Here is a 144,179-nt window from a genome sequence, read left to right as displayed (position 1 = left end):
AATTTTTCTTCAAAAACAAATAATTTTTTGTGATCAGCTCTGGATTTTTAGAAAAAAGACCTAGATTTTTGAAATATTTTCTAAAAAATTTATTTTTTGTGAATAGCTGTTAATTTTTGAAATTTTTCTCTAAAAAGTTTAATTTTTATAAAACACCTATGAATTTTTGAATTTTTTTTCACAAAATTTAAGTTTTGTGAACAGCTGTAGATTCGATCATTTTTTTTTTGAAATTTTTTCTAAAAAATGTAATTTTAAAAATATTTTTTCAGAAAAATTTAATTGTTCTATTTTTTTTCCAAATAATTATAATTTTTGGATTTTTTTCCAAAAAAAATCCATTTACATTGCCCCTCCCAAAATATAGTCTAGTGAACACCCATGAATACAGTTTAAATATTGTATGTTCGTATTTGAGTATACAAATCGACAGCAAAAAAAAAAAGATTAAATAGATAAAAGTGGTTGATGTTTTGGAGATATGCTTGTGGTTCCATCTCTATTCGTTCACGTTTACGTAGACCACATGATTAATCTTAATTCTTGGAATTAGGTATGTGAATTTTTGAGTATAGGAAATAATGTTGAATAAATAAATAGGGTGAAGCTTTGAAATTTTTGACTTTTGATATTAAATATATAAGCTAAAATATTTAGGTTTAATTTTTTCCACTAGAACGTCATTGCCTGATAATTATGTCAAAATTATTGATGGATGTATAAAAATAGATTATATTATACGGGAGAGAATCTAGGGGATGGGCTGGAGGAGCTGTTAATCTGTTAATTAAAAATTTAAGCTTAGATTTTTTTTTCATAAATTTTAATATTTATAGGTTAATTTAATTTTTCTATTTTTTCCCCAAAAAATTATATTTTTTATAATCATCTGTGGATTTTTGAAATTTTTTAAAAGAAGCTATGGATTTTTGAAATTTTTTCCCAAAATAAAATTTTTTTTTATCAACAATTGGATTTTTGAAATTTTTTTACAATTATTTAATTTTTTTATTTTGTTATGTGAATAGCTGTGTTTTTTTTTGAATTTTTTATTGAAATAATTTAATATTTATATTTTTTTTTTCAAAATTTAAAGTTTGAAATTTTTTCTAAAAAATTCAAAATCCAGCCGACCCCCAAAAAAAAAAAAAAAAACAATAACAGATAAATATAATCTTGCAGACACCTCTGTCATAGGAATGTGATTTCATTTTTTTTGTGTATGTTTATGTTTGAACCTAAAAATATATGCATATATTTAGGTTATTTAATCAAAATATCGGAAAATTTTATAACTAACGTGTATACATAATATGATAATAAAGAATAACAAAATTCTGGTATTGGAACGCCCACCGGCTAGAGTATAATTTCAATTCAGAGTCACATTTCCAAGTAAAATAATTATATAGGTAAAAATTAAATGTGAATTCCTATAAACACTCTTATGTAATATTTAATAAATAAGCAATATAAAGGTTGCGTGAAAAGTTCCGAAATTAAATATAAATAAGTATATGAGATGAATGAACTTGTAATAAATACTAATCAAAATACTTTAGATATGAAACATATTTAAATTGGTGTAAATACCCTTGCCTCCAAAATATTAATTACTTATTACAATTTGTTGATTTAATGGAATTGATTATATTTAATTTCGGAACATTTTTTCCACGCAACCTAGCATTCCTTATTTATTAAATAGTCTATAAGAAAATTAAACTTTAAAACCAAAGAATAAATCATTTTTTTTACTGTAAATCTATTTAAGGTGTATTCTATAGTTTTAGCTTTAATATAAAGCAATTGAAAAAAATATTAGCTTCTAAATATTATCTTTAATTTTACTTGATCTTTGTATGATTAGACACATTTTTTTATTTTTTTATTTTGATAACAATAAAAATTCTGCAAAAGTGGGGAGGCCAATAGCTCCTTTCTCCTATGGTACCTGGACCACTAATCCAGGATAAGATAACTTCCTGGAGGATCCATACGTAGAAATTGGAGGGGTTCACTTTTGGTCCTATCCACCATTTCAGGAATTATCTCATCCAAATCATCCCCTCCGAAAGATTCCAACTTTTTTTGTCATCTCATTACCTCTGTTATAACTTTTTCCGTCTCTTTGAGTTAATCACTGATGTTTTAAGGCTCACTGCCCTAATTTGCTGTTGCAAAATGGAGGTGGAGTAAATAAATTATTCTTAATGTTAATGACGGTGTTACTTTTTAATGTGTAGAGGTCGAATAAACCAAAATGCACCTTATTCGAAAGCATAAAAGCTTCATTTATCAAATAACATCATTTTTGATAACGTGTGGTGGTTTGAAAATATCGAAAACCCATTCTGAATATTTCAAAGCGTCACCCTGTAGGAGAATGTCATTACTTTTCATTAGAAATTGAACGTTTATTCAAAATCTCTTCATGCCCCCTTCACTCTTCTTTGACTGAAAACATGCTCGTACATACAAACAATAAAGGGACATATACAAAAATTAGACCTTGCCACAACAACAGTATACAACAGCATAAAACTGCTTTGTTTAAATATTTATCCCCCTTTTCTTCTTCTCGTTCTGTTGTTCCATGTATTTATATATATGTATATTGTATACTATATATATATATATATTTAATAACATGCTTTGTGAATCATAAATTTATCACTCCAAGAGCCTGAACAAGTACATACATACATATACAATTTTTGACAGAACATAAAATAGTTAACTTATCTTTTTGAATTGTCATTACCTCTTTCATTCTGTCTTCTACACAACCTTCTTTTTGTTTGATGTGGCATACATGCATATATGTATTATCTAGATGTTTGTCCTTGCTTGAGAAGAACAGGGAGCAGCTCCAAACAGATAGAGTGTGTACACAATATTCATATGTACATACAAAATGATTTGCACACTACATAATACTCTGAAATGTGATTATCCTCTTCAAAGAAAGAAAAGTACATGAACAGGAATTCCTTCATCATTCAATTTAAATTGTTCCTCCAAGAATGAGTAAGTTTTGATTGCTCTATGAATGTTTTTTTTCAACGGAAATCGAAAAGAAAAAGAAGACATATAATAATAATAATATATTGTATCATCTACAATCTACATACATAATACAGGAAACCTCTGGTTAACGCTTCATTTCTGACAATAGAGTCATTAATGCCTGCCTTCTCCTCAAAATGTCTACCCTTTACATTAAATTTTAAAACCTTTCCTAAACGGCTACCTGAAGAAGTAAAAACATTTGAACTCAGTAAAGCCAATAAAAAACAGTTGACTCTTGTCGTTCCTTGCTTTAATGAAGCACGTCCAAAGAGTAGATAAAATAAAATTCGGATACAAGAAATACCAATATAATAAAAATACGCTTATAGTCAACCTTCTCTCAGATTTCCATTTTGGATTACATAAAATACTTGGAATAGAAGAAATATCTACAAAATCCACATAAAGTCGACTTTTTCTTTTAAACACTGATACTATAACACAAAAAATGGAATTAAATATTCATTTGAATAGTAAGGATATGGTTGTATAAGATTGTTTACATAAATATTCAAAAATGTTTGTTTTTTATATAATTCGGATACATCAAAAAATCGGGATATATTCAAATTTTCATCTAAAAAAAAAAAAATTACTTTATCCGGAATTAATTGGCAGACTTCTTGTTGTGCAGTGCGTTAAACAGGTGAAATTCAGATCAACAACTGATTATAAAGTATTAATAAATATTATTAAATATCTACAAGAACGTCTACTTTTATATTAAGAATTTTGTCATCTTTTCTGTTGCTTCCTCCTTTCATTAAGATAACGTGTTGCTTTTCTAGCTCTTTATCTATTTTCTTTGAGCACGTCAAACTTTTTTATCAACTTGCAACCTAGACTGTCATAAGGGAAGGATTTTTTTTTAAATAACATATGGTAGCTAGTAAAACACTCAAGGTGGTAAAGAGTGGACAATCAGTAGAAAAAGAACATGTTTGTTCCTTCTGGTTGCTGATTGGCTTAAAATTGTCAGCTCCCATAATATCTATTTGAAATGTCTTGAAAGAATTTTATTTATAATTTTGTGGCCTTAATTTAATTATTTGCTACAATATATTTTTCATAACGGTAATTTCAAATGTGTAATACAGTGTATTATAAAATATATCAGCTATTTATAAAAAGTATCCAGGCTTCTCGTCCATGAAAATATTAACTTTTCCAAAAGACATCAATAAAAGGAAGTTGTGGATCAATGTCATCTAACGTCCTCATTGGAATCCAACCAAAGCACAAGAGTTTGTCAAGTAATATAATCAATTTATAAAAAAATTAATTAATGGATTGATTTAAAAGGATATCAACGGGGTTTAATATTGTAATTTTTTTACTTAAATTATTTGATTTTGGATCATTTTGAGAATATTGTTTATAAAGATGTCTCCAAAGGAACGGTCGCATTTGGTACATATTTGGTGCAATTCTTCCTTTATTTGAACATTCTAAGACTAAAAAACCAAAGTTTTTGTTTAACTGAAACTTAATAATTGGAAATCTATCTCATGCATTCAAACTTTCATATCCCAAGAGCAATTAACTTTTCGTCTCCTTGCCTAAGTCTTCCTGTTTCTTCAAAAAGAGTTCTCAGATTTTAATGTCAAAGAATTTCAGCTCTCGTAATCTTTTCTTTTGTAACTATGGACTAACTCAGGAAGATAATGAAGAGCTCACATCGCTTTGAATCATGATTTTTTAAGAGAATATTAATATAGTTCATTCATGAATTACTCCTTAACACGTAGTAACGTATGATTAACTGAAATATAATTCTTTGGATGACAGTAATTTTAAGGAGCAATGAGGACTTACATTTCTTCTTGTGAAAGTCAAGATTAAAGTCAAATGATTAACTATTGGACTTTTGTCATTACGTATGTATATGTAGTATGTTTGTAAAAGTTGTGATGTCTGTACAAGTTGCAACTTGTATAAGAAAATTGTTCAAGTGAAATTTATTCGTCCTGAAAAGCATTATTTAGGTACAGTATCGGTTATTCTAATTAACAACCATTAATCGATACTATCATTTTATTATGATCTATTAAAATGACATGATCATTAAGTATTTATGAGTAATATAACTGTGGGCATTTGAACTTTATAAATTGAAATGATAATTTTGTCAATATAAGAATCAATTTCTGAGCATTACATGACACAAATTGTAAACGAAGATCCTCAATTTAAATTAATATAATATAAAAATCAATGTTATATAAGTTCATAATACGGAAGCGTCAGCTGCTTTAAATCATACAATAAGAAGAGTCGATGAATTATTAAAGATTTTTCTTTTGTATAATAAGTATAATATAGGTACTAACCGAGTAAAGAACCCAAATGATAAAAAGCTTTTGGAGATATTGTTCTTCAAAGTTTTTGTAGGGCGGAATTAAATATATATTAAAAAAAAACAAAAATCAAATAATCCAATAATAATATGTAGTGAATGATTGTCACAAAATCCCACGGCAAATTTTTTTCTTATTTGTGGGAAAGGTGGTTCATTTTCAGATATGGAATAATAAGACGTTATCCATTTTTTTTAAAGGGGCTTGTTGTTTGGATTTTTTGGAAAAAAAATTGAATTTTTTTTTCATTAAATTTCAAAAATCAACAGCGATTTACAAAAAATTAATTTTTTGGGGAAAAAGTATCAAACATTGAATTTTACGAAAATAAATTTAAAAATTAAATTTTTTGGGGAAAAAATTTAAATTAATTAATTTTTAAATATTAAATTTAAGTATAACAATAATTAAAATTCACAAATAATTGAAATTTTTTTCTAAAAATTTCAAAAATCCATAGCTATTCTTAAATCCATCGTTATCCATAGTAAACATCAAAATTTCATTTTTTTCGACATTTTACTTTCTTTCTATTCAAAACGCGTCCATGAAGGAGTATTTTTTTGGACGTTTGATGGTTTTTTCCTTGTTTAGGGGAATAAGATACGAAATAAAAAATATCCGGCAAACCAAATTCCCAACTTTTGTCATTACGGTACACTCTAGTGATCATACTTTGATTTACATACAAGAAAGAGATCACTCGACCCATTCAGAGTCGGTTGTAGTTGGTTAATATCTTAAAATTTAGAAATAAAATGTTATAACAATTTTTTAATTTATATATTTATATTCTTATTTTAACTGTACCAACTTTTATTGTAAGTTAATTTTAAATATACACTACTTATGTATCAACAAAGGGGACATTCACACACCAGGTGGCCATATAAGAGGAAGGGAAAAGTCCTAAAAGCACGTAGAGCTGAATAATATACCAAGACGTCAAAGGGGACAATGTTATTAGAACAAGGTTAGCCAACAAGAAAATCTTGGGGCAAATACAACATATTGTTAAATAAAATGATGTAAATTGTGTGTATTTTTTGGAATTGGTAATCTGAAGAATGATTTTTTTTCCTTAGCAGTTCTCGTTACTATTTAATTCCTGAACAGTTTTAAAACATTTCCTAAATAAAAAAAATAGATTTTTTTTTACCAATGTTGATCTTCGATCTCTATTTTTTATTACTTTTTTTATGTATTACATTTACCAGAAAAACTGACCCAAATGACGTCACTACAGAGAAAGAGACCCTTCTTTTTAAAAAGTGATATTTTCTTAAAAAACGTCATTAGATGACATTCACTTTAAAGATAAAATCAATTTATAAAAATAATAATAATGTTATTTTTTTGTCCTCATAAAAAGAGGTCAATAAAGGGGCCTCCTTTATATTACGTGAAAGAACTACGTAAGTCCGTGGAGATTGAGGGGGGTGGGGGAGGTGATCATGTGGTTTATGAATGACCCAAATCTCAATAAATACATTGAAGGTATTCGGACGGGGGTAAGAAATGAATATGAATGAAATTGGATATAATTAGTTATCAATGCACATTTATTTTTTATTTTTGCATGGGAGGAGTAGCTGTGTTGTGTACCTAGTAGGCCCATAAGCAACATAGGAATATAATAAAGCAAGTTAGAGAACCATGCATGAAGAAGGGAGTTTATTAAACATTCATGACTGAATAGTATATATTATAGTACATACCTACATAATATAATGCCATGTATTAATACTCGTATGATGAGAGTATTTATAATTTTCAGTTTTTATTCTTTTATTTTTGTTTCCCTCTATTTTATTTTGATAAATCATGCATTTAACCTTGAAAAATGAAAATCAGTGAAGAGAGAAACTGTTATTGTGTTTTAAGAGTTGATATTGATCATGTAGAATATATTATTTCACATTGATATCGGTAATCGTAGATAGGTATGTATCTCTTATAATTAATTAATTATAATACTTAAAAGAGTAGTTGCTTCTGTTATTCTTTTTATTAGAAAAATTCCCTCAAAATTGTACAAATAAACAATAAATGTGTCAAAATATTTTATAGAATATACTTATACAGGGCTTTCGCAGGTTTTAGTTTTTCCCAAATGGCCTTTTTTCATATTTAAAATTTTTTTCCCACATTATAATAATGTTTCAGAGATTGCGGATCGACTTCTCTAAAGCGTTAAATTCTTTTAAACACATACAAATATTAAGAGCTGTTAAAAAACTCCCACCCAGGAAGTTTTTTAATGCAGTACGAGAATTATTGGAACATCAAGTATATCAATTAATGGAGTGGAAAGTGAACCAATTGCCATTAAAAGAAGTTGCAGGCAGGGCTATCCTTCAGCCACACTGCTTTTCGTTGCTGCAGTTGAGGACCTGGTCGGACGTGTGTTGAGAAAATTTGGTGGATTTGGTACAAAGCTAGCAGGATCAAATCACGTGATAGATCTCTAGGCTGACAATTTAACCTTAACAATAGAGGGTAATTCTGAGCTACAACTTGTGAAAAGAATCGATGTTTTACTAAATTTTATTAAAATATTTGATAAGGTTAACGGGCCTTTTTATGAACAGAAAAAAAACCTGCCATCTTGCCCATTGGACTGTGGAACCCTTCTCAAGGTCGAAGAGTTGCCTCCTGTGAAATGAAAAGGAAGATTGAGATCTTGGGTATTGTTCGCAATAGAGACAGTGAGAATAAAAAAAAATGGAATGACATTTGCTCAGTTGTTCCTCCAAGATTATGTAAATGGAGATCCTTTAATCTTCAGAAACGAATAGATCTGTGCAACACATTCGTGGTATCTAGGGTTATATACAAAGTCCCATCTTGATTATTGAAGAAGAAAAATGGTTTAGCACATTATTTCATAAAAGTTACATTCTTGCGATTAAAAGACCAAAAAGTCAACTTGAAGGTGGCATTAAAAGACTTTCCTTTGTCATTCCTAAAATTTATATTCAAATTTTAACAGATCTAACAAGAAATCCTGACACTGAATGGTACCAAACTGTGACTCATAGTGAGATCTATTGGTGGCTTATATTTGGGTCGGACTTGACGAACGATACCACTTCCAGGATATCCCAAGTTTGGCGAGCATGGCAAAGAATCCTTTGGAAATGCATTCCAGTTTATGAGAGCGATACCACGATTGATTTTGATTAAAAAAAATCTTGGGAAAATCTACCATACCAAAAAGATATATAAGCTAGTGCCATCAGGGAAAAAGTTTTACCTTACACGATTTTGAACAATCTGTACCTTTTCTTGATGGTAAATTAAGATACCCTCTATTGAAACCTCTGAAGGAACAAAATTGTCAAAGCCGTGGCATCTAAAAATGTCCATGTCCTACAACAGTTTCGAAGTTGATAGGATAAGCAAAAAATACTTAGCATTACTTAGTCTCCATCAAAATTGGAGAAAAAAAGATCATTGGGTCCTTAGCAAAAAGCAATGAAGGAAGTAAGTTAACTGCCCAATTCCAAATCTCTGCGGACACAAGACCGTGTAAAGACTGTCACAAAATCTTCAATTCGATAGTGCATGCGCTTGTGGAATTCCAAACGGTTAGCATTTTATAATGTATAATCTGAAAGACCTCTCAAGATGCGCGTCGAAGTGGCTGGGAGAAAGATAAAATACTTCCCAACTCTCTCTTATAAGATTATAAGGGAAATTTTAAAAAAAATTAACAAACCCATTTAGTCCATTTTATGCAGATGCATAAAAAAATCCATAGCTATTCTCAAAAAATTATTTTTTTTTAGAAAATAAACTCATATTTACGAAAAAAAAATCATCATTTTGCGTGTTGATATGGGTTGAGCCACAATGGACATTGGATAGTATTTTATTCATTCTGCCCGTAAATTAGATCCGGAATAAGTTCAATTTTTTAAGAGATAAGATCCCTGTTAGGGAGCCGCTATCAATAAGATATTTAATAGTCTTAACCACGAACTTTATGTTACATTATGGATATTTTCACTACGAGTACGTCCAAGTTTAGTTTGAAGTCAGAGTTTAATGGGATTATAACGAGTGCAAACCGATACTTCCCCGCTTGGTCTCCCTAATTTAATTTACAATATAGATTCTCTGTCATAATAATAAAAAAGTATATTTAAAAATAAAGAATTTAAAATAATTTAATATTCAAGAATCAAAACTTAACCTTAAATTTTACTCATTTCAAAATATTTACCCTACCCCCTCTCCCTAACACAGACACTAATTGGATCATAGGTCCTTTTTTTTTATATCAAAATATGCACAACCTAGCTATACATAAAATAATGGTAAATTCTCAAAAAGTGTGGTAGCCATGGCCCCCTGCTGCGCTGGCCCTGATATATGTAATTACACATATTATTATGAATTACTTTCAACTGTTGTACGTCACCTCCTAAGTAAACAAACCATTTGCTTCATGCTTTAAGTCATATATATATTTGTTTATTATTTATTGTGTATATTGTATCTTTGCAGCCAAAATATTCAAAAAATGAAGGGGAGAATTTGGCTCCTGTACTTAATGAAAATAAGTATGGTTATACTTAAATAAAATAAAATTTAATACTAAGCAACTTGTTGGTTTGTTGTTGTTCAACCCCCCTCCCATCTCTGCCTTCTTCTTGTATCATTATTAGCTAGATAGATATTCTCAACATCTGTTGGGCTAATCATTGTTATTTTATTACTAGAAGTACATTACATATTTTGTACCACCAAATATCATCACACCTGTTCAAAGGTTAATCCCTGGATTCTATTCATCTCTCCCAAGTCAAAATGATGTTGAGACATAATGAATTCATCATCACTATAAGGACATGATTATCAACTACTGTTCAGCTGTGGTTTGCTGTCATGACTATGAGTGTCCAGTGTTTTCAAATTGTAATAATTATTGATTCACTTCATGTAGGTATAATAAAAACTACTCTACTGGAACCATTTATACACAAACTCACATAAAAAAAAATGAATGAGCCTAAGCAAACTATGTACATACTATGTATTGTAATATATAATTTCTACCTTTGTTTGCTCTAAATGAAAAAAACAAAAGTTTCGTGGTAGTAATTAATCAGCTTCTTGTTTTCAATAAAAATTAATATAATAATATATACAGGGAAAAAGCACACACTTAAATATCTTCTAACAAATGAGTATATATGTATATTTATATAAAAAGAAGAAGTACCAATTACTATAATTAAACACTATTCGACTAATGATAATAATTATCATTTGGAAACAACGCTCTCAAACTTAATTAAAAGTGAATGGGCAATGCGAAAATTACTAATACATAGGTTGAGTGGTATAATGCTAAATAATTGTTGCGCAAAGTTTTAAATAATAATTATATTGACATAGACCCATATTCTATATATACTATAGTTTATAAGCAGGCATCCTTAGCCTATTAAAAGGCCCTGGGATGAAAAATTTGTTGTCCATACAAAAGTATTTACTTATAGCAAAAATACCCCTTTTTAGCTCATTAGTTGGTCTTACATTTTATAGTACTCTGGATTTCAGCACAAATAAGCCGTTTCATATAAGCGGTAAGTTATATAAGTATATAACTTGCTAAAAAAATTTCCCTTTTTTGAAATTAATTAGATATCACAGATGTTTATTAGTCATCATTCGTTTTGGGATCCTTTGATACTGTCCTTATCTACATGAATGTATCTTTCTATACACACTTGATATTTATTGATATTTATATATATTACTATAAAAAAAAGTACCTATAATATCGTACTAGAGTAATAATTTACATATCTTATTGCTATGGAAAACAGTTGAGTATTTCAAGTACATAAAGAATAGGTAATATGATATTTTTTCGACTGACATTAATAAGTATATTGACTGTATACATTGAGAAATACTACAATAATGCATATTCTTATTGGCAAATACATTTTAAATTAGTCATATTTCATCTTATGATTGACTTTTTCAATTTTTAAGTTAAATAAGAACCAAGCATGCTACAGTCAATAACTAAATTAACTGTAATAACTAATATGTACTTATTATTATGTAGATATAATATATATATAAAGAATTCCTTTCATTCAAAGGAAAAGAGGTTGAGAGAGTGATACAAAAAATAAATGTATAAAAAAAAGAGGGAAAAATCAGCTTCTGATAAGTTTGAAGTTACCCACTTAATTTTTGTCGGTTGAGAATGACATCCAGTAGGAAAGAGTTGGAGTTTCCTCGTCTTCGAGCCACCGTACGTATTGAGAAAAACAGCAACAGCGAAACCCTTAAAGATGCTTCGATATCCTTACAAAGAAACGAATTTCGGGACTTGATCCTTCGCTTTGAAACGAACAAAGTCTCACGGAAATTTCCGATATCTCCTAAAAATATCACTGTTCACCGAAAGTTCGCTTCGGAAGGAAAGGCTACCATCAAATTATTAGATCTTAAAACAGTAGCGTTGGTCTCCAATGCTCCTCCTCGGCAGTTGATCCTATTTCTCAAGTCCTTCTCATCCAAACTTGTGGCGTCCCAAGGCGTAGCTAAAAGTCGTGAGCGTGCACTGGCATCCCTTCTCCCAAACTCACTTACGGACATTAGCCCTATTACTCTCACAGATGCTCAAAATCTAAAAAAATCGGGAAGTTCCCTCCCCGGAGCCACACCAGATACTCCCAAGTCAACAAGGAGACGAATCTCACCTCTTCTGACCCCAGAACAACGGGAAGTTATTTCAGTGGTCTCCTCCGGACTAAATTTGTTTTTCACAGGGGGTGCAGGAACGGGTAAAAGCTTCATCATTAGGAAGATCATTGGTTCACTCCCTCCGGAGACAACCTATGTCACAGCTAGCACAGGGGTTGCAGCCCATCAAATCGGAGGAACTACTCTTCATTCCTTTTCAGGAATCCCTAATTACTCAGTTGATGTGCACAAGGTTGCTGCTCAAGCTGAAAAAAAGAGGGGAGCTGCGTGGCGAAAGTGTAAAATTCTTATTATAGATGAGATATCCATGGTAGATGGAAGATACTTTGAGACACTCGAGGCCGTTGCTCGAATTATTCGCAATAGTGATAAACCCTTTGGTGGAATACAGCTTGTCCTGACGGGGGATTTCTTGCAGCTACCTCCTGTAAATGAATCCAAGGGGAAATCTGTATTTTGTTTTGAAAGTCCTGTCTGGGACAAATGTGTGAAAAAAGTGGTTGAACTGACGACAGTAAAAAGACAGTCAGATCCTGGATTTATATCTCTACTCAATAATCTACGATTTGGAAAATGCACGAGCATGATCACTAAAACTCTAATAGAAACTGGAAAGAAAGCATTCGATACAAGTGATGGTATATGTGCCACTCGTCTTTGCACTCATTCTGCTGATGTAGACACCATAAATCGACTTGAGCTCAAGAAACTAAAGAATCCAAGTAGGATATTCAAAGCTATAGACACCGGATCCAGTGCCGCATTGAGCCTTGTCGAAAAAGAAATTGAGCTGAAGATTGGAGCTCAAGTCATGCTCACAAAAAATATTAGTGTATCTGAAGGACTTGTTAACGGCGCACGGGGTGTCGTTACTCAATTCGAGGACACAACTGGAAATCCTATGATCAAGTTTAAGTCTTGTGGAGAAAGAAGGGTGACTTTTGAAAAATGGAATTATAAATGCCCCAGTAGTGGTTCCCTTCAAACTCGTCAACAATTACCACTCCGTTTGGCTTGGGCCTTCTCCATCCACAAATCGCAGGGAATGACCCTTGATTTTGTGCAAGTGTCTTTGTCTAAGGTTTTTGAAGCTGGTCAAGCGTATGTTGCATTGTCAAGAGCTAAAGATTTTAGCTCTTTAAGAGTTCTAAATTTTCATTCTAGTTGTGTTCGAGCAGACCCCAGAGTAGTCCGGTTTTATAGGAATCTAAAACTTATGACACCGGTTCCTATTTAATAGTTATTTATTATCCGTATTGTAATACTAATTTTAATTGTATTGAAATTAGATTTGCTCGCAGTTCTACCTCATAAATCATAATAGTAAACAATAAGTCAAATACATCATATTACAAAATAACATCTACAAGAACAAGTAATAACTGAATGAATATGTATATTGAGCAAAAATGAAATAATTAAAATATTTTTGCAGAAGAAAAAAGGAGCTATAAACTTTTATCAGTTAATTGTTTATTTATCCAGAAAGTCTTTGGCTTCGTTGATTTTAGCAGCAAGATATGGAGATCCTCCTTTATCCGGATGGTTAAGGAGCATGATCTTCTTATGAGAATCCTTTATTTTTTTAGGTGGGGCAGTAGGACTTACACCCAGGATTAATGCAGCTTCACGTTTCGTCATCTTGGAATCGAATCCTCCTTTATAGTACTTGGAATTGGCCCAATTCGTGGTTTCGATGGATTTCACTGTGGCTTCAAACTTCTTTGAAACGGAAGGAAGTGCCCTAGAAGCAAATCGACCAAGTACTCCAACTCCAGCAAGTCCTAAGCCAATTAATACTAAATTGGACATTTTCACAAATTTACTTTATTCCACAAGCTGCTGGAAGAAAAACAATATGAGAATAAACAAACGTAGAAGCTACCAGCAGCGACATCTACATTCTCTTCTAAAAATAATTTTATTTTGTCACTAAGTCTATATTTATTATATAATTAAACATATTGTTTATTACATTCGAGATACTTCAATGATAACATAATTAGGAAGGGTTAATCAAGCCAAAAATAAATTTTGCATATAACTATATGTATAAAAATTTATATTATTCAAATAAAAGGACTCATCCGCTCATATTTTCATAACAAAGTAGGACATGTTAATGGACATATATTTAACGTTTATTCACCTAATATACTTGTAAATATTATCATCATTGTATGTAAAAGAATAAGTAAAGTTGTTTTATATTATAACTAATATAATTAGCACAAAAGTCATGTGACGTTTCCAAAATGGATAATTTAAAATATCAATATTCATTCTTGTTCAAAATACGAGGTTATACTTTTGTTTTGAGTAAACTCGAATTTTTGCTTTTGTTGGATTTAGGTGAGAAAAAGCTAATATTCTGCATTTAAGTTGAAGTCTATGTAATCAATTTGCTAAATCAATGTGAAAAGTATTCATTAAGTACTCAATTAAAGGGATATGAATTTATTAGCATTATTATTTTCAATCATTTGAATGATGCAGTTTTATTATAAAGTAAACTTGAGTGGATACAAACTAACGTAGATAGAAAAAGTCCATTAATTTTTGACAATATTATTTTAAAATGTGGATTAGTCAATATTTTTATCAAGCTTTGAACTTAACTTCTAACATTTTGTACACAACTATTTGAGAATATTTTACAAATATTTAAATCAAAAGTCCTGGAGCTTTAAAAAATTTAAATTTAGTAGCATGTAATTAATTCAATCTTGTATATTAATGTATAAATGTATGCTTTTTAAACTTTGCATTTGAAAAGATGTTTTTTTAGTAGTTAGCTAAATTGAGTATGTCCACTAATAAATAACAAAATATTTTGTGTTCTAGGTTAAATTTGCATAAGTTACTATTTAATTTCGAATTATTTTATTAATGCTTTAAATAACTCCGGAGTTTAGTAAAACTTGACGATAGACCACATAATAATTATAAAATATGTTCCTCCTTCAACCATAATGAAGATATATACTAAGACAAACTCGCTAATCTTCTTCCTAATTCCCTTTTTTTAATTTGTATTCAATAAACCAAGGTTAATAGAAATACATTTCTTTTAACCTTGCAATAAACGTTCTCCCCTTTCCTGCTCATACAATATATATATATATATTTTTTTTTTGGTATATTTTGAATCGAAAACCCATATCTAAAAAAATCACGGGAAATCGATCTTGCTTCATGAAAAAAATTAACTTATTAGAAAGAAAACAACTTGTCCTCCAGAACCCAAGAATCTGGACTCTTAAACATGTTCTTACGTACGTAACTCCGAATTATGAACGACTTTCATTTTATAAATGATTTATCATTTTCGATTGAATTATATTTTTTTATGACCTTTTTGTATCTGTTTTCCTAGACCAGGGGATCGTGACCTTTTTTCTCCAATTTCCCCACTTTCTAGTAATCCAACTCTCTATTTCCAAACCACAGCATCGGTTTGTGATAAATTCGATTTTAACCCATGCAGTTTTTAGTACGTAAATTTACGGATATAATTTTTGTTTGCATATATTATATTTTTTACTAACAGTTGAACATTGAAATAAAATACATTTGAAAAAATTCGTTTTTTTCTCAATTTATTTGGACCATAAAAAAATACATTCTCGACACATACGAGTTAATAATACTTTTGTATTTGTTTTGCATTGATGAGTGGCTCAATATTCATTTTCACTTTTGAATTGGCGTAGCGCAAAACAGATTTAAGGTATATTAGGCGGTTTTGTGACTTGGTTTTGATCTCAATCATATTATAAAACTTGAAGTGAAGGCTCAAGTACGCCTGCTATAAATGGGGTAGAGGAACCGATAAATTACTACAATTACATAACATAAGTTCATAAGGCAATTTAACAACCATTTATCATATTTTAAAAAAACAACATCAATTTATTAAATTTAAAGAGATGAATATATTATATATCTAAAAAAGAGGCATGATATGGGCTTCATATTGGAATTAAATAATTTCATTAAAACTATGATTTATGAGTTCCTCATTCTTTTATATAGGAATATATTTGACTATTTATATCTAATACATAATTTTTTTTTCTCCATAAAAATATAGTAAATGGTCCACAAATACCGTTTTCAACTTTTTTATGTCATTATTGTAAGTTCTCAGTTATTCTACCCCATTTGTAGCGGGCGTGCTTGAGCCTTCGCTTAGAGGTTTCTAGTATTATTGTCTCAAAAAAGTTTGGAAACGCCGAGTCGTGTCAGGCTTCCAACTATGCATTCACACTGGGCTCACTTTTATAGTGGAATGGAGGAATACTATGTGCACAACGACTGAAAACAGTTGCGTGATGTTGCATGTTCCCACGTGTCAGGCGACAACCAGATTGTACGCCACCCGCCACTTGATTTTCCCCACGCATTAACGAAATCTTAACACACAATATAATCACAACAAACACATACTAAATAGAATAACCAGAAGAATATATACATCTATGAGTTAATACTTAATAATGGGAACTCTGTTATCCACCGTTACAGCAAGGAGAATCGCGACAGGAGTTTGAGGGAGCCGCTGTTGACATTTCTAACCCAAAAATATATTAATATATATATATATTTTTTTTTTCAAAAGGGTTATCTTTTTTATATCATTTTAAGTCCCTTAAGAATAATTAAAAATTCCGAATTACATCTTATTTCCATGTTGGAGTGTCAAAGGCCACCTTGCTCACAACAGCTCTGTAATTAACAGCTTCTGAGTTTAAAAAAATCTGTTTAAGTTACAACTACAAAATGTCTCGCGCTTATAATACCAATAATTGATGTTATTAGTTTTATGTTTACCATTTGTCTTTTTCATGGGAATTTTGTGTGATCTAAGAAAATATAAAATGCTACATATAAAAATAGAAGTACACCTTTTTATTACCCCTTACTTCCAAACGACAAGGAAACTTTGTAGTAATCATGCTAGAGAGTATAGGATGTCAAATATATTAAAATTATAGCAATAATTGTTTTTCTATAAAACTTTTATCAGTTGAAAAGGGTTTTTGTAATAAAAATCTACTTTTAGAATAAAAACGGCTTGTGCTAGTATACTAGCACAAGCACTTCTAGTAGTGACAGTTTTATGAGATCGCAGTTACAGTATATATATCGGTTAAAATTGGGTATTGCAATGAAAGTTAGCTACTATAGCTGACTCCAAGTTGTACTTATTCAGTAGCAACCTTCATGGCTTACAAATGTTTTGAGGGACCGCACTGAAGTTTCATAAATGCTTAGCAATTGTATTTTTTCCCAGGAAGCTTTAACAATCTTCTATTTGTCTTTGAACAGCCTCAGTTTTGACTTCCTGAGAATTGAATTGATAGAAATAATTAATAGTGAATAATTTATATATATATGCATTATTATCTTGATGTAAAAAGTTTCCATTTCGAGCCTTGTTATTTCTTGTACATAAGGAGAACTGGAAGATATAATACTAAATAATACGAGTACTGTTATAAAAAATAGATTCGAAATTACGATCTTCATTTAGTTTGGAACTGTATTGAAGTTCACGCGGGTATAGAAGTGGGTCATGAAGGGGAATTGCTTACTCTTCATAGGAATTCTGATTGTACCAATTATCTCTGGGAAATATATTCCTTGCCATGGAGATGAAGAATCCCATTTATGTCTCTACGATGCCCGCTGTATACCATCAAGCAAGAGATGTGATGGAGTTATCGACTGTGATGACAAAACGGATGAAGAATTTTGTGAGTTTATCACATGCACTGGAGATGAATGGTTTAAATGTAAGTATTCCATTTGTGATTACACCACAGTCTTAAATGATGATTCATAATAATTTAACTATTTATGTTACTTAGGCCATGATGGTGAATGCATAACTTCTAGTTTTGTTTGCGATGGACAATTTGATTGCACTGATAGATCTGATGAATCACAGTCATGTCAGTCGTCAGTGTCTTTAAACAATAAACATAGTCACTGTGAAGAAGGGGATTTTCATTGTCATGATGGTAAATCCATTTACGTCGCATAAATGTTATTAAGATTAATTCTTTTTCTCTTTTTAAGGACTCTGTATACCATCAGAATGGACTTGTGATAAGGCTCAAGACTGCTTAGATGGTTCGGATGAATTTGTTGAAAATTGTGCAGGCTCTAATCGTCCTATTATTGGTAAAAATGCATCTAAAATTGAAAATACTGATGTTCAGAATCGGAATGTTTCATCTGATACTAATTGTGAGGGATATCTATGTAAGAATGGCGAATGTATACTGAACCGCTGGGTCTGTGATGGTGCTTATGACTGTGCTGACGCGTCTGACGAAGGGGGTATGTATAAGTTTGTTCTTTTATTGTCTTTGGTAAAATATTCGTACCTAATATTATTTTAGATGTATGTAATGAGAAGGCTATAGCAGAAATTGAATGCGATCCTTTCAAAGGGCATTTTTATTGCAAGGATTCCAATGAGTGCATTATAGCCTCTAATGTTTGTGATGGTCATGTAGACTGTTCTAATGCCTACGATGAAGGAAACTTTTGCTCAGAACAAAATGCCAACTGCACTGACTTAAACTGTAGTCATGACTGTTTGAAACATCCCGAGAATGGTCCCACTTGTTATTGCGAAGATGGTTTTGAATTACACGGAACATCCGACTGTCATGATATAAATGAATGTAAAGAATATGGAAAATGCTCTCAAATATGCTATAATACTCCTGGATCTTATAAGTGTTCATGTAAGGAAGGATATCATCTAGTATCAGGATCTTGTGTTCCTATCGAAAATAGCCCAGTTCTTATTTTTTCAACTAAAGACGAGGTATAATACTAAAAAAACAAACATATTAAAATGTGCAATTTTATTCTTATTTGATAAATTCATAACGGTTTATTTGTAGGTTAGAGTGAAAAATTTGAATAATAATAAATATTCTTTGGCGGCGAGTCATCTGAGTCATTCAACTGTTGGGGAGACAACCCACGCTGTCGGTGTATCCTTCGATCCTCTTGAAAGCAGAGTTTACTGGTCGGATTTTGAACTTGAAAAGGAAAGAATTGTTAGCGCAGATATAAATGGAGAGGACAAGCGCAATGTGATTACTTCGGGACTAAGTGTTCCTGAAGATTTAGCCGTAGATTATATCGGACGAAATTTGTATTTCACAGATGGTGGACGAAAAGATATTGTTGTATGCCACATATCTGGTGCATTTTGTAGTGTATTATTGAAGGATGGAATTGATAAACCAAGAGCAATAGCCTTACATCACAACAAGGGTCTGTTGTTCTATTCAGACTGGGGAAGTACGCCAAAGATCGTTAGGGCTGGAATGGATGGATCTCAACCTATAGCAATAGTTACTGAAAGCATACAGTGGGCGAATGGAGTAGCTGTTGATGTTGCCTTGGATCGAGTATTCTGGTCAGATGCAAAGTACAGTTGGATCGAATCTACTAAATTGGATGGAAGTGATCGACAAAGGGTTGTTGAGGATCATATTATACATCCTTTCAGTGTTGGAGTTTTTGGTGATTTTATCTACTGGTCAGACTGGCATAACAAAGTGATTCAATCTTGTAATAAATACAATGGAAAATCTCATAGATACATAGTAAAGGAAAGCAACCTTGTTCCGCTTGGAATTCATATTTCACATCCTTTGGTTGAAAAAGTCGAGCATAATCCTTGTTTACCTAAAAAATGTTCGCACATTTGCTTATTAACTCCAAGTTCTGGGTTTGCTTGTGCTTGCCCAGAGAATATGAATTTGGGTGATGACAAAAGAACGTGTATTAAGAAAGACAACCATGATGAATTTGCTTTGGTTTTATCAGATGGTAATACACTCTCAATTATGCGCCCTCACAATCTAGGGCGCATGGTTGATCAGAAACTTAATTTTGGAGGCATTTCTAAAATTAGTTCAATCACTTATAACCCCGTTGATCATTTTCTTTACATTGGGAGCAAAGCAAGCCGGATGATATATCAAGTTAACTTCCGTAAGAAAATTGCTCAAGAAATCGCAACAGGGTATCCAAATGATCTAGCCTATGATATTTATTCCAATAATCTTTATTGGACAGACGGAGATACAAACTCGATTCAAGTTAAAGATATCAGTTCTGGTGTATCTACTATTCTTATTTCCAATTTAAACCATCCTGTGGCTTTGGATATTCTACAAAATAAGAAACTTTTGGTTTTCAGTGAAACAAAGGGGAATCCAACAGTAAAAGTTTCATCTCTTAGTGGGACTAATATCAACGAATTACCTAATTTAGAACGACTTATGAAGCATCCCATGGCAATCACAGTACATGATAAAGTTACATCAAAATCCTCTGTTACTTATATTTTCATTATGGATTCATATAAGAATCATATAATACAATATGATTTTGATCAAAGAAAACCATCTATATTACAAGGGAAACTTGCTTCGCCCACATCAATACTATCTGTTGGAGGAAAGATTTTATGGACGGAAATTCATGGTTTGACTCTATATTGGAAAGGGAAGAATGAAGTAAAGCATAAATCACTTGACTCTTTAGTAAATAATCCTCATCCTTTCTTACGCTTGGCTTCTGTTACACCCTCCAAATTGCTTCCCAAATTCGATAAACTGTCTGCACCCTGTCGCATTAATAATGGTGGTTGTTCTGATCTGTGTTTTTCAGGGCAGTTTTCGGAAAGAGTATGTCTTTGTCCAGAAGGAAAGGTTCCATTACCGGGTAATTCTAGTTTATGTTACTCCGAATGCTCTGATAGTTTGTTTCATTGTGGAAATGGAGAATGTATTCCACATCGGTGGAAGTGTGATGGAATTGCCGAGTGTTCAAATAAAATGGATGAGTCTGATTGTCCAAGTGTGGTTACATGTGAAGGTACAAACTTTCAATGTATCAAAAGTAAGGATTGCGTTCCAAAACTATGGGTTTGTGATGGATTTAAAGACTGTGAAGATGGGTCAGACGAGCATCAATGTCAGAAAATTGATTGTGGGCAACATAAAACGTTATGTGATGATAAATCTACATGTGTTTTAGATTTATGGAAGTGTGATGGGTATCCCGATTGTCTTGATGGATCAGATGAACTCCGTTGTATGTCAGTTGAAGATACTGCTTTTCCACCTACCTCATCGAATGAGACATTGGACAATAGAATACAAAAGGATTTGAAAGGATGGAAAGAATTAGATAAACATTTTTCTGGATCCAAATATTCTGCAACTACCTTGATTGATGAAGAAACGTCTGATTCGAGCGACTGGGTCATAGTATTAATTGTAGTTTTCACCATTCTTTCTTTTGTGATGATCATTGGATTTATTCTCTTGCGCTGGAAAAATTGCCAATTTGATAGAAGTCAGGACAATGACATCACTTTAAGATTCCGTAATCCTACTTTTGGATTAGATCGCAGTTCTTCGTTTAAGAAAGAAAAGAGCAAGCCCCTTAAAGAAATGAGTGTTATGAACCAGGGCGATAATCGAACTTTCAATGCCTATGGAAATCCAAGATATGATAAAGCTGATTCCTCAAATAATATATATTCCGAATTAGATTCTGGAGATATGGTTTCAGGAGGAGCAGCTATAACTATGGAGGAGAATCATCCTGATTTTTATTCACGTGATGATATGATATACAATGGTGCAATTCCTCACGCATATGAAGGCAAGAATATCGATGAGGACAAAGTTACTCTCTTGTGAAGTAAATCATTTTGAAACTTTTTTTTTTACTTAAGAGTAAATTGTTATCTCCATTTCTGTATACGGTGTTTTCATTGATATTCATTGTCTCTTTCATTTCACCTTCGTTAGTTGATGAAGATTTTGATGAGGAATCTGATCTGACATCCTCCTTATCCTATGCTTCGACTAAAGATAACATTAATTTATTAGGAAAAAATTAATTCATGCTAGTAGTTTATCTTAATCATATCTTAGCTTACGAAATGAACCGATCAAAGTTATTGATTTTATATGCTAGGTTAATCAAAATTATTTTATTATTTTAAGAATTTGTTGATTATAAGTAAGTATTAGAGATTTTTTATGTAGCATTATTCTTTTAAATGTATGTATTATTTCGTGCTATTTTAGTTAATGTACCAAGAGTTTAACTCAATAAAATATATATTTTACATGATTTGAAATCTTTTTTTAGGATGATGATTTGGGATTTTTCTATAATAGAATTGATTATTCGGGCTTAAATTTTATAAATCTAGAAACGTTCTACATTTTACCATATTGATACTCCTTTAATTTTAGAAAATCCTATTTTCTGTACTAGTGGTCAAGTACGACAAATTAGGGTAGAAGTATTGAATTTTAGAAGGAAGTCTATATTTTAATTGTCATTCGGGTTCATTTTGTTTGTAATTTTTAATGTTACATTGATATTATATTTTATATTATACAATCAAATTGACTCTTATGTGGTGTATTAATATGGCAGGATTTATATATTATTTTTTTTTTTTGGGAGGGAGGACTGTGCTAGATTAGAAATGGTATTGTTAGATCTAATCAAAAACATACAATTAGTAAATATGAAAGGTTCTTACTAAATGTTACGTCTTTAAATTCAGTTTTTGACATTTAATTATGCAAAACACTATTATTTAATACAAAAATCTTATATGAAATATGTATAATAGGGTTTGTGTGTGTGTGTCTTTTATGGGGGCCCACACCAATGGAGCTAGAGGAATGAAATTTTGCATGAGTCCCTCTTTTGAACCTGGCCAAGCTAAGACGGGGATTTCGATTTTCGAGGAGGGGGAGCTTATTCTATACTAAAAATTGTTTTACAAAAATATTAGATGTACTTTTAATCTAGGCAAATTATTTCACACATATATGTAATTTTAAGTTTATATCACTTTTTTTGAAATTTATACTAATACATATATACAAGTGCTATATTATTTATGAAGAGTTATAAAATACATTTAACCCTCACCCGCACCGAAGGTGTATAAACATTAAAAGAATAAATAACATTGTCCATTGACCATTACAAATGTGATTTCTTACTCCTTCCCATTTTGAATAAAATAAAAAATAGTTCAGAACATACATTTTCAAATAAATATAACCCTCACTCATCAGTATAGCGAAGAAATTAATAATATATTATAAGTTAGTGGATATTATGCACTAAATATGAAATTTTCATTTGAAAAACATGAGCTATCAAATAAAATCTAAATTTTGTCATTTATCTTCAATATAATAAATATAGAGTTCAATGTAATTATCTTGCTAAAATAACCGAGTATGATGCATTCAATAAGACAATTTTTGCCTTGTGATTTCTGAGTCAATAACTTTGGAAATTGCGACGACATTCAAATATTCCAATAAAATCTACAGAAGTTAAGAAGTCACTTATATTTTTTAACACATAATCACTTAATAGTTCGCAATAACTTTTTATAATATGTACTAGCAGAATAGAATAAACTATCGAGAAAAGAGAGGAACATTATCTTTAAAGTGTAGAATAATCTTCCACTAGTTTCCTTATCAAAAAAGGGATTCGCAAGTAATAAAGAAATCACTTATCAGGGGTGAGGCTTAAAGTTTCCATGTTAAATAACTATCCGTATAGACCATATATTTCTGCATTATATTCATCAAGGACACTTATGAATGAAATAGTTTTCTTAGACTATGAGACGAAGCAGAGTTGATCTTTCAGTCGATTATCCTGTAGTTTTATGGAACTCCATAGTTCTTATATGTAGAAGTATACAATGATTTCGTAAAAGATCTCGAGGAATTTATTTACTCTTGAGGATAGAAGCAATGATTCACTATTCTGTGACTTTGATGTGAAGCGCATTTGCACAATGTAGGATTCTTCCATTAAAGGAGATGGGATCCACCGAGTGAGACACAAGACTAAGAGTTGAGATCCCTTTAATATGAAGTTAAAGAGAGGATCAGAAGAAGTATTGGATATCCTGTATCCGAATGGAAAAAAACATGAATTCCTAGAAACGGAGAGGATGAGTGGATGCATATTAATATATCCAAATCATTCGTACGAAAGATCCATCCCAATCACTTTGAATTAAATGTATTTCCACGCAGTTCACAACTTTTGTATTGAACTTGGCTCCGTTATGACGTCATCCAAAAACTTGTGAGACAACGTCAACCAGACTGCGTTGTAAGTTTCTTATCGACGCACCTTATTTATACTTCATTTATTTATTCTTACTTCATCTAAGATGGAAACTGAAAAAGAAAAAAAATACATTTGCGGCCACACTTACTCGTAAATCTAAATTCACTATTATTTTCTAAAATAATATTACTAATATTTATTAAATATTTTGAATGAAAGTTGCACAAAATTTATTGAAAAAGGCCAAGTTTGATTGTTAAAAATATAATTAAATTAAAATGAAGGTTTTTTCTTAAAAAACTAATACAATTAGCTAAGATATTTACTTATATTAAATTATAAATCAATTAATTTCACACGAGCGGTAGGTAAAAACAATTTATGTAAAAAAAATAAAAAAAGGACTACCGATTTATTTGTACCCAGGCCCCACTCACAGTGAAACCTACCCTTTTTATCTTGTGTAATGTGGAAAATCAAATAAAATATCTGCAATTCTGAAAAATATAGATCCCATGTAATATGTATATGATGTATTTTTGTAAAGAAAAATCAAAATTATTATTTAAACATTATCTTAAAAAAAACAACGAAGATTAAAATTATCACCATGACAATTTATAGTAATATTATGCAGGAGAGCAGTTTAGTTGTCATGACTTGTCATTAAATTAGCTGCGAGAAGGAAACAAACAAACCCCACTCCGTATCCAGGAATGATGTAGGCAGGAATTACTCCGTTTTCGGTCCTCAATTTCACTCCGAGTCCAACACGGACTACCGACTCCGGAATGTATTTGCTTGGGAGGAGGGTGTCAAATGATATATAGTGACGTCATCAGTGGTGTCTGGAGATTTGTTTTTCTGTTGGTGTGGGCAGTGCCGTTGTACTTTTATTTTAAATTTTGTCTGAATGTTTTTGTTTTTTAATAAATGCCAAATTTGATTTTTTGAAGAGTCAATAAACTTTTTAAGTTTTAGAGTTAATATTTGAACGAATAACCAAGCATTTTTTGAATAAATTTTGGATTTAAAATTCTTATGAAGGGAGAAAATTTAAACGAACAACATTTAATAAAAATGGAAATATTTTCAATTTTAATATTTTTTATTGTTATTGCACTAACTATAAAAATTCCCCAAAAGTGGGAGGGTGCAATGGCCCCTGGCGTCACTGACACTTATAACTCCTCAGCGTAACTAATGAAAAAATAATGAGAACAGCTTTAGAAAATAAAATAAAAACATATATTCAGGTAGCGACTGCAAAAAGCTGGGCACTCTTCCATTATTGTATTATTTTCTTATATTATTCAAAGTTGAGACTATTTGACCGTTTAACCGTCATTTGCCAAAGGACACCCCAACCCTACCTCCTAAAAATGCACCTCAATAAATATAGCCACATTCGCTCATCTTTCAACTATTCCTATTTACATTGTAGGTAATAATTTAATAAATAAATAAATTATTATGTTTACATCTCTTATTCGTAGACAGAGACTGTTTTACCGTGAGGGTTCTTTTTTTCCTTTTTTTTTAAATTTGAATTTAATTTTGTTATATTTCCAAATATTTAGAAATCTGATTGTTTTCAAGATAATAATTTCATGCAGGGTTATTCTGTATTTTAAAGTGTGGGATAGATACTTCAGAACCAATTTTTCCGTAAGCTAGGCTTAAAGCAACAGCAAAACAACATCATTTTTTATTTTGAGGTGAAATTATAAAGAAAATTTTTAAAACTTTATTTAATTTTAATATTTTTAACAGAATGCTTTTAATGACGTAATATTGTTTTAAAAAAATTATTAGGTTTTTATATATGAATTTATGACACAATCATTTTATTGAAAATATTTACAATGACAGTGGGAAGCCCCTGTTTTTACAATAAATGTTAATTAATTAATATTTATTGTTTGGAAAATAAATTGAAATATAACAAAATCTGAACTGTTTTGGACATTATCGATTTTTTAGATAATAATAATTATTTGTGTATAAATATTAATTATTTATATACTTAAGTGCTTAATGCATCATTCACACTCTTATTACCGATAAATAATATTCCACCCCTTTATCTATATCTTGTCACAAAGTATCATGATGTTATTAACCTCAAAATTGCTACATAATTAATAATGATTATCAATTAATGATAAGATAATTGAGCATGCTATGTACATAGTAGGATAACAAAGAACCGATTGCTGCCAACTCGATTACATGTTGAATATTTACGAGAATCAGAGGGAGTTCCAAGGACATTTAACATAAAAGCTCAACATTAGATCATGTAATCATCCTGGGCACGCTAAAAATGTTTATTCGTTTGTTCAGGGTGTCATACATTTTAATCCCTCAACTATGTGAGTATGTAGAGAAAATATAAATCCTAATTGTTTGTCTTCTGTATTAGTCAATTGGACTCTTCAGGGAGATTCAAAATGTGATCAGTTCTGATTTATTGGAAGTTATGAAATCCATTTTTTCCATGATTACAATCAAACTTGGGAATATGTTTAGCATTTAAATAATGTAACAATAGATTGTTCATTATCAGGAACAAACCAAATCAAAGATTCGGTGTTGAATATTCCTGATTGCAAATGATATGATGATATTTACACAAGAATGATTTTTTTAAGAGTATCATGAGAGTTCTATGATTCATTTTTCTCAAGTCTTAATATTATGGAATATGCTTGTACATAAACATATATCATCTTCATGAATCATTAAATTCCTCCAGTGAATGCATCTTTAGTAAACGAATCAAATAAGCTAACAAGCATATGTTTTATGAACAATTTGAATATACGTATGAATTTGGAAAGAGAGTTACTACTGATCGAATGAATAAAATATATACAATCCAAACAAATATTTGTAAAATATACGTAATTAAGTTGATAGTACATCATGCTGATTCATGATTCATGAATAAAGTTTTAAGTCGGAAAACTAATAGAAGATAAAAATATAATCATGGGTCAGAGATAACAATACAAATCATAGTTTAGCGTTCTACAGATAAATTAAATGGGTGTACAACATAAAAGTTTAGTTCGAATATACTTAATATGGCCGTAGGAACCGAGGAGCAGTGGGGGCTGCCTCACAAATAAGATATTGTTTTTTTTTCATTCTCTTAAGAATAATCCCCCCCCCCCTCGAAATCAAAAATTCTAGAGAATTTAATAGAATCATCACTAATTGTAGCTTCAATATATTATTCGACCAAGGATTCTTCTCTTTTAAGATGAGATCTAATTATTACAAAATGCTAAGACCTTTATTATAAAGGGATACACTTTTTCCCTTCTTTTTCAAGTTCAGACATTTGTAAATACATATGTTTTACATTTAAAAAAATATGTATTTGAATTCCTCTATTAAGAATAGAGATCTTATAATATTTTATATTTTGACCTTCAAACTTCTTACGGAAGTAATGAACGTATACAGTGTACACATAATATTATGTAGTAACTTTATTCGTATTTTTTAATTATAATTATATATATGTATGTCTTTTTTACATTTCCTATGTTTTATTAATGCGATTTGATATTTATTGCCTCTCTCTTTCTTTTGTCATTTTCATCACCAAGCAAATAGAAACATTCCTACTACACTAATTCAACTCCACATGTTTAAATAAGAAGTCATTCAACAGGCTTTCAATAATTATTAGGCATTTGAGTAGCTTATAAGTAGGGATGTGAAAATTGTCAAAATCTTCGTGAGTGGAAATCAATAAGAAAAGTATATTTTGACAACTTTGATAGACGACATAATATTATCTGCTGACAGAGATCAACATAAAAACTCAAATGCTCCTTGCTCACTAATACGTTTAAATTTTTAAAATAGGAAGGAATAATGAAGAAAAGCACTAATATCTTACAAGTATGCATGCGACTAACTTATACTATTTAAAAAAATGTTTGCTCACGAGAATTTCGTACAATTTTCACATCCCCACTTACAATGAACAACAATATGATTGAGACACACATATAATTCTGACTCACACTTGGACTGAGTTCAAATATGCACATGTGCATACAATGAATTAATCATCAGTCACAAAGAAACCCCTTCATCTTGCTTGCAAATTAGAAAAAAAGGATGAAACAAGATAACCCCCTCCACCCCCACCAAGTAAACGACACCTGCACATTAATATTGAACTAGATAAGTATTAAGTACATTGAAAATATTTTACGAGAAGATATACTTGGTAGTGTTGTAATTAGTGATCAAGGAATCATTATATATAAAATATATATACATATAATATAAATTATATATTTTGATTGTCAATCTCATTATGAAATTGCTAGCTTTAAACATAATATCTACAAATAAATATCTGATTAGTGAGCACATACAAAATCAAAGTTTATGTAGGCTCAATAAGTGAGATATTAGTATGTAAAAATAATAGCATTTGTTCATATTGATTCACAAGTGCGGAATTTCTAATTACGCACCCAGTGTGTGGATCTGTAATTAAATGAATTTAATTTTTGCAAATGACGACACTTGTTAATAAGAAGATCGAACCGGTCCTGCTATTTCAAGTGAAGGAGAGCTATAGGGAGAAAGAGAGAGAGAGAGAGAGAGAGATTTGGGAGCGTACAAAGACCACTACTTACAGTAACTACTAGCTAAAGAGTGAAGAGTGTAAAAAGTAGTCATTGTAGGTTTTAATATATAACTAAGAAGACAAGCAAGGATTGTCGATTGAAGAAGTATGAAGTGTATATGTCGTTTCTAGGAAAGACGGATTATTAAATGGATTCAAGTAATATCTTTAATGGATTTTTATATTTTTGTAATGATTCTATTTAATATTTATAAATAATCAATCTCCAGGATGAACTATATCCGTGAATTTCTTTACCGTCCCAAGAGGAGTGACAGGTCCTTGATGGCCCGTTTCTTCTTTGCGGATGAAGCCTTAAACGCCGTCGCAGCTGAATTAGACTCTTTTGATGGAAGAAAGGACCCAGAAAGATGCGCTGCCCTTGTCCATAAACTCCGAGGGTGTCAGGACAATCTCCTTGGAATCTGCGGGGCAATGCTGGAACAACTCGAGCCTGGGTGTCGGGAAGCTATTCGAGAATTTAGAGCAAAGTTTCCTGATGACGTTCTTCATGAAAATCTTGCGGGACAGCTTTGGTTTGGTGCCGAGTGCCTTGCAGCAGGATCCAGCATTCTCAATAAGGCATAACTCACTTGTTTCACATTTCACTTCTCTCCATCCATTCATTTCAATACACTCTCAATATAGAATTTATAATTCATTTTTTAGCCATAATAGTCATAACTCAACACTTGAACATACATAGCTATTGTTTCTGTCTGTTGGATGTAAATTTGTGGTACTAAGGCTTAAAGCTGATCTGTGGAAAAAAATCAGAAAAATCTATTTACATTTTCACTTCTATGAAATAATCAAAACATATTTGACCTTTAATATTGAGGACAAGGCTCAATAATTTCATTTACCGAGATATAACTTGTACATAAGTAATAGTTTAATCCATCTTTGATTATAATTAATTTTCACAATGATGGAGGAATTGACATTTTTCTGAACTTTCGCTCCGAAGTCATAACTTTTTTGATAATAATATATATTTGTATTTTTTGTGCATATCACTTGGTTTAGCTATGCAAATCAATTGTAAAATTTCTATTTTTGGTTTTTTACTAAAAAAATTCATTATTATATAATATTTATCTTCTTTTATTTGTTAAAAGTTGCCTATTTTTTTAAGTTAACTCCCCAGATCGGTTTTATAAATTTGGATAATTACATAATCGCAGCTATCTCTAAGTTAATAGTGAGATTTCTTCCACAATAACTTATAGATATCATACGCTTTATTTTACAATATACTACGTAAAGTATTACTTGTTAGTTTATGGGTTTTAATAGATTTGAATTCTTATTTTGAAACTGATGATTTAAATCAACAAGTATTATTTTGAGTGAAATTTTAGAATGAATTGGATTCTCATCAAAATATGTTGCTAATTTTTTATTTAAATTTTAGGAGAGCGAGTCTGAAGCAATGCGCCCTTTAGCTAAAGCTGTCACAAAATCTTTGGAGCGAGTGAGGTCTCTCTTACGTGAACAGTGTCTCCGTCCAAACCCTGAGTATACTGAGAAGATCCGTGAGAATTTGAAGATATTCGATAGATTGTTTAGTGAATTTGAATTTAAATACGTCCAATGCATGGTTCATGTGAAGACCATAAAAGAGTATGAACTACATCAGGATATTATAATTTTATTTTCTAATACTCTCATGAGATCGTTAGAACTTGAATTAATAACTCAGGATATGGTTGATTACTGTGATCCGAGCCTTATGTTTGCTATACCTAGACTGGCAATAGTTACTGGACTACTTTTTCAGCCTGATGGTCCACTTAATGTGGACAAAAGCAATTCGTCCTTCCCCGAGCTGTTTCTTCCATTTAAAAATTTACTGCGTAAAATACGTGAACTCCTTCAAACCCTGGAAGTGAGTGAGGTTATTGTGCTGGAAATGCTTCTCTGCCAGCTTGAAGAGCCAGCAAATCTTAGTATCAAGCTAAAAGAAGTTCAATCTCGTCTCGAAGAAAATGAAAAGAAAGAACAAGCTGAAAAATTACAAGCCAAATTAGAATCTCCTGTCGAATCGGCATCCGCTTCGTCTTCTCTCAATGTTCTTGCCAGCATTGATTGTTTCTGTGATGAAAAACCTACTTCAGCCGCCAAAGCTAACGATGCAGTTGTCAAACCTATTTTAGATGCCGTTATTTCGGTTGTGATCGATGCTACAAATCCTGGAGAGGATTTAAAAGAGATTGAAGAATCTCGAAAACACTTGCGTCGAAGAAGAAAGTCATCTCCTTCTTCTTCATCCTCGTCCTCTTCATCCTCATCTCCCTTGGATTGCCCTCTGAAAAGAGTAAATGCACGGAGGGATACAAAGAGGATTCCCTACAAATTCCAAAAAGATAAAAGAGCAAGATTCAAGTCTACTGAGGATCTTTTACATAGATTGTATGTGTGCATATCCGGGGCAGCTGATCAACTTCAGTCAAATTATGCTGGAGATTTTCGTTCCATACTCAAGACTGTGTTTTTAATGAACACTGCTATGGATGACGAAGAAGAAGAAGAGTTTATTAGTGCCCCTGATAATCATTCTTCTACTTCATCAATGATACCCTTGAGGCATCAAAGTAGCAGTGGAGATGATGAGAGTGAAGAAGAAGAAGAAGGAGAAAGAGCTGCTAGACGATCTTCACCCCCACTTATGGTTATTCCTGCTTCTGAATCATCCTATCATATAGATTGGGGTACTGATGCTCTACAACAAGAAATGAATGATGCTTCCTTACGTCGACTCAATGGCGATGATGATGATGAAGATGATTATGAACCCTCCCGGGACACTTATGTAAGAAACTTGAACATAATTCAAGATGAAGAGAATGAAAGTCTCCTTCCTCATCCCTTCCAAAGAGAAGAACATGAATTCTATCGCGATGAACCAGCTTTAATGACGATTGCAAGTGGAAATAACCAACGTCGGGGAATTGAAGGGGTTGAAGTTCGTTCAGATTATGTGGAATATATGGAACCACCAGCTTGGGTACCTGATGAAGCAGCGCCCATATGTATGGGGTGCTCAGATCAGTTCACCATCTTCAAACGTCGGCATCATTGTAGAAGCTGTGGGTTAGTCTTTTGCTATCGCTGTTCGGGTCAATCTGTCCCTTTACCTCAATATGGAATCGATAAGCCTGTTCGTGTTTGTAATCGATGTTATTATTTTTATAGAAAAACTTCTCCCGGAAATCATCATCATCGTTCAAGCAATAACAGTAATAGCTCATCGGGGTCCATGTGGACTAGGCATTTTGGCATGGTCTCATGAACTTTACTTTCATACTATTCACAAAAGTATTCATGCAAACAACTGCCGATTTATTCATTTAAATCGAGTTACTTTTTCTTCTCTCAGCTACAAATAATGATAATGATAAAAATTCATCTTTGGAAAGCGTCAAAAGAAATTTATTATATTTTTCATAAAAAAAGATAAAAATATTTATGATTCCCCCCCCCCCAGATTATATCTACCCTTTGATGATGCTTTAATGTATTTTTTCGCGTATTTTTAGACATAGATTCTATAAATGCTTTCACAAACATTTATTGCCAATTTGATTTTAGGAGAAATAATCACTTATTAGATATCTTTATTTTTTTTCTCGTTATACCTCCAAATATCTATAAATCTACCTATCTATAAATATCTCTATATGATTTATTATGTTAAAAAATATTTTATCTCAGGTCCTTACAAAAGTTTTAATATTAATGTTCGATTAGATTGTAAAATAATTTATCATACTTACTTACTTTTACCGTTTTGATAAAGTTGCAATATATATTTTTAGATACATTTATTTTTGTGTTAATAAATTGTATTTATTATGGTAAAAGGGAAAATAATTGTCATCAAATATTTTCTATTCGTACATTCCTCGAAATATAACACAATGTCTCCTAGTATATTCTATAAAAAAATGTTTCAAAGAGAGGAACTTCTTATTGTTGTGAAATTGTATTAATTGACAAACTGATAATGTACTGATTATCGAAATATAAACATTTATATACACAAATAATAACACCTCGTTTTCTTCACTACGTACTTACAATTAGACCAATTCTTTCACAGTCCTTTAAACCTGTCTTTTCAAACTCAACACGGAATATGTGGATACAAGCTTTGGTTTGAAGAAAACCACTAAATTGAGGGTAAAAAATAGCAATTTTTATAGGTTTATTTAATAAGGGAATTATTGATTGATAATACAAAGTTATAAAATAGTTCTTATATTATTTATAGAATAAAATATATTTTTATTTTTTGTCAAAGTTTTTGTACATTGGATTTTTTTCTTCACATATACGTAGTATAACCTATGTTTCCATGGGAAACTCATACGGATATACCACTTAAAACTATGAATATAAATAATGAGACTTGATAACCTAAACTAATGGGTTTTTTTTTCTTATACATGAATCGGGTTTATCCATTAATGTAAATATCTAGAAACGATACTCAAAATACAATATTTTTTATCTATACAAATAATGTCTTGCTCTTTGTCTAGGTTCTCCACATTTTCCAAAATATTTCCGCCTAACACCTCCAAGGGATCGTGCACGACAATTTTCCATTTCCATAAAGCATTGATTACTATACGTTTTGTTATCTGTTCCACATATAGGATCATAGGAGTCTGGACAGACTCTTCCACATCCGTTGAATTGAAACTTGAAGTTTGAAAGGCATTGCGTAATTGGAGCGACATACATATGCTTCCTATAATTTTTCAAATAAATAATCATTGTAAAATAGTTACAATAGCTTTCCTATTGTACTCTTATAAATAATTACCCGCAGTTTATTTTCTTCATTTCACATTCGTTCCTGTAAAATTGAGAATCTGATCCACAAACCATTTTCATATTTCTTGGCTTTCTGCCTACATCACAATCTGCATTGCAGTACTTTGATCCCTCACAACTATTCAAATTAGCTGTCTTTACGACTTTCATTCCACAAGTTGCTTTCTTCATTTCACACTCAGATCTAAGAGAGTGTCATTTATATTATAATCATAAATTATTTTCATTTAAGATAGTTCATACTTGTAAATATTTCCGTCGGATCCACAGGTGAGCTCCTTTTTTCGGTCCTCATTTGCCACTTTAGGACATGATTTGGGGCAATTCTCAGATCTATTCTCACTCATAGACATACACGCTCCATTGTGAGACTTTTCTATACCAGAGTAGCAAGTGGCTTTACGAAGATGACAAACATTCTTGTAGGTCACACCATCATTTCCACAAACTTCGTCACGTTCATTACTACAAGTAATTTTTGAGCACATTGCTTCCTTTGATGCACACTTTTCTCTATCAACAGGTACAATATTCTCATAGCGAGTAAGAGGGAATCTATCGTGACAAAAAGAACCGATTAATTCTATAAAAATGCATATAACCCACTATTAGGTAGATATAAGACTTAGATGATTCCAGAAATATAGGAAATCGGGATTCACAATTCCATTTCTACCTTAGTAAATTGGAATTGAATCCAATTTCCAAACCAACTACGATTCTAGGCTATACTAATGTATCCCTGAATTCTAGTTAAGTTTTCATTTTAGAGATAGGCAAAAGCTATATTGTATATAGACGATTAACTTACTTTAATGATGTATTTTACTTAATAAAAGTATAGTATACTATGTAATATACATTGTTTATTGGATTAAAATAGATTTAAAATATAAATGAAATCTATTCTTAAGTTTTGTATTGAAAATTTACTCAAAATTGGGAATCGTCTAAGACCTTAGCTCTATATCAATAGAACAACGACTCACCCGCATGTCATTTTCTTGAGTTGGCATTCATTATCATAGAGGTGTCCATCACTTCCACAAATGGGATTTCGGGCTTCTTGGCTACAGTCTAATGGGCAATTCGTTCTGTACATTTTGTTTAAGCAATAAGGAACTGGTGCTTCATATACGTGTCGCCTAGTAAATGAATGAATTAATTATTGCAATCCATACATTGCTTTATTGAGCTCGAGGGGTGAAAACTGATTTAACTGACATTTTTTTTTCTCTCTCAGACTTCTCAGCCTTTCTTTTGTTTTATCGTTAAATGGATTTAAAGGCTCTCAAAGTATGTATGTAGGTTAGTAGGAGTATTTAGGGCATAAGGGTGGAATTATGCTAGTTGAGCAGTAAGGGTACAAAGCCATTAATAGAAGTAACAATAACTAATATAAATTTTATTATTAATAGGTATTTTATAAATATTTTCTTTTTATTGAAAATTAAATGCCTTCATTTCTATTCATGTAAAACCCACTTACCCACAATTTTTCCTCTTCATTTGACATCCGTTATTGTATAACTTTCCATCAGATCCACAAGTGAGCCGTGAAATTCGCCAACATCCAGAATCACAATGCCTTGTAGATTCACAATGACTACGACTAATTTCAACAACTCCTTCCCTGAATCATAGACATGATTAATTAATTAATACAAATCACATTTCCACAAACAATTTACCCGCATGTTTGACGCTTCATTTCACAAATAGAAGGATATACATTGCCATTAGATGCACAAATAGGTCCTGAGTGATCTGATTTTGAGCAAGAGGATGGACAGTCCTCGGCCACAGCGGTGGAGTTCAAACAATGTCCCAAATGAGCCAACTCAATTCCCTTCCTAATATATATGGATTCAATTATATAAATATAATATGTAATGCATACATGTAAATATGATATACATTTATAGCAAGAAAATATGACAAATATTAAAAACTACTCATTTAATATATTCTTTTTATGATACATTAGGCTAATTAGTAAACAAATATTATTATGTAAATGTAATTATGTAAACAAAAAAAAAATTATACCATGGAAGTTGAAACAGCAAATCTATTTTGGGGGAATAGGATATTATCTTTTTGAGACGAGCTAAGGATGTTCAAATTAATATTGGGCAGCGGTAGGGATTTGGAATTAATACTTGCTACTCGAATTGATCTCATAACCAAAAACTCGGTAGCTGGAATACTCACGACTCGACTTGGATTTGAAAACTATTTTATACTGAACTCAAGAACAGCCTTAAAACCCTATTCATAAAGATGAAATGAGTTCAAAATAAATCTAAGGCTCGAAAATGGACTTGCAATGTAAGTACATATTCCCACCTCTGGTATTGAGGTTCAGTATGGAAATCATAGATCGGTCTCACACCGTTATACATTTTGATCCAAGTTTGCTCTGGACAAGTCTCGTTGTGAAACGTGATTTTTTAGAAAATACAAAAAAAAAAAAAAGAAAGAATTTCATATATTTTTTTTATAAAACCACGGGCTATATTTAGTTTTATCATTTTAATACTAGTCAACGGTTATAGACCTCAGTCTGACCACATCAGTCTCGAAAAAACCTGAAAAACAGGAAAAATAATTAAGTTATATATTTTATAGAAGTTTGATCCTTCAATAGTTGAAGTTAGATATATTAATAACTTTTTCAATTGAGAATTATCTTAGCGAATCCATTAATTATTAAAAAAGTTTAAAACAATCGAAATTAAATGTCAAATTACCGAATGACTTGTTAAAAAGTATTCAAACTAAAAATTGATTGCATAGTATTTAGTTAGATAAATTTATATTCAAAAACTATTTAAATAATCTTTTATAGAAATACTTTCGGTTCATTTAAATATTGCCTTAATGTCTTACATAACTGGAGTGGAACTTCCTGTAGTAACGTTCTTACCATACAACGGTAATTATTAATTGAATATATTATATCGCTTCACCCCCAATATCGATATTGCCTTTTCAATATCAATAGTGATATCTTATAAAAATAAAATATATATGATTAAGAGAAACTGTGCATATATTTTTGATATCCTCATTACGAATATGAGATTAGTTTATCACTCATCAACTTTAGTTTGGGGAGCCATGAAGAAACTTTATTTGCAAGGAGAAGCGCACCCACAGATTTTCAAAATTATATTTAAAAAAAATTAAAAGTTTCATTATTTTAGAATGCTCAAATTCTACTTGGAGGAGGAAGGGGAGGGGGTAATTAATTAAAAAAATTTAAAGAATTGCTATAATATACTATGTTTGGGGTAAATTGGATAAAAGTTTTCTTATATTCCTTTAGTTCCTATGAAAAGTTTCATATATCTTCGATTATTAATACCTAAAAATTTGTGAATCATAAAAAAATAAGGGAATCTATTTTTTATACCAATAATTATTGACATACATTTTTGGTTTCTGTTTTCGTAGACGAAAACTTTGAGTACCATAGAGAAAAATAATGAGGGGGGAGGTTGAGGCAGGCAAGAAAACAATATTGTTCCAGGAAACATGATAAAAATGATTTCTTCATCAAACTTTCTGGGCAAGATTTTTTAAAAACTAATTTTAAATTTGTAAATTCATTCTGATTTTTGCTTTTGAAGTAAAAATAAAAGACAAGACAATCAAAATACAATATTTTGATTGATATAGAACCCTGATACTCACTCGCATGTCTCCACTTGAAGAAAACATGTGTTTGGGTACGTTCGTCCATCAGTTCCACAAACCATGTCCTTTGTAGAATCACACTTGTGTTCACAAGTAGCTCCGTTAGGCTTTGTGCATTCCTTCAAATCCAATGTGTTTATATCTAGAAATTGACAAGTAGCATAAACAATTAATCTTAGGATTTAATACAGTTGTATGTTAATATCTATGAATTAAAAGGATGAAGCTTGGATCAAAATATAAATCAAAGTATTTTTGATATATACATGGTTTGTATAGGGCCTTAATAACGAGGTGGGGGGGAGGTGTAGGGGGATGGGACCCTGATATAGACTCAATTAATGTTGAGTCATCCATAGTTACTCTAACAGCCCCCAATAACTAAACTGAGATTATGGTAATGTGTAAACAGAGTCCACGATCAAAAACGGCGTGTTGTAAGAAGTTTGTTATTACTTTCATTTAAAGCGATGCGAGGTTGAATTATAAAAATAAAATGAAGTCTTGTTCATAAAGGTTCTTTTTGACTTTGTTTGACAAAAATTGATTCAAAAATGGTGCTGCAATAGACAAACGAATAAAGGTTGATGCTCTTCTGGACACCCAAATTCCTCAATGAAAAGAAATTGCGGAGCTCGTTTGAATTGAAATTTGAACTGTAAATCGTATTTGCTCCAAAAAAAAATGCATATATGAAGTAAAGAAGAAAAAAATATTATGTATTATACAGCCTATAAAGTAAATATTGACTTTTTTTGAAACTCTCATCCATTTTTTTTGTAACAGTCTCTCTTAACTACAGATTTGAATCAGTGTAACTATTTTTGGTAAAAAAGGTGGATGATACTCCATGCCAAAACCTTGACTCGCTTAAGGCAGCCATCACTTGGAAGTGGACGGCTGTCTGCAGGATTATTTTCATTTTTATTTTTAATATTAAAAAAAAAAAAAAATTAACCTGTTTTGTCATTAAATTTTTTTCTTCTGGGGCGATAATTTTTCTTAGTCCAACAGCCCTTCCAACTCACCCCTTGCAGACAATCCTGAAGTGGAACTCAAATGTGGCAGAAAAAAATTGTCAAGACTTGTCATAGTTTCCGAAGATGTGATTGAGATATGGTTTTTTTTATAGAAAATTCAAAGTTCATTGGTATATTTGAAATTTAATTTTATAATTTTTTTTCCAAAAGATTTAATTGTTTGGAAACAGCTCTGTATTTTGACAAAATTTTTCGAAAAAATTTAATTTTTTGAGAAAGCTATCAATTTCTAAAAAAAAATTCAAAAAATTTAACATTTGAAGTATTTATTCCAAAAAATTTAATATTTGAACTTTTTTTCCCAAAAAATTTGATTTTGTAATTTTTTTTTCAGAAAAGTTTAATTTTTGAAATTTTTCAAGAATATTTAATTTTGGATTTTTTTTTCAAAAGAATTCCAAATCCCCCCCCCCCTTCACCCTCACTTTAATTGATAATTTTATTTTTTAGTAAAAGCCCCTGATTAATCTTCCGTACGTTTATTTACAATAGTGGTATCACTAGTATGTCTTTATTTATTCAAAATATTTTATTATGAAGATTGAATGAGTAATAAACTACTTACCACCTCCACACTTTTCGACTCTCATCGAGCAATCACTTTTATAAATGACCTTATCACTTCCACAAACAGGTTCCACATCATCTGAACAGTATTTTGGACATGTCAAAGCCCTCCATCTCCCTGCTCCCAAGGATGGTGTAGCTCCTAAGGAAATTTAAAAAATATAAATCATATGGTGAATCCGTAAAAAAAAGTACGATATAATATATAACTGATCAAGTGATGTATTGTAAAATAAAATAAAACCGGGTTTGTTATTTAGATTAATTGATTATCGGCTGAAGTTGTTGACTATTACTGATATGTTATGCTATGGCCGAATATCTAAGCTTTTGTATTATTGTTTTGATAGGGTTATTAGGAGTTGGTTTGAAAAAAATACAAGCCGATTCTCCGGGGTTTTTAACACCCAAATAATCGGTATCAGCCCAAAAAAAAAAAATATATATTGCGACATATATCTGTCAGGTTTTAGTTGTTAATTATATAAGTGAGTTATCATAAATAGATATGGCCTTAATTAGTATGTAGATATGTAACATAGATATCGTTCGGATTAAAAAAATGGCAAATTAAACAAACACAAAATAACAGTCCAACTCTTTCAAATTTAATCTTCTTTTTGTAAATATTTATGTATAACTTACTCGTAGATACTCTTTTCTATTTTAACGCAAAATCAAAAGGCGAACTAACTGACCTCCATTAAAATAGAATGACGTCATAGCTTATTAATATGAAGTCACTTCATTATTATGGGATACTATTTTATCAAATGTATCTATCCGAATGAGAGAGTTACCTAAATATAAATTAAAGTGGCATTGTGTCAGATGACGCAAGACCTTGTATTACTTATGTTAGTATGAATATTCTTTGTAATCCTTTGAGACTTAATCTTATCTAGATATGTATTTTTACATTTGTTCTCCCTTTGTTCTTTTGTACCCAAGTAAAGTGATGATGATTATAATATAAGAAAATGAAAGTTGTGTTAAAGCAGAAGATATCATAAAAATGAATAGAAAAAAAAAAAATACTTGAGAATTTTATATATGTATTCTAGGCCCTACTTCCAACATTTAAATTTTATACATATATTTTTCTATTTATCTTGCTACTTTTCCCATGTATATACCTATGTATGGTGCAAATATAAATTCCCTATATGCAAAGATTATAAAGTGTTTTTTTTCATCCTTCAGCCTCAAAGATGTTATATTCAGTGGTGGAGCCGTTCTAGGACAATGAAGAAAAGTTTGCCTCCCTGAGGATAAAAATTGAACAGTTGCAAGTTTTAATTCAACAAATGGTACTATCACACGCATTTAAGATTGGTCCAACCAGGAAGATAATTAATCGCCCAGCGGATTATAAAACTGATTACACCATTAGTTATATTATATGTTATACTCGGCGTTTTTCTCTGCAAAATAATTGTTCAATAGATACTTTTGGTTTTCGGCTCAATTAATACGAGTAGGATAGGTTTAGACACGTCAAATTATAACACAACTAGTGTCTATATATATATACTATTGTTTTAACCTATTTAAAAGTTATACTTTCAAAAAAATAAATATTGAATACAGCTCGATACTCGACTTTGTCAATTTTCACATAAACACTCAGATCAACACACTCTGTTGCATAACAGCTGCGAGTCCAAAATGGCAGGACCTATGGTGAGTAACTGACAACAGATGCTGATTAGATATGACTAGCTTTATCTCCGAGTGCCGCCATTTTCACGTTGAGGTCGCTAAACTTTTCAGACCACCTTCGTATGTAGTCATTCATAGAACAGATAAAAAAAAACACAATTTATATATATAATATGGAATATATATGTTTTCATGTAGTTATAACTAGTGTTGTGTCAGGCCTGATTTATTCGATCCAATCCAGTCCATTCTTAATACCGCTCCTTAAGACTGTCAGTCCTTCATTTCGTCAGTAACACTAGACCTGATTTAAAAAAGAAGAGATAAAATTTAGTGATGTCACCAAGGACCAAACTTTATAAGTTTTAGGACAGATATGCATGCAGGACTGAACTTGACCGGAATTTAGTTTTCAGTCCTAAAAAAGGACTCCCACAACACCATTTAAAAGGAAATGGAGAGCAGTGTTACCAAGTTTCTTATAAATTTCAAGACCCACGTTGTCATAGAAAATGTTGATATATTTTTTTATCTTATTAAAAATGGAACAGGATTCGTAGATGGTTCCCATTTTGGAAGTACGTGAATTGGATCCGACATCCCTAATATCAACAACCTATTTCAATATAACCTCAATAGCAGATGAAACTGCCTGAAAAAATTGCATATGAAAGATTATAATTGATCCTAACGATCTACCATTAAAAGAAAAATATCAATTAATTATAAAAATATATGAAATTTATATAAGTTTACAAAAGGTAAGCTACAATAGGATTCGTCCGTGATGCCATATGCGTGTGGATGAAATAAGTCCATGGTTCTTAAATGCATTTCTTATTGGTAAAAGATCGTTGGTTTTTCAAATTATCATTTACTATGATAAATACATATAATATCCCTTTAATTACCTAATTGATATGGAAACCATATGTCTATTTTGTATATTTCTGTACATTCCTAACATTTTTCATCATTAACTTACGTACATAGTTAAATGATAATGATACCCTTAATGGTTATACATTTTTGCATATTATGATTGTATTTCATTCCAATGGATTTTTTACATGTTACAATTAAAAATATGCTAATTATCTAACTATAAATAGGTTAATAATTTTAGATAAATAAATATTTTTTTAAAATATGTATCAATCACTTGTTTTTTTCAAAGTAGAAAAATGGAAATGATCCATCCTTTCCTTCCTTTTTGTGATCCACTTTGTTTGAACGAAAACCCAAGGAAGAATCATCTATTATCCGCTCTTTTATAGCACCTCCTCTTAATGAAGAATTGAATTTTTTTGGACGAAAAATATTTTTTCTAGTCTGGAAAGTATCTGAAGATTTCCTCAGGTTCAATCGATTGGGTAACTCATGCGACACATCATTAGACTCCAAGGCTCGTAAAACGAAATTTAATTTATCATGACAAAACTCTTCACAAATCAGAAATAGCATATGAACGTTCACTGATGGAACGATTTGAAGAGGGATAGTGGGATCACATCTACATATAGTCTTTGTACCAGGGGGTAAGAATTCTTGCCTCAATTGAAACTTAGCGCTAGATTCCAGGTCTTGAGAGAATGAATTTTTAATGTGATTACATTTTGTGAAAATATTAGTTAGTGTGGGCTGGACCCAGGGCCGTGCCACAGGTGGGAGCCTCCCATGTAGAAATTGCGTAGGGAAAAATAGGATGTCAGTTTGACTTTTAAGGTTTATTTACATAGTGGTTATTTTTTTATGAAAAAAAGTAATTAAAAAAGAAAAACGTCATTCAGTTAAAAATAAAGAAAATTATTTATAAAGTCCAATCATAATAATGAAATCTTAGGCTTAAAAAATGAGATGTCAGTCGGAAAATTTGAAAGAAATATTCCCTCTCCCCCCTCCCAAGGAAAGATCCTATGGACAGGCCTGAGTGTACCATTATTTATGTACAATGAACTTGCTAATACAGACAATAATACTTCACAGAATGTAATCATTAACCAAATATGGCTGTTCCTCCGACGAGGCGAATCCCATCTCCAGACATGTTCACTTGTTTAACACTACTTTGTTAATAAAACGGACTATTGAATATCTTAAATGTATATATATCTGTGTGATACAAGAGGAAAAACATAAATGAAGTTATATTTATCCAACTCAAGTATATGCATGGATAATTCTATAAAATAAAATATGTAGAAGAATAAATTGTTTGTTCTAATTATAAATGTCTTGAAACTATCTATTTGTTTGACGGCGTTTTTTTGACATTACTTTATCACTGTCGTATACAATTTGTAAGATAATTGCAGTAACAGAAAAAGAAAAGAAGAAGCTTCCATGTGATGGTTTTAAAAATGAGACTTACTCATTGGTAAGTATTCTGTGGCACACACTATCAAGTAATTTGAACTGATCAAAAAGAAATGATTGGATGATGGGGAGTGGACCCTTCGAGTAATATACATTTTAATTACTTCTAAAATCAAAATGAGACGAACTGGGGATGCATAAAATATGGAGGGAGGCATGCCCCCTAGCCCTTCATCCTAAATGCAACCTATGCATAATTTAATAGCTTGTATTTATAATGACCAGTGTTAAATATGTATAATTTAGATAAAGTGCTATGAGACGTATTAATTACAACTTGTACAAAATCCTATCTTGTTCACAATTTGCCTCAAATATGTATGTTTTTAGCTTATCTCCTGAGGTCCTGGGATACTGTTTTGCAGGATTTATCGGGGGTTTACACCTACAGCAAATCCAGTATGTTATTATTTAATAATATGAGCTCCATTTGAATTATAATGAAGTTTATACTTCATTGACTTTTATCCCATGGGTAGGGTTTTGCATTTCACAATTATTCTACCTCCAGCTCTGCCAAAAATTAGGCTTTACATCAATTACTATTTAATTATGTTTTTTTTGGGGGGGATTGGATAACGTTATGGAATTCCTAAAAAAGGGACATTGTGCTCTTAAAAAAATCAAATCCGTGTACTATTAGTGATGATGATTAGAATATGAATTCAGAATATTTGAACTTAAAATCTATTTTTTTTTTCGAAATTATGAAAAGAAAGGTTAAATTTCACTATTTACTAACGTAGAAGCGTTTACAGGGGCTATAGCCCCCTCTCCCATATTAAGGCATTTTTGCCCTTTACTAGAAAGTTTAATATTTGAAATAAAATTTGCTAGAAATTTTTCTCCAAAAAATTGTATATTTATATAATTTTTGAAATTTTTCTCCCAAAAATTTAATTTTTTGTAAATAAGTGTGAATTTTTGAAAAATTTTCCGACAAAACTTAATATTTGAAATTGTTTTCTAAAAATTTAATATTTGAAACTTTTTACCTGTGGATTTTATAATTTTTTTCACGAAAAATTTAATTTTTTGTGAATAGCTGTAGAATTTTTTTTCCCTAAAAGTTAACTTTTGAAATTTTTTGGGAATAGTTATGGTATTTTGAAATATTTCCCGAAAGTAAAAACCAAGCCTCCCAAAATGTAATCCTGCGGGCGCCCCTGAAACAGGATCTATATATTCCCCGTTATTCCACTCAACGACAATTTCTTGAGGAATGAGAAATACTACTATGTATACTATCTACATATTAATTAGAGTATAAAATGACTTAAGTTTCTAAGCTAGAGGCTAAAATAGATTTGTCGGTTTTTAATTCTAAACATCACATTACATAGGAATTGAAATAAGATTGCTTTTAAAAAACAAGAATTCCTTTTAGTATTATGCTCATTTAGAATATCTATGTGATTGATAAGCGAGAGTAGGGCAACAACATATGTACATACATTATACACACAAAGATACGAATATTCTTTGCTCTATATACCTGTCATAACTTTTTATTGAAGAAGTTTTATACTCTTAGTTAATAATACATCAAATATATTATTATCATGTCCCAATGCAAAACAAATACAAAAAAAGAGACCATTCGTACTCATATTTGGATAAAATGTTGGAGTGTAATGAACAAGTTATATGCAACTATGAAGTTTAATCCTATTCTGAATACAAAAAAGAAAAAAAAAAGTCAATAAGTCATACTTAGGCTCTATTTTTTTTTGGAGGGAGTAGGAAGGTCGTTTGAAAAGTCCGAGAGATGGCACTACTATTGTTTATCAAGGTTGTGCTTAGTTAGTAGCATTTTCTTGGAAGAACAATCACCAACTTTCAGCATGATCGGTCTATTTCTTTCTTTTTAGCATTCGTTTGAATCGAAAAATCGACCGGAAAGATTATGGGGACTATCTTTTGGATTTGTTAGGAATACTCCTCATTGACAATTTGGAAAAGGGTAGACCTATTAGAGGTGCATATTCTTTTATTGTTATTGGACCGATTAAAAACCGAGCTGCTAGAAAAACGCTCACGATTGGCCCACTACAAAGTCATTACCTATAACGACAATGCACCAGCTCACACCTCAGCAGTCGTGGACGCAAAATTAATGGAAATAGTGTTCCAACTCGAAATGTCCATAGGACTAGTAATCTCACGCACCTTCACTCTTCTGTCATCCATCATCACATCATGTATTCCAGAATGTTCAGCGTAACTTGTGTCCATATGGCCACTCTTAAAATTCTCAAACCACTTACAAATTGTTTTAATCGATGGTGTAGAGTCCGCATAATGTTTATCAAGCTTCTTTTTAGTCTCTTGAGGGGTTTTGCCTTTGATAAAGTAATGTTTGATCAACACACGAAATTCTTTTTGTCCATTTTTGAAAATCCCTCTACTTCCCCGATTCGAAGGAATGCCAAACAGAAAGAAAAAAGACCGATCTGGCTGAAAGTTGATGTGTGTTCTTCCAAGAGATGCTACTAACTGAACATAGCCTCGATACGCGCCAGTAGTGACATCTCTTGTACTTTACACGGACTTTTCAAAGGACTCTCGTATACTCTCTATAAGGGTTGTGATCAAGATGACTATAGTTGAGACCCTGAGCGATAGAGACCAAAAAATGAATTTTTAGTATAAAGTCAAACCTATATTAACCAATTTGTATACTTTAATTTTAATTTGTTACATTTTAAATTATAGTAGTATGGAAATATATGTACAAAATTTGAGACTGATTTTTTAAAATTTCATTTCTATACAAAGAGTTAGTATCAAATTATATCTCACTTGGACAACATTTATTATTATTTTTTTTTAACATGCATACTGTAACTTTATGTTCTATAGTACTATAAGAATAATCCAGGGATATGTGTAAAAATTTTGAGACTTATATTTAGATCAATTTTATATTAAAAAAATTATCATTTCAATAGATATAGGTGTGTATATGCACGGAATTACTAGTGTATAGCCCCGCTTTTAATAAAATATGACATTAATACAGTAGACTTAGTTAATGTATACATTTGTCAGTCTCGGCCATTGTAGGTTTAGGGGTCAGGGAAAGGAAACTGACAAAGTGACCTCTTCAATTACTTTTGGTATGTTGGAACAACTCAAAAGTTGAAAATAGTAGATGAAATAAAAAATAAAAAGGAACTTATGTAGAAGGTGTGCTGGAGGGGCTGTATCCCCCAATATTCAAATATCCAAAAAAAAATTAATTTTTCAAATTGGTTTTATAAAAAAAATATTTTAGAATTTTTTTCCCAAAAAAATTTAATATTAAAATATAATTTTTGAATTTTTTAGTGAACGACTGTAGATTTTTGAAATTTATTCCAAAAAAATTTCAGTTTTTGTGAATTGCTATTGATTTTTGAAATTATTTTTCCAAAAATTTGATATTTGAAATTTTTCTTGAAATTATCATCTTTGGATTAAAAAAAATCATTTTGCGACTCCCCTGCATAAGGAAACCATTTATTTCTAGGTAGAGATGGTATAACATTCATTTCCGGAGGGGAAAGACAGAAATATGGTAAAAACATTAACTTTTGTGCGTACATAATCACTTGTCAAGAGAGGATATAACAATTTTTGTTTTCTACTTGACAATCTATATAATTTAAACAAAGTGATGTTTAATACAGGTTCATTTATGGATCTATGTAGTAGCTATTCAATGATTTGTGTGACTGCTGGCCAGGGATTGCACGGATATCCTTAATACAGTTTTTTATTGTACGAAATTCCTGCATGGGAACTAATATGACCATTTCGTGCGGTGACACACTCAAATCAAGTGCCGTTAGACAAGGTTTGACTAAAGTTAATTTGGTGTTGACTTTGACAACGAGGCCTAGACAAAATTCTCAATAATTTAAGAGGTCTAAACCTTCAAAAATAGGCTTGATAACTTTTACTGATCTATGTAGATTACCACATTACTAATCAAGACCAAGTTGAAACTTCCTTTATTTTAGAAAAGAAAGAAATTTTCTATCGCTAACAATAATACTAAGACATGTTCAAAAAATTTAAGACCAGAGCTTCATCATTACTCTGTATTCTAATTATTTTACCGCTTAGAATTAAGCTTAGTCTGTGTATAGAAGATGTTGGAAAGTTTTTGTTATAAAAGTTATATCTTGAAAATTACAGAATACCTTTGAATACTGTTGTCATCATCTTCAATTATTGAAAAAGAAAAAAACCAATAAAAGAAAAAAAAAGAATATAAATTGATTAGTTGAAAGGATTTCCCTTGTTATTCAAATGACATTTTCCAAAAACAATAGAATATATTTTGATTACAATTTTATATATTATGGTTAGACAACCATATATTTTCTAATAGTTCAATTGTTTAACGATATTTCACATGACATAAATACATACATATTATTTACATTGTACGCATACCAAATACTACTCTATACTCAGTACAGAGTTTCAAAGAGAAATTGAAATGTGATTTTTGGTTCGATGAAGCATATCCATGTTTTGTTTTATTTAAATATTGAAACCGCTTAAATCAATACATACATGTGATGCCAATTTCTTTTAAAATAAAACAAAAGACAGCGAGTTAACTAACTAAATGGATACGCCTATCCAGGCCTATATATGGATACCTAGGTACTGCCTACTCTTTTTTGAATAGATAGTTGCAAAGTCATGTGAAAATAACAAAGTGGTGAATTGTTGAACACCTATTTATACAGATGTATTAGGGTGGGTCGGAAAAATCAACGTTTGTCTTGGACTTGTCTCTTTTTCTAATAACACAAAGTCCTATAAGCTTAAATAAATTTTATGCCAATACAAAAAATAGCTAATTGATATTTATTGCATTAAAAAGTAATTTATCTACAAAACAAATCCTTATTTAGTGCACTTTTCTCTTCTGGTGAGTATTAAAATTTATACTTAAAAATAAAAACATCAGAAAATGTTGATCAATTTACAATTTTAGTCAAAAGTTTCTATATTTTTGGCATAGTAATATATTTTTACTTTAAGAACCGATTCAGAGGGTAAGAGAAAAACAAAATCAAAAGACATTGATCTTTTAAGCCACCCTAATATGTAAACTTCTTATCTTTTATTACTTATATAATCGACACAATGGACATCACTTTCTGAGGGAGAGAAAGTGGACGTGAAAAATAAAAACTGAAGATTTTACAAAGATAACTTGCCTCATTGACACCAAAATTCATAAAATGAGCTGAATAGATTCATTTTCAAGAGGGGAACTTTCACTTACACAAAAAATAAAACCCTTATATGAATCATTTGCTCTAATTTTGTATGCACTTATCCATATATAAATATATGTATAATCTAGTTTAATATTGTGTAAGTAAAGTAGTCTCTTTATGAGCAATTTTATATAAGATCTTAAAGTGAAAAGTCATAAAATATACGATCAAAGAATGTAAAGCTCTAATAAAATGGAATCCATTAAATCTTGAAACATTGAAGACATAGTTTCTTTTTATCGCTTTTCTTCTCCATCTATTTAATATAAGGGTATGGAGATATACATATAATGCTGGCCTAAAAAGTTAAAGCCCCTAACTAATAAAATTTCGAAATATATAAGGTCTCATCTAATTTTCTTGTGAGCAATATTCACATGACAATATTATAAAGGGGAATCTTCCAAGAACCGTATTACGTATAAAATATACACAACCAGTTAAAACACTTTTTGAAGATACCAACTTACACAGAGCAATCACTCTTTAACTATAAAGAGATAAAAAAATCTCTGTTATATGGTAGTTTGTTAACTCTATGTTACGATGACTTTTTCAACTGTTGAACTATTTAATAGCTGTAATTGATATTCACTGCATATCAATTAATAATAGAGGGGAACAATTAGGGCGGGAAATTTATTACAAATGAATGGAAAACAATAATCGAATTTATCAATGACCGCAGAATTCAAAACTGATCTCAGTTTGTAACATTTTGGAATATTGAAATTCTCTACTCATGGAGAATGGATAGCTTTATTCTTTTGATCCTGGTATCTCATTCGCAAGGAAAGAGTCTAATTCTCCTCCCTAATGAGGTTTAGTAGTTTTCTTCGGATGAATTCGCCTCTTGTCGTCCCTTGGAGAATTCGGAATCCAAATTCGAACATATCTTGAGATAGATGATCAAGTTAGAAGTATCTTCCTACAATTCCATAGATCTTCCTTTTACAGGACATGATGTCATGAAATTGCAATTGAAATAGGAAAACATATGATGATAAATATGACTATTTGCAAGGTAAAATATGACTCTGAACGATAAAAATTCCAAATTACTATAATCCCAGATATTTCAGAATTCAGATAATTGAAAGAAAACTGAGATCTGTTTTGGATTCTGCACTCAACGATAAATTCCTTTTTTGACTTGAATTCATTTGTACAAAATGAGTGTTCCCTCTATAATTATTTGAATGAAACAAATCAAACATCAGTATGCTTCAGTAAGGTTCAAAATATCGGCAGCTGACCCATAAGTGCATTGGGGATACCATTGTTTAAAAATCAAAATTTACACTGTATTTTTTTGTTAATTCTCAATATTTTTACTACTCTTGTCCCTAATAGATAAATGTTCTTAACTTTGATTGGTTGAAGGACCGTTGGTAAGCAGTTCCAATCGTGCTATACGCCCCTCCATTGCCATGAATATGGATTGAACGTGTAATTCTAGCTCTTGTTAAGCTGTGAACAATTACTTACTACTATTAAATGAAGAATAGTATCCCAGTTGGAAAGAATAGGCTAATTACATGCAACAGATTTTGAGCCTTTTTTTCTCTTTTTGTGTGGAGGAGAGGTTGAGTAATGCTGTATAGATATGTAAATTTTTTATCTTATTTTAGATAAATTGATTTTTCCATAATGTTTTATTTCATACTCTCCTCAAAATATATAGAATGTGGCCTCTTTGTATTACTCCAACATATTAAATGAACATTAATTTGAAACATATTGAGACTCATAATTTAAATAGCACTTATATTCAATACATTATTAAATCTAAGTTTCCAAATACAATAATAAATATAACTACAAGTCTCAGTGGATATCAAATAATCACATAGACACACAAAAATGACTTGATGTAATGAATAAGCCAACTCATATTGCATTTATATATAATTAAATATGCATGTAGGTATTGAACCTTTTGTGGTTTCTCTCTCTGGATCTCTTTTTCCGGGGATTTCTTGCACACATATGCAAAATTCCTAGGTAATCCCGCATTTAATAAATATAATTGTGTATGATACCTCGTAGACTTTTAATTAGAGATGGGGATTACTCTGAATAGGAGAATTGGGTATTTTTTTTGGAATCGAAATCGGCATGGGAAAATAATGTTTAATTTGCGATTCTGATTCTTATTTAGTACTGGTATTTAACTATTTATTACTTTTCTAACTTATGAAAAAAAAGTTTGTCAAAAAATTTAATATTTGAAACTTTTTTTTTTTTTTCTCAAAAAAATTTAATTTTCTGTGAGTAAACTATGTATTTTTGAAATTTTTCTCCAAAAAGTTTAATATTTAAATTTTTTTCAAAAAATTTTATATAATAAATATAATTTTTGAATTTATTTTCAAAAAAAATTATTTTTTTGAGAACAACTGGAGATTTCATCATAGCTATTTTGAACTATTATTTAAAATATTAAAGAATCGGGATCGGGATTTTTTTTGGAATCGTCCCATAACTAACGCGCATGACTGGCTCTGTATTCTGGTCAACTCCCAGCTCCACCAAAAATGAGCTCTTTCATCTTTTACTCTTCAAGTTTTTTTTAATATTGGTGATTGGATACATTTACGGAATAACAAAAAGCGGGACCTAGTGCTCTAAATAAACAACTAAAACCCTATCAGCGATAAATAATCGATGTAAGAAAATTATAATTATGAGTAAAATGATTTCTTTGTTCGGAGAGCATAAAAAGATATACTTAAATTTCAGAGGAGATATTATTTACAAACAAAACTTCAAGGACAATTTACCAAAAAAGGGCAACCCTTCTGTACCTATGTATGTACTTGGTCGTATCAACAGCTTTCCTAGAGGTGTAATATGTATATATATAATATGTGGATTTGTATGAAATTACATTCGTTTTCTCGCTTTTATATCTAGAAAAAAATTCGAATAATAACAATATAATAATTTATATTGTAGGTATTATTATGGTCCTATATGCAATGAGATTACATTTCCCCTAGGCATATTCAATTTATAAATGCATACATATGTAGAACCTATGTGTTAGATACAAGAATTACATACGTATATGAATCATAATCATAATAATTATCTTAATCGAGATATATTCCTTGTTAGATACAGTGTTACAATAATTATAGTTTAGTTTCTAACTTTCTTCATTATCATACATATATGTACCTAGTGCCCACATTGTACAGTAAGTAGTAATACCGAACACAATACAAAGTTGTTCTTTTTTTATTGAACTAAAAATAAGTACATTTAATCATGTACTGCTATTGCTCGCTACTCCGGAACCACTAGACGTACCGGGCTAGCAACAAATTTAAAATGGTACTATACTCAATGGGGCATGAACGTTGTTTACTTATATTTGTTTGTAAACAAAGCACCAGAGAGTGGTGCGTCTTGTGGCAAAATAATACAACTCCCTGAACAATAATATTATTTATTACTAGCACAAACACGCTATCTTAGCCAATGAAAATTATAAATATTTATTGATATTTAGTTTCTTTATGTATAATTCTAAACTAAGACGATCTACTATACAATAAACTATAAACATATAATAGGTCAATTTTTATTGTATAACCTTCTTGTTTACAACATTTTTTGTTGTAAATTTGATGTAAATATAATCAAACTTGCACCCTCTTTTTAACACTCTTGAAAGTGCTACATATAATTGACCATGTTAAAATACTGATTTTGGTAAATATAGAAAGTAACTTTTTCAAATGTTTGACCCTGTGATTTATTTATTGTCATTACCGTTGCCAACTTCCTATGTTCCTTCTTCAACTATAATGAAAATTGAAGATTCATACTAAGATTTACTCGCTCATCTTCTTTCTAAATCTCTTTTTTAATTCGTATTTAACAATAATTCGTTTTTTGGATTTTTAATTTTTTTGGTACATTTTCGAATTGACAAACCCTACCTTAAAAAACTTTGAGGCACGGGGAATCGCTCTTGTTTTAGGAAAAAACAACAACATGTTTTCTTAAAATCAAATTTTCTCTCCAGAGTCCAGAAATCTGGTCTGATCAGAATTTAACATAGCCTTACGTACGTTACTAAATTTTTTGAAAAACTTTTACTTTCATGTCTAAAGTCTGTATTTGTCTCCGTTTTTGAAATAAATGCGTTTCTATCATAGTTTTTCTGACCGGAACGTACATCTCTCACACACATAAATTATTTTAGTACTATGTAGGATATAATATAGAGGTATGTTACTCACATAGAGGACCCTGTCAAAATTCTTTTGTGTATGCATCATTTTTTAAACAACAAGCTACAGACTATCACACCACCTTGCGGATAATTTATAGTTTCCTCATGTCCTATTGGTATTGAAATTGGTACTTGCATCCTCAATATGTCATATAAAGGTTGAAACCTTGAAGACAAAGATTTTGAACCTGTCACGTCAACCTTTTTATCAATTCTCTACTTCGATTGTCAAAAGGGAAATAAATTAAAAAAATCAAACATATGATTTTCTTCTTTATTTGTGTTGTGGTCAACTGTTAATTATTACGTAATTTGAACTGGACATTTATCTATATAAGAATCAATTACTGTGTGTATGAATTGCCACTTATTCTAAACAAAGGTCCTTGATTCACATAGGTTCACATGATTCATACTCGACGTGGTTCTTTTTCTATATGATTTTTAACATCTCCTCCATGTAGATTTATATATTTCTACAAAAAAACCTTCTTTTTTTAAAAATCCTTTATCTATTTTTCTACCTAATTTTCATAGTCGTATATTAGAAGCAACATTTATGTATATATAAGATCTCTTGGACGTAAATTTCATACGGAAGGAAGTTGTTAAAAAGCCTCAATCTTCATAATATATACTTATGTATATATATTCTATGTACATTTACTTTTGGCCAGGTGACATCTACTCATGTACATTTAGACATAGGTCTATATTTCTGTATGGTCATTAATGTTAGACTGAGCCATTTATTAGTTTTTATAATCCCCCTCTCTTTTATGCATTTATGTACGGAAAAGTATTAATATGTACTCGTATCTCTAGAGAGAGAAAAGGTGGAAAATGTTGCTCCTTCAGAAAGAACAAAGAGGGATTCAATTTCATATTTTGACTCCTCTAAAAAAATTGAATTCGGAATTAATTAGCGAGAGATATGAGTTATTTTATGTACTATTCAAAATGTATAAATCAATTCGTTTTGGTGATCCAATCATTGATAGTTCCACATTATTTAATAGTATTGTGTTCATGTCATTGTTGTAAATAATAGCGATTAAATATACTATATTTTTACTTTTTGGTGTCGTACGAAAAATAGTGTTGTGTTGAGGAAAGACCAAGATTTTGAGGAATCGAGACTGGGGATGTCACAGATCCTATTTTCATGGTTCAATGGATCTTTACTCAAAAATTCGTGGGTCATATGTAAACTTATGATTGTTATAATCCGAGCAGCAATTAGGTACTTACTATTTGGCAATCATGACAATGTTTTGAGAGCCCTCATATATATTAAAGGCTTCGAAAGAAAAAGGAAGGAAATACGTTAATTTATTTATTTATCCTGTATCAGACAACCTTACTTCCAAGAATAAGGCTCCAAATCGGTGGGTGGAACCAGCGCTGGAATGTATTTGCAAGTGTGAGGGGGGAAATCTTACAAAATTATGACACTTAAAATTTTTGCCCAGGCCCATTTTTTTAATTTTGATAACTATATCAAATTCTTTTTAAAAAAAAGGGGGTATGGTTCCCAACTCCACTAGTTGGTTTCAGTTAGCCATTTTTTCCAACCTATGGAATTATTATTCAATAATTGGTGGGGATTGCTCAAATCTTAATAAGAGCTAATTTGATTTAACCGATCAACGTTCAGAACACTGATTCGAAGAAAAAAAGTAGAAACAATACAGTGCAAGTTTGTATATTAGCGAAGTAACAAAGTGTTATATCACGGTGTTACCTTTATTGTATTTCGGAAACTTTCATTACAAAAAAGAAATAGAAGAAGACCCTAAAATCTGTTACTGGTAGTTTGCCAATCATCTCAAACAACAGTGTTATTGTTTAATAAAGGTTGGGAACTGTTTACATCTTATAAAGAGCTAATACGAGTTGAACCAATCATTATTCAAAACACTGATAAGGTGAAAAGACGCAAAACAATTAACTGCTGACAAAAAATACAGAGTCAATTTGTATGTTAGTCAGGTAACGCTTGGATATTTGAAAACAAACAACTGTCTTAGAGAAGCAATAACAAAGTGGAGAGACCTCATGTAATGGTGTCAGTGTAATCAAATGAAATCAATTTAAAGATCGGATTATCATAAATTCAAAATGTCTTCCCTCTTTAAGAAACGGAACACGTTTCCCATTTTGATGCGACCTTTGAGATTCGTATATGGCCAGACTGAGACCAATCTTGAAAATTACATATGTATTATTCAATTACTTTACATTAAGGATCTATTTAAAAAAAATAGAAAAATGGTTTGTATCTATTTACAGGATAAATAGTAACTATACTGATCAAGTAGGGCAATGAAAAACATTTTCTTACCAATTTCTACAATGTTTCCCTATTAGATTAATTTGCTTTACCGTTCCAACTTTTATCTAAGGAAGAAACCTGCTCTTCAGTAGTCTTGTCTCTGATTATCATCAATGAACCAACTATTATTTTGTAAATAAAAAACCCAATTAGTCATGCTTCAAATAAACCCTTCCCTGTAAAAACAACTAAAAAACCAAGGCGTTATTTATTTTCCCTTAAAATAGGTTGTGTTTTGATTGTATTTTCTCAAAATTGGATAATTTCACTTTAAATATAGCTTTGAAATGAAAATAAACTTTTAAACTTTTTTCCATGTGGATTATAGGAAATTTTGGCATCACTGAAATCAAAAGACAAGGCTATATTAAATAACATTGAGTATTACCTTTCAAATTTAATTTTTTTGCAATATTTATTTTACCCTTCATATAAATATGTGCTAGGTCTACAACATGACTGCTTAGTAAGCGGCTTAGTTCCTCCATATGAAAGAAAGGTACAAATCGTGATTCATGACCATGCAACAATTTCTAAATTGATATCATACCTATGTACATATGTTTACAAACTCTATTAAAAAGTATCACACATAGGTACGTAGCAAAGCGATCATTATCAATAATAAACGCGTAATTCACGCTTCCCAAATAAACGTTGCAAATTCTGTTTCATTAATTTTTTTAACAACTCCCTCTTTCTTATACAGTTATGTTATTCATGATATTACCATGCAAATTTCTTTTATTGCATGTACCTGAAGTCCATGAAGAGTATGCTTGGTGTACACTAGTTCGGTCCAAATATACTTAAACACATTCCATAGCTAAGACTATTGTAGCACAGCATCATTGCATATACATATCTATGTACAAATTACAGAACGGTTTTTTATTCGCTACTACTTCAAACAATCATAAAAATAATTATTAAAATACAAAAAGAAGAAATAAACTGTTTCCACTTCCTAAATAAGAGATAAGAGAGCAAAATTTCTTATGGCCCCTCTCTGAAATAAACCCTTTCAACCGTAATGCACATTCATATCTTATCTTCATATATAACAACTCCAAAATAGACATATGAACATAACATATATTATTCTTCATCATGTGTATACAAACAATTCATGCTCCAGAAACAGAGCTGTACATTTATAATGGAATAATGATAATTAATTATTAATGAGGATGTATCTGTCTCAAAGTTTTTAGGATGCGTTCCATCGGAGGCAAAAAACGTGGAACTGTGGTACCCAATCTTTTTCTAATTGCGGACCGGTCAACATTTGACAATTTACAGTGGATGGAGGGGGTGAAATAATAATAAAAACGCGGTGTACTCACATGGAACATTATTAGCAGATTACTCCAACATTAAAATGCCTTTACAGCATTAGGAAATGGTAACTTTATTAGCATAGAGCTCCAATAACGTAACGTTGTTATAACATCAAAAACAGCCCGTTTATGGGAGCCTAGTTGCTTGTTTCTTTGCAACTAGATGGTAACTTCTGGAGGCCTGTTTCATACTCCTTTTCCTAGCTGGGTTAAATTTTGAAGTCCGAGTGAGGAGGATACTCTCATTTGAAAATAAAAGACCTCTCGAATTAGACTGGGGCTTACCACTCTCTCTACAGTTGGGGTAGACAATATTAAGATTCAATCCAAATAACAAAAAAGCACGAAGAACATACAGTAGGCATTGTACCTGGTGCCAATGAACTGAGTTATTCACAGACTAGGGGTTTGGGAATAATGCCACAAAAGACCTTTTGATAAATGAGATATCTACCAGATACGTCATCATAAATCAATCCTCCATAATTTTAATAAGCCTAATTTATACATTAATAAGGGCTAAATTAGTAATAATGACACAATATTCACGTGTTTGAAAGGTACAATTCAAAATGTACATAAACACATTCAAATGCTAAACTGAGATTGTACTTTACTATAATATGTATTAGTAAAGTTGATACCTTCTAGAGGGCTCTTTAAAATGAGGGAATTTTTCATGGACGGATAACAGGGAAGGGACGGATTTTAAGTCCCATATGAGGGATCCATGCAACCCTAGTAATTAATATTTATCAACTACATTATATATTCATACAATATAGAGTAATATGGAATACGCTGAAGTTCATTACGGAAAAAGAGTTTTGCCTTGAGGCTCTACGAATAATCTAATCCCCACTTTCCTTGAGTAATGCATACTAAGTAGGTACACAAAGAATAATTTTCTTTTATAAAAATATATTATTGCTTCCCTCAAACCCAATTTTTAACGACTCTTCCCAAAGAGTTATTACAGATACATCTATGTATAATATTATGAATGTGTGAAAAACCCTCAAAATATATTATTAGATCTTTGTGTGTTTCGAAAATATGACCTCCAGTTAAAGGTTAAAATGGGTTATACATATGTGAATCCTTAATTATTTGAACAAAAGATCAGAATGGAGATATGTATATGCCTATAACACAGGCAATTGGTGCTTTTGTAGATAATGCCCCAAAATTTATGAAGCAAATTCTTAGTATGATCAGATGACGTAGTTTCACTAATTACAAAATCTATAATGTACATAATATATATTCTATAATGTTAGTTGTCAATTTTCCTATTACTCATGATCCTCATAAGTTTTTTTAAGCATTGATTGGTTGGAGTGTGAACAATCATACTATTGTATCGAAGACAAAGATAAAGTATCAGACTTTCCCAGTATGCACAACATATGTTTAGTGAGAAATTGACTATCTAGGATTTTACTATTATTAATATATATACCTATGAGTAATTCATTTAAAAAATTGGGCATAAATAATAGAAGAATGATAGTCTGGTAGTACTTATGAGATACATAACCGTTGGTATGATTGACTTATTTGCTTAACTACCAGATAGTTCCGTTTTTTTCTGTGTTTTTTTTTTTTTTTTTTTTTTTGATGAAAAGTTACGTGATTCCATAAAGGCAACGGCATGCCCTACAGTTTAGAAGAATTGGCCAAGTAGACTCATTAATTGTGGTCTTTTTTTAAATTCTTTGTATAAAAGATACAACAAAGATTAGATTTTTAGATTACTACGTGATCTCATGATATCCGAGTATGTATGAACCTGTAAAAGGATGTGGAGGATGGGAGTAAAGTTTTCCATGATGTTTTTTGTTTCTTTTTTTATTCCTCAAACGATTCTTAAATCGGTGCAAATCACGGTAGTTATCGGTGCACCATCTTATATAATAAATACTTCCACCATTAAATGAATTTGATTAGACAAAGGATTCTGAGTAAGTGTGAACGATAAAAAGGAGTAGAAAAATCCCAACTCAAACAACAACAAAGGTTGAAAAAAAGAAGAATCAACTTTCTCCATAAAATTCCTTACTCACATCATAGAAGTACATATCTGAGAATTAAGCATAGCATTTTCATATAGATACATTAGCATTGGTCAATTTTCATATACTATGTTAAATATGCTATGTAGCTCTTTCTTTTTAGTATCATTTCCTTTGGATACACTTTCTTAATATGACGTTAGCATCTTTGTATTTATAGATAAGACATGATACTTACTACGTGTAGGAGGGGATGTGTTTTTTTTCTTCTTCCAAGGCTCTAATAAATACAAAAGAAAATTTCACCATCATTCCTTCATCTTGAAAGAAAAAGTCACAGTCGATTGGATATTCATTTGGAACACTTGCGTGAGGTTGTATATGTAGAATATAGATACAACCCTTTGTCTGGCTGTCTTTTTGTGTCAAGCCTTTTATGTATGCATGTATGTACTTTTAAACTCATAGAGGCAAACGTAAATGACAAGAAACATATAACAGTAATTTTATGTATGTACATGGTTCAGGTACTATAAAGAGAGAAAAACAGCTAATTGTTCCTCTTTAAAAATTAGATTTCTATTTTGTTCTCTATGCATGTATTTATATGTCTATTTTTAAGAACCAGAACAAAAAAATATATATATATTATATAACTCTTTGAACTGATCTGTGTGCGTGTGTCTTTGTTTTGTCCGACCATAAGTCTATATTTAAAAAAACAATAACATATACTTATGATGATGATACTATTGATACCTACATACGAGTGCATATCAATTATGAAAAATGAAGTTACAAATGTAATCATACATATTAACTTATACCATGCTACATTATTAAGAAATATATATTGCTTTTAATGGATCAAAATCCATTAAATAAATCAAATTTTCTGTCAAATCATTCCATTATTTAAAAAGTGAAAATCAATGATCACTTATATACAATATACATACATATTTATATGCAATTTATTTAGTCTTAAGACTCGTTAGAGACCGATTCCCTCATCCCCTCTCTCAGTTTGGTCTTAAGGGATTTATTCTAGACCGGTTTGTACTGATATTTTGATCAAAACCTCTTTAAATTAAACCAAATTTAAATAGTTTGAAAACAAAGAGATTTTCTTTTTATCCCACACATATGAGCTGTATAAATAACAAACACTTTGACCTTCATATGACGTCATTTTATACATGACGTACATTTATGATTTCCAGACCATACTCTAACACTTATATGTACATTAGGTTGTGACTAATTTGAGCATTTAGTGATTCTCAACGTATATGTACATATAGAGGTCGAACATCGGTCTCACACCGTGTATCCAAAAATATATCGATTTCACATCGAAATGATCCATTGTATAACTTCGTATAGCGTCATCAAAGTGATATTTGTTTATTTGAATTCAAAATTGAGTCTAGAAATCCTGGACTTGCATCATTACTATTCAATACTATAGAGTTGTATTTGCAACTAAAGTCAAATAAAAAGCTACATTTTCCAGACAATATCTAAATGGTGACATATATTATGTGACTCAAGAGAGGATAAATCACCGTAATCAAGACCTTTGAATATAGTCGCAAGCACCACTCCAATACACATGTACTTCTACGATGGGACATGATCGTTGTTTACTAGGATATTAGTATACCCGAGAATAGTGAGTCCATCTTGATTTATTATTATTTATTAGTAGTTTGTATAATTATTTGTTTATACAGACATCTACCCCATCTTGTGGATTTATTTTCCAAAGCTGTTATCATTATTAAAGTATACCGAGCCAACCTTTATTATTTACTCATCTATATTTTGCAAATTTTGAGAGGTTAAAAGTTCATTTTGTACAATTCTCCTATGAGTAATGTTGTAAAATATATAATTAACTATCGATTGCTACCTAGCTGCCACCATGAGAACGAGGATTGAGATAGCCGCGCTCCTCATCAAGAAATTGTCCTAGAATGCCATCGAGGAGCAGTCTGCGGCCTCTAGAAAGACGATTTACAATGTCTTCATGCATGGAATAGAATTGAGGATTGCCATTGGAGTAATCCCTTTGCTAGAAAAGGAGTGGGATGTATGTTTATTTTCATAATCTCATAGCAGCTCACAGCTAATAGAATTTTATGACAGCTAAGCTACTCTCCTTCCAAAAACCGTCAAATTTTCAGGATTATCTTGTCATTTTTATTTAATTTATTTTTATGTGTAGACAGGTATTTTTTATTCAACTCTACCTAGTAATATCATTAACAAGTATTAAAATATGGGTTCAGAACTAACTTTTAGTGAGAATGATCAATAAGAAATGTAGCATATTTAAGGATTCAGATCGATTTGATTCTAATGGCAAGTTCAAAAAGGTAATAATATATAGTTTTGGACCGGTCCAGAATTACCAAACTGTATTGTAAAACTAATATACAATTAATGATAATCATATGTTTTTATTTTTAAGAATGGCTTAAATGCAATACCACCTTAAAGGTGTTCTTAAATTCTTTTATAAGAGATGAAAGAGAGAGATTTATAAAAATTTGGCAAGGTTTTTATTTTTTGTAAAAACAATCCAACAGTTAAAAATAAATGAGTAATGATTTATTTATTTATATAAAAAGATAAGCTACACAATTACTTGAAAAATAAACGTTGTTTAGCCATGAAAATTACATAGCAATTTCCATTCTTCCATTCTTATTTATTTAAGGGATTAACCTAGTTTTTTTCGACTCTATATTTATCATGTTTGTGAATTCAGATATATTCAAAGAACTGTCTTTCTTTGTGGATGTTTTCTACTTATGTATGTATCGAGGCTTTTATTACCAAGAAAATGCTGATTTGAGCATATACTTTTTTTTAAAATCCATATTAATTATTAAAGCATGCATTCAGATTTTATTTCAGATAACATATGCTTTTAAAATGTTCACATAAATAACTATGTTCCAATTTTGTAGTGTAGATTTTACAATACAAGCCATTGAATTTTTCTTGCAATATTTGTCAAATTTAGGTGAATATATACATCTTATTGTCAACTAGGGATGGATTCGGTTTAAAATTTTAGAATTTTGTCGAGTTCTTGTTAGGATAATACGAGTTTGGTCTGAAATAGTCTGGTCAGCCATTTTGGACACATAATAGTTATGTAAAAGTTGTTTGAGTGAGTGTGTTTGTGAAAACTGTTAAAATTGAGTATCAAGCTGTAATTAAATCTTTGTAGTTGAAAGTGTAACCTTTAAATATATTCAAACAGTAGCAGATAAATAAAGGCTTGTTATGTTAAAATTTGACGCGTCTAAGTCAATCAAACTCGGAATAATTGAGCAAAAAACCAAAAGTGTCTTGTGAGCAATTATTTTGCAGAGAAAAATGCCGAATACTATTTGACGGGTTATAGAGATGGGAGCATCGCTGGGAGAAGCGTGTAGGATAACATGGAGATTATGTTAAAAGAAATGTTTTGTATCTTTGCTATGTCACAAATTTTTCAAACCCCCCTCTTATACAAATTTTTGTGTTTTTCAGAATTTTCAAATAATATATGATGTGGTTTCACCTATTTAATACAATCAATCAATTTTTTTAACAAGAAAGTAGCGTCTGTAGTAGGTTCTAACTGGTCTTTTGGGTAGTGATACTAGAAATCAGACTAACCATTTTTCAAATGTTTCGAGTTTTGATGAATACTCGAGTTCAAATAAAGTCAAATTTTCTAACAAAATATTTTGGATGAGTTTGAATATTTCTAAGAAAATTATCAACTTGAGTTTGGTCAATTTTTTTTTGACCTCGAGTAATTCTTGAATCTAACACTAATTTGAACTAAAGTTTTTTATTTTTGACAAAAAGTGACTAATTACACTTTTACTCTGGATATTGTTTTTTGTGGGAAGCTTTTCTTTCTATGGGGATTCAAACGAAACAATATTTAAGTGATTAAAGCACCGAAAATCTTGTTCATATATGTGGTGTTTTGTTTTTCATTTTTTCAATTCTTGATTACGACTCATTCGGAAAAGTTGTGAAAATAAATGTGCTAAGAAAATATCCTATGTAAAGTGTCATTTTTCTACGATGTCATCTTTTGGTAGTACATCTTGTTCATAGTTTGAAAGGAGACAAAAGCTCTTTATTTCGCGAATAACAATTAACATTAATTGTGAATCATTATTTTTCATTTGATAATTAGGATAGACATTATTCTAACCTATAAAAAACATTACTAAAGTTTTTTTTTCCTAATACTAATCTATGGAGCAAAAAAAGAAAAAAAATAATAATAATAACGTAAGAAAATCTTTCCTTTCTGAAAATTTAAACAAAAGATGCGCGGATCATCAAATTTTCCTAATTTTTTTCTCTTTTTTTGTTCCGTAGGACACTTTTAGAAAAAAAAAACACTTTTTCAGCGCTTTTTATAGCTTAAAAAAATGTCTATCAAAATTATTTAATTTTATTATTTAATGCAAAATAATTTTTTTCATAATTTGATCAAGATGTGCGACCACGTAGGAGAATGCAATTTTGCATAGGTAATTTTTGTAATCAATGAACTGTAATCATAATTCGAAAAAAGTTGAAGATCAAACTGCTCTAATGTACATAGCAGAATAGCAACAACTCCTTCGCCGTTATTGAAACAGAAACGGTATTATGATGCAAAGTCATGCATGAATGATTAATTATTTAATGAATTGAAAAAACCCTTACCTATTGAAAGAAGTAGAAATCCAAGAGTAAATAGATTATTATTGTTCATCATCTTATTTCCCATCATCATCCTCATTGCCTCCTTTGTCTCTAACACTGACTATGAACGACTAACGAATAACTTTAAAATTAGAGAAACAAGATAAATACGGAAAATTATATATATATAAACTGCAATATGAAAAATATCCAAAATTTCGCTCGCGTTCACCCTTAAGTGTTTTTGTAGGTACTCTACTTGTGTCGTAAAACCAATGTTGGATGCGCTCAGTGACCGTGGTACGTATATATGTACCACCCTCAGTTATAAATAACATACATAATTTGTATGATGGTATTACAAAAAAAACACAACTTATAAGCTCCTGCTTTTTTACCTTTGATTTTGTAATACAAAAAATATCTAGGAACAAACTTATCAAAAGTCTTGAACGTCAATGACAAAAGTTGGCTGATAAATTATTATAATTTATTCGAATGTATTTCTTAATAGTATACATATAAGTGAACGAGCTTTAATATAAGCCTATATAAATATATAGTTGAAAAACTCAATCCTTCATGACGTCATTGAGATGTCACTGGTAGATTTGGGAAGTTTGGCGTGCAGGGGTGTGCCTTAGTGCACACAAAGTTAAGGCTAATACAGGGTCAAGCCTTAAGTTAATAGGTATTTGGCCCCTTTTTATTATGGTACCTGGGGGGAGGGAAAGGTTAGTATTAGGAGCTGTCCCTCCGTATAGGGGAGGGTTATAAGTTCCCGATAAACTAGCCTCTATTCGGAGGCAAAATAAAAGTTAGAATCGCTTTAACAGAGAGTGCTTACAAAATTGGCGCAACTTTGAATTGATAGAGCAACACTTAGGAGATCCAACAAAAATTAGGTTTAGACCCCATTTATTAAAAGATTAAAATAAGTTAAGTGGATAACAGCTTCTGAGTTAAGGTTGTATTTGGTTCTAAAGTAACTTCACCAGAGGTAAACCAGGCTAATCTTCCAGCCCCTTATAAAAGATTAAAATAAATCTATAGTATCTAAAATATAAATCTTTTGAATTTATAAATATTAGTGTTGAGACTCAACCCGATGCCCATTTCCACCGTTTCGGTCTTTAGTGATTAATTTAGAACCTGTTTGGACCGATATTTTGGTCGAGACCGCTGTCTCAGACTGTTTATCAATTTATTGGTCTAACTCAATGAATAGATTTCTTTCAATTTATATTGAATTTATGAAAAACACACGGGTTTAAAAAATTAAAATTATCTTGGGTAATATTTATTCTTGGAAGGGCTAATTATATTTTATGCTATTGGTTCTAAAATGGCCCAATTTCCTCAATATGACAACCTGTTGCAGTCTTTTAGTCCGGTTAAGCGAGTTCCACACATATAAAATACTTTAAAGCACGCACTATGACATTGTACTCATGTTCACAATTTGGAAAAACACTTAACGCCATCAAGGATTCATTAATAAAATTGGTTTATTATTTTTTTAAAGGATCAATCTAGACAAGTGTTTTCTATACGACCAATCCAGAGCGCACTTTTTCGAAAAAAAGTATTAGTTCAGTCCAAGAAAAATTATAACGATCTTAGACCGGTCTATGACTTTCAGAATTAAACTACACTATAAAATATGTAGAGTCAACTGACGAAATTATTGAAAAGAAAATATATATATTGTATTTTTGTTTGTCCTAAAAATTGAGTCATGCTGGTCATCTCATCACAGAAGAGACAGATGTGTTCTTGTTTCTACGAGTATCAAGAGATATTGATAATTGCTAACGAATTGTGGACAATCTATTTTCTTTAAATACATTTTTCGACTAATATTGTATTACATTCACTTCTCTGCCACGGATTATGCTCTTTTTTTAACAATTTTACGTGTTATTGTATATATATGTAGAATAAACTGCATAAAGCAAAAAAAAAAAAAAAAAAAATGTTAAAAAGTATTTTTTTCCTCCAAATTATACGATTTGGAGGAATTGTTAAATAAATGCATATTTTTGCAGTGAATACTACTTAGACTAATTAACTATACATAGAGCTTAGAATATTTTTTGTTTTTCTTTTGAGCGATATCCAACTGTTTAAATAAATAAAAAAATTGAACAATTCATAAATTGATACAAAAGTCGCCGGATGCCCAGTCAGAATGTAGAAAGAGGAGGATTGGTCACATATACTCCTGCACTTATAATAATGGCAAATGCTTATAAGCCCGTATGATAATTTTCTCATTCAGACAGAGCTAATTACAAGTCCGAGTTGAGAAAGAAGTTGTTGTTTTATATAGCTTAAAAGTGTAACATTCACTTATCATACATACTGCCTAAAATTAAAATATTTGAAATAATGATATTTAAAATATAGGAAATTTATGAGTTGCAAGATTCTGTTATATTCACGTCTGAATCTTTTAACTAGTGAGAGTCATTCACCTGCAAACCTGTGACGAGTTTGAAATCGTCACAGGTCCTCAAAGAAATTGTGCTATAATATAATATTCATTTGTTTCCTGTTAGTAGGAGAATCACCATTAAAATTAGCAATTGTATATTATTGGGAGAAACGTATGAATGAATTTACCTTCATTCTTTACAAATATGGGAACTTCAAACTTATTTTACAAAAAGTTTTAAGTACTGTAAATAAGTATACTATTATAAGCTTTTACTATGTTAATTAGACCCATTCGTATTATACGCTGTTTTTGTGTTTCTATGTACGAGTACATAGAAAATAATATTTAACAGAGGAATAAAAAAACTTGTGTTTTATTAATACCTACTCGTGTAAACAAAGTAACAGAATGATGGTTTGCTCGGAACAATAAAGAAAGTAAAACAAACAATCCAATTAAAAAAAAAAAAAAAAATGGGTTCAATAGACCTAGTGGAATTTTTTAGATCTGATTCGGAGAGGATCTTTACACGTAAATATTCGAGTAAACTTCGGGAACTTGAACTTTCAAATCCAAAACCGTAGCCAAAATTAGAAGGATGCTTGTCTCAAATTTTATGAGCATTTATCTAAAGTTCGTACCTAAATAAAATAATATCCACATTAAGATTAAATTTTCACTCATATACTCGATCCCTAAAAATGAATAACCGAATGTGATTACTATCAAAACATTATTCTTGTTATAATAACAATGGAATAACCACTCAATGTAACTTTTTTGTATATGCAACTTCAAGTACTAATCAAGATTAATAGAGATGCCATGTTTGAAATAGGAGGGGGGTCCGTAGGGGTTGGCTGGATATTGGTAGAATCCGCTCCCCCAAATTAAGGGATTTTTGCTTTTTATTAGAAAACTATTAATTTTTAAATTATTCTCCAAAAAATTTAATATTAGATTTGTTTTTTTAATTAAAATTTAATATTTGAAATTTTTTTTAGTTAAAATTAAATTTTTGATTTTTTTTTTTTCAAAAATATAATTTTGGTGAATTTTTGATTTTTTTTTCCAAAGAATATTATTTCTTGAGAATAAATATGGATTTTTGAATTTTTTTTCTTAAATATTTAATATCTGCAATTTCTTTCCAAAAAATTACATTTTTTTGTGAATATCTAATTATTTTGAAACTCTTTTTCAAAAAAAGTTTCAATAATTGAAACTTTGAAACTTTTTTTCAAAAAATTTAATAATTGAAAATAAATTATTGAACTTTTTTTTCAAAAAATATTTTTTTTTTTAGAATAGCTATGCATTTTTGAATTTTTTTTCAATATAAATCAACGGCCAAATTTTTGGATAATACAAGCTTACTTATAACTTACTCAGGCACTTCGGATCCGGATTTAAAACCCGCCTTATCTCAGGAATCAAATGAATTTATCATTAGTTAATCAATTGCTAGAATACAGTCCTTAAACGAAAATCGAAGAGCTTAAATATCCCACAACACAATAGATAATTAGTAAATATTATTTTGTTAAGTTCAAATAAATGAAATTTTTTTACTTGAAAGATCCTGATTTCACTTTACTTAATTCTTCCTTCAAAATACAATGATAATGATTATTATTTAAAGCATCATTAAATTTCTTAATTAGTAATTACGTATCATAAAGGGATCAATGCGAGAAAATTAATGCCTTGTGTGTTTTTTCACAAAACCATCATTCATCATTCTGTACGTACCTTCTTTATGTACCACAAGAAAATCGTTTGGTTTATTGGGGAATTTAAGTGTGTTACTCAATGCTATAAAATGCTATTGTATGTACTCATAAGATTTTTTTTATGATTAAAAGTATTATTTCCTTAGTACAACCTACAAAAGTTGTTTTTATAGAAAATAATAAACTGGAACAAAACAAAAAATAAAATACACTTTGAAGCATTGCTTTGTTTTTCCAGATCCAAAGAAATTAAATAATATATAGTATATATTTCTTTATTTTCTTTCTTGAGGAGGTTTTTCTACTCAGCACACCACACTTTCTATATATGGTTACCACTTAGAACCATAAGATGATGATGATAATAGTTATGAACGTTATATGACATGGATAAAAGTGTGCCTTCAAGGAGAATGGGTTCATAAATAAATATATATCCTTTGAGTTGTAATAAAAATAATCAATAGAAGAAGGAAACTGATTACAAAACAAAGCATATGCCTTGTAATAAGGTTTTCTTAAGCTTTTGGCCTTAACTCCCCCGATTCCCCCCTCATCTGAAGTGTAATAGCTCTACAGCAGTGACATATATTTTGTTTTAAAAAATGACATTAGATGGGCACTCAAGAGGTTTTTTTGAATGACACTAACATATATGCAATATATCCAAATATGCAATTTTTGGGAATTTTTTATTTTCAAAATATCACTAGCTATTTTCAAAAAAATTCAAATATTAAATTTTTGGATCTGCGGTATAATGTGCCCGAATAACGTTTTTTTTAGTTGAACCCTCCAGCCCACCCCCTGCGGTCGATAATGGAGTAACATTAAGGATTTATTGTTAAGTTATCAGTGTAAATCCTTATTGGACTCAGAGTGGAATGGAGGATATACATCAATCTAGTTTCTGTCTATGTCATTGCTTGATACGAAGTGGGTTTTGTGTTTATACCCTTCATCTCATAGCTGTTTGCAGCTAATCTAGTAAAACGTCATGACAACTCGGCTGCTCTCCTACAAAATATTCTGCAAATTGTAAAACTTACCATTTTGATTTTCGGTTTCTCTTTTTTTACATACCTTCAGATCCTATTTTTTACAAGTATACATATAAATTGAAGTAAATTGCATGTCTTCATGAATATTCATATATATTCTGTTATTATATGAATTCATTTCAATTGTTGCAGGAGGAACTTTTTTAATGAAATATATTATATATTTCAAAGTCTGACAATATAGAAAATAGTCCTTCAGGGACATCTTTTGATTTGAAAATCTGTAAAATATTGAAGAAAATGAAGTTTTGAATATTGTTTCTTTATGGCCTATTGATTTGATTCAAGTAACTGGATTTTTATTATATTAAGTAATAAAAATGAAGCACATATTTTTCAATAATATTGTATCAATCTTTTTCTAATTTACCTCATGGTATGAGTATCTTATTTCTAAAAATGCTGTCAATAAATAAATATTATCCTTTGGTACAGCGAAGAACACACCTTTATTTGGACGTTTCTCTTGATTTTTGCTGCTCAAATCTTGTTTTTTGATAACAAGTGCCCAATATATTATCATCAAATCTACTTTTTTTGTTTACTTATACCAAATAAGGCTCACTATTTTAACAGTTTATAATTTTGCACTACGGAAACTGTCTATTAAACTCTTAAAAATGCTACCTTTTTTGTATAATTATTGTAAAAAAAAAAGACTTTATGCTACAGATTAACATTAATATTTGAATAAAATTAAATTATGAAATAGCTAATTTTTTATCTAATTTTGTTTTGAATCGATTTAAGACGAGAAAAGTTATATAATTATTAGAAAAATATGTCAAATCTTTGCATAAATAATAATTAATTAATTAGCTACATTTGCACTATAATACAAAATGTCTAATGACGTTATAACATTTCTTCAACACATATTTCTATCTGATAAATTATAAGAGATGATAAAGATATATATTTTTTGAAGGGCAGAAATTTTTTAGTTCCTTTTATTTAACATAACCAGTTTGACATCCGTTCTTATAGGCAAAATATGATATTTCACTTCGTCTCTGTACGCGTACAATTGCAATTTCCTTAAGCTGGTAACAAGGAACTACACACCCTATCTAATTAATTGGCTGTCCTAATACAAATGAAACATTAAGATAAATCACAAAGGTTGACTTCATTTCTCAAAAGAAAATATATTCTAGAAAATTCACATAATATATATGTAAATAAATTAAAGGTAAGTGTACTATTTTTTCATCCATTTGCTTTAACAGTTAGTTATGATCGAAATTAGGAGACAAAATAAAGATTATACAAGCATATGTATAATCCTACCAAAATTCGTAACCCAAAGTTCTTAACGTATAACTTTATGGAAATATCATATTTCGTTTTTCTTAAATGTAACCATCGCTCCTTCAATATATAAAATTAAAATCAAATTAAGAAGTAAATAAATATCAACCAGACTTCAAAATGTACACTGCCTTTATTTGGAACTTTGGCAACTTGTGGTACTAAATTAGACAAAGGATGTAATAATTACAATTAGGTAGTTAATCCATAGTATCAGTTTAATTTTCCTGAGGTTTATGTTGCAGAATCCAGTAGAAATCATCTATACATGCCTGCTCAATGGACATCCGTGATAATCAATTTGCAGGAATGTACCACAAATATGATTATACTGATATGTTCATTTTATCAGTTTTTCGAGAAAGTTCATCAAGATACGTTCTTCAATGATACAAGTAAAAATAATACACAGCTATTAAGAAACTGACACTTTAATAACAGAGATAAACTTGGCATAGATAAATAGCTTATAAAATCCTTTCAGTTTCTTCTATAAAGTTTATACTTTTAAACATTTAAGATAGTATTTAATTCTTCTTTTTAATTAAATGAAATATTAATTATTAATCTATTTTAGTATATTTACATAGTGCCTATTGTAATGTCTATCCAAATGCTTAAGAATTTATGATGTTACTAATGAGTACATAAAGAGCTATATTTATGGAACCATTTTTAACTTTCTGGACACTAAATTCTATTTTGGAATGAAGCTTAAATGAAAACTATGGTCTGCATGCTGTCGCCTCGAGAGTGTTTCTGTGAATGGGTGGGTAGGATGATACCCTCTATGAATGATTTGAGGTGGAATAAATGAGATGTTCTTGGGAAAATTTAGATTATTAATGTATGACTGAGAAAAAATTTATATTTATATCCTAAAAATAGGTCATTTCATATTTTAGGAGGAAAAAATGACACTGTTTCTTTGCATAAAGATTGAAAAATAAAAAAAATCATCAATATTGCTAAAAAATTTAGTAATTTTTCAAAAATAAATTAATTTTGGGGGAAAGAAAGACCTTGCATTTTTTAGATAAAAAAATAGTTAATTTTTTTGGAGTAAGAAAAAATAGCACGTCAGCCAAAAATGGTCCCAATTAACCATATTTCAAAATGAAAATCTATTAAGGTTTGTATATGTTTGTAAAATACTAGCATTATTCCAGGCTGTTTTTTTGCTGCCCCATTAGTTAGCACGACTACCTGTACATGCCTGTGGAAATTGTGAAACCTTTTCATATAACTATGTATATATTTTTATCAAAAAAAGATTAAAATGATTTATATCCTGGCTTTCTAGATGCCAAAAATTCAAAGGTGGTGTGATAGAAGTGGTAAGATAGTGTTGAATCGATGTATCGAATACAATTATATTTACAGTCATAGATGAGGAAAAAATCAATACTTAGATATTGTAAAAAAAAAAAACCAAAAAAAACACTACACATTTAAGAAAATGAAATAAACATCAATGTTCTTGATGATAAGTCCAACACGGACAAGTGTTTATAGTTATCTAAATGGCAATTAAAAAATAATGTTATTTGTATGGTTATATGGGTTAAAGCTAATAAAATTATAAATATACACAGGGTTGTTGCTAGTTTTTATCATTTGGGAGGAGGGCTTAGCCCCAAAAATTATCAATACCGTTATTTGATTACTTATTTATATAGTTTATTTTATATCTATAAAGGATAACACTATTGGTGAATTCAGGCTGTTTTGTTTTGGGAGGGGGGGGACTTAACCCCTTCCCACAAAAAAGGAGCTACGAACGTCACTGCAGATACATAGAATATGCATTGTTTAATTCCTTCCTTTTTTTGACATACTAAAGGCTATTTTTTTTCTATAAAAAGAATAGTTATAAAATAAAATATAGAATTCAATCAACACAATTTTGTAATGAATATCTTTGGAAATTAAAATAACTTTACTATTTAATTAATAATTATTCTGATGAACTAATAAATAGATACGATATACTTTAATTACTTAATAAGCTCATTACACGATTGCTTTAACTCAATACCCTCTTTCATTTCAAAACTGTTCTATTCTATACAAAAAATCACCCTTATTCTGATCAACTCGATTGAAAAAAGGAAGACAGAAAAATAGTGCATGTATCCATGTATCAAGTATTCCTTGGTTGGAACAATAAATACTAGAAACCTGTAAGTAAAGGCTCAAGCGTGCCCGCTACAAATGAGCTAGAAGAACTTAGAAATAAGTCCATTGGTCATAGTTTTATCAAAAAAAAAAGTTTATTTATACAAATTTATAAAAAATAAGCCTGTGATAAGCTTGATATTAGAAGTAAATAATTTCATAAAAACTGTGATTCATGAGAAAAAAATCTAATATATGCATTTTTTTCCGTCAAAAAATGACAAATGGCCTTTTGAACTTATTTTATGGTTTGTAGTCATTTCTCAGTTTTTCTACTCCATGTGTAGTGGACGTGTTTGATCCTTCGCTTACTAGTTTTTAGTATTATATGCATTAAGAAATATTACTTTTTTTGTGTTTCATCCCTGCTAAAACATCCGCGATAGTTAACCACAGACGACCCTCTCGTACTTCAGGATTAGCTACTAACTTTCTCAGTTTTACTCAATTATCTGCAATATTTGTATATAGATTTAAAAAAGTTGGTATACTGATTAAAAAAAAAATAATTGTTAGAAGGAAGTAATGCAACAATATAGCTGGTAATGAAAATCAGGTGCAATTTTTAGCTCCCACGTATTTTTTGAGTAGGCAAACTGAAATTTGTGAATTTTCCTTTTCTATGCTGTTGTCAGTGAACTTCCGTTTCTACTAAATACAATATATAATTGATATGTACACAACTGGATTGAGAAGACGGAGAGTCACACTAAGACTTTGTTGCGGACTTATAATTGCCAGTCCTTGTTGTACTAAGAGTAGAGTTGAGGCTCGATATCGGAGATATATTTCCTTATTTATTCCCATGCCCCCCTCTCCTCTCGTCACAGCTGCTTATAGCTGATCTAACGAAACATTGTGACGATTTCGCTGCTCTCCTCCATGGCATTATCAGTTTCTTTTTTTAACACGCCCAAAATACTCCAGATTGGCATCACTGGATATATATATTTTTTTAAGGGGGGGTTATGTTTAATGTATCTTATTTTAAATGACCGTATCTCTGGAGTTAATGATATGCGACATGTATATAATTATTATCTAAGTTGATGTTGTTATGTTATTAAATACTTAATTTTTATTTTTGTTATGAGTACATTGAGTACATACTTTTGTTGGCCATGCAAATCATAAATCGTTAAAAACATTATCTCAAGTGAATCTGTTATATTTTCCCCAACTTTTTTGAATGAATTACATAAAAAGGGCATATTATTACATAATTAAATGCAATATTTCCCAGGAATTTTTTTATAATTTATGTAAAATTCCTAGAAATCTCAGGAGGTGAAACCCTAATATCAATCTTCATTGCTTCACTCAACTTTAAGTCATCCATAAAGAGAAAATACAAGGGCCAAAAATTATATATATATAAATTATAATATGTTAGATCCCGATTCTTCCTATCTGTGGGGTTATTATTCAATCAATACTAGAGAAGGGTTCACGGTTTAACAACAATTAATTAGAGTTCAATCAATCAACGTTCGGAACACTAACATGAAGCCAGATTAGAAGCAAAACCCAGCCCGACAAATAAATAATCGTGACATACGCAGTAAGCACTGTATAATACATCATTAACTTTATGATATCACGTAACCTTTCATACGAAAAGAAACAGGAAAAAGTCGATTAGTACTTAGCCAAATCTTCCGAATTATGGAGCTATTGTTCAATGCTTGTTCGCATCTTACCAAAATGTTATTATAGTTCATCCAATCAAAGTTCAGAACACTGATTACGAGAAGAAAAAAAACATATTGATCGACAGTTGATACAATATATATTTTTGTGTTAGGTAAGTAGTGTCGTGATTAATACATTATATTATTTTAAAGACAATAAGGAATTGAAAAAAAACAAACACGAAAAAACTTTTGACATGAAATATTGCCACAATTTCCTCTATCATATTCTAGGTTAGAATGTATTTCTTGAAGCAACTCATTTATTAAATACAATAAAACGATATATTTAATTGTTTTTAAAAAGTAAAATTGCATTCAAAAGTGTCTCATTTAATGTACGTATATTGTCAAGTAGTTACGTGTCATGTACATACACTCTTGAAAGATAATGAATGCTATACTAATATTTTGTTTTTTTTCGAAAACAAATGGATAATAAAACCATGAAGGGTTGAACCTCACACACACGCTCTTTGTTTCATGTGAATAGTTCATTAATCACTTAATATGAAGCGACAATACACTTTTGGTAAAGATAATAGTTATTTTAGTTAGTAGTTGTTGTTTTAAATCAGTCATGAGGTGGATAGCACTGGTGGCAAACTTAGTAATGAAAAATGGGATAAGATTTGTGGTTCTATTAAATAGATAACTATATGTTTCCTCTTTTTTTGTCAAATTATGTGGTTTCTCAAATAATATAATCTATTTAACTGAGGTTTCTCTAATCTAAGTATATCATTACTGGAATTTATATATTTGAAAAAAGAAGAAGAAAGAAATAAGGTATTTTAGGCGACTACAGAATAGATATATTTTACCCACGTTACTTGGGACATGAGGTAATACTGTATAAATTATTATAGATACAAAATCAGGACAAATAAGTGCCTTATAATACCCTATTTGAGTATTGCTTATATTTATTAGTTTTTATAAATTATTTAATTAATTGTAAAATTATCAACAGGTAAACGTTTACATTTTCCCATTAAGTCAAACTATTTGACCATAGATGAAAAAAATAAATTACTCTTCTTGTATTACTGAAAGTCTTGTACATATATTATTGCTAACTCATACAGATCTCAATAGGGCGGTATCAATTTTGTCATCTATGACTAAACATTCGTAACAAAGATTTTAATATGATAAATACGTGAATATGACTAAATAAACCAATGTTTTTTAATGTATTATCTGACCAAAAAAAAAAAAAAAAAAAAAAAAGACGGAATGGTTTGTAATAAAACGAAATGTGAGAAAACAAAGTAAAAAACGCTGTTATTGAGCTAAAGCAGAAAATAATCGAGTGTTTGTTTTTATTTAAATATTATTATATTATAAAGCCATATAAACAAAAAATAATAATTAAGAATAAATTATTTTTTGATTATTAAAAATCATTCTATGAATAAATACCAAGTTCATCCATCCCTTGAGTTGCAAGACAGGCATTGATCACAACTTGAATGTCGTCAATTATTCCAAGAACAATGTGACAAATTAAAATCCAAGTTCACAAAATGTGTTGTCAGGGAATAATATAAAGTTTTTCAATGAATTCTTTATTTTAGACATTAATTGATCTAAAGAAGGGTTTCTCAAATATTCGACCCGAAGGAGGGGGGGTTTGATTGTTAAAAAAATTCGAAAATTATATTTCCGATATTAAATTTTTTGACTAAAATGTCAAAATTTCACAGTTATTAACAAAAAATTATATCAAGATTATTTAATTTTTTGAAAAAAAAATAAAAATGCAAATATAAAATTTTCTACTAAAAAGCAAAAATTCATTAATTTGGGCTGGGCTGCAGTCCATCCAAGCCACCCTTGCGGACACCCCTTTAGTTTTTTAATTGTATGTGCCGCCCATTGAGATCAAGCAGACCAGAATGGCTTTACTCACTGTACTCTTGTAACTACTATTTAAAAAAAATAAAGTTTTCTTTAAAGTGATACATGAATTGATAACGTGGTTTGAATTATGAAACTCATAATTGAAAAAAGAGCTGAAGTTTTATCGATATAGAAGATCATTTCTCAGCAATTTGTAGGCACATGATAGCCTAGATTTATATTATTTTATCATTTATAGTGTTCAGCTGACGATCCTTTTACTACTCTAAATAGTTAATTCGTTGAACTTGAGTTAACTGTTGTTTAGCTGTAAAGAATCCCTGTAATTAAAATAAGAATAGTTCCACATTTTGGAATAATTAGCTAACTACTATTAAGTGAATTTGATATCTTTTTTCCTTTTCTTTTTAGAGGAAAGTTTGAGGGATAAGATAAATATCATATCGTGATAAGAAAATGAGTTAATCCACAGTATTAATCATAGATATCATATATAAGCTTCAAAAATAAATTCATTTTCAATTTTGAAGGCTATTAACCAAAGTCCCCAAGACTTCGACCCTATACTAGCGGCTCGACTTTTACTCAAGTTCATATTTTTGTGATAAGCGACTCGACTTGATCACACAATCAAAAACTCAAGATTTGACTTGTACTCGAAAGATAACAATAGCTCACGACTCTACTTCGACTCAAAAATTATTTCAAGTTTTTTGATTATATTTCTTGTTTTAAAGACTTTAACTAGAAACAATGAAACATTTCAAGGGCTTAAGACTCAACTTTGACTTGGACTAAAGAGTGGGGATCCAAAACTTGCAATAGCGTTTAATTACGATATTATCACCTTTATTTTTAAATAAGCTGTTATTCTTTGCAACCAAATGAAACAAAACACCTGAAACAAAAATAAACAAGTTCTGTTTTTATTCAATGTCTTTAATTGTGAAATGTCATAGGAACGACTCAAAAGGCCAAGTGTGGGGGATCTCTTCCGTCCCGGTGTCAGGACCAAGAAGGCTGAAGAGACGTTGGCATCTCTATCTAGGCTGAAGTATATTAATGCCCCATACATCCAAGAAGAACCAATGCTTCTTAAGTTGGCTGGTTCTGGCCTGCCTTCATGTGGCCCTTCCTCCAGACCTGAAGTGAATCCCCTAGACTTAGCAAAGTTTGGGATTGTCTTGGAGAGGAATGTCTGTGCGTTTCTTATCGAAATTTGATTCGTTCCAAGCTACCATCAAGACAACGTGGTACGCCATGTCGCCACGTCAAGAGCTGTCAATGTATTCGCTAGCATTTCGAGGCTGTTATAGGTTGACATATTTTGAAGAAAAAATATTCATAAATATAGTATTTTAACATATTTCAATTTTTTTTTTTTTTAGTTTTCAAAAACTTGATTCCATATTGGATTCGCTCCGAGCTACCAAAATGACAGTGTGGTTCGCCATCAACACAGTCTTAATCGTCAAGAGCAGCCAATTTATTCGCCAGCGTGTCGAGACAGTTTAAGGAGACATATCGGATAAAAAATATATATCTCTTTTCTTGATTCAATAAAAATCCCCCTTTTTGTTATTTTTGTCATGCCTTTGCAAGTTTTGGATCCTCCCTCTGTATAAGGACATATCCTTGCTACTAAACCATGATTAAAAACTTTTTTATAGCCTTACCACCCTACGTGCTTCTTACTTTACAAAAATCAATGAGGTATTATATTCTTTATATTTAAGGTCGTTGAAACAAAGACTTTTGAAACAAATGACGTTCAAATTTTAATTCAAATACAAATAAATACAAATAATTTATTTGATGGATATATATTCTAAATATATGAACCTAGAACAATAAATGCATTATTAAAGTAAGTCAGTTACATAATCTATGAATTTGCTAATAAATAACTTACTTCTGCGATACTAATTATTATATAGTATATACCTATAAACTCAAGGATATTTTCCAAGATCCGGGGTTCCCTTGGAGTTTTCCATCTACGATAAATTTTAGGAAAATATTTGATTTTCTCGGAAATCTTGCATTAAATTATTTAAAAATGTATATTTAATATAATAATATTTAATTCATTGAACTAAAAGTTAATTCCTAAAAATTGAAGAATCACTTGGCTTAAAGTTTTTAGGATATATGCTTTCCAAATTATATGATTTTTACATCAATAATAAATAATAGTCATCAAATGATGTTCGATTGGACTTTTAGCCCGTGGAACATGCTTTGTATTTCACAATTATACAACCCCTAGCTTCATCAAAAATTCGCTTTTATTAGTATGTAAAACAAAGGTATAAAAAGCATAAAATAATATAATCTGAATTCTAGGAGAAATTACGTTACATTAACATGAATAAGTTTTTTGTTTAAAGTTAGATCTCCTAGACAAGACCTACACCTACAAACAATCAAACATGTCAATAAGATAAGCTCAAAATTATGTAAACAATCACACACTAAACATTACAAATGATAGTAATCAATCCATTGGTCTCCCTCGATGAAAGCTTTCAAACATCTGAAAATTGTTTTTAAACTAGTCAGGTATCTAGCTGAATCGACAGTTTGTATTTGACAATTTCAATAGCTTGATCCCAGGAATCACCACACATTCTTGATATTTTTAAAGAGAAAACAAGATATCTAGCTTCAGAGGACTATTACTCTAAAGTTTTCTCCATAAATTGGCTTTACACATTTCCTTTTATTGACAATAAGAGCTTAGGCGCTTAAAATAGCAAATGTATTACCCGATTTCCAGAGCTTTGTCAGTAAGCCTAACAAAATGGTTGCCTTTAGAGTACTGAGGCTTCTAAAATACAAATTCTTGTACTAGAAGCGATAATGATTGGAATAAGAATTCAGAATATATGAGTAAGACTAGCTTAAAATGTATTAATTCTTCAGAAAGTATAAAAATAAATATTTAAAATTTCATAGTAATTATTATTCACTACAGGGATCCCTTAATAAAAAAAATGTAAGTAGGGGAAATAGATAAACCTACTATATAAACACAAGTAGTTAAATGGGAAGGTGAGAGTATATTTATATTTATGTATAATTATAGGTACTTATCGCAGTTATTTCTTAAAATACATAACAAATATATGAATGGCAATGATATTTTATAAAAGTCAAGATGAAATGATGCAATTATACAGCAAAAAATATCCCTTAAATAAACTTTTTTTCTCTCTTTCTCTCCAGAAATGTCTCTCATGTGTTATGTATCCCTGATACTTAATTATCACAACTAATGAGATAGTTATTTAATTTTGATCAACTTTTATATATGACTGGTCCATTTCTTGCATTTTTTTTGAATGCTTAAGTTCTCATGGAATAAAAATTTGCATATTTGGACAATAGGATCGTTGAAATTTTTTTAACAATTTTGAAAGAGTTATAGAAGTCACCCAACAGCCTTGAATTGTTGAAAACTGACGTTTTCCCTCTTAAAGTTTGTCGTTTACTTTAATTATTTATCCAAACAAAGCCCAATAATACTTATTTTATTTTATTAGTTTATTATATTTAAAAAAAATATTAACGTAAATTTTTTTTGATATTAATCATCTTCGATTAAAAATGGAAATGGCATGAAAAGAAAATATATATGACTATTACTCATAGCTTGCATTATTTATCTTCATTTCTTTAATTAAAAATAAATATTGACAAATGTTTATGAAAAATATATAAATATTATAAGACGGACTTTGATATTTCAATTAAGGTTGTCTTGTAGTTCTTTCTGTTATAATAATTATTTCATTATAATTTAATTTATAAATGATTTATTTCTATTCTTATATTCCATTTTTTTTAGAAAAATAAAACAAAAAATTGGGAAATAGGGATATACATAAATTATGCAAAACTCAATATTATTTATATTCAAGGAGTATTGTTATTTATGAGCATATTTCGCTTTTCTTTATACGATACTATTGAGTAAAAATTTTCTTCATTTAAACGCCAAACTTGTCTGATTTTTTTATTTACAGCCTCCGAAATGGCTGAATGTATATTTTAGGTGGGCTTGAGGGCGGCTTTTTACTAGAAAATTTTATATTTGAATTTTTTAAGAATAACTATGGTTTTTTTGAAATTTTATGGAGTTATTTTTTTGGAGTTTTTTTTCGAAAAAAATTTAATTTTTGGATTTTTTTCAAAAAAATTCCATAAGCCAAGCCTCCCCCCCCCCAAAAAAAAATATATATATATATAATTCTGCGGTTGCCCTTGATTTTTAAACTTTATAGAAATTCAAGATCATGGTAATCAGAAAATAACTGATCAGGAACTGAGAATTAAGCTCTGATCTATATTAACATAATAAAAATAGAAACACAAGATATTCCTTTGATTGAACATTGAGTTTGAATTGATCCCAAAATATAAATATATCTCGAGGCATGCAAATGATTTTTCTATTCAACAAGTATGGCCCATAGATTCTGCGTTAACAAAATATATAACCAGATGAACCAATAAGGAAAAAAAATCACAGTTTGTAACAGCTCTCACCTCTTTCTTGAAAACTTAAAGCTTTTTCCAAGAAAAATCAATAATGATATTCATATCAGGAAGAAATTTCAAATCCTTGACATTGATTGACTTAAAGTCTGTTTTATTGAAAGTTATTGAAAAACTAAAGTAATCCAAAAACAGTACAGATGTAAATCATATATCAAAATGAGAAGTACAACTGTCTTAATAGATCCTAGAGAAGGACCTTCATCGACATAAACATTCCTTCATGTTCAGGATAAAATGAGTGACCTATAAAAATGGAGAACAGACTGGCAAAAACCAATTTAAATCATGATGCTACCAGTTAACCATATGTATATTCGTTCAATTTTCTACTGAAGCAATGCATATACGCCATTAATCTGGTCAGTGTTGATGACTGTCACTAAATGTGCCCTCAAAAAAAGTTTGAAAATCCAATTTCCTAATTATTGTTAAATATATCAGCAATTCCAGAGACCAACTTTGGAACATGGAGAAGTTGGGGATCCAAATACAATAACTGATGAAGTCAATCTTTTTTTCCTATCAGTTCCCCCCACGATTTGGCATCCCAATGTTGAGTTAATGGAGATTTAGGAGCAAATTTTTCATTCAAGTTATTGTAATTTTTTTCTCTCATGTATGCAAGTCCTCCGTATGGATGCTCTCCTGATGTAGAACTCCTGATAATTTGGGCAAGTAAAAGATTACATTTGAATAGGATGGCGGTGCTTTGTTTGTCAATCTTAAAATACTTTGTAATCTCTTTTTCCCCAGTGTGTGATATGCTTTTTTAATCTTTATAAATGTTTTACACTTTATTTTCCTCATAACTATCATGGTAAGTAATTTATATATTTCTTGAAATGTTGGTGTCAGCTTTTTGTGCTAACAGCTTTTTATACTAATTCTAACCTTCAGGAAGGATGAAAGTCCGTCTTATAATATTATACATTTTTTATCGTAAACATTCGGGAATATTGATGTTTAATTATAGGTTATGAATATAAATAATTATGTACGCGGATAAGTGTAACTTTTTTTGTTTCATTCATATTCCTTTATGAATGAAAGATAATGACTTAAGGAAAAACTAACATTATCTTTTTTGAAAATAATTCACTCATTAAAAAAAAGAATTAAAATAAAATGAATATCCTTAACTTGATTTGTAATATAATTGAAAAAAAACAACAACATTTTTTAGAAAAACATCATTTTTCAAAAACTCAAGGCCCTTGGGTAAGCACTGAAACTTTTTCAAAATTGTCAATTATCTTGTTTTGGAATAATGTAAATTTGTAGCCTATGAAAGCTCATCATTTCCAAAAAAAAGAACATAAACATGTATCGTAAATACTAGTGTCGGGTTTCGGTCTTAAAATCTAAGACAGGTCTGAGACAATTATATTTTTTGTTGGACCTAATTAGTTTGGTCCAATGTTTTTTCAAGTACAATGACGTTATACGAAGTGTAAACAGAGATAGTTCAGATTAATTTTGATCCCGCCGTATCTTATATATATACAGTATTTATTCTAGAACTTATCGTGTACTTTGGAGATTTTTTTTTGTAAAAAATTAATGAAAGTTGATCCTGAAAAAAAAGAAGGTTTCTCATAATATATGACACCAAAAAAAATCGGTCCATAAAGTGAGACCGAATCAAAATCAGTGTACAAATTGAGACCAAAATAAAACGGGTCATGGTCTGATACCGCAGTCTGGACCGAAAAATCGGTCCAAATTTGTCTAGAAAAAATCATTTAAGACAATAGATGAAATTGGCATGTTAATTATTTACAAGCAATTTCCTATCACTTCTTTTTTAGTGAAAAACTTATTATATAAGTCAAAATTATCAACTCAAGATCTAATGAATATTAATCTGCATCAATTTACCTGAAATTGAATTTTATACAAGAATTTGTGATTTTATATTTCTTTCACTCTTTTAAAAATATTAAGGGATACATTTTTTATCTGTGTGGATATAAAAAAAGCTTCTGCCCTAGGATAAAGCTAGATTATGATGCAGGGTTCTTCAATTTGCACGATAATTGGAGATTTTATGTCAATTTACTACATAAAAACATACAAAAATCGTTGTTCAGAGAGGAAAATTATGTGAATATCATGCCAAATCCGTGAAACTTGACATCCCTGATGTTGGAACTACTGGTGTAAAGAACAATTCAAAATTCATCAAGGTTTCTTTTACAACATAATTCTTACTCCTTAGGGAGTCAGTCTTAGAGAGCCACATAAAATACATTGGAGGTATTTGCAGGGGTCTCAAGTTTTGATTTATCTTTGATTACGATGTGAGCTTACAAAGTTTTTTTATGAAATATTATTGATCAATTGTTATTAACTTTGATTTCTGTTTGTATGGTTCTTTTACAGCCGAATATGGCTATGAATCGTAAAAAATACCATACAAACATATACTATTTTAAAAGGTTTTAAGCCTAAAACTGGACCTGGTGAAGGTTTTAAAGGTAATTTTCGAGTTTAGGACTTGCAATAACAATAATAAACCTGATTTCAGACCAAAGACATGGCTTTATCTCAATTTTGTAATAAATAATTTTAACGGGGGGCCCTACATGTAGGAGTCTGTAGAATTAAACCTAGGCTATTCTGTAATATCATCCTCACCTCTTTGTATATAAATAAGTATACATAAGTATGGGGGAATTGTAGGTATTGAATCGATCTTGATAATAAAAAAAAAAGACGATTCTGATGCATGAATATACCTCTAATTATCACATATATTATATTTGTAATAGAATTTCTCTCTTATGATTAATTTCCCCGGGGTTTTTTAAGGGTTCCGATAGGAAATTTATTTCATCATTAATTTTTTCATTATATCAGTTTCATTTACTTATATCTAATCTACCAAAAAATAGCCTTTTCATCACTTACTATTTAATTATTGATTGTTGAAGGTCAAATAGGGTTAAGGAATTCCAAAAAACAGGACTCTCACGATCTAAAAAACAACCTGGGTGCTATTAGTAATATTAATCAATTTACGAATTGATATTATAATATGGATAAGACTTGCTTAAAAATTATTATTTTTTCTTAAAATATAAAAAAAAATATTTATATTTCCTAGTATTTTTTATTTATTAACGAATCTCGATATTTGCCGGGATCCCGTATATTAAAAATGTGTTCCCTAGAATCCTGGCTCGAATTTTTTTCCCGGGAAATGAGAAACAAAACATATACTTGTGCTGTAACTTTGTCTGATTATTTCGGTTTTACCTTATGGCCAATTTTCTTCCTATTCAGTTAAATGAGACGTACACTTGTAACGTCTAATCTCTTCCTAAAAGACCCTAAATCATTTGGTATTTACACCTATGGAATCATTATTCAATTATTCCCTAAGAATAGCTCATAGCTTAACTCGAGATAATTCAAAGTTAATCAAAGCAACGTTTAGAACACGGATAAGGGGAAAAGAAACGGACCTAGAATGGACGCTCGGTAGAGTGCAAAACCTCCGCCTAAAATATAATGGAGTTATACATCTTAATTTGCTCCAAAGTTATAGTAGATTATGCATTTTTGACGTTTTATGTTACCTTGACCTTTTAAAAGACCATTACATCTTAAAAAGGTCACCAGGATTACTGCAAAAGTTACAAGTTTGATCGAAATAAATTTGTAACTTTTGCAGTAATCCTGGTGGTGACTAACAAACTAACTAACTAACTGATAAACATACAGTAAGAGAAACTTTCAAGATAGGCGAGGATTTTTCTTTTAGAGGGAGATGTTAACACATCACGACTTATTAGACAATGAAAAAAAAAAAAGAAAGAGCACACACAACAACCGTTTTTCCTTTTCTAATGACTAGACTTAGTTTTTTCTTGACACACATCCCTCCCCTCTTTACACATGATTTTATTCTATCGATTTTCACAATTTGGAAACACACGTGACGTAAGCAACAATTCATCCTTAAAATCGACTGAATTTTTAAAATGAAAAAGAGTAGTTTTTTTTTGTGGTACCGTCAGAATCAAATTTCTCTAAAGGACAAAATTTGATCAATCCAACAAAAGTTATAAGGGTCTCAGACCGGCTTAGCATTTCCAGACCAAAGCCTAACACTAACATGCGAGTATATTTATTCACAAAGACTCATTAAAGTGTTCTGTAGAGCAATGAAGACATTGTCTATGCATGCAAATAAAAATGATATTTTATTCATTATTCAAGGAAATGTACAGTATCCGTACTTAGGATTCCTTAGCCTAAACGTAAAAATATAGATTAAAAAAAAGAACGCCAATTTTTATTTCTTCAACAAGAATTTCCTATCATTAAATTTTTAATATTTCCCCTTTTATTGTTTTAATGATTAATTGCAAATAATAAAAATATTATATTTCCTCTTAAATATGGATGTATAAACACATCCTTAATCAAGTCTCGTTAGATTCTACTTATAGGGTGCCCAAGATATATGTGCTGCGAAGAGGATTGTTTTTGAACTGCAAGTTTCTCTCCAGCCAGTTATCTGATTAAAAAAAAATTAACCAAATTATGAAAGATTGATTGATTTTGAATTATTTTATATAATAAAATCATCTCCAATCTTAATTAAAGTCTTTAAAGGATGTCAAAAGCGCGGGAATGTCTTCCCAACTAGGTCTCTTGGAAAATCATGGAATTCCTCCTTCACCCGTTCTTGGCGCTGCAGGGACCTCGGTTGGTTTATCTTTCAATCAATCAATAAAAAATAAAATAAAGACCATTGGATTAATATCTAGCAAGTTTGGAGAACTATAATTCTTCATAGTCCTAAACAAGAAATCCTTCATTTGGAGGTAGGGGATACAGCCTCTACAGCCCAACTCCTGTAGGCACTCTTGATGTATCTAAAAATTCAAATGTCAATAAGAAATTTTTATCACATTGATAAGGGCGATTTTTTAGAGGAGAAAAGTTATAAAATAAAAATCATTCATGTATTTTATGTCATCCGAATAATAATTAATAAAAAAAAATATTTTAACTATTCAAGAAATTCATTGTACAATTGTTTTAATAGAGGTCCCTCTTTCATTTTATGACTATTCTACTACTAGAAAAAAAGGAAATCACCCGTAGTTGGTAAAAAAAATGAAGGGAATAAAAGATTACATGTTCCATAAAAAGAGAAGTGTCTCTTGCATTTTTATTTTTCCTGATTAAAGAATAAAAAAAAATTAATTTTCTAAGAGAAGGAGTACATACAGCTATAAAACCCTGTAAGAATATTTTTATATCCATAAATTGAGGTCATATATACAGGGTGCGAAAGGTATTTATGCTACCACTTTGGCGCGATCTCTTGGGGAAATGCAGGCACATTGGCATCAGATTTTCTTCTGGTTATATACCTTGTTCAAGAATTTACTAGTTAGAAAAAATGGAGTGAATTAACAAATTCGTTGTCCCAAATATTTGAAAAAGACACAGAGCCCTCCTTGGAATATACACCGGGAGAACCACATAACAATTGCTTGAACTCTGGGACTCAGTGGGCATTTGTGTGCAAGGTTAGGAGGGAATTTGAGGCCCGTAAAGGTGATTTTGAGGCAATAAAAAAGCGGGGAGAGATCAAAAATCGAAGAAACTGTGTCTTTACGCCGGAGATCGTGGTCAGAATCCAGTAAATCGTCAATGAGGACCTGGAAAAGTCCATCAGAGTTATATCTCGAGAAGTTGGTACGTGTTAGAGGTTGATCTGGCTTTGCATTTGTTACTCCTCATCCAAGATCAGGAAGGACCCGATCTTGACCAATAAAGCCTAGAAAAAGAGCTTAAAGGACTCCCAAAATCTCATCAACTGCCCCAAGCACCCACCTCATCGAGTATCCAGTAGAGTATCGGTCCGTATACATTGTAAATTTTTCTTGGTCGCATTCAACGCATTTTTTCTCTTTCAGGGAGTTGTCAGGGCTCTATAATTCACAACTGAACAGTCCAATCTCAATACTGTGCAAAAAGCGTCTGTAGTATACACTCACACACCTCTAAAACTTCTTATCGTATGATCCGATGTGATCAATAATAAACAAGATATACTAATTTTTTTAAAAATGGGCGAGAAATATAAAATTACTGTTTTACCCGTCTTTGATAAAGTTTGTCACTTAAAGGCAAAGATGCAAAAAATAGCTATATCACATGTGATTTACATACATAGCACAGATAATTTTTTTTTATAAGACATTTGTGAATCATCTATGAAACACAATATTACTTTTAACGATTTAGGAAAATACTGTTGTATATATACTTTTGATGGTGTCTTTTTGTCATATTATGGATCGTAAGGTGGTCTCACCCACTCCAGTGAACACCTCTGTTCCAAGTATATACAGAATCGATTAATTTTTAAATCTGGAAATTTTTTAACCTTACCAAAAACTGAATCTTGAGTAAGTAATAAGAGGTAATTTTTTTTTTTTGAAGTACAAAATTAGGGGTTTGAGAACATATTGTTTTGGAAATACGAGGATAATCAAAAACAAATTTTGGTCGACAAATAATATACAATATTTTCTGAAAAGGAATCAAACTTTCATGAAAATACCTTAACGAATATTTATAATTCGACTTCGGTGCTTTTTTATATTGTTGGATTGGTAACTCTGTATAAATACATTTCCTAGATCTCCCAATTAATTATGGATGAAGATGTACTTAGATAAGCTGTCAAAAAAACCCCTTCCATGTTATAATACAATTAACTCTGACTTACATTATTAGTCTATACTTTTCTTTTAAAAAAATAGTCTGTATTTATCATTGGAAGTAAATGCCTCAATATTGATTGATTTTATCAATCATAAAGCTTACAGTATGATTCGGAATGATATATTTGTTTCGTTAACTTTTTATTCATCTCTTAAGGTTCAGAAAAATGATAACATCAAACAATAGTTGCCATTTCAATTGTATTTAATGATGTTTTAATTGTTCTGTCAAAATAATCAATTCATACATTTTTGAACTTCTTTTGGTTAGATATGATCTCTCTGCTGATCATATCAAATCTCCCGAATCCAAAGATATCTACCTTCAGTCCATGAACTCCTTCCGTTAGTTTGGGAAGAGCAAGATCAATTAATATTGCAATTTCAGCTCGAATTAATTAACAAGCTGGTTGAAAATATTTAGGAGATATCTATAATGTATTGTTTTCAGATCAAGATAGAGTTCTTTCATATTCATTACTCATATATTGCATGAAACATTTGTGGATGTTGCTAATCGATGAAAATATAATGTTAAGTAGACAGCTAAAAATGGTAAATGAATTTATAGAAAATCCAATCTCTCAAATGACCTCACAATGCAAGCCAGACTGATTATAAAATGTTCATTTTTGACTTAAATGATCAAATACAAAGGTACATAATCTCAAAATAAAAGTACTAAGGTAAGATATGAATTAAGAATGGTCTCCTCTGACTCCATGATTTATAGTTGAAATCCGGACTAAAATATTTGGGATATAATACAATATTTTTTCATAATATAGTTCTGGCTCGTGGAAGTTATCAAAATATCAAATCAAGTTTTGTCAATTAAATAATAAAATTAATTGGTATCATCTTTGTTTGATTTTTTGTCTGGTAATTTCACGTTTTTTACTTAATACGCACTATTTACTGTTCAACATACTACTTAATTAGTGTATTATTTCTGAAACATAATTACTTTCTTTCAGTTAAAAGTATATAATAATTGTAACAGAGGATATTAATGCCAATCCCTGTATTAAAAAAAAAAAAAAAAAAAAAAAAAAAAAAATTCAATTGAATACTTAGCTTTTAAAGCTACAAGATTACCATATACATATTAGTAATAAAGTCAAATTCCTATATCCAGTCAAGAAGAATTCTTGCGTGCCCACTGATATTGCCTCTTTATTATATCTAAGCATAGTTATATCTCAAAAAAATAAAAAATGCTTAGATCGTCTCTATTGCAGTTTAACAGCCGATAAGATATTTACGTAGCTAGAAACCCTATAGGATGTCAATGTGGAAAAAATAAATTATTGATACCTTGAAAATAATAAACTTAAATAGGGATCCGACAATTCGGAAGAAGATGATGGGTACTTAAACAGACTTGGAAGGGGCATTTTCTGTACTTCCTGTTTCTTTAGTCAGAAGAAAAGTCTTAGAAGCAGATGTCTGACCAAGTTAGAAGAAAATTTGATTTTGTTCTTTTTTTTTTTTTCGTTCCAATTGTTATTACTTTAATATATATTTAGATATTTAATTTCGATATATGGCTCGTAATATAAATTATACATTAAAATTTTAATCGTCATTTTCGTGTACTACGTTATAAATAGCAATGATAAATGTGGGGTTTAGCGGGCGGCCGACAATGCTGTTACATAGTGGTATCAATTAACCTTGTTAGTTTAATAAACATAAATAAAAATATTTATGAAAGAACAAATTTTAATTCTTTCAATATCCTTACTTTACGACGAATTATGATTTTTATCAATGTGCTCAAAAATCACGATTTTATTAGATTTCCAAAGAGAAGGTCAATTTCTCGTAATTTAAGAGTAGGAAGAAATAGATCTCGACTATTTCGATAGCACTTTGGAGGATCATGAAAGTAAATAATGTCTTATTATGCGGAAGATATTATGAGATGAGACTTTGTCTCTTATGGGGGGGGAGATCATCTGTGGATTGAGGGATGAGGACTAAGGAGATCACATCTCATTAAGTATAGTACTACTACGACGTTTTCTTGTATTTACCATGAACCATTACAGGATAATTAAAGGATGAACGTAATAGGTATCATGGAGAAGAGCTTCTATTTCATCAAATCCTTTAACTCCTAATACAGACAATTACTAAAAGCATACATGAATAGAAATATACCGTACAACACGGGTCGGGGAATAGCGGTAAATTACCCCAAATGGGCCAATTCAGAAAAGTTTGGAAGTAATGGGATGAGGAATTTCTAGTGTGAAACGAAATAAAAAGATGGGACTGCAGTGGTGTTCGCAGGGAATGGGCTAGAGGAGTTGGTTCCCCCCAAAGGATTTTTTTACTAGAATTGAAAAGTATGAAAAAATTTTATGCGAAATTTGGGGTAAAATTGAATTTTTTGTGAATAGCTATGGATTTTTGATATTTTATTCTTGGATTTTTATTCTAAAAAATTCTAAAACCAAGCCCCCCAAAGAAAAAAAACCAACGTAATCCTGCAGATACCCCCGCACTAGCTTGGTGTAAATTAATTTTATCACAAGTTCTTTTGGATAGCGCTAAAAAAAGTTATCCGACCTCTGCCATACAAACTCAAATGATTGTCTAATCCTACGTTGAAACTTATTCGAACAATAATTTTGATCCATTGAATTGGGATCTCTCTCCTCCAACTCCAGTAATATATTATTTACATTATACATTGTACCCAAAAATAACACACAAACATTTAAATCATAAAAGCAGAAACTTTGGGTTATAAAGGTCAATTTCATGTTTTTTGAGGTAAAGTTCATTAGAAATAAATATTCTCAATCCAATTGCAAAAAAAAAAAAAAAAAAAAAGTTGATATTTTGTTGTAAGTAAATTTTCATTAAAATGATAATTATAAGAGATTACTGACAACAAAATCATTAATTTTTCAAAGTTGTTTTTGTGGAAAATAATCTACTCTTGCTAATTTGAATATGCAAAAGCTATAAAATGACATAATTCAATATTAAATCAAAACTAATTTATCTGAAAATATCCAACTACTACGTCACGTACAATGCATTCCAAAGGAAAAGTTCTTTAATATTAAAAAAAAGGGGGGAGGGATATATTAAAAATTCATAGGTTGTTCAGATGGATACACTTCATGCATTTCAAACAACTTTCACTTGAGAAACAACATACAATTTGAAAATACTAGAATAATATATACATGGATCTAAAAAACAAATTGTTTTGTTAGTGAAGGAATCTTTATTTTAAAAACCAAATAGAATAGTGATGTAATCATTGAGTCACATAATCAATGATATCCTTAATATGAAGTTAATATTCCTTTTTGATATGAAAATTAAAGATGTATAAGACATAACCGCCTATTCCTAGATATGCGCTTTTTTTTATGAAGACAAGCTCTCACTTCTCTCCAAGGTCACCCTTTCAATAGGCTTCATTTATTATGTAATAAATTGGCATGCTTCAAGCTCCGTGCATCCATTAAAAAGTTGCGTCCATGTTCTCCTAGTTTAAGTACAAAAATCATTTAAAAAAGTAATTATTTCAGGATTGAGGTTTCAATCGTGAAAAAGAGTTCTAGGACTTCATTAATGACTCTCCATTAAATTATTCAGGAAGAAGAAGAAAAAAAAAGATCATAATAAAAAGAATAAACGGAAAAATAAGCTAATTTATAATATTCAAAACATTTGAATATTCTTACTTCTTCCTTCTCCTTTAGTTATAAAATGTTATATCGTTTATCATGTGTCGGATTTATCATTGTATCCATTCAGCTTATCAAAGGAAAAAGTGAGGTCGTTCATGACTCCAACCCCTCTCCCCAAGATTTCAATATTTATGACCAAGGTTCCGTACATCGAAACTTTCCTTTTGAAGCCTTAAATTCAGGATTCATTTCGAATTCAGGTAATGTTTTGATCTTTTTAGTTCTATGTAAAGATTTGATTGGATGAATATTTTTCCAATTACTGTGAAGATATGATTTAACATCATTTTATATTTCATTTTGTAACTTTTAGGTTATGGCATCAACTATGCCAATCCATTTTTTCATCCTTCTCATAAGAAATATCATCAAGATCGACTAGCGGTAAAACACATTTAGCCTGACTTTGTATATTGTGTATTATATGTGCTAACATTTTTATAAATCTAATTGACATCCTCCAAACAAAATCTTTAGTCATATCCTTGGGTGATGGGTTATACGCAAAAAAACTTTACAGTTGATTTGAAACTGAACCTATTGACCATAGAATTAAAATTACTTACAATTTATGTTTCCCATAATCCGTAATGAGTTCACTTCACATTTATTTAGAATTCTTTTTACTTCTGATAATAGACAATATTATATCGTGGCAAGCCAAAGACTCCTCCCCTTCTTCTGAGATTCCCCGTTTCTTTACCCATTCGACAGGAAGCCAGTTACAGATCAAAAAAAGGTAGCAATATTCAACGCAAATGCCAAAAACTCTTTCGACCAAAGAGGCCTTCCTCGAGAAGAAGGCATAGTCTAAAGGGACGCCTATGTTTAGACTATGTAAAAAGGTATAATCGACTCAGTGGCTCAGAAGGAAATTCCCAAAAAGAAAAGAGTGCTAGATCCACTCAGATATCGAGTTCCTCTTTGCCATCCAGTTCTCAAGATGATCATGAAACCTTGGACAATAGTGGCACAGGAGCCAAGGAGGTATTTACTTTGAATATACATATCTGTCAAATTTATTCCAATTCAATTTTCATGTATACCGTTTAGGCTTTTGTAAATATAATCCCAACTAAGGATGAAGTTTTAACCATCCTTGGATTTAATAGAAGAGTAGGAAAGGACCAAAATGATATACCCATAATTGAAGAAGAAGAAAAAATCCCATCAAATGAGAACAAACATGAAGAAGCCAAATCTAGTAGCTCTTCAAGTGACTCTGGATAGAAAATTTCTAAAAACAAAATATCCTTCAATTGACAAATATGATAAGAATTCTGATATCCAAACATTATGTTGAGAAAATCATTCTATAAGTGGAATTATGTAATTAGTTTATTTTAAAATAAACTAAAATGTGATGATACTTCAACTCAAATCTTTTATTCTGATGATCAATTTTAATTACATTATGTACAATTCGCGACACGCCCAAAGGGTTTATAATATCATTTGTTGATATAAATACGATTATTGAACGAATTATACAGATCATGTAATCTATACTTAAGTTTGAGAAAAATCATTCAAGCTAGCTTTTGTGTTGACGGAGTACAAATAATATTGAAGCAAATCCTTGTGTGTTTAATTTTTTTTAAATTGTAGGTTGAAACACTTATAATCCAAAAAATTCAATTACTTAATAAAGCTGTTTATGTTACCTTTAAACACATCCTTCAATTTTTCAGCTTTTCTTAGCTTTTGTAGACTTATTTGACTACTGGACTCTAAGTGCCATGTCCACATTTATACATTAATATTAAAAAAGAAGTTATGTCTATTACAAACTAATATTCTAATGGTTGATTCTTCTTTTAGACATGACACAATCAAATGTGAAATGTGGAACATTCCAAGTTTCAGCTGATTGAGTAAAAAAGTATAATTTTACTAATTGATCAAATTATTTTTTTATGCCTTTGTACTAGCAACGTGTACATAATACATTTAATTAAATAATCAAACCGAGTATGATTTTAAAATTTGGTTATGTAAAAAAAACAAAGCTATTAATATATAAACATATATTTTAATTTTTTGGACCTAAAACATAGGATAGAAGAACACTTCATCTTATTTAGAGGCATTCTATAGATATGCAAAGATATCCTTTTACGTACATTTAAATTTGATAATGTGCCATAGAACAAGGTATCCCAACGGATCCAACATTTCCTTATGAAGATTACATATATCACAACTTATTTGTATTACCCTTCAAGCCATAAAATGTTGGTTTTTTTGTGACCACACAATTTTCCTTCGCTCTGACAACTTGAATTTTCACGTCTATCTGTATCATTATATAACAAATGCGATTTTAAATAGCGAATGTCATCATTTTTTTATATTAAAGTTGATATAGTCCTACATAATTATAGTGGAGATGAAATTGAAAGATTATCTATTTTATTTTTGATCAGTTCCACCCACGAACCATCTATTAGGAAGCATTGTTATAGTGACTTAAAAAAGTCAAAGGAGAAGTCCAAGATACATTTTCCATATAAAAAGCTTAATTTTCACTTACATAGGCTTTCTGTACAAGTTGTAACTTGTATATAACTTTTGCCATTGTATCAGTGAAATACTGATTGAAGTTACTAAATATTTGAATTAATTCATACTCTGTTTAAAAGAGTTAATACCAAGATGATAAGGAGTAATTAAACCAGGTAAGGCCATGGGGATGTCAAAATTTATGAATATAATTTAAGCACTGATTGCCTCTATTTTTATGGAAAATCTACACCGACTAATTCCTTCAAGTTCGCTACTCTTTTAACTAGGAGTTAAATTACATAATGATTATTATTGAATTTATGACTTCCTAAACATTTCTTTCCTCCTTCTTTTATAGCGTGAGTCCTTTTATTTAAACACAATACCACATCGGAGAGTACAAATGGACAATTGTAGATGTGGATTTAAGCCAAGGAAAGAGAGGCATAGCGGGAGGTTTCGAGTTGTTGGTGGACACTTAGGGAAATACAAAAGGCCTTGGTATACCTACCTTCAAATCACATCAAAACGTCAAAACAAGTACAATACATGCACACAAGGGGGCGGGGGGCATTAAATTAGATTTTTAACCCTCCGGTTGTGAATATCATTCTTTAACACAAACAAATTATATTATAATTTGTTACAACATCGACATAAGCTTAAAGTTACATTATTTAAGTTTATAACATTTTCTAGAATGTTTTTATCACTGTTGTAAAATTGTAAAATCAAAAAGTTCCTAAAAATACATATATAAACTCAAAACAAAGCAAATATATATATTTTTCTTTTTTCTTAATTATTTGCAAACAAAACAGGCAAACATAATTATTATCAATAAATAAGTAAAATAGCCATAAGCAAATAAAAATTAAATTAAAATAAAGAGATCTTTACAAATTCATTCATTTTCATTACTGGGAAGCTTCTAACGTGTATAAAAATTGAGAAAATGTATTATTATTATTGATTAAAATGGTAGTTTCATTCATTTTTTTCCTTCTCCCTGCATATGTATTTTTAGTTGTAAAAATTAATCTTAAGAATATTAGTTTGGGCCATCAACAAGTTATCATTTGTTAATTTGTTCGAATTTGCATTTAAAATGTTAGAATTTCATTTCTGATAAAAATGTCTACGAAACATTCACTATTTTCAGCCAATTTTGATGAGGAATTAAATATATTTTTATCAAATTTTCGGTATAGAAAATCCCAGTTCACTAATGATGGTTTAAAAATTCAAAATCAAATAGTTTTAATCGTTTATAAATGAAAAAAAAATACTATCGTATATAGTATCATGACACCCTAAAATGTACTGATCGTACAAGTCGACAAGGCCATAGAAGAAAATAATCTTTTTAAATCAATTTTAAAGCTCAAATATGCTCTCTTCAAGGATATATTCCTTTGAAAATGAAACATTATGAACTCATCACTCAGTTCATTTTGTTGTAGAAGTACCATATTTTTTTTTTTGGGGTCTCAAACCTATGAAAGGTGTAAAAATGTTCAAATATTGAACACCTCAAATTCTTAAAAATCAGACTAGATATAAAAAAATCCAGATTCGTACTAAAAAAATTGTGGGATTATTTTTGTTCTTACTTACCTGAGTATTCAATGAAGTGTACTCTAAATTTGCGCTTTTTCTTTTAGAAAGAAGATCAAATTCGAATGTGGAGGAGCTTTGATCAACTACCAGTACATTTTAACGGCTGCACACTGTATTTGTAAGCAGGAAAAAAAGGATAGGAAGGAAGATGAATTCTGCTTGGATAGTAATCCAATTATACGAGTAAACTCTTACTCTGTTAAGACCATGAAGGCGTTGATTGGCGAGAGCAACAAATATCTTGTGAGCAAACAAGGCAGAGAAATTGATCTCTACATTGTGCATGAAGAATGGATTGCTAACTCAAATCAGGTATGTATACTGTTTAAAAAAAAAAAAAAAAAGAAGTGTTTATCGAATTAGGTAGATTAGATGAGTCGATTATAAGCCGTTTTAGAATAATCAACCTTCATTTACTAATTTTTTTAAGAACATAGACATAGCTCAGTGTATTTTCTTGAACTCATTTTGTATAAGATTGTGCACAGTCGTTCCGGGTTAAGTAAATACACATTATTAGGTATATGGACTTCAAAGACACTTCATAGGTTAGATGGAGTAAATGTAATAATATAATGTCCACTTATACTTAATCAGTGCAACTCCATCCGACCAATTAAAGGAACATTAAACAAAATCTTTCAAAAAATCAAAAAAGTTCTAAAAAAGGCGAGTTCTTAAACTAAACAATCTTTTAAAACCCAGGCGTGCCTAAATAACATTTTTTAAAAGTTCATTCAGAAGAGTCTTCAGGATTAAATATTCATATATATATATTGGTTTTTGGAATTGTTTCAAAAAATCCAAATATTACAATTTTGAAAAAAAAAATTACATTTCAAATATTAAACTTTCTGAAATTTTTTCTAAAATCCACAGTTATTCGCAAAAAAGTACATTTTATGGAAAAAAAAAAATTCAAAAATCCATACCTACTTCTCAAAAATTAATTTTTTTGGAAAAAAAGTTTCAAAAATTCAAAGTTATTTACAAAAAAATTTGAAAATTTTTTGAATTTTTTTTTCAAATATTACATTTTCTAGTAAAAAGCTAAAAATTCTTTTTTTTTTTTTTTGGGGGGGCTACAGTTCCTTCCCTTCAGCCCACACCCTGCAGATGCCTCTGTCATTTTCCTTTCTTGTTCATAATTAACGGTAACAAATTTAATAATTCAGGAAATTTATTTCCATTTTAATGGTCATCAACTAAAAAACTTGAATAAAATCCTATTTAGATTAAAAAAGTATTTTATATAACAAAAGATTTTACAATATAATCAGGTTAAAACTTCTGGGACACCTCAAAAAATTTAACTTTGTATGAAAATTAACAAAATTATAAGAATATGCACTTTACAGGGGCTTGTGTGGCCATGCTAAGGCCATCGTGTTATTATATTGAAGGGGTTTTTAAGGGTTAATTTGTACTTCAAGAATCAAACGATTAATTTGGGATTGGTTCCTAAAAGTCAAACATACTCTTAATAACTTTTCATATTTTTTACTTTTCTAGCATTTCGATATAGCTCTTCTTCGTTTAAAAGACAGAATAGAGAAATTCACCTATAGAATCCAACCAATCTGTTTACCCACATCTCCAAAGATCATTAGAAACTTTCATGGGCAATTATACAAAATTGACTACTCAAAAATTTCTGTTGTGGCTGGATTTGGACACTTGGTTCATTCAACAAATAGAAAGGTCGTATAATTTAAATTTGTGTTAGTACTATATGTAAATAAAATGAGCCTTTAAGATGACTTTAATCATAAATAGACATTAAAAAAAATAGATTACTCAATAGTTTTGTTCTTTTTTGTAAGTCTATTTTTTTTTTACATTTTAGAATGAAGATATCCCAGTACATATGTATACATGCACCTAATTTTAAATGGGATTGATTGCTATATAATAAGGCTTTCCATCCCATCTATCAATTTCACCGTGCATCATCAAGTACCCCTTTCTTTTTATAAAAATAATTGCGTAGAACAAATGAGAGAAACAAATTTACCTGTTTTAATTCTCAGTTGCATTTAATTTTGAAACATATATCTATATATACATATTAAAGGCATATAAGTGCAATAATCACAGCCTTAGCTTCTTCCAATTACGTGTAACAAAAAAAAAAATGGTGTTAGAATTTCTATTTATATCTTAATTTATTCATTAGTTTTCTTATTAAATAACCTTTAAGGGTTGGAGTATTTGACCGTTATTTCTAACGGTTATCGATCTATTTACCAGTTTATATTTCATATATTAGCATTATATATGATAGGTGTGCCCCTTAAACACAAAAGCAAGCTGGAATAATTTATGCCAAGATTGAGTAAGGATTGTATTTATATTTTCAACAAATTATTGTCAATTTATATCAACAAATGACTCTTGTAACGCCGTTGGTGGCGCCGTAAATTACATCTAAAGTGGGCAAAAGTTCATCGTCACAATAAAAGAAACGCCCATTGATTGGAAAGGTCATATTGGGGCCTTTAATAAAAAAGGGCTTTAAACTCTGGATAAAAATCTGGAGTATCTTAACTCATCCCACAAATTTGAATGCAAGGTCTATAATTCACTTAAATATGTCTATGAAATATTTGACTGTATGAACATTGTACATATGAAGTAAAAAATAAATATTTATTTTTGTCAAAAATTGATTTAATGTTGACGAAAAAACTTTTATATGATAAAATTCATATATTTAATGAATAGTTATAATTAATATTGAGTTCTGGATGTAATTATCGAGTTTGGTAGAGTATGAGCAATTGAATATTGAGTCCAATCGAGTTTTTTTTCTTTCATTGAATTGATAAAATTTAAGTTCAACAATGAAGCCATTCAGACTACCTCAATAATAAGGCAGTCATTTCATTATTATTCAAATAATGTAGATAATTTGAGAAAATATATTTGGCTATAAGAAAATTATAATTTCTATAAAGCTGTATCGCTATATTAACCTTAAAGCATACATTTAATTAACATAGATTACAGGTATAATGAATGATCCAGGTGTAGAAAAAGTACTGAAACTGGCCTATAAGTAGCCATTAAAATACTCATAATTGATCAGGATGATGTTGTACATAGAACATTTTATTTTACAATATTTTATACTATAACAATACACATTAATTATAAATTTGACCACCCGCATTCTCAATGACAGCCTCCAACCGCCTCCAGAACCCCATCACACATTGGCAACCTGTTTTTTTTTCATAATCCTCTCCTACTGGTTAACGAATGTCTTCAGGGCATTTACAGGCCTTCTTCTCAACTGGATACATTTTTTCTCCAGTTGATCCCGCAATACCCAATATCATCAAAGAGGCCGCATGTTTAGTCTTGGCGACTCCTCTGATGATTTTGTCAGCCTCGCCAAAGCCTACTACCCGATCATTTTGCTTGTTGTAGACGGGGTTAACGGTAAAGGTACTTTTATCAGATAAAAAAAAAATTACCCGGTTGCTGTTGTGCTTCAGATCATTCAATAGTTGTTGACATCGCTGAAGACGGAGTTCTTTTTGACGTTGGGATGGGGTTGGCCTCTAAATTCTTCTAAGTGACCTTCCTCTAGCATTTTGGATGGTTTTGCCCACAGTAGACCGACACCACCTTATTCTTCTTGGCGTATTCTGACATCTTTATGGTTGGGTTGATCTTAAAGGCTTCACTGATGTCTTCAGGCTTCACTTTGGTGGGTCTATCAGTTTTGGGTTTTTACTCAAGGTTAACCCCATCAGCCAAACGATTTCAGACCCAACAGACTGTGACGTTGCTTACGTTTAATGCCTTCATGATGTCCGAGATGGTCCTCCCGACGCAAATTAAATGATGACTCTTCTTGCCTCCATCGTAAAATGTACAGAATTTTTGTTTACAACATGTACATCAATCAAAGGCTTACAATCTAAGCTATTCAAAAATAATCAGAACTTTAAGATTTAATTAACAACACCTAATAAAAACTGTATTTTTAGAAGGTCTCATTACTTTTTCTACACCTGGTACCCATGTAAATCTCAGTCACATCACAGTCAATTTTATATCTTATTCTTTATAACTACTTATAAATTGGAATGATTTATCTCGCAATTGAGCTTGTATTACATTTTTATTCTTCTAAGAATTAATTATTGTCAATTTATAGCAACAAATTATTCTTATTAATCCTTATAATTGATTGTTACAATAAAATAATGGGAGGTTGATATATACTAAAAACTATATTTAAAAAGGGGCCTTATCGGGGCTAAGTCTCTTCAATTAAATAAAGGTTTTAAACTCTATTGAAAAATCTTAAGTATCTTAACTTGTCCACAAATTTTAATAAGAATCATTTATTAGGATTTTCTCATTTTCTTGATTTGTGTTCAAGGTTATTTTTATGTTAACGTACCATACATAGATATTTAGGATGCAATATTTTATGAATAGTCATCATTAGTATTGAATTTGAGTTATAATTATCCAGTTCGGAGGAGTTATTGTAGAATTTTTAAGTATTCAGACAAGTCGAGTTTCAGAAAAATATCTTAGTATTGAATTGATACAATCTAAATTCAAGAAGGAAGTCCTTTTGACTACTTTAACAATAAGGCAGTCAATTAATTATTAATCAAATAGTGGTGTTAATTTTAGAAAATATCAATTAGCATAAGAGGAGATTATGAATTTAAAAAAGTTGTATCATTTTATTAACTTCAAAATATAATATAAATTAAATTAATCTTCGTTCCCCCTATTTTATTTCTGTAATCGAATGAGAACTCTACTGATGATGGTGGAGAATATAATTACCAATATGTTTAACATAGCTCTAAAGGCGTTAGACTGGCTCATTGCTCTTAAATTGAGAGGATATATTTATTTTAAAGTCGAAGCAATAGTTGCAAAGACACTCACGATTATTTACGTGAGTGGAACTATAAGGACTCCTCTTCCTGCATCCCTAAAAAAATAATCGCAAGATATATTGAAACAATTGACTTTTTAACCAGATAATTTTTTTACTTTAATTTATAAAGGGGACCCCATCTTTTAATAACTTTGGAATCTTTGATACTTTTTTAAATAATTTGAGAAAACTCTATTTTTTGTTGAGTTGTTTTTATAATTTAAATTATTGATCTTTAATGGGAATTTTGTACATTTGAAAGGAGAATAATAATAATTAAATTAATTAAGGTTACCCTGTACATACATATACTCGAATGAAGTGTGATGTCAATTCTTATTTATTCGGTCCACTCCAGTCTTAGGACCGGTATTATCTCTACCATTGCGGTTGATGAGTTTGCCTCTCATGTACCTGACCACTCTGAGAAGGTATTGGTAGTTCTCCCAGAAACACCGCTAGCTCCTTCCTGTGCGGAGATGCTGTTGGAAGATGAATTTTTATTTTTTGTGAACGACTTTTCCAAACTAAAATACAATTTTCATACATTTTTAAGTAGTAAATAGACATAAGATCTCAAAATCTCAGGCAAGCATAAGTTCAAGAACTTGAAAAAAATCTGTATACAAGGTTAAGCTAATTATCAGGCTTTGATATTGCACGAAACCTTGCAAATAAATGAACCCTTAGACAGTCGTTGTAAACTTTTTTCACCCAAGGTACTCCAAAAGACACATAATAATTTCTTGACACACCTATTTGAACTAAGTCAATCATTTGTATCATTATAAGCTATTGTGAATAGTATTTGGCTGTCACAAATCATGCGGCATAAGTAAACTTAGAATATGTTGAATTTAATTACAATCATAGAGAGTTATCAAATTACAATACATCTATACGTGAAAAAATTAGCCCTCCTTATTTTTGATTGTGCCGGAGCTCCCTCATTGCTTAAAAAACGAGTGGGAGCGTGCTCACAAAATTAGTAACTGAGGGGGAGCATGCTCTGGATTTCTTGAGGGGACTAATGCTCCACTTATTTTCAATATAATTGTAAAGTTAACAAAGTACAAAAACTAGATGACACTACAGAAAAAATCTCCCCCACAAAAATTTTACACGAAATTATCCAATAAAAATTTACGTAGAAAAACAGAAATTAATCTGTGCTCCAATATTTCGAGTTTTGATGATTGGAGTTTAGTTTAGTTATTTTGGAGTTGAAATAATACTAGAGTCTAAAACTGGTTTAATACTAAATAGGATGAAAGGGAAGGAGTGAAACGATTCTTTTTTAAATACATAATATTGTGATGGTTTATTGAATGATCCACCCTTCAAAGCAATAATGATTTCAACATATTGCACATGATGAAATTCAAATAATAATGAAAAATAAAAATGATTATATGAGACATTACTTAAAGGACATAGTCAATGAACCAAAGAATCCATATTCATTTAAATTCATTGAAGGAAGAGTTGTATCTGCATGCACTTATTACTTTAGGGGGTATCGCACAAAACAAAAATTGAGATAGCAAAGATTTAAGCATTGCGAATGTTGCGTTTTGACAATAGAAATGAACGAATATAAATTTTATTATGTCTCATTGTATTATATTTGAAATCGTAGTATTTACATTAAGATCCTGAAAAATAGTATTTTCTTTTCAAAAAGAGGATAAGTGTTGTTCTTTCTTTTTCCTTGTTACTATCAGAAGTCTTACTTTCTTTATCAGACGGTGCACTCACAATCCTTTATTGCTCCTTGAACCCATAGAAAATTCCTTGACAATTAAAAAAAAAAAAGATAGTCATTATATGATCATACACATATTTTTTATACAAATAGTTTATTAGATGACACATAACATTTTTTTACTTCATACGGAAATCTTTGATGCGCAAAATGGGTCGGAGGGGGCAACAATATATTTATCTACGTTCAATTATATTTGCAAGATGTAACTTTTGCGAGGGCTAAATCTTTTATCTAGCAATTTTCATTGTGGACGATACCCTTAATATCCATCTAATATATCCATACGTACTTTCTAGGTAAAATGCCATACGGATGATCGCCTTCCACGACCCTTTCATACCTGTAAAAGCCCCTGTCACACAACGAATACTCCCTCCTATCACAAAGAGGAATGCCAAGAAGTATACAAACTGATAGGAAAAAACAACTATGAAAAAGGTTTCCAGGAGAACGTGGGTGCCATCGCAGTTTGGGACTCCTATCGGCAAAGCTTTAACTCATGCTTCCCCTTCCAATCCGGTAAGTATCCATCGGAGGAATTTCATCAACATCGTCCTTATTACCAATATTATTATGAGTGAAGGATCCCATGGCTGGTGCAGTGTCTACTCCAATTTACGGAGTGACAAAATCTTTACCGAGCTGAAAAACTCAAGTTGGGGATTTTGTTCAAGTAAATTTTGCAAATATGGAGTCAAACAGATTTTTACTACATCCAAATTACAAGAGATTGAGCTACATCTAATTGAACCGCGTGAATGTGAGGAAATTCTAAAATCTGTTGTCACTTCAAGTGAGAGTAAAAAAGTATTTGAGAGGTATGAGTGTTAGTTTGATACAATCCTTTGTTTGATTGGTAGATTTATGTTTATCATAGAAATGAATTTTGTGCTGGAATCAAGCATGTGGCAAAAATAATCAACTACGAGACGGAACTCCATGGAAATGGCCTTCGTTTGTAAAAAAAAAATCCATATTAAAAATTTATTTTAGTTTGACTCTAACCCATTTTTTAGAAGCCACAATGATGAATCAAAGTTCCAATATATAGGAGGCGGAGACACATGTGCAGGAGACTCTGGTTCTCCAATTTGGCAATGGGTAGAGGACTCTTATACGCGAAAAACATATGGAGTAGTGATAGGAGTTGTGAGCCGTGGGTATGGATGTGCTTTTGTTAATAGACCTGGGATATATATGAACATTGAGTCCTTCGTCACGTGGATCAGTGCCTATGCCAAGGACGGAGGGTGTATCAATTCTTATTGAAAGGATAATTTTTATACCCATGATGATTGTAAATGCTTAGAAAAATAAAAATTATATACGGAGTAATCCCCTTGACAGAAACTTCAATTAAATTTAACATGTATATAATATATATCATGTTGAAAAAATATGTACATATGTATTTGTATAATATACATATTGAATGCATTTAAATGTGTTTGATAATGCAATAACAAAGCAGAGCTATGACTTCTTTTATAGTAAATCAAATATGAAATCTAGGTTTTAAAATAGTATCTCTATGTACAAATGAATGATGTACGTTCAATTTATATTATTTAGTAATTAATTTATCTCGGAGACATGAGAGTATGTAGTTAACTACAAATATTTATAATGTACGAACCTATAATACATCAAATCTGAACTGAATGCACTAGTCTTTTTTATTATTACATTAGCAATAGTACCCGGCATTTCTCGGAGTAATTAGGCGTCGGCTAAGAGACCAATTGTGATTTAATGCTATGGCATAAAATAACTCCCCAAGGAATCCTCAGTGTTACTCACGGTTTTTATGAGCAGAGTCACACGTAACCTTAATACTTTGATCCATTCGTATGTGTTCTCTCCTCAAGATTAATAATAAGAGTTTGAGAGAAAGAAAATATGTTGGGATAACAACAGATGAGTGAGTACTTTAGTCTTTAGAATGTTCAAAAATAAAACAAACAAAATTCCTTTCAACATACCAGAGTTTATATAATACCTAATATAATTCAAATCTTAATATACACTCACTGAAAATGCACATTAATTATGGATATACATAAAAAATAATGCTCTTTGACTTGTTGTATATTTATACAGATAGAAAGACAAACTTTCCTTCAATTTTATTGATTCACATGATGACGTACGTGGAAGGGAACAAAATAATAATACGGAATATTATGACTCGAGTTTTTGAAAATATGTATGACCTGTCGTTTATACAAAATAAAAAAGGAACCCCAAAATCAACATCGTAACCTCCGCGATTTGAAGAATGTGGCGGAGGATATAAGCTTCACTGTAATGACGTTTTGACAAGCAGACATAAGGGAAATAAACACAAATACCTCTCCGTATCTTGCAAGTACATAGTAAGTAGGAATCACAACGATGCCGATCTTCAAATTTACATTGAGTCCAACAAGGACTTACACTTATAATCGCCAACGAATCAATCCAAAGGGCTACTCTTCGTCTTTCACACACTAAAGACTAATCTATACTTAGATGTTATCTCTTCAAGAATTAAAGAATAATATTATATTATAGTGATGTATTTATATCTAAACACCATGACTAGTTATCAAGGAATAAAAACAATTAAAAAAAGAACAATAACACCTACAGTTTTCCTTTTCTAAACCCGAAGCTGTATTTTCCCCCTATAAAAATCTGGAACTAAAGCTATCAACCACAGTGGCTGAACAAGCCGGATATCATGAGTAGATTAATCTACTATAAGTGAAGTCTTTTTATGATACAACAGATTAGGTCACTTTATCCTTTTCTGGCATTTCCCCTCGAGGCGGGTGGAATTATTTTTCAACTGGAGTTTGGAGGTTCCATAGTTAGTTATAGAGTAATTGCCGCCGCTAGTGGAAACAAAGAATATTTGGACATATTTGATATATGGGTGATATTTATATACACACTTGATTCTAGTTACTGTGCCCACTGCCTTTTGTTTTTATATAAAAATACAATAAATAAAACTCTACTTATATACAAAGTGATGCATTTAAGTATTCCTGCCTGTATGTAAAAATAAAAGAAAACGAAAATAGCAGTGGTCCTCCTCGCAATTTGATGAATTTTGGAGAGGAGAGCAGTTTAGCCGTGGGAGGTAGGAAATAAACACCGACCCTACCCAGTATCTAGTAATGATATGGGTAGGAATTAATCCAATATTATATTATTTCAATTATACTCTGACTCCACTTGTACAGATCCTAATGGTTGTTCTTCGTCTTTTATGAGCATACATACGTGTTATTACTTTATATTTAGATATTATCTTTTCTCAAATTAAGGAATAACTACAACAGCTGTGAAAAATAAAAAAAGCCATTTCAGGTTTTCAAATAGAAAAAGTCACAACCCCTTTCTGGGGCATATTTTATATACCTCTGATTTTCAGACAGAGATCACTATAAAAACTAAAAACTATGGATTACCAAAGTGTACTTTTTTTAAATCTATGCGTAGGAGTATTTCAACAATTTTCAAATTCCTAGTTATAGTAACTATGCAACGGATCTGAAGTTTTTTGAAAGTTGTAGAGGTCCTTAATATGGGGCTAAAAATAAGTCCCATCCCATGTAAAACTTTAATTAGGCCTAAATGAAGAATAATATGTCAAACTATTATCGTGTTTGAAAGATACTTAAAGTATTTATTATTCTTGTAAATGATAATGACGTCACTGGCTAATACATATGATGACTTTATGTAGCACAGATTTTGTATACACTGGCGTCGCTAGCACCTGATTTTGGGAGGGGGAGTTGATACCTCTAAAAGTTTCTGAAGCCTCCCCTCCCCCATTTTTTGAATCATATCTTACATGTTATCACACATGGAATCCAAAGTGGTAGAATAGATCAGTCTAAAATTTAGCAATTACAAGTGTAAAATCCGATATTGCTATAGTTGACTTGCTTAATGTAAGATAATATGCTATACAGAGATGAATATGTAAACACAAGTAGGAGTAAATAATTATATACTCATATGTGTACAAATAAAAACAATATCCAACACAACTTAAAAAAACAAAAACAACATCTTCCTTACTTGGAAAAAGTTTTCATTAAGGAAAACACAGTAATTAATTTATATATTAAAAAAAAATAATATAATTATTTTTTAAAGTTTTTAGTTTCTTTCAAAGTATTAAAAAAAACCATTAAGAGTTTATGCATGTATACCTAGGCATGAAATTGATGTTAATGGCCATTAAATTAATGAATACATAATATTTTAATTGGATTTTTATGATTAAATTTACGGAAGCCCAATCCTTATCATGTAACACTTTCTATATTTATTATAATTTTTAAAGTGTCATTGCCCTAGCCCTGCTATAGGTGTACAAAAATATGACGTCACTTATTAAATAATAAAATCAATGTTGAAAACTAATGTATAGGTAGTTGTACAAAATATGATCTTAGACGAGCAAGGTTTTTTTTAATTGCAATCTGAACAGGATTTTTACATTTTCGAAGACTATTATAATTATTCCTTAATTCTTGAAGATGGAACATCCTAGTATAAAGTGCATGAGCTCAAGAATAATGAAGAGTAATACTGAGGATTGGTTTGGAGCTTATAAGTGTAAGTCCTCGTTGGACTCGGAGTCGAATTGAGGATCGATATCAATGTAATTCCTACCTATGCCCTTGGTAGATACGGAGTAAGATTAGTTTTTAGTTCTTACTCTCTCACAGCAGATTGCAGCTAGTCTAATAAAATCTCTCAAATATATTCCTTCAATTGTCACGGTGACCATTTATCCTTTTTGGTTTCTTTTTTAACATACTGGCAGGTTATATTTTTTACAATTACAGCCATACGTCTTAGTAGTTATTTCCAATAAAAATAAAGAAACTTAATCTAATAGCTTTAAAAATCATCAATTAAAATGTTATACGTATAGAAGCCCAGGTGCATTATTATGAAATTGTATGCTAAATGTTGACGTCACTTGAAAACGCTCTAAAGCAGGAATTTTCAATGTGTTGAAGAGCTAACCCCCTCTCCCTCAGATATTAAACTACTAGATATAACTTCCCCTTCATAGGCGTCGATAGAGGGTTATTACCCCCTTACTTATTGCAAGACAACAGCAATGATTGAATTTCGGGATTTCTCATTATCAGTAGATATATAAAATAGAGTTTGTGGGTGTCCTTTATGAGTGTATATACTGTTGAGCCTAAGAGGCTGCAATTTTGTAGGAGTGCCTCTTTCAAACTTTTTCAGGCTAAGACAGGGTGCCGATTTTTGTTTTTGGGGGTAGCGGGGGTTATATAAGTGTGGCACAAAAATCACCGTTTTTTGTAGCTCAAAAAGGAACTTTCAATGAAATATTAGATTAAAAAGAAATATTAGAAAACAACTATACGAATAAATACGTTTTCCAAATTGATTTAAAATCAAAAAGGTTATGGCAAAAAAATAAATTTGTGAAAATTGCAATTTTGTTTTTTTTCAGCTGTAAAAAATGAACTTTTAATGAAAATAATAGATTCGACAGCAAAATAAAGTTTGTAGAAATTTGTCTGGAGATTCGTTTGTATATAAATTTGACACATAATAGTCAATGTTTAACTGTCATATCTGTCCTTTTTTGAAAAATTTTCATTTATTTTTTAATTTTTATAATTTTTTGTATTTTTTTTCTTCATCAAACGTCAATTTTCAATTTTTGAAAACAAATTCCAAAAAATGATGCATTTTCTACATAATGCACGACGTTATTATTATGAAATCTCCCCCACATTAGAATTGGTTCTAGTGCTCCTGACACCCTAATATAACATCCAAATTTCATCACTTCCTTCTTTTTTCTTGGTTAAGTGTGTTTACATATACAATTTTTTATTTTTTTTTGGTTTGGCTTGAAGAACTCTCACGCCTCACAAAGGGGGAACCTCCCAATTTGGAAACAACTCAAACTATTAATTATTATTACATCAGTTGAACTAATATAAAGGTTGCACTGAAGAAGAGATAAATCGGAATTTACCTTACATAAAATCTGATGGGAACAATTTCCTCCTCCCTTCCCGGGTGTCAACTGTGCATCTACTCTATTTCGATATTATATTGGTATGTTAAGAAGTCATTTCTTTTTGTCAATCCTTGACTATGCACAAGGAAATGTCCTCATTTCCCTTCTCATTAACGCATCTCTCATATAAATCCCTAAGCACGTAATATTTTCTCCATATATGTACAAAAGCACTTTTTGTTTTCTTTGTTAATGGCTAGAACAATTTCCCCTATCAGGAATCGACATCTTTTGGAATACACACTTACTTTGGCAATTATATGTATTAGTTAGATTTAAGCTTTTGTATTCCCTAATGTATTTATGTATTTACGTTAAACCTACAAAAATATCATAAATTAATCTAATTGTAAAATTCCTCAAGGTAAAAATACGTAATTTGTTCATTTACCACACCGTATCCCCTCTGTTTGGTATTTTTCAACCACGTTTTCATTATGTAGATAAGGATCAATACGTGAAGGATTTTCATAGCCTTTGTATGTATTTAGTACATTAAAATTTTCCTTTAACTTTGTCCAACTAAGTTGAATAAAATAAACACAATTTGTTTTAATACTAGAGACGGATTCGTGAACATAACTTTTGACAAATCAAATAAATAAAGTTAAATCAATAAAATTGGAATGTATTTTTGTAACTATAATAGATGGATAAATGATTTAAGATTAGCAATAAAATCTTGTTTTTTGATATATATTTAGAAAAGGGATGTAGTTTCAAAGGTAATATCATTGTATTATGACCATTTTTTTAAGTGCTTTGTCCAGATTATGTATTTTTCAGAGCGTACATATGAACCAATGGCCACACTTTTTAATCATGTGTCTTTGATTTATTGAATTTCTAGGCCTGATTGTTCCATTAGACTTATATGTAATGTTCAAATTATAATCCATACCGAAGGTTGAGAGTCTCAATTTCAAAACATCTCATAAAGATAAACCAATAACAATTTATTAATTGAGTCATCTAATCTTCTTCAAATGATGGACTTAATTCTTGCCTAAATGTGCAACTGTAAATAAGTTTAATCGAATTAAAACTGTATATAAATCCTTCTTTCTGTCAAAGTGATTGCATGATTTTATTATAGTTTATTTGAAGGCATTGGTCTATAATTTCAGATCCTAAAATTATCAAACTGCAATTGATAACACAAGGCAGCAAATACATTATATATGTATAATTGTAGTAGTAGTATTAGTTATGTCATATCAAATCTGGTTTCCGAGAATATTCCATTTTCATTTTAAGGGTATACATAAAAATAAATATTTATAATGGAAAAAAAATTGAAGCGGCCTTAATGAAAAACCTTTATGTATTTCAAAATTCATTATGGGCTTGGACCAGGTGTTTTTTTTTTTTTTTTTTTTGTAAATAAAAAATGAGATGAATTATTTTAAATGAAGGATTTAGAGTTGTTGGAATAATTGAATGCTCCATGGATGATTGACATTGTAGTGTAATTTTTGATAATTTGAATACAAATTACTAACATATAAATATTATGTAGCTCATTATAAAGTTCAACTGTCCAAAGAGATATAACTCAGAAATACTAACAACCATGGAATTTTTATAGATCAAAATGAAATGGTATTATCTATAAATATATTGAATGCAATAGAAGACAAAGAAATTGCAAATTGTACAATTATCTGATTCAAATTGCAACTTGTACAAAACAAAGTCTTTAGTTTAATTTTTTTTAAATTTATAAAACAACCAAAAAAACCTTAAAAACCTGGATTTTCAATGACCTCAGGAAAATAAAATAGGGTTACATGATAATTACTTTCATCATCCAAGAACCAACCCTATTCTACCCGACATCAATAATTACATAAAATAATGACTTAATTACACAATGTCTTATGCATTTGAAGAATGTGCATTGCATAGCCCAGTTTCCATGTAAAAGTATAATATATGCAAGTAGAATAAGGTGAGGCTCATGCTCGACTTTGTCCAAACAAGATTTGGCCCTAATGAACAAATATGTGCAATTTCAATAAAAGTATATTAACATTTACCTCCAGTACAAAGCCAATATAAATATATATATTTGAAAAGTGATAAAGTTCTATAGAAATATAACATTTGCACTTTTGAATAAACCTTATAATTTGTTACTTATATTTTTGAATAGATATGAAAAGAAAATATATAAAAACATATAGCTTAAAATCCGCCTCTATAAATAATGTTTCGATCAAGTAAAAAAGAACAACATATTGGCACACCCAATGAAGTAAATATTGACATTTTGTATAACTCTTTCCCACTTTTAAGTAATAAATGGTACTTTTTCTAAACATTATATATTAATCTAAAATAATAGACTAAGAAAAAAATTCAATTATTTTTCAAATAGATGGCTTTAGTAATATCTAGTGTATATAGTTTTGTATAAGTGCGATTGGTTTACAATAAATAGTGTTAGAAAGATGAGATTTCTTACTAAAAAACTTTTCAAGAAAGTTTTGTGATTGTTTCATTCAGTATTGTTTGAGTGACTGTCAAAAATGGACTCCAGAAATGAGCAAATACGGTATATTTTAATGTTTTTCTTCGATAAAAGCAAAAACGCAAGCCATTGGGTTGATAATATGAATAGTGTTTATGGTCCTGATACTATAAGAGCTGATCCCGTAGTATTTTGGTTTCTTTGAATCAGTTCTTGTTGTCTTTGATGTCAAAGATGCATAGCCAATTATTATGGAAAATGTGGATAAAATGATGGAATTTGTTTAGTCCGATAGTCATGTAAGCACTGTGGCGATTGCCAAAAAGATAAAAATTAATGGAAGCAAATCCATGAAAAATAATGGATTTCATTTTACTACATCTATTAAATATTTTGTAAAAAAATACTCAGGTACATTCAAAAACTCAAAAATGGGATTTTTATCGTAATTTGTCACCTTTCCAAAATTGCGTGGGCTTTCTGCTCAAGGTAGTGTAAGATCGATCTTAGGAGGGATTTCCTAATCAATTTCCCTCGTTTCAGTCTTTTTGAATCAGGTACGATCCTTTTTTGTCATTCCAGTGGTAAGATGGACTAATCAGTTGACCCTTAGTCCTAACTAGGATTTAAGAATATAAAGCGAAGAATATAATGAATGATAGCTAAAGTGTTTAATACTTTAGCATTATTTTTTCTAGCCACTCACCTCCTACTTGTCTCATTGAAAGAAGTTATTATGAAACTTGAGCCACTGAAGGGACGTAGTTAGTAGCTATATAATTTCAGTTGTTGTTTTTAGTGTTGTGCCAGACCTTATTTGTTCTGTCCATTCCAGTTTTAGCACCGGTTCTATATATTCTTAGGAACGGTCTTTAAGACCGTCGTTCCTTCAGACTGTCAGTACTAGAATTTATCAAAAAAGAAGAAATGAAGTTGAGTTACCTCATCAAGGGACCGAACTTTATTAGTTGTAGGACTAATATGCAGGATTTAACTAACCTGGACAGAGAGTGAAGTGGACAGAACTGAAGTCCTAAATAAGGACTGGGACAAAAATAGTTTTTGTTATCATACAAGACAAATTAGAACCAATCCGAGGACTGACAAATTTTATTAGGACCAGACTGGTATGACTGCAGTCGTTATGGTTTTTTATACCGATTCAAATCCAGCTCTTGTTTAATTGTTTTAATTATTTCTTCAAACTATTATTTATTTGGTGGAATTTCCGTTTTAATTCTTACAACTTTTAGGGGGAATCATTATTAAATTTTGAGTGACATCCCTCAAAAGATCCATACACAGTACCATATAAAGTTTAAAAGTTATGCGCCAAAATTTTATAATTTCTTGCGCAGAAGCCTAAATGAAGATTTATCATGATTTTCCTTTGTTTCATTTCCATAGAAATTGGTTTAGCTACCATGGACAAATGATCGTACGGAATGCACATACATATATATTTGGATACATAACTTTGTGTGTATACAATACCTGATTTGACATTTCTAATTTCAACAAATACCTTTTAAATTATTATTTTTATTGTTAATCACAATATCTTCCATTTAGAATTGTATGCATAACAAAAAATCAAGACAGAAGATGTTACATGTAAAACCCACTCTACTTTAAAATAGATTTTTATCAGTCTAATATACAAAAAGTTAAAAGAAAACTACTGAGTGAGAAAACACAATCTTTTTCTACTTTGTTTAAAGTTTTTTATAATATATATTCAATAAAATTCTTGCTTATGTGAATCAAGTGAGTTTTTGCACTCGTAGTATAGATATCATGACTAGGGATATGACATTTGTCTAATTCATCGTGAGTGTATTTAAAAAAGAAAAATTTGAAAGACGACATTAGTATGTGCAAACAGAGATATCTATTATAACTAAAGTGCTCCTTACTGGCTAATATGTTTGAATGTTCAAAATAAGGATACATCTTTACTATTTCAGCAAAGTTGGTCTCACCTGCATTACGTTTGAATGACCACTCTTTTAGTATCTATTAATAATAACATCAATTCTTACTTCTTTCAATCTAAAAGTATGTTCTCATTATGAAATTATGTCATTTTATTATGTGCCCATGAGTTGTGATGACAATCTTGTACATTTTGGGCATGTTAAAGAAAAAAAAATCAACATGGTACGCCTCGCAATTTGGAGAATGTTTTGTAGGAGAGCAGCTACAATCGGTTGTGACATGGGAGGAGGTGAGAAGGAAATCAACAAGTAAATTGGCAAAAATTACTCTGTTGTCGAACTTCAATTCTAATCGTAGTTCAACAAAAACTTATAAGTAACAAATCTTAAAGATTACTCTCCCTCTTTTATGTGCAAAGACGATGTTCGATACTACTCAGGATCTAAATAATAACGAAAAGCAGTAAGGAAAAGAGAATGCAAAAAAAAAAAAAAAAAAGGCCAGTACAATTGGACTGAATTGAGTGAACAATTTGTTCTTTTCCAAAAAAATATTGGTAATTGTCGTGATAAAGTCTTAAAAAGTCGATTCAACTTAAGAGTCATCTTGCGAGTAAAAAAAAGAAGAAGATTAAGCTATGCATGTGTTTGTGTACGACGTACAGTCATTTTTGAGTGTAACTTAGGACTGAGTAAACACTTGATCCAAGAAATAACTATACACTCGAGCTTGTACGTTATATTGAATAAGAAAATACAAGGGACCATTTCTCTTTGTTTGCCTAGGTATCACATGTAAGTTAACAATCATACCCAGATTAATAATGTTACTCGCTAATAAATAAAGATACGAATACTTTCTTTAATTTTACTCGTAGCTACCGAACCCGTTTTTGGGAGTAATATGCAGATATTTTTATTAGATATTGAGAATACAAGACCAAGGACACGAGTATTACCTGGGCCTATCCTTATCTACTACATATTCTTTTTATTGGTGTTCTGCATCTTACATCATGTACGATCCCCTCTAAAATGAGCGAAATTTCCAAAAATTAAATAAACTATAGTCCAACATTTGAGAATAGTTAACTCACAATTAAAAGTTTTGAGCCTTTTTTTTATTGTTTTAGAAGAAGAAAGATTAAAAATTACAACATAATATAAATAGTTCTTCACTGTCTACATCTGTAATTTGGACACCAATCAGCAAAATAAACAATTTTATGTATTATTTGCCGACTGTTTATTTTCGTGGCCTTTATTAGCCTTCTAAACGTTAATTGGTTGAACTTTAAGCCCCTAAATAAAAGTTGTAAATGAAGCATTAATTACCAAATTACATGAGACATTTTTTTTTCGGAGGGAAAGGTTGAGTGATATAAAGCGACGAAACGCGATACGTTTGAGATCAAATGACGTATTAACAAAGCAAGTATAATAAGTGTTTTGTCGGACCTTATTTAGGACTGAAGACTGCAGTCCGTCTAGTTCAGTCTCTAACCGGTCTAGTTCAGTCGTGTATATCATTACTAAAAACTTAGTAAGTTGCGTTTCTGATGACGTCACTCAACTTTATTCATTCTTTATTTAAACAATTCTGGTACTGAAAGTCCTAAGGAATTGTCCCAAAGACTGATAGGACGAGTTCTAAGACTTGACCAAACCGAATAAATAAGGAACGACACAACACTACCTATAATTAAAGTTTTGGATATAGAATCTTATTTTGTACAATTTTCATCATTAAGTAAAATAAGCAGACGCCTGAAATATGTATACTAGTAATTCATCACGCGCACATTTACTTATTATTATATTCACACGGCCAATCATCCTTTTACCTGCAACTGTGGCTCACTTATATCGGTGTGGAACTAAAAATTTACACATGTTAGAAAAATCTGAGGTTGTAAGTGTCCAAATATTAATAATAACGGTACTACAATGTATCTTTGTATGAAATATCAAATGTCATAAGACATTTAATATTTTTAATTAAGCTTAGAATAGTAGCCAGAGGCATCCGCAGGATTATATTTTTAGGTAGGGGCTTGATTATTGGACTTAAAAAAATCATGGTTGTTCAAAGAAAATTATTTAGAAAAATATTTCAAAAATCAATAGCTACTTACAAAAAATTCCAAATTTTTCTTAGATATATGCTATGAAATATCATCTGGAGTGTGACCCGCACGAATTAATTTTGAGACCTTAAGCCTTATTTCTCATTTTTTATACAGCTGAATTTTACATACATAAATATTCGTAAATATTAAAGTTAGTCACTCAATATTTCCAAAAGATTAAAATCTTTTGATTGTGTCAATTCAAGTACATTTACAAACATAAAATACTGCAGCAATGAAATATTATCTCAATAAACCCTTTTGTCTATTTCTTTTGTTGTTCTTTGCTTCCATCTATTTTTAATTGTTAAATTGGAGTATTGATTGAATAACTAATTGTTGCAAGACTGAATATTTCTTGGGGGTGTTCTCTTCTATATTATTAAAGCAACGAAAAATAAATGCAGGGAATGCCGGATACTACTGCTAGTGCTAAATAAAATCATTCAATAAAAAAATCCATACGTTCAACTATTATAATAAGGATGACTTTTTTTAATGAAACAAAAATATCATTTTTTGTTATTTTATGTAGTTTTAACATTGATTGTTATCGGTATATGATTCAACATACTAAATTGTATAATGATAATTGGGAATAAATAGGTTGATGGTAGGCATATACATATTTATAACTATTAACAAAGCTCTATTAACTTTCAATGCAAAAAAAAAAAAAAAAATACTTTTTGCAATTTGATTTATTTATATATTGATAAATAATTATAATTATGAGTATTTTGCTACAAATTGACTTTGAATCAGTTTACATAATATGTAATATATTACACACATTGTGCATTAAGATGAATCTAGCGTTGGAATGATGATGGAATTATACTTTTGCCTCATATTATACTTGTTCGTCAATCCATGAGTCATTTCTACTAGGAATATAATCCATCATCTCTAATGATACTTATAACGAATAAGGGATGATCAATTATTCTATTCTAATCGTTGTCGTGTTTTTTTTTTGTTTTGTCTTATTATACTAATTTTATAAACTACTTTGTTTCTTGTTCAAATTAATTAAATAGTGACATTCTGTTGGTGTATAGATTGAAATTTCGGGGGTGATTTCGTCATTTTTTCAGCAGGAAACAACCCATTAAATCCATTTTATAGTATAGACATTATATATTTTGATTAAAAAATCCCAAAGGAACATCAATTTTAACCAAAAAAATACTAAATTGACTTATCAATCTTGTTTATTTAAATGTTAAAGCGCAAAAATACTTGGGGCAAAATGACTTTAAGAGAAAATATCCTAAGGTGAAATGGTTTAAGTCAAAATGTAGTTAGGTAAAATTATTTAGTGCCATATAAATCATATTTTTGTGACTTTCAATGTGTCTAATATTTAAAAAAAAAAAATTGATTAAGATACAACACGTCGTTGCCTTTATTGTATAAGGAAAACTTTCATCCAAAAAAAGAAGCATAATATAGGGCCAAAACTAGTTGGTAGTTAACCAAATAAGTTTTTTTTTGTACAGAAGTACAGCAACTTTATTCTAATTAAATAAATTTCTGAAAATACAATATAAACATTTGATACAAAAAAACAAACAAGTTTAAACACTTTCAAAGTTAAAAAATCAAACCGTACATTTAAATTTATAAACAACCATAAAAACTTTTGAAATAAAATAGTCGATTTTGTTTTGGTAGGGGGCAATATAGAGAAAAGCAAAATGCCTAGTTCTTAAAATTATTCTATATTTTTTGTATACTATTTGGACTATTCTATCTCTGTCTTTTTTTGCAGATTTACAAAAGAAGCAAACCCAATCTTCAAGAGTACTTCCATGAATATTCCCCATAGTAAGTGTGTTTGATATTACCCTGTATCGGAACGAATATTTTGAAAACTGGAACAAATTGTTAGACATAGGCCAAAAAATCTCGTAAATGTGAGCCGTCTCTCTGAATGAATCCCTCTTTCTATTTATTTGTCTTACGTATTGAATTTTGACGTTATCATCAATTTGTATAAGTCGAATCAACTTGTTAGTCATTCCTCTTATAAAGTTGAACAAGGAATCCCTTGGGCCAATTGGTCTTCTACCCCCCGTTATTGTTTTTAAAGTTTTTTTCCGTTCCATTTCCTCAGCAAACGACATTTTGAGTTCGTTATTAAAAAATTCTCCAACGAAGTCAAGTTTTTTCTTGATGGACATACCAGATAAAAAATTAAGACGTTTATTATCTTATATGGGTTCCTGCCATGTCATTAAGGGAAAGATTATTGCACAGATGTCATTGCTTATTTTTGCCACTTTGTTCCAAAAATCCTCTTGTGATATTAAAATCCCTTACTTCGAAAAGTGTCAAAATGAAGGTGATTCTCAACCTCTATATTTTTTCTTAATTGTCTAGACCATGTGCATTCTTCATTCATCAATCTTCTGAAACACGTAAATAAAAGGGTTTTCTAATTTTTTTTTATTGAATAAGTTAACAATCCTAAATGCTATTTATCTCTTAAATACTTCAAAACTGTCATTGAGAGTATGATTTTTTAAAAATTTTATAATTAATTACATATACACTGGCAAGAAAAAGTATGGGAAAAAATACTTTTTTGTCATTTTCATCAATATTTTTGTATTGTTTGTCTGTAAAAATCCAGCTGTTTTGGTCCAGGCTTAATTTCATATGTTATGTCTCTCACTGCCAAGTATGAGAGATTGGTAGTTAATTCTTTCAGAATGGTTATCATTCTGTCCTGAAGACGCAAACCATTCCTTCTGATCAGAGATAAATTTGAATGAAGTTTGTTTTTCAACAAGACAATGACCCAAAATATACATCGAAGCTCTAAAAAACTTCTTGTAAAAAAAAAGAAACCTCTCACATCTTATCTACTATGCAATAGCCAGGCCAATCTCCGGATTTGAACAAAATAGAGCTATTGTGGGAACTCCTAGAGAGAAAAGATCGGGAAAAGTGCACTTCAAGTAAGTGGAACATTTTGAAGAATAATAGCACACCTGCCTATCTTGAATCCGGCATTATATGTAATACCTAAGTAATATATGTAATGCCTTATGGTCTTAGGCAAACTATCGACATTTTATACATTACTTAGGTATTATATATAATGCTGGGGTCACATGTCAGCACTGTATACAATACATATAAGTTGTGGAATGACAATAACAATACAAAGTCAAACAGATTACATAGGTACTTGTGCTTTGTGCATGTTAACTTATTTCCTCTAATCAACAACATATTTCGATTACATACTCATCGACCTGGCATTTTCTAAAGCATTTGAATTGGACAAAAGGGGATTACTTTCAAATATAATAATAATTGCCACCAACCTAAATATCTAAATATATTCGAAGATGCAGGAAAGGGGTTTTACCTCACTAATTGAAGTATATATATATATATGGCCAACCTTGGTAATTCGGGCTTGAATCTGCGTTGTATCTTTATAAGTAATAACACATAAGGATAACTTTTGATGACGTCATAATGACAAAGTAGTATTGATGTGCTTTAAAATGATGAACATCATTTGGGTTGAAGCATTTCATTTTCCATCACTAGAAATTACGCATCAAGTATAAATAGAGGTTTCTTTTGTTTAGTGTATCAAAAAAATAAGACAAAGGAACCACATAATCGAAATGGTATTTGGGGGGTACAATTGCGTTTAACACAACTCCCCCAGCCATGCTTATTTGAAACTTACACAATATATTTATTTTCATAATTTAATGAAAAAGTATTTTCTCAACATTTTGTACACGCAGTTTCTAGTGCTAATCCATGCAACAAAGCTTCTACCCTGAATTTTTTCAAGTGAGCACCAACTAAGTAAGCATTTTTTCCAAAATGAGGATTTTACGACTTCAAGTAAGTCGGAAAGTTAAAAAGGTTAAAAAAAAGCAATAACTAATTAAACATGATCCCATAAAGCAAATTAGACTTCAATAGTAGATGGTGAATAGAAGATTGATTTCTTCATCACCTTCTCTTTATATTATTTATGATGCAATTATTACTATAATTAGTGTGAAAACAAGTAAATTCAATTTCAGCCCAACTTTTCTAATGACCGCATATCTTGGTGTGGACTACACACAATAAACTGAATCCAATGCATAACAAGACGCAACAGTCAGCGGGCCAGGTTATGAAATCAGTATTCTGGGATTCACATGGTATAATATTCATTGATTACCTCAAAAAGGGTCAGACTATCAACAGCAATTAGGATGAAATCACAAAAAAAGTAGCCCCATTTGACGAGGAATCAAGACAATGCTTAGTGTTACAAATCACTTAAAATGATAGAAAAATTACATGGATTATTCTAAGAATGGCTTCTCCGTCCACCATATTCTCCAGATCCAGATCCCCACATACTTTTTCCTATTTGGAAACCTCAAATGAATGCTCGCTGAAAAAAAAATCAAAGATAATCAAGGTCTAATCGACGAAATTTAGGGTCTATGTTGAGACTAAAAAGAAATCATAAAACTATAAAAAAGGACATCTGAAAATTGCATGAATACTATCATCGTTGTATCAGTCGCAAATTCAAAATTATTTATTGATTATTCAAATTAGTTCTAAAATTTTATTTTATTTGAACCCCTACTCCAAAGTATATATTCCGTCAGTGTAAACATTGATTACATTACTAACCCATATCTTTGGTTAACCAAACATAATCTGGAACACAATGAACAAATTTATTCTTTTATACTATATTTATCTACAGTGTGATATTTTATTGATATATTTTATTCAACTAGAGGTTTTGTATTCCAATTTTTGAGATACTCTGAGATACCCAAGAATATTTAAATGTAGGTCAAAACCTTTATTTGATTTATAATAATACATTTGGCCTCAATTTGACCTTTAAAATAAATTCTACCACGTTGTAAATCATTCATTGAAAAAATTACCTATAATTAATTTAAGTGATATTTGCAGCGCCTCCAAAGGGTTAATCCGAATAATTGTATATAGAAATGACCATGATAATTCATCAAATAACCATATTTTATATACATATGTACGATTAACAGTAATGGTAGTAAAAAATATGAAAAATGGGAAACTACAACATTTTATCTGACCATTGATAATTTATCATTCTTTCATAATTAAATTATACCTAATATAATTCATGTTATTTTTCATTACTTATTCTGATAATAATGGTTATATTCTATAAGTCGTGAATCGTTTGAATACAATCATTATTATTGTATCATGAGTAATTCTATAAATCATCAAAATGGTCAAAGTAGGCCACTAGCTATATGGAGATCGGCCTTGCTTTTTGAATTTTACTACAATATACTTATTATTTATAAATTTAGTAAGACTTTTACTTTATGCAAAATATATTTTTTTTGTATTCGGCAAAATAAGTAACAAATTATTTGCTACGAATAATTACACTGAACAATTATTGCAAAATGACATGATATACGTATACATCAGAACGTGACGTTATCATCAAATTTTCTCGGCTGTGTTGTAAATACAAAGATACAATACTTATAAGAATACCTACATACCTAATATGTAAAGATGGGATTTTTGTAAGAGTGCGAGTGGAAGGCAGGTGCAATACATTTGGTACTATTGAATAAGACCCTTGTTACATTCAGCTGCCATTTATAAGTGTTTTTTTTTTTTTTGGGGGGAAAATGAATTACTGCTTTAAAGGGGTGAACTTATACATACATTTAAAATAGAATTAGTGTAGCGTAAACATTCTAATTGTATTTAAATTCATATATACATTTATTCTATTATCCATTTTTAAAATAATTGACGCCAAATATAAGCAAGAATTCTTCTTTTAGAAGGAGATGCAAACACGAGGACTACCTATTACATAATGAACCAAATGCAGAAAGAACATATACAACAACAGGTTCTTTCTTTTCTAATCGCTAAACTTAGTTTTTTCTTTACAAAGATCCCTTCTGCATAAGTATTCTTCTTTAACTCTCTCAATTTCCCCTCAAAGAAGAGATATAATGAAATAAGGACATAAATCATAAGATCAATTACATGTTTCTTCTCTACTGCTGGGCGAATTATTACTTGCGTATTTAAAACGGTACTGAACTCAATTAATTAAGTAAATGTTAATTGAGATATCAAAGCGTCATAAAAATATTGGAGCACCCATGACGTACTCAAGAATAAAAATTCTTAAATAGTTTTCCATATCACAACCCTCCCCCCACCCCACTACCAATAAGAGTGTCGTTAAAGGCAAATCACAGAGCTTACACACTGTTATAGTTAAAAAAGTATCGAAATATCCGATACCATAGACTCGGAACCACTACAAAAATATTGGTATCGTGACAAAACCATTATGTATTGTTTACTACTGAACAAGACCTAATCCACGGATCAAGAAAATCAATGTCTCAGAAGATTAGGCAAACATTTTTTTACAAAGCTAGGCTGGAACTAATAAAACTATTATTTTTTAAGTTTAGAGGAAGATATTATCACACAGGCGATGATATATCAAAGAATAAGCATAACTTCAAAAAGTATCAGAGGTAGCAACTTTTTACCTTTTCTAATCATAGAAAGGTATTTTTTCTACAATAAAAATATAAATATTATTTTATCTCTGGTTTAGGAATAAATGTAGGGGTTCTCTCCCAGATCTCGTTTCCCGGGTAAATTACCAGGGAATCCCATATTCATATATTTTATAAAATAATTTTCATTTAATCATTTTATGATGATATAATTCATTAAACTAAATGTTAAATAGTATGTTGCAAGTTGATCAGGTTACCAAATTGATAATATATTGATGAGACTACCTTAAAATTTATCATTTCTTCTTAAAGGATGAAAAGAAATTTATAAATTTAACAGTAGGTATTTATTAATTACGTATGGGGTCCCGTAATTTAATAATCAGTTCCTTGGAATCCCACTCAGAGACAATTTTATGGGAAATTAGAAACTCAAGTACCTAGCATATATGCACGTATATTAGGGAAATACTTAAACTAATTTTTTAGACAATTCTGTTGTCGATTCCTATCCGGTATTTATGGATGATTCCGATTCCGTAAAATGTATAGAGGAAGTTCATAAACAAATAACAACATTATTTACTTTTTTTAATGTTTAACTTTTTATTAATCACGGATGGAAACGAAATATATAAATTTTTCATTAGTTATCAGTTGTTAATATATATAATCTAAAAAAAGTTAATTAGTCTCCATGGTCATGAGTCAATAAATTTCTGGTTTGCTCATATTAGAAATTTGACAACCTGCCTTTGCTAGATATTTAAAGTTTGCCTTCTTGCCCCTCGGCCTGGGATCCAATTTCAACTGCCTCACCAATAAATAAAAACTTGCAATACTGACAATGAACTATTTTCACTGCTTCGACCCACATACGATCCAATGGTGTTGAACTGTATCCAGTTCCTAACTTTTTTTGTATGCTTGCCCTAGGAATTGAAATATGTATGAACCATTGCTCGAGTCCGGAATCGTGTTCTTTTTTAATAGACCCGGGATGGATACTGATCTCTAAAACTTGACTCAGAGTAAATGGACTCGACTTCAGTTCTGTTAAAAACAATATTAGTTAATAAACATGCAAAAAAAAAAATTATTAGTGAAAAGGTTACTTAATTGTTTCAGAGTGAAGGAGAGTTGAAGGAGTTAAAGAAAACATCATAGAGCCTTAAGGGCCCATGCAAGAGATCTCAACGTTTCACACCAAACTGTCCAGGGAGCTTCAAAAAAGTGGGGGGAAATAACCTAGTGAGGATGGAGAGGCCACTTTGATACCAACAATGAAATAAAACTGTATCTTCCGTTGAAAGACTCTTTTGAACTCTTTTGGCCCCCTACAGGCCTGATGCCGACCCCCTCGACTACACTTTTTGGGTGCATGTCATAGAGAAGGCCTGTAATGTGTCCCTTATCGAAACTACTGTCTAGCAGCACTGGGACACCATGACAGAGGACTACATTCAGAGAAAGCCTCTAAAGACGGATACATTAATGATTAAGAAATTTCAGACACACATAGTATTGATGTTGTTGAAATTATGTTGTTAATTAATAAATTATATCTTACTGAATTTTAAAATTCAAAATGCTCATACTTTAATGGACCATCGGTTTATTGATTTGTCACAATAATTTCGTCTCAAAAATGAGCTCAAATAGGTCATATTATCCATATAAATAATTTTATATAGATAACGGTGGAATTTGCAGTATTGAACCAATTTCGATACTTCTAAAATGACGATTCTTGCCGAATCTTATACTGATTCTGATGCACCTCTACAATCATAATATATATCCTATGTCAGTGCGTTAAAATTAGAGCCCAGCCAATCAAGAGCCCACCGTAACGAATAGGTCGTAATCTAGTTCATTAGCAATAATGATTTGATCTTATTTTTTTTATATGCAGAAATCACTTGTTGTTAATATAATATTATTCATATTAAAAGTATACGAGTACTATTTAACTATTTATATTTTTCCCCCCTTCTTTAATCCAATATAATTTATTATGGAATTTTAAAAATTACAATTAAATTCCTCGAGCAATATCTGCGTAAAAAATTTAATATTGCAGTGAATGCAGATTTTTTAGAAGCCAATATCTTTAAAAAAAAAAAAAAATAAAATAAGGAAGCAATTATCTACGCTTTAAAGGTTTTTTTTCACATGAAAGAAATGAATAAAGATTTATTATGTTTGAAAAAAGCCTTTAAAAAGGTTTTTTTTAAATCATTAAATTACATTTTCTCAAAATTGGATGATTTTAAATAAAATTTAAGACGATATTTTAATAAAATATAAAATTTGAAAGGTAATTATTTTTTTTCATTTAGATTACTAATTTGTTTCTTACTCAAAAGTTGGTCACCAAAAAGAAAGAAAAATAATAAAATAATACCAATCAAAAGTTATCGAAACTATATTTGATAAACAAATAAAAGAACAGAGCCGTAACTAAGGCGTCAAGTTTAACTAGAATTAGGTATAAAACTTCAGAAATTTTTGAAAAAAATGAAAGCTTGATGAAGTTTGTGTAATTTAAATTATTTCAAAACTATAAATACCTTTAAAACCCTTTTAATAAAACAACCATTTAAAGAAAGTTTAAAGGAGAGAAGCTTAGCTGTCATGACGTTTTATAAGACCCGTAAGAGGAAGGAAATAAACTCTAAGTCCACTCAGTATATAGCAAGGAGATATAGGCCGGAATTACTTCCATTTCAGGGGCTTCCGCAGGGAGTGGGCTGGAGTGGCCGTATCATCCCCCCAAATTAAAGGAATTTTTGCTTTTTAATAAAAATGTATTATTTGAAATTTAATTGGATTTTTCAATTTTTTTTCCAAAAAAATTAATTTTCTGTGAATCGCTGTGTTTTTTGAAAAAAATTTCCAGACCAATTAATGTTTGATTTTTTTTTTCAAACATTTTTGTATACAAAATATATTTTTCGTAAAAAACTGTGGATTTTTGAATTTTTTTTCAAAAAATTTATTGTTTGAATTTGTTTGATTTTTTTATCAAAAAATGTAATGTTTGAAATTTTTTGATTTTTTATCCAAAAAATCCCCCCTCCCAAAAAAAAAAAAAAAAGAAGATATCTATAAGACACCCCTTGATTTCGATCCTTAATTCTACTCTAAGTACAACATAGATTTAAACTTATAACCTTTACTTTTACTTTCCATCGTTCATAAGTATACTAGTGATTACTTTATACTAGGATGTTCTGTCTTCAATCATGAAATAATAATTTTAGGACATGTTTTATACACCTCTGTTTACATCATACGATATCAAAGATTCGTTCTACCATTTCAAAAAGAGTGTTTATGTTTTTAACCCTCAAAAATAAAGAAATGGAGTCATAATGCTTTTCTAACAAGGCTATCTTTTCTATCATTGAGTTCCTTGGAAGGAGCCATAAATTCTTCTGGAGATGTAAGAAACAATTCCAATAGGCTAAAAGCAGCACAAAAAGGCTTGTGATTGGATTATAGAAATTACAATGGAACTTATGTCCTTGAAAAATAATCTATTACCAAAAGGATACAAAGAAATTACCGCCGATCCAGGATAAAGTCTACATGACTACTAATTGTTAGAACATCTTCAATAACTTTTTTTATCAGCTAATTCAGACTAATCTAAAATGTGTCCAGAATTAGAGTCCCATTAACTTAAATGTATTAAATTAAGAGTATTTTTTGTTGAGAGTTATTTACACAATTCAGAAATGTTGCAACAGGATGAGGTCCCATTACTCATGAAATGTCACAATTTTCGAAAGACAATTTTGATAACTTTTAAGACAAGCCTTTGGTCTCTTTCTTCACTTGACTTTAACCCCTTGACTTTCCCATTTAGGGCATGGTTGTGGGAGGTGGCAATGCTGTTTACAGGCTCAGTATGGATTCTGTAATGGCAGCTGCCGAGAAAGTTTGGTGAAAATATTGTGGAAGACGTGGAGTTTACTAGCAGTAAGTCAGTTGTTCAGAACAAGGGCAAGAAATACCGATTTCTATAATGGTCAATTGATGGACCATATTTAACCTGCAACTAGTATCAATGTATGTATATTCGATTGCGTACCATAATTCGTGTGTAATTTAATTTTTTTAACGGTACTCTAATTCTAAATCACTCTGTAATTTTAAATGTACTATGGGACCGTGCAAAAGAACCACCTGTATGTAAAAGCTAAAGGAAAAGTTAAGCTAAACGATTAGAAAAATAAGTGTGCTGTCTGTGCTTTTTTTCATTTGATTAATTATTTTATACGTGGTCGTGGTGTTTGCACCTCCCTCTGAAAGAAAAATTATCCCCTATCTTTGGCGTTAATTGTTTTAAAAATGTATAATGAAATAAATTTGTATTTAATTACGTTATTTTCGCTACACAAATGTTATTTTAAATGTAGAAGCTTCTCCTCTTTAAAGCAGTAATTCATTTTCTTCCCTCAAAATCAAATAAAGGGCAGCTGAAATTAACCAGGGTCTTATTCAGTAATAGAATATGTCTCGCTACCGCCTTCTCCTTCTAGTTCCTTTTCCTCTACCTTCATTCTTTGTTTCTATTCCCCTCTATTCACCCCTACAATGCAGACACCCTTTACTATGGATAAATTGTTGATAATAAGTAAGATTTGGGTCCTTTTAATTGTTGGCTACATTTTAAAATTCAATAGTTCAATAGTTTCCTTAATATTTCTAAACATAGGATTTTCATTATTATCAAACTTGTTTGTTTAGGGCCCCAAAATGACCAACATCAACAATTCTGACATCATATAAAAACGTTATATTCAAAATCGTTTATTTTCTACATATTATACACTCACTCAAGAAGAAAAAATGTAAAGAGTATAAGCTGAGTGTACTATATTTAGACTAGAAAACATTTTGTTTTTTTAAAACATTAATGGTATTAACTAACTATTAATCAAAATTGAAGTTAAAGTATAAATATATGTTTTAATAACATTCTTGTATACTTTTAGTATCCATATATTTAAAATAGAGCAGTTTCTTCATTGCTTAAAGTAAAACGTAGGTTTAATGCTTATACTTTTGTGTAAGATTTTACCTTCTCCGTTAGGATTCCATGGGCTTATCAGTCGTCATAGAACTATGTTGGGACATATTACACTATTTTGTAAATTTATTAACTATTGAATTTTATAGAAAGATCGTTTTTTAAAAATTGATTGATTATTAGCATCATATATATATAAATTTTTCAAGATGTTTGACTTTGGTTTAAGGAATTAATTGTAAACTAGAATGTTTATTAATGCATCTACATTTTTGTACTTCTCTAAATAAATAAAGTAATAAAAAAACCCAAATAAAAATAAAGCAATAAAATTTGTTAAGAAGTTAATAAAATATCTCAAAATCTGTAGTACTGGGAAACTCACAAATGCATGCAAAACTGGGTTGAACATTGGGGAACAGTCCTTACCGGGAGTATCAAAAAATACACGACCCAAGGATAATTGAAATTGGAAAGTAAATCGCTTTCCATCCCTAATTTTAATAATATGTTTTGATGTTCCAAAATCAACTCCGAACCCCCCAAACTTCTTTCTTATGGTATCCCCATAAGATATTTAATCCCTGCAGCAAAAAGTAGCGGAGCTGAAGGACAACACTGACGACAATTCTTTGTTTAACTATTGGATCACTTTCCAAATCACCTAATACAATAGTCGACGTATCATTAAATAGGGGATATATGATTGGGTTAAAAATATTATGGGAAGGAGTTTATTTATTGCTTTCAAGATATACCTATGTGAATAAGTCGTATGAAATTACTATATCAAAGCTCCCCTTGTTTTGTATACTCTCAATTCCAGTTGGAATATTTCTTGCTATGTCTGAAATCCTCCTCCCCTTGAAGAATCCTTTTTGCACTAGACCAGCCTTATAATTTATAATTGGCTCCATTTTGTTCTTGAATATAATACGAATATTTTTTTAAATTTTTGACTCAAACTACATTGTTTTAAAAACTTCCATATTTTTAAGGTTCGATGATGGGTTATGAATTAAAATAATTTTTATTAAATTGAAAATAATTTGATAAAGTAATTTCCCAGGATCTATGATTTTGCTGTATGTGTCCAATGTCCACATTATTAACCAGACAAGTGAGGTTAATTTCGATAAAAATTATGATCAGATCATGTTAATTTGAATAATTAAATAAGTAGTAGGTATAGTATAAAGTATCTTTGTGACCCGTCAACACCAAAACAGCTAGAATAACTTTTCTCAAATCGAGTGTGAATTACATTTGGGCCTTTTGACGAATCAAAGTCAATTTCTATATACAAATTATTATAATTAAATCTTTGGAGTTGCTGCAAATTGCACTTAAAGTATCCAAAATTGGTCGTCGCAATAAAATAATTAGAAATTGATAGATTTTATTTTAAAGGCCAAATTGGGGGCGATATAAATTTTTCAATCACAAAAGGATCTAAGCTATAGGTAAAATTGATGGCTCATCCCACAAATCTGAATAATAAGGCTATAGTTGAATCTAATATTTCTATAAAATAATAGCTTGAATGAAGTTAATACATTTATTGGGATTGTCTCCTATTCTTGATTTTTGTTCCAGATTACTTTTATGTGGATAAATATATGCTTTTACATATACATGTGTAATGCATATTTTAAGTTCGTAAAAATTATCCTCCCTAGATATGTTTCATCTTATTACCATAAGATATTAAGGAAGCTAGAGTAAATCCAAATATTGGTACAATAATGAATAATTAGAACTAATTATAAAAAAATACCATTCGCTTACATAGTAAAAACCTGACAGGTGATCTATTAATTTAGTTACCAAAGTGATCCATTTATTTGTAAACAACGACATCAAAACCCAGGAAACTTAGTGTTACCTAGTACCTAGTATTACTGAAATATAAATAGACAAACAAAACAGATAATTAATTCGTAATTGATGTAAGGGTCAGTCAAAAAGATTTTCTGAGCCCTCTTTAAAAATGTTTTAAGTGACTCACTTAGAACTTTTTGGTGGTAAATTGCTGTAAATAGTCTTAGAATAAATTTGATCATAATTCCATATAAAAAATTTCTATGTGATACATAAATATGCCATGGTTATGCAAAAAAATGTTTTTGAGGAATTTAATATATTATATATAAGACAAAATTTTAACTTGTTTAATTCTAGGCTATATTTTCAAGAATCAATGTTTGTACAAAAAAAAAAGAAGAACAAAAAGTTCATTGGCACAAAGTTACTTGAGAAAAAACTAACCTGCATTGTAGTTTACAACTGAAGTACTTTTCACAAACAAATTTCATGATAAATCGATGCAGATTAAATAAAATGATGATCAAATTAAGATTGAGTTTTACAGTTATTTCCACCACTTTACAAAAATAACGTTTTTGACAAATATTCACAAAATTATTTTGAGGATGTTTGTGAGGATCACATTAGTCAATTTATATAAAGTAATTTTGGATTTGTACACATCACTAATAGCAAAAGTGAAATTATTTATATGGTATTAACATAAAAATTTCTAGAGTGCATTTACATATATAGGTATATGTATATGTTGTTATTAGTACGTGTGTTCACGGGCAAAAGTCCATAAAATTCATTTTAGCCAAGGTATTTAGAAACATATGTAGGTCAACTTTATTAATTATTTTACGATTTGCAGGTGGTGCTTCAGGTTATAGATCTTGAAAGTGCTGGAAGGAATTAATATTAATGAATATGTAAAATTGATTTTAATTGCTTTTTGTGCAAGTTTATATGTATTTAAAGAGTGGCATCTCTTTGATTACAGGGAAAATCAGAATAAAAAAAGTACTCTTTATGCAAAATACTCTTAAGCTGTGATTCGTGAAGAAGTTGTTTTTTAAAATTCAATAGCGCCAAGTGAATAAATCTTAAGAAAAGCTGAATGCTTCTTCCATAATTATATTTTTGGAAAAGCTAAAGCAAAAAAACTTTCTACTAATCATTCATGTCATTATCTACATAAATAACGCTCGCAATGTAAGATATTACTGTACTACAATTTTTTAGTATCAAGGATTGAGCCTCGAGATAAAAATATTATTAATTATTTAGTAGGCCTTTTTTTTACATTCTCATATATTTGAAAATGGAAAACATTATTATATGAGTGCACTTAAGATAATTTCGTAAACCTATTAATATTGAACAATTTGATGGATTTGACTTTAAAGTGATTTTGTAGCAAAAATAAAAGATAATTATGTACATATACATGTATCAGTATAGAGACAATAGTTCATTGTCAAATGCAATGCTTCTCAAAGTTTTTTATTCTGTGTGGCATTCATTAGATACCCAGAACTGTAGGACACAAATGTCATCAATATTTTTTTAGTTTATTAACTGATAGATAAAATAATTCTAAATAAGTTTGAGAAATATTTGGTATAGTGTACGTTCATTAGAGATGAGTTTTGGGTTCGTTTTTGGAACCAGGTAGTTGAATTTTGAGCTCGGGTTCGTTTTTGGAACCAGGTAGTTGAATTTTGAGCTCGGGTAAAAATAAGTATTTACCCGGCTATATAAATACTTTCAAGTCATTTGTAGATATATAGCCTTAATTAAAAATAACCAGAAGTACAGAATATCGTACTAATGCAATTTAGTTACTGATCAGTGATGACTCATTTCGTTACAACAAATTAAAGGCATTGTTATAATATACCTTTTATTAAAGACAATGACAGTGAAAATTTGCATAATTATGCTGCTATAAATAAATTACGTCCTTTTTATGAAGCTGCCCCCACTTTTGAATGGGGTCATTGTGGCCCTAATGTAAATAATGACAACACAAAAAACTATGATCCATTTCGTTTGCTTAGTCATTACTTCTACGTTGTACATCAATACTCATGCAAAAAGGGAAATACTTCAAATTATAAGTTAAATTAATAGTGGTAGATGATGATTAATATCCTACAGGGTACTTTTTATGCAGAGTAAGTTTGAAAAAAATAAATCTAAAAAAAACATGTTTATAATAATTAAATATCCATAGTTTCATGGCTCCAGACAGATTATAAAAAAAATATATAACCTAGCGAATTAAGGGTATTTTTTTTAATTTAATCAACTTTTGTTTCATAAGTCACAAAATAATCAACTTAGTAAGTTTCAAAGTGTATTAATTCCACACAAATTTAATTACCTAATTTGTTTACAAATCCAATAATAAAATATAATTATATGTATTCTAGATTTTAAAGATGAAATTATTTATACTGAACTACACTAGCCAAAAAGTGGTAAATTTGCTAAAGAATATTATGCAAGTGGTTAAAAACACAGGACACCTGATGGTTGACATTGTCAAGGATATACCTGAAAATTATGAAATGTCAGAACTTCAACAGGGATACCTCAAGTATAAGAGTATCATATTTCTTCAAGAACAAAGTCGGAACTCATAAACACAGCATTTATTTGTGCAACTGATATGAAGTTAGTAATGTTTATACAAGTATTGGCTTTCATGCCAATAACTACATTTGCTAGTATTGGGAGAGTTGTTTTCCGATGGAGAGAACTGTATTATTGGAGCCTACAAGAGGGATTACGATTGAAATAATTTATGAATGCTTTCAAGTTTGAAAAAATGCTGGATGTTTGTAGGAACAAGGCAACATATTTGTTCGATTTTATTAGTCCTACTTTTCAATGCAGAGATGTTAATAAACCCTATTTAAACTTATTTCTCCTCTAATGTGTATTTGATGTTGTAAGCGCTTAATCAAATTTTTGATGGGCTAAATCTTGTTTAGAGTAAAAATTATTCATATAAATGGACTACAATCGTAATATTATTAGGGATGGGTATGGAGAGGGAAGTATGGATTTACATGTCTCTCTGAACTCTTTTCTAACCCTTGTCTAGTACAGAGTCTGGTTCTACTAAACTTTACTGACACTTTAACAGCCGACGAGTAATTATCCGCAGAGTATTCGTTTTTTCCCGGTAATATGCGGGTATTTATATATACGCATTTATGTGCTTGATAGGAGTCCACGGGTACTGCTACTAACCGAATTAATCCCCAACGTTAATTATGGGTCAACCGTTATATCCATTTACTTTGCTAGAGGCGTATTCACAATTCTCCATAACAACATTTGTATTTCTATGTGTATAAACTTTTCTTGATAAAAAAGAATGGATATTTTCATCTTCTTATTCACTTTTATAGAAATTATGTGCATATATATATTGTTGTATATATATATCATACGAGTACATACTTAATTTGTATTCATTTAAGTACTCTCCTGGGTATGTACTTCTACATAAATAATTAATTGCAAATTCATTCCACTAAGGAATTTTGTACAGTTGTGTGTTATAGCTAAATATGTGTCTACTCGTATATCTACTTTAATCATGAAAAAGAACAATAATTTATCATTTCAAGAAAAGAACGCCTTTGTAAATATTCCTATTTTATGACTGGTCTATTTTCATTTAGGTATCCAGGTAATATGTTAATATATTTTCTTCCTCTGTCATAATTTTCTAACAATTATTTTTAACAAAAAAACAAATTAACATTCGAATAATTGCAAACCGTGATGTGAAAGGTGAACCCTAGACCAGGTATAAAAAAAGTAAGATGCAATCACTGTAATTATATATTGCATTAGTTGAAAAATTATCATTTCCTGTATAATTTTATTTCGGTGTGTGCTCAACACCTGGAGGCCACGGGTTACCCTATTAATTATAGTTTATTTATTTTTATTAATTTATTTCCTTTTTTATACAATATTATACATTATCACGGAATGTTGAAAAATTCAGCACTTCACTTCAATAAATCTTTGATAGAAATTTGATATAAATTTTTTAATAAATAATAATGAAGTTACCATCTTGTAGGGGAACTATCAATTATAGTTTCTTGAAAACTCTAGGTATAATAATTGCGAATAATAGAATTTACTTTGTCTGAAAATCAGAGGAAGAATTATTGAATCCATCGGTTATTTTACCGTTCTGTTATTATTTGTATCTCAAACTGACTGCGAGCAGGTCATGCCAAGTTGCTTTTTATTACAACAATGCCAAGTTAATTTGATCATGAATACGTGGAATATGTACGCTTTTTTTTCTTTTCCCACTGTAGTTGGTCAAAATAAGAGCGATTGTTTAGAGTAGAATTTTTATGAAATGGAGGAGGAAATTGAATTAACACAATCGTGGAATTAATTTCTTAAAGAATTTTGGGTTAATCAATGTCATCAAAATAATAATTCATGAAAAAAAAAGAAAATATTTTCATTCCTTAAGACACTCACACCACGATTGTTTTAATTCAATTCCCTCTTTCATTTAATTACTATTTTACTAATAGAAAAATAATAATACTATCGGAAGTTGAAGTATCCCTTGATTTAATACATACTTGTTCTTACACACCATTTTTTAGTGTGTTATAACTTTAGTATATATATATATATATAATATCGGGGTTGATTTTATCTAGTGGTACATATTCTATTATTTTCAATTTTTCAAGAGTAAAATTTAAGCGATAGGTTTTGTGAGGTAATTTATAAGGTGAAATTCTCCGAAAGTAGTGTTGAGCACAACTTTTATTCAAAATGTGAGCCCACAAAAGTAATAGTTGCCTCAATACGAGGCCTAAATCACTTTCAAACTTTTGACTATGTCGTCTGAATCGAGTTGGGTCCACTCCTTCTCGATGGACGCTTCTAGAGACTGAACACTCCTCGAAGGAATAGCCCACAGCCTCTCCTCCAGACGCATCTAGATAGAGTAGTCCAAGGGATTTGCGTCTGGAGAGGAGGGCGGCCAAATGTGGAGGTGCGGAAAGTTGTACCTATTTAACATCTGTTGAATGTTACTAAACAAAGTTTCAGCCATTTTACCTTTTTGTCGAAAAAAAAATACACAACTATTCACAAAAAATTAAATGAATCTCATTTTTTTATTTATATTTTCCAGTTAGTCTCCTTTGACTCTACTCTCTACTCCCAGCGATCCTCCCATCTCTATGACCCGTCCTGTCTATAACTTTATTGGGAGAAGTGTGTAAAGTTACAAGTAGACATTGAAAATTCGACAAATCTTTTTATAAAAGTTTAAAAAGAGCAACTAATCAACGCTCAAAACATTGATTCGGAGAAAAAACATATTAAAAAATAATAATAATAATAGGACGTTACGACTGATGAGCCCGAGAGTACTTTAGTCGCTAGAGCTCCATAATACTGAGCCTTATCTAACCATATTCGTTTCTTCATGCAAAACAACTGCAATATTTCATAAATATGAGTACACTCTTATTTTTAGATCAAAAGTATGTATATGATATATTTTTATTCAAACATACAGTCATTTAGACATACAGAGACGCTGTGTTTTATTAAATTAGATTACAAGTTCGAATCTTATTCTATTATAATAGTAATAATTATTACTATTCATAACTAAAATATCTAATAAATTTTACATCAAAATTTGTCTCAAAATTGGCTACTCGAGTAGTTTTTTTTTCTCCTTCAAATGTATGTACTACAATCGATTTTAAGTATTCCAAAATGTGTTTTATAGTATTTTACGTATAAAAATACGGAAGAAAAAGTTTTTAAAATGTGAATCTAATTGAGTTCTAGATGGTTCTATATGTGAAAGTAAAAGAAGAATAACGTTGTAAATACTATTTTTTTTTTTTTTTGCCTTAATACGTCTAGATATCCTAACCCAGCCTAAATTGAAATCTACAAATCTATAAAATTACCAATTTCTCATTATTTTATTGACAATACATTTTGGGTACTTTCATTTCATTTTTTGGCACACACAAAGGGTTAATAAGAAAAAGTCATTTAATGTAAATACAAATGTAATCCTTACTCATTTTTGAGAAGAATCATTGCAGCTTGCATTAGTGTTGACGGGCGACAAATAAATAATTTTAACTGAGCATAATGAAATGATATCTTTAATAAATATTTGATTATTAAAATGACTGATGTTGGAATTACTTGTTAACAAGACAATACATGTATATGACAAAGAATTAGGATTTTTTTTGTATATTATCATAAATTGAGACCCATCTATATATATAATTAAATGCGCAATACTAAATCTGTGTATAGACCAAAAATAAAGTAAAATTCATGTTTTTTATTCGTGAAAGTAAGTCCCTAAGGGTAATTTGTATATTTTAAAGCAAAATTATATCATAAAAGGATTTTTTTGCCTACTTTCACCCAATTTTATTTATTTCATATATTTATTACTATAGACCATTTGCGCAAAGTAGATAGTAGAGTTAGAATTGCACAAAGTAATAATTTATCAAGTGCAATGTTTTTGGATCCCAGCTGTTCCCTCTTTTCCCAAACATTTCTGAAATTTTCAGGTATACCATGTCATTTTTCGGTTTATTTTATTTTAAATACGGCTGGGTCATGCTTTATACAAGGCTACGTATATTTTATTTTATTTGACCCCATCGGCTTATAAAATCATGAGCTATTTATATATTACACAAATAGTTTTTTTGTTTTTTTTAAAGATTTTTTCTACTAATGACATTACGTGCAAAAAATAATTAAGAATACTTGAGTTAATTATTAAGCTTGTAGCAGAAATATCCAACGTTTTAAGTTTATTTATAACAATTACAGCAGTATATAACTTATGCACTACTTTTTTTAGAACGTTATCCATTAGTTGAGCCCTTTGTGTGCTTTTTACAAGTCATATTTTATATTTCAGTTCATACTAAATAAAATAATGTCCTACAAATAATATTGAATAAAAGAATTAGGTATTCAATGACATAAGAAAGGCGTACACATTCCCAAAATCAAACCAAAGAAAGATAAATTTCCTTTAGCAAAATATTGTATGTAATATTACTTATTTTCATTAAGTACCTTAATCAATCATTTTTTTACTTCGGATTATACTCATTGTTAGATTAAGAGTAATGTTATACAGGTACATTTTTAATTATTATATGATATACACACTAAAAAGTAACATTTCAAAATGATTGCGAATCTTTTGCAACGACTGTCACTATTAATATTTTTAATTGAAATTTGCACTATATGTAGAAGATTTGATTGTATAAGAATAGAACGCTTTCAGTTACTCACAGATTGCATTATAAATAAAAAGTTCTGTTATGCTGAAGGCATTGCTGTTACAATATATATATATATATGGTCCGTCAACTCAAAACAAGTTATAATGATTTTTTTCTGTAATTGAGACTGGAGTACATTTGTATTCTTCCACAAATTATCGTTAATTTATATCGACAAATAATCCTTATTACCCCTTTGTAGGACACTCAAATTGCACTGAGATTAGCAAAAATCATTGTTACAATGAAATAACTAGAATGCACATTTGGTAAAGTGCAAATCTCCGTCTATACTCATTTTTTGATATTGAAACAACGTTTCTTCCCAATGATAAATAAATAATAAATAAGTTAAAAATATGAAATTTATTTAATATCTACTAGATTTGGTTTGTCCGGTGTTGCACAGGACTTTAAGAAATTAAAACTAATAAATAATATAAAATAAAAATAGGACCTTAAAATCTTAACAATAAGTATATTAATAAAAAGGCATCATATAGACCCTCTTCTATCGCGCGATGAGGAAGTAGTTACTCTATTCTGGGTTAGACGCCGAACTAGCAGTCTTACAGCCGCTTCTCTGGGCATCAAGGAAACTTCCTAATACCCCAAAATTCACCCCAGCTCTCAGGTTGTACAGATGAAGTACTGGGCCAAAATTTAGTTTACTACCGTCGCGTTTCTAGGCACCAAACATCATTTCTCATATGCTTTAATATACCCCAGCCCATAGGTTTGGCAGGTGAACTCATGGACCCAAGTCAAGTTAAATTTATCCTCCACCGCTTCCCTGAGCATCAACCCTCATAATATCCCAAAATATATCCTAGCTCTCAAGTTGTACAGGCGAAGTGCTGGGTTTAAACTCCACTGCCGCTTTGTTTCTAGGCACCCAAGGAACACTTCTAAGATTATATAGTATACTCCACCCCTCAGTTTGTGTAGGTGAACTGATGGCCTGATGCATGTTAAAAATCTCCGCCGTCCTTCTAAGAGTACCAAGGAATCCCCTAATATCCCAAAAAAATACCTCCGTTCTCAAGTTTTAAAGGTGAAGTACCGAGCCTCACGGTATTTTAAACTGCGTCACTGCCACATTTCTAAGCACCAAGAACCCCTCTTTTAATATGTTTGAATACGCCTAAAATAAAAAGCCTATATGAAAAATGTCATCAAAATCCATCAACTTAATATGTTTTATATTATGTCCCACAAAGAGATGATTTCAGCTCTGTATCTCAATTTGTTCAAAAGTGATAATCTATTTTGCATTTTTGACCTTTTGTGTCATCTTTCATCTTGATATTGCATTTTTTCCCATAAGAAGCATATTTATTAAATTAAAATAATGACACTAATTTTTAACGTTTTGTGATACTTTGACCTCTCAAAATTTAATGGTATCTTACTCTGACGATATAAAATCTTCCCACAAATAAAGTTATTTCAAAATCAATCTGTAACTTTAAGCGTAATCTTTATGACCAAAAGACAAACAAAGTCAAAAATATAACCTCTATTTAACTCTGTTAGAACCTTCATTTTCAATTGTAGTTAAATATCTTGGATATCTCATTAAATTTGAATACAATACCAGATTATTGTATTTTCTGTAAGTATAGGCTTAATAAATGGGGGAAAAAATATTCTGTGTAGTATAAGAGTGAAGGTGTTTATTCTTATAAAATTTGTTTTTGTTGCCTTTACAGCATTGCGCTACATCACTAACACCAAAATTTAAAATGTATTCGTTGTCAGCTTTTGATGTTCCTGCTTCTTTTCTCCTGGTCATTTTTCAGAACGTTGATTTGAACATTATCGTATATTAAGTTTTGAGCAATCCCCAACAATTATTGAATAATTATTCCATAGTTGGTGAAAAAATGAGCATCTACCAACTGATTTTTGTTCTTTTTTCTGTTTCTTTTCAGATGAGAGTTTGCACAATACAATAAAGGTAACAACATAAATAAATAATAAACTTCCAGAATGATGACATCGAGTCAAAACTCCCTTCTTATACTGTCTTCAAACCGAAGTATCCCAAAAATAGGATTATTACCAACCAGAGGTGGGGCTTGAACTTGAAACTTGACTTGAACTAGAAAGCAAAGATTCAAGTCTAGAGTTAGACTACGGATTTTATTGGATTTCAGACTACTTGCTAACACATTTTGTTTCAATCCTTTCAAATGTTTCTAAGATATTCAGGCCCGTAACCGCCGGGAGGAGTGATTATAATCGGTCTATTAATCCAAAGCCACTCCGACTGGGCCTCTTATTTAAAACTAATGTTTATAGCACTCTCATGGGACCATTTAAACGGATTTGGAAAAGGGAATTGGAGAATCGAGTGTTTTTTCTGGAATCGGGATTGGCATGCAAAAATAATGTTTAATTTACGATTTCAATTCTTATTTGTAACTAGTACTTAAGTATTCATTACTTTTCTAAGTTATGAAAAAAATACTCCCCCCTCCCCCCCTCCCAAATTAAGGAATTTAATATTTACTTTTCTTTCTCAAACAAATTAATATCTGAAATTTAATTTAATTTTCTATGAATAAGTATGTATTTTTGAAATTTTTATCCAAAAAATGTTATATTTGAATTATTTTTAAAAAAATTTTTATAGTAGATATACAAATTTGAATTTTTTTGAATTTTGATTATAATTTTGAAATTTTTTTCGAAAAAATTATTTTTTCTTTGCAACCAGCTATTAACTTTTGAAATTTTTTCCAAAAACAGGTAATTTTTTCATTTTTTTCTCAAAAAATTACAAAAACCAATCCCTTCCCCTCAAAAATAATAATAATAATTTTTTTTTTTTTCAACATGCTTTATTTGGTTTATATATTATATAGAACCTACATATATATAAATGAACTGTAGCAATTGCGTATAATGTTACATAAATAAATATTGAATTTCAACTAAATATCAATCTTTGAAAAAACAACAGTTAACATGCAGATTAAAAATTATGATAAATATTTGTTAAAATTTTTTAAAACCCTTTTTAAAATACTTTGATGATTCCGTGAAGTTGATGGAAGGTACAGAAATTCTTCCACTGTAAAATTTCATGACTCACATCCTGATTTAGGAATTTTCATTGTGAGAGAGACAAAACAGGCTGAAGCTGCCAAGATGATACCTCTCAACTCACCCTCCCGAATATGCAGATAGTTAGTTAGTCGGCTGCGATGAGGGATTTACAATTAAGAATTGCAAAGTCCAAAGCCCTTGTTACCTCAGAAGTTCCACCCTTCTTCTTTGAAATTCCAAAAAGAACAAGAACATTAACATATTTTTCTTCCCCATTCGTCAGCCCTTTTAGATTTATAGATACAAAATAATTTAGGATATAGATGGCAGGGCAGTCTACAAACGCATGAAGTGTGCTATTATATATTTTTCCACAGTTCTTGCAGTGCCTAGTATATTTAATACAATCTGTGGAGATTTGTAACTGCACGGTAAATTTTTTATCATCAATTATTCCCCTCAGATAAGACACAATTTTTATTTCCCAACCCATAGGGAGGCCCAAACGCTTACTATGCAGCTCCCAAAGTCCATTCACAGCTGCATCAAAATTTAGGACGACCATCTTAACGTACCACGGGGTTTTTTTTTTTAAACTACTATTTAAAACATTAAAGAATCAGTATGGGAAATTTTTACTAGAATCACATCAGAATCGGTATTGGGATTTTTTGGGAAATTGTCACATCACTACTGGATAATTGGAGTTATAAATACTTAGAACACACTTACTTTTCACAAGAAAATTTTCTAACAGTCATTTTAATTTTTCCTTTGGATATAAAATACTTTTTAAAATATCCCTTATAGGGGGAGGGGCTCAATTTGAGTCAAATCTATAGAATTGAAATGAATAGAAATGAAATTTTAGGTTTTGGACTGAACTCGATGAAAGTATTTCAGAACTCCACTTGGATTTATGAGCAGAAACTTGAAACTCGACTTGGAATTACAACATAAGGACTAATCTAACCTCCCCATCCAACTGATTTTGGTTATTTTCTCACCCTCTTTTTAGATGAAATGTTAAGAGATAGAATACATATCATTTGGCATTCAATATCTATATTAATATTCCGAAATTTAAATGTATTATTACATTTTTGAATGGAAACCAGTAATTTTTATTTTAGAAAATAACAACGTAGCCATATAAATGAAGTCTTGTAGACATTTTGTATGTAGCATCCGGCATCAGCCAGGTTAGCGCTCTAGAGACTAAAGTACTCCCAGTATCATCAGGTATATATGTATAATTTTTCCCTCTTAAGTTGTTATTATTCTTTTATTCTAGAGGAGAGAACATCTATGTATTGAGTGACTACGTGTGAGTGTGCGTATGAAAAACGGAGAGCAACACTGAGGTTTTATTTTTCAGGCAAATTTTGTCTGTTCGACGACCCTTAATACCTTTGGGAATGCCGGGTACCACCGTTAGTGTATAATAACTATAATTTCCTGAAAATTACTTGATCATTTATCGACCAAAAATAGCAACAACTCGAATGTATAAAATCGGATAAGTCATCAATAATATAATAATTATTAGTATTCTGTAAGAATAATATATAAATCAACGGTTTTAGGAATTATCAGGGAAACATTTCTTGGAAGTCTTAAAATTATGGAGTGGCGATTTATGAGTTTTTAAGGGTTAATTTGAAAGAAAAAATATAGGTCGATTAATCAGCTATCGGGGTTTCTACCCAAATAATCGATAAATAATATTTGATTATATCAAATTCCTAAGCAGTTCCTATCATTAATCTATTATTTTTTATTTTTGCTAACTAATTATTATATACAGTTGAGCCCAAAACTATACGTGCCCTCACAATAATGCAACGAAAACATAATTAGATGTGCATGTTGGATCTACAAACTCATTTAGAATATCCATATTCAATAAAAAACTACTCTTAACAAAAAAAATATAATAACTTATTCATTTTTTCAGAGTAAATTAACAAAATATCATTTTTGGCGTTTCATAAGTATTCATACCCAAAGAACAAAATGATTTAAGTCCTTACCAAATTAAAACAAGCACTAGTATTGATTTTGTCTTACTCTTCTTGACAGAATCTCCAAGGTTATTGAGATTTGTTGGATGTCCTTTCCACATTGTTTTTTTTTTTTTTTCAATGTAGTTAATAGGTTCTCTAATAGATAATAGATTAATAGATGTGCTTTGGGTCTTTGCTGATGGAATTTCGATGTATTCTTCCTTTTTCATAGTGCCATCCAATTATTAAAGTTCTACAGTTCAATTGGTAGCAAAACAAGCCAAATCGTAAGTAAAACATAAAATTGCGAGGGGGTCTGCAAGGGGTGGGCTGGAGGGATGATAGCCCCCCCCCCATTAAGGATTTTTGGCTTATAGTATCTTTTTTTTTTCCAAAAAAATGATTTTTTATGAATGCCTATGGATTTTTGAATTTTTTTTTGGAAAAAAAATAATTTTCTGTGAGTAGCTTTGGATTTTGAATTTTTTTTTCAAAAAATTAATATTTGGAATTCGATTCCCAAAGATTTAATAATTGAGATTTCTTTCCAAAAAAAATTTTTTTTTTGTGATTTCAAAAAACATTCTCAGAAATTGAATATTTGAAATTTTGTTTCAAAAAATATAATATATGAAATTTAATTTTTAAAATTTTTTCCAAAGAATTCATTTTTTTTGTAAATAGCAATAGATTTTTGAATTTTTTTTCCCATTATATTGTTTTGGATTTTTTTTTTTTTCAAAAAGTTGTAAATTATATAATAATCCTTCTAATTCCCCTGCATTATTATTATTATTATTTTTCTTTTATTCTTGAGGAAATAACATTCAAGTATTGAGTAACTTTGTGTGAGTGTGCTAATAAAAAATGTAAAGTAACTCAGAGGTTTTGATAATGGAGTTATTTTCTATATTATTAAAGCAAAATGAGTATGTTCCTTCGACACCTAATTGATTGGGCATTAATACTAAATATATAAGGAAGGATTGGGATTAATAACTCTGCAATATTTATTATACTTAATTATTGACCTTTCAAATCCGATTTTATAACCTAGAAACTTTCTCTTTTTATTTTAGTTCCTTTTACTCGAAGTTATCCTTGTGAGAAAAATACCTACATAGAATGAAATTATGGTCATTTTTCTACATACATAGAAAGAGTAATTACAGGTAATAAGACATGTACATACTTAGTATATTTTTGTATGCGATGGTCATATAAAATTATGAGCAGTCCCTAATATGAACATGTATCTATTCTTCTATATTTAAAGCATGCATTTAAATATATACATAAATAAAATAACCGGACTAAGATTGGGAAAAAAAAAAATCCTTTCAGTATTCATTGAATGGTACCATTTTTATTTATTTAATTATACATATGTGCTGCTTCAACGTTAAAACAATCTTGAACAAAAATCAAAAAAAGGAGAAAATCACAATTACCCTGTTGTTACAGCCCCAATTTTTAATTGACATATTTGAGTCTATGATTGGCTTAACATTCAAATTATTAAGATGAATTAAAATACCCAAAAGCTTTAGCAATAGTTAAGAACCTTTATTTGATTTAGAGAATTAAATTAACCGTATATTCTTTTTAATTAAAATTTTATTTTTAAATAAAATATGTTAATTTTTCTTTCTTTTATATTGAACATCAAATTTGGTTGTTGTAAGCGAAATTTGTAGTAGACCTATAAAGTTACTAAGAATATTTTTTTAGAAATTGACGATAACTTGTTAAAGAATACATCGTTAATCCACACTATTTTTTTTTTTTTTTTTGGTTGGCCACATATATGAGCAAATTGAGGGAGTCAGTAGATATTTGGAACGAATATCAGTTTAACATAGATATTGAATGGATGATATTTTTATTGATTTCGAAGGAGGAATCTTGATATTGGGAGTAAGTGATGAGATGCAGATATATACATACACAGGGCGGGGATCTTAAATCTGGTATAAGTTTAGTCCTCAATATCTTGGCATCCCTGAGATCTATGTTTATAAAAGTGAGATATCAGATTCAACGGACGAAACTGTAAAAGGAAAGAAATAAAATCCTTGAGATGTATCCCGAAAGCAAACGCTGTGCAGCCACTATTGTGTACCTCCGGCCAGGAGCAGGCTCAAGGATGCGAATGTATCCATAGGTAATAACAATGCTAGAACCCTTAAATTCATGTTAACAGATCCAAATTCATGCTAGAATTTTAAATTGTTACAGATGGTCCAACTTTGTTAAGTGGAACTACATTTATTCCGGAAAAACCAAAATTTTGATATAATTATTTTGTCGATAAAAAAATGGCCTTTCAACTTCTCGAATCTAAACCCCTTGAACTACTCTATGTGAGTTGTCTTTGAGAGAGAGTCCAATAAACATTCTCATAAAAAAGTCGATTTCTTGCGGGCTTCAATTCTCGAGACAGTGGTCAACATGGAAAAGGAGTTCATCATCAAGACCTATGTCAGGTTCAGGGCAAATTTAGGGGTGTTGTTGGTTTGAGTGATTGACTTGACTGTGGACCCCCACATATCATAGCAAAAGGTTTTTGAATTGCTAAATTAATGTTAGGAAATAAATTATAAACTAAATTATCCTTAAATTTTCCAGATTTAAAATCACCATCTAGTATAAGTATTAGATTATTAGTGTGGGATTCGAGTAAATACTTTGTAACGTGTTCAAGTTTAAAAAAATGTTACATTGAGAGACGACATATTTGCTGACAAAGATCGCTATATTGTTCCTTGTTCGCTGATACGTTACTACTTTAAAAATAGAGAGGCACAGATAATTAGAACATTAATATTTTGCTCTTACCAACAGATGTTTTTTTTTTTTAAATTGACACTCATTGCAATTTAGCCAATATTAACCTCCCTATGACCATTTACATCTCAAACATTTTTCAAATTGTCAGGATTACCATGTCGATTTTCAGTTTCTTTTTTTTTATATACTGAAAATGATTTCAGTTTAAAACCTTTAAAATATTTATTTCCTTCTCTTGGAGTGACAATAAATCAAATCTACGCATATTGAGTTATAGAGACTAATTTGGCTCAAGCCCGTTGTCCACTGAACTACGTCCCTCCATAATATAAGAGATAGGCCAAAAAAGACCAAAACAAGTCTCAATTATATTATTGTTATTATATTTATGTATTTTTGTCAAGTGGCAATTAGTCTACATTAAGAAGTCAGAGGTTTAAGCCACTCAAAAGTTGCCTATTGGAACAATATGGGGCTTCAAATGAAATAAAATTGTAAAAACGCGTTAGGGAGGGACCTTATCTTCTCAGGTTCGGATAGTATGTTTCGGTATGGAGTAAAACTATTTTTATCTTATAAAGGCATTGTTTTTTATTAGTACATATTTTATATATGTTAAAAATATTTAAGTTTTCTTTTGTAAATAGGTATTTTTGAACATATTTACCTTAAAAAATCTAGTTTCTCCCAAAGGCAACTTTTTTTGTGTTCACGATGGCCAATAGTTGAGAAAGTCTTGCCTTTGAATGTTGATTTGTGAGTAACGATTCAGTTCTTATTAAGTTGTGTATATACCTAATTTTATGCAAAGTTTGAATATGCAAACAGCTGAAAGTAAGTGATATAATTAACTAGCTACCAGTTAATTTTGAACATTTTTGTGGGCAAGTTTGGGAGATTCAATACAGATCATATTGTTGCAAATATCGATGAGTTTGTTTAATGATTTTTTTTTAATATTTATATTTCAAATAAACATTTGCTAATTAGCAAGTTTCTTATCTTAATCACAACAAGTCGGCTTAAATAATAAGTTAATAATTTTTCATTAGTACATATATTTTATATACATAAATATATATGCAAATTGTATGCCCTTTGTAAAACTCAATATAAAGCTATACATAAAATAGACGAGTTTGAAAAAAAAATATTTGAACAATATTTCATCATTAACTTACATTTTAGTATCCTCTCGCAGAAAATTTATGGCTTATAATTTGCAAGGCCTTAAAATGCAAAATATTTTTGCATTTAATAATAGTAATATCTAAAATGTACATACGTCGTAGAGAAATAGAAAACACATTGTTATAAAAAACTGTCTATGAATAAAATAAGGAAGTTGTAGACATATTTCTTCTATATGTAATTTGATTTTGAAGATCTTACTTATCCTAGTGATGAAATAATTACCAAACAACTTCAATAATCATGCCACAGGTAAAAATATGTTTAATTTAAAGCCGTAGGTACATCCATCATGTTGTTATCTTTATTGCACCACGCAACCTTTCATCAAAAAAGTAAATAAAAAAAGCCCTGTAATCATCTGGTAGTTAGAAAAAAAAGTCGATCATACCAATTGGTATTTATCTCCAAGACTCTATTTTTTCTCCAGAATCCGATATTGTAATATTTTCATAAGCTTAGCTTTACATTTCTATTCATATATGATGGCCAACATTTTT

The 144,179-nt window shown here is 30.2% G+C and overlaps 6 protein-coding genes and 4 long non-coding RNA genes across 10 annotated transcripts; 4 read left to right on the top strand and 6 right to left on the bottom strand.

Moving 5' to 3' along the window:
• Positions 1-1,184: 1,184 nt before the first annotated feature.
• Positions 1,185-3,506, bottom strand: LOC121115444 (uncharacterized). Its single transcript, XR_005863508.2, has 3 exons — positions 2,765-3,506; positions 2,233-2,376; positions 1,185-2,174 (listed from the first exon to the last, which is right to left on the bottom strand). It is a non-coding gene; the product is annotated as an uncharacterized lncRNA (long non-coding RNA).
• Positions 3,507-11,661: 8,155 nt separating this feature from the next.
• On the top strand, positions 11,662-13,539 carry Pif1 (Pif1 DNA helicase). The gene has a single exon (XM_040708442.2). The coding sequence runs from the start codon at positions 11,662-11,664 to the stop codon at positions 13,399-13,401; it is 1,740 nt and encodes a 579-aa protein (XP_040564376.1). The 3' UTR covers positions 13,402-13,539.
• On the bottom strand, positions 13,391-13,976 carry LOC121114468 (mitochondrial import inner membrane translocase subunit TIM14). The gene has a single exon (XM_040708444.2). The coding sequence runs from the start codon at positions 13,974-13,976 to the stop codon at positions 13,638-13,640; it is 339 nt and encodes a 112-aa protein (XP_040564378.1). The 3' UTR covers positions 13,391-13,637.
• A 3,523-nt stretch (positions 13,977-17,499) lies between these two features.
• LOC121114469 (vitellogenin receptor Yl) lies at positions 17,500-22,352 on the top strand. The gene is made up of 6 exons (XM_040708445.2): positions 17,500-17,962; positions 18,038-18,190; positions 18,249-18,512; positions 18,575-19,008; positions 19,088-21,875; positions 22,025-22,352. Exons 1-6 carry the CDS (start codon positions 17,743-17,745, stop codon positions 22,114-22,116), a joined length of 3,951 nt encoding a protein of 1,316 aa, XP_040564379.1. The 5' UTR covers positions 17,500-17,742; the 3' UTR covers positions 22,117-22,352.
• Positions 22,353-23,067: 715 nt separating this feature from the next.
• Positions 23,068-25,546, bottom strand: LOC121114470 (uncharacterized). The gene is made up of 2 exons (XR_005863263.2): positions 25,043-25,546; positions 23,068-24,454 (listed from the first exon to the last, which is right to left on the bottom strand). It is a non-coding gene; the product is annotated as an uncharacterized lncRNA (long non-coding RNA).
• A 2,283-nt stretch (positions 25,547-27,829) lies between these two features.
• Positions 27,830-28,429, bottom strand: LOC139904878 (uncharacterized). Its single transcript, XR_011779139.1, has 2 exons — positions 28,343-28,429; positions 27,830-28,059 (listed from the first exon to the last, which is right to left on the bottom strand). It is a non-coding gene; the product is annotated as an uncharacterized lncRNA (long non-coding RNA).
• A 504-nt stretch (positions 28,430-28,933) lies between these two features.
• LOC121114471 (lateral signaling target protein 2) lies at positions 28,934-33,053 on the top strand. The gene is made up of 3 exons (XM_040708446.2): positions 28,934-29,163; positions 29,235-29,586; positions 30,422-33,053. The coding sequence occupies exons 2-3, from the start codon at positions 29,236-29,238 to the stop codon at positions 32,297-32,299; spliced, it is 2,229 nt and encodes a 742-aa protein (XP_040564380.1). The 5' UTR covers positions 28,934-29,163; position 29,235; the 3' UTR covers positions 32,300-33,053.
• Positions 33,054-33,183: 130 nt separating this feature from the next.
• LOC121114472 (agrin) lies at positions 33,184-63,296 on the bottom strand. The gene is made up of 9 exons (XM_040708447.2): positions 63,152-63,296; positions 39,157-39,300; positions 37,549-37,693; positions 35,541-35,702; positions 35,339-35,482; positions 34,839-34,994; positions 34,093-34,404; positions 33,839-34,033; positions 33,184-33,763 (listed from the first exon to the last, which is right to left on the bottom strand). Exons 1-9 carry the CDS (start codon positions 63,225-63,227, stop codon positions 33,517-33,519), a joined length of 1,581 nt encoding a protein of 526 aa, XP_040564381.1. The 5' UTR covers positions 63,228-63,296; the 3' UTR covers positions 33,184-33,516.
• On the bottom strand, positions 41,847-43,111 carry LOC121114473 (uncharacterized). The gene is made up of 2 exons (XR_011779080.1): positions 42,822-43,111; positions 41,847-42,403 (listed from the first exon to the last, which is right to left on the bottom strand). It is a non-coding gene; the product is annotated as an uncharacterized lncRNA (long non-coding RNA).
• A 27,004-nt stretch (positions 63,297-90,300) lies between the features above and the next one.
• Positions 90,301-102,914, top strand: LOC121114474 (uncharacterized). The gene is made up of 9 exons (XM_040708449.2): positions 90,301-90,644; positions 90,758-90,828; positions 93,308-93,489; positions 94,614-94,881; positions 96,082-96,270; positions 101,549-101,771; positions 101,836-102,070; positions 102,130-102,210; positions 102,269-102,914. Exons 1-9 carry the CDS (start codon positions 90,464-90,466, stop codon positions 102,519-102,521), a joined length of 1,683 nt encoding a protein of 560 aa, XP_040564383.1. The 5' UTR covers positions 90,301-90,463; the 3' UTR covers positions 102,522-102,914.
• The last annotated feature ends 41,265 nt before the right edge of the window (positions 102,915-144,179 follow it).

The sequence above is a fragment of the Lepeophtheirus salmonis genome, chromosome 3 (assembly GCF_016086655.4).
Source record: "Lepeophtheirus salmonis chromosome 3, UVic_Lsal_1.4, whole genome shotgun sequence".
In the NCBI taxonomy this organism is placed as follows: domain Eukaryota; kingdom Metazoa; phylum Arthropoda; class Copepoda; order Siphonostomatoida; family Caligidae; genus Lepeophtheirus; species Lepeophtheirus salmonis.
This window is presented reverse-complemented; position numbering and strand designations above follow the sequence as displayed.

Coding starts and splice junctions, on each gene's coding strand:
- Pif1 (XM_040708442.2), top strand. CDS start 11,662: ATGACATCCAGTAGGAAAGAGTTGGAGTTTCCTCGTCTTCGAGCCACC.
- LOC121114468 (XM_040708444.2), bottom strand. CDS start 13,976: ATGTCCAATTTAGTATTAATTGGCTTAGGACTTGCTGGAGTTGGAGTA.
- LOC121114469 (XM_040708445.2), top strand. CDS start 17,743: ATGAAGGGGAATTGCTTACTCTTCATAGGAATTCTGATTGTACCAATT. Junction 18,191..18,248: donor GGATTTTCATTGTCATGATG/GTAAATCCATTT, acceptor TCTCTTTTTAAG/GACTCTGTATACCATCAGAA. Junction 21,876..22,024: donor AATTCCTCACGCATATGAAG/GCAAGAATATCG, acceptor CACCTTCGTTAG/TTGATGAAGATTTTGATGAG.
- LOC121114471 (XM_040708446.2), top strand. CDS start 29,236: ATGAACTATATCCGTGAATTTCTTTACCGTCCCAAGAGGAGTGACAGG. Junction 29,587..30,421: donor GATCCAGCATTCTCAATAAG/GCATAACTCACT, acceptor TTTAAATTTTAG/GAGAGCGAGTCTGAAGCAAT.
- LOC121114472 (XM_040708447.2), bottom strand. CDS start 63,227: ATGAGGATGATGATGGGAAATAAGATGATGAACAATAATAATCTATTT. Junction 34,995..35,338: donor ATGAAGAGGAAAAATTGTGG/GTAAGTGGGTTT, acceptor TTCATTTACTAG/GCGACACGTATATGAAGCAC. Junction 33,764..33,838: donor ATGAAGAAAATAAACTGCGG/GTAATTATTTAT, acceptor GAAAAATTATAG/GAAGCATATGTATGTCGCTC.
- LOC121114474 (XM_040708449.2), top strand. CDS start 90,464: ATGTTATATCGTTTATCATGTGTCGGATTTATCATTGTATCCATTCAG. Junction 94,882..96,081: donor GGATTGCTAACTCAAATCAG/GTATGTATACTG, acceptor TTACTTTTCTAG/CATTTCGATATAGCTCTTCT. Junction 102,071..102,129: donor AGTAAAAAAGTATTTGAGAG/GTATGAGTGTTA, acceptor TGTTTATCATAG/AAATGAATTTTGTGCTGGAA.